This window comes from Staurois parvus, unplaced genomic scaffold (genome assembly GCF_062004578.1).
Source record: "Staurois parvus isolate SC_StPar_1 unplaced genomic scaffold, SC_StPar_1.0 ptg000019l, whole genome shotgun sequence".
Lineage (NCBI taxonomy): Eukaryota > Metazoa > Chordata > Amphibia > Anura > Ranidae > Staurois > Staurois parvus.
In genome coordinates, this window is record NW_028317815.1 from 16135698 (window position 1) to 16279876 (window position 144179).

General features: G+C 40.6%; 2 protein-coding genes across 2 annotated transcripts in view; both read left to right on the forward strand.

The window, feature by feature from the left end:
- The first annotated feature begins 11275 nt into the window (after nucleotides 1–11275).
- LOC149472907 (chloride anion exchanger-like) lies at nucleotides 11276–75627 on the forward strand. The gene is made up of 21 exons (XM_089686828.1): nucleotides 11276–11311; nucleotides 12447–12683; nucleotides 21222–21361; nucleotides 25774–25884; nucleotides 31219–31391; nucleotides 31483–31647; nucleotides 45094–45246; nucleotides 48027–48109; nucleotides 48694–48841; nucleotides 48980–49093; nucleotides 50841–50918; nucleotides 54826–54921; nucleotides 57228–57334; nucleotides 57916–57985; nucleotides 58083–58175; nucleotides 58250–58345; nucleotides 61644–61874; nucleotides 68142–68196; nucleotides 71418–71563; nucleotides 73826–73891; nucleotides 75484–75627. The coding sequence occupies exons 2-21, from the start codon at nucleotides 12457–12459 to the stop codon at nucleotides 75505–75507; spliced, it is 2376 nt and encodes a 791-aa protein (XP_089542954.1). The 5' UTR covers nucleotides 11276–11311; nucleotides 12447–12456; the 3' UTR covers nucleotides 75508–75627.
- Nucleotides 75628–99678: 24051 nt separating this feature from the next.
- LOC149472908 (chloride anion exchanger-like) overlaps nucleotides 99679–144179 on the forward strand; it is a 65605-nt gene continuing 21104 nt past the window's right edge. The window contains exons 1-11 of the mRNA XM_089685142.1: nucleotides 99679–99830; nucleotides 103708–103847; nucleotides 106805–106915; nucleotides 109389–109525; nucleotides 109608–109772; nucleotides 112873–113025; nucleotides 113966–114048; nucleotides 117253–117400; nucleotides 125405–125518; nucleotides 140566–140643; nucleotides 141962–142057. Coding sequence (XP_089541268.1) covers nucleotides 99700–99830; nucleotides 103708–103847; nucleotides 106805–106915; nucleotides 109389–109525; nucleotides 109608–109772; nucleotides 112873–113025; nucleotides 113966–114048; nucleotides 117253–117400; nucleotides 125405–125518; nucleotides 140566–140643; nucleotides 141962–142057 — 1356 coding nt within the window. The 5' untranslated portion in view covers nucleotides 99679–99699. The remainder of the gene's footprint in view (nucleotides 99831–103707; nucleotides 103848–106804; nucleotides 106916–109388; nucleotides 109526–109607; nucleotides 109773–112872; nucleotides 113026–113965; nucleotides 114049–117252; nucleotides 117401–125404; nucleotides 125519–140565; nucleotides 140644–141961; nucleotides 142058–144179) is intronic.

The window sequence follows — 144179 nt, forward strand, 5'->3', positions numbered from 1 at the left end:
AAATAAAATACTGCTGTGTGCATATTAACCACACATGTATTTAAGCCCATTGTACTAGATTCCCATTCTGTAAAAAGAAAACATTTGTGTCCAAGTCACATTTTCACCATGTGTTCTGAAAATAAACCATTTGAAAAATAATTTGTATCGTATAACTATTATATCTTTTTCATATATTGGCATGGTGCAGTAACAATTTAGTGATGCAATAATAATATTTTTGGCCTCATTAACGATACCATTGTCATATGAAAATGTAACATACTTATTGGTAAACACTAGAGATGAGCGAAGAAATGAAAAATTCGATTCGGCTGATTCGGCGAATTCCAGTGTGAAATTCGATTCGATGCGAATTTCTCCGCTACGAAGATGACTTATTTAAAGGGTTTCTAGGCTTCAGAGAGCCTTTAAATTAGTGCAGAACACTGTACCTTTAATTTAAATGCCCTTGGAGATGAGGAAGGAGAAGGAGAAGGAGAAGGATGAGAAGAAGGAGAAGGAGAAGGATGAGAAGAAGGAGAAGGATGAGAAGAAGGAGAAGGATGAGAAGAAGGAGAAGGAGAAGGATGAGAAGAAGGAGAAGGAGAAGGATGAGAAGAAGGAGAAGGAGAAGGATGAGAAGAAGGAGAAGGATGAGAAGAAGGAGAAGGATGAGAAGGAGAAGGATGAGAAGGAGAAGGATGAGAAGAAGAAGGATGAGAATAAGGAGAAGGATGAGAAGAAGGAGAAGGAGAAGGATGAGAAGAAGGAGAAGGATGAGAAGAAGGAGAAGGAGAAGGATGAGAAGAAAGAGAAGGATGAGAAGGAGAAGGATGAGAAGAAGAAGGATGAGAAGAAGAAGGATGAGAAGAAGGAAAAGGATGAGAAGAAGAAGGATGAGAAGAAGGAGAAGGATGAGAAGAAGGAGAATGATGAGAAGAAGGAGAAGGATGATAAGAAGGAGAAGGAAGAGAAGAAGGAGAAGGAGAAGGATGAGAAGAAGGAGAAGGATGAGAAGAAGGAGAAGGATGAGAAGAAGGAGAAGGATGAGAAGAAGGAGAAGGATGAGAAGAAGGAGAAGGATGAGAAGAAGGAGAAGGAGAAGGATAAGAAGAAGGAGAAGGATGAGAAGAAGAAGGATGAGAAGAAGGATGAGAAGAAGGAGGAGAAGGATGAGAAGAAGAAGGATGAGAAGAAGGAGAAGGATGAGAAGAAGGAGAAGGAAGAGAAGAAGGAGAAGGAGAAGGATGAGAAGGAGAAGGATGAGAAGAAGGAGAAGGATGAGAAGAAGAAGGATGAGAAGAAGGAGAAGGAGAAGGATGAGAAGAAGGAGAAGGATGAGAAGAAGAAGGATGAGAAGAAGGATGAGAAGGATGAGAAGAAGGAGAAGGATGAGAAGAAGGAGAATGATGAGAAGAAGGAGAAGAAGGAGAAGGATGAGAAGAAGGAGAAGGATGAGAAGAAGGAGAAGGATGAGAAGAAGGAGAAGGATGAGAAGAAGGAGAAGGAGAAGGATGAGAAGAAAAAGGATGAGGAGAAGGAGAAGGATGAGAAGAAGGAGAAGGATGAGAAGGAGAAGGAGAAGGATGAGAAGAAGGAGAAGGAGAAGGATGAGAAGAAGGAGAAGGATGAGAAGAAGGAGAAGGATGAGAAGGAGAAGGAGAAGGATGAGAAGGAGAAGGATGAGAAGAAGGAGAAGGAGAAGGATGAGAAGAAGGAGAAGGAGAAGGATGAGAAGAAGGAGAAGGATGAGAAGAAGGATGAGCAGAAGGAGAAGGATGAGAAGAAGGAGAAGGATGAGAAGAAGGAGAAGGATGAGAAGAAGGATGAGAAGAAGGATGAGAAGAAGGAGAAGGATGAGAAGAAGGACAGTTCTGTGACAGTTTCTGTCTATTTCTGACAGTTCTGGGACATTCACTCCATACAGCGGTTTCAACCGCTGTATGGAGGGAATGTCATAGAACTGTCAGAAATAGACTATTAATGACAGTTCTGGGACTGTCCTTCCATGCAGCGGTTGAAACATTGTATGTATTTGTTTCCATAAATGGATCCATTTATGGAAACAAATACATACAATGTTTCAACCGCTGCATGGAAGGACAGTCCCAGAACTGTCATTAATAGTCTATTTCTGACAGTTCCATGACATTCCCTCCATACAGCGGTTAAAACAGCTGTATGCAGTGAATGTCCCAGAACTGTCATAAATAGTCTATTTCTGATAGATCTGGGACATTCACTCCATACAGCTGTTTTAACCGCTGTATGGAGGGAATGTCATGGAACTGTCAGAAATAGACTATTAATGACAGTTCTGGGACTGTCCTTCCATGCAGCGGTTGAAACATTGTATGTATTTGTTTCCATAAATGGATCCATTTATGGAAACAAATACATACAATGTTTCAACCGCTGCATTGAAGGACAGTCCCAGAACTGTCATTAATAGTCTATTTCTGACAGTTCCATGACATTCCCTCCATACAGCGGTTAAAACAGCTGTATGCAGTGAATGTCCCAGAACTGTCATAAATAGTCTATTTCTGATAGATCTGGGACATTCACTCCATACAGCTGTTTTAACCGCTGTATGGAGGGAATGTCATGGAACTGTCAGAAATAGACTATTAATGACAGTTGTGGGACTGTCCTTCCATACAGCGGTTGAAACATTGTATGTATTTGTTTCCATAAATGGATCCATTTATGGAAACAAATACATACAATGTTTCAACCGCTGCATGGAAGGACAGTCCCAGAACTGTCATTAATAGTCTATTTCTGACAGTTCCATGACATTCCCTCCATACAGCGGTTAAAACAGCTGTATGCAGTGAATGTCCCAGAACTGTCATAAATAGTCTATTTCTGATAGATCTGGGACATTCACTCCATACAGCTGTTTTAACCGCTGTATGGAGGGAATGTCATGGAACTGTCAGAAATAGACTATTAATGACAGTTCTGGGACTGTCCTTCCATGCAGCGGTTGAAACATTGTATGTATTTGTTTCCATAAATGGATCCATTTATGGAAACAAATACATACAATGTTTCAACCGCTGCATTGAAGGACAGTCCCACAACTGTCATTAATAGTCTATTTCTGACAGTTCCATGACATTCCCTCCATACAGCGGTTAAAACAGCTGTATGCAGTGAATGTCCCAGAACTGTCATAAATAGTCTATTTCTGATAGATCTGGGACATTCACTCCATACAGCTGTTTTAACCGCTGTATGGAGGGAATGTCATGGAACTGTCAGAAATAGACTATTAATGACAGTTGTGGGACTGTCCTTCCATACAGCGGTTGAAACATTGTATGTATTTGTTTCCATAAATGGATCCATTTATGGAAACAAATACATACAATGTTTCAACCGCTGCATTGAAGGACAGTCCCACAACTGTCATTAATAGTCTATTTCTGACAGTTCCATGACATTCCCTCCATACAGCGGTTAAAACAGCTGTATGCAGTGAATGTCCCAGAACTGTCATAAATAGTCTATTTCTGACAGTTCTGGGACATTCACTCCATACAGCGGTTTCCGGCAAAAAGTGTATGTGCAGAGTTCCTCTATTCTGCAGATACACTTAGAGGAGCTCTGCAGATACACTTAGAGGAGCTCTGCACATACACTTTTTTCCGGTTTGGAATTATTCTTATTTTCATCCTACTTCTTCTTCTTCTTCATCCTCATCCTCATCCTCTTCTTCTTCTGAGGATGAGGATGAAGAAGAAGAAGAAGAAGAAGTAGGATGAAAATAAGATTAATTCCAAGCCGGCAAAAAGTGTATGTGCAGAGCTCCTCTAAGTGTATCTGCAGAGCTCCTCTAAGTGTATCTGCAGAATAGAGGAACTCTGCACATACACTTTTTGCCGGCTTGGAATTATTCTTCTTTTCATCCTACTTCTTCTTCTTCTTCTTCTTCATCCTCATCCTCAGAAGAAGAGGATGAGGATGAGGATGAGGATGAGGAAGAAGAAGAAGAATGAAAAGAAGAATAATTCCAAGCCGGCAAAAAGTGTATGTGCAGAGTTCCTCTATTTCTGACAGTTCTCTCACAGCTTCTTCACATGTACAGCGGTTGAAATATCTGTATCCTAAATGGAAACTAATAGATACAAATTGTATCTATTAGTTTCCATTTAGGATACAGATGTTTCAACCGCTGTACATGTGAAGAAGCTGTGAGAGAACTGTCAGAAATAGAGGAACTCTGCACATACACTTTTTGCCGGCTTGGAATTATTCTTCTTTTCATCCTACTTCTTCTTCTTCTTCTTCTTCTTCTTCTTCATCCTCATCCTCATCCTCTTCTTCTGAGGATGAAGAAGAAGAAGAAGTAGGATGAAAAGAAGAATAATTCCAAGCCGGCAAAAAGTGTATGTGCAGAGTTCCTCTATTTCTGACAGTTCTCTCACAACTTCTTCACATGTACAGTGGTTGAAACATCTGTATCCTAAATGTAAACTAATAGATACAATGTTTCAACCGCTAAACATGTGTTCCTTCTGTCAGAGAACTGTCAGAAATAGCGGAGCTCACTGCAGGGACACTTTTGCCGGCTGATCGGGAAATGTTCGATTCGCGCACCCGAAGTAGGCAAAATTTCGGTTTCGACACGAATCGAATATTTCCTGAAATTCGACTCGAATTCCGGTTCGCCTAGTTCGATTCGCTCATCTCTAGTAAACACATTTCACTATAGCCAGTACCATTTAAATTTATGTAAATGATAGTTGCATTTATGGAGGGTAATATTGAAGTGTATCTCTTGCCAAAATCTCTTTATTCAGTTTTGAATAAAGTAGAGAAGGGTAAACCCAATGTTGCTTTTTTTTTCTTTTGTTTGTATCCCTAATAGCAAACTTTCCTAGGATAAAGACACTAGGGTCATATATAGCAAACAAAAAAACTGACAAGGGTTCTGTCCCTTCCATACTATATCCAAAACTAAAGAAAAACTTTTGGCTTGAGATACATTCTAACACTAACATGGTAATAAATCCAAAAACAAAAATGAATGTATCATATTGCTGTTTTCCAATTCTTAGATGTGGCAGCTGCATTTGTTTTTAAAGTTTTTTTTTTCTTTACTTTTTATCTGTTGATAATTGCTTTGAAAAATGTTGGCTGGAGTTCATCTTTAATTTGGTCATCACATCTATCTAAAGCAGCTAGTTTATCTAACACTGCCCTCCCAACAGGCTGACAATGCTGCTGTTCAAAGGTGTCCCCGATGTGATGCCCTAAGACAGATCCTAGTGTGTTACTGGCTGGATCACTGGGTGAAATTAAAAGAAAAATGCCTAAAAAAGAAAACCAATGCAGCCACCACATTTTCAGGATTGATCTTTTTGATTTTGTGTTTAATACCATCTTTAAGTAAACCTATAATTCAATGCTGACAAATTATTAAATATTGTAGAGTAAATTTACTGACCAATTGGGCATATACTGTATTTCAAGCAACAATGTGCTGCTCCAACAATTATTCCATGGTCAAAATCTTCCCTAATAGTTAACCAATAAATAAACCACTTGACTATGTCTGCCATAAACTTAAACAAACATCACATCACCCAGCAGGTATATTTAATATAGGAATCACTGGATTATACTAATTTATTTATTTTTTACAGCTACTTGTATAGTGCCATCAATTTATGCAGCTTTTTATATTGTACATTCACATCAGTTCCTAACCCTCAAGGAACATACAATCTAAGGTCCTTAACTCACAGTCATACATACACATACTAGGGCCAAATTAGCAGGAACCAATTAACCTACCAGCATGTCTTTGGAGTGTGGGACTAAATCGATGTACCCAGAGGAAACCACACAGCACAGGGAGAACATGCAAATTCCAGGCAGGTGATGCCATGGCTGGGAATTAAACCAATGACCCTAGTGCTGCCAGGCAGAAGTACAAATCATTTAGCCACTGTGCTGCCTACTATAAACATATCTAAAAATGTTAATTTTTGTGTAATTACTACTGATCATATAGTTGCAATGACATTATCATTAGATTTTAACACACCTTTCACATTTTATTTTAAAGATCCTGAAACAGAGGTATGCAAAAATCAAGGGTATAGATTACCCATGGAAGGAAGTTTCAAAAGGGATCATGCAGCTTAATACGAAACGGCTTTATTGAAAAATGATATACAAAGATGAGCTAAAACTGCTTCCACTGTAACGTACCCTCCAGATGTGGATCACTTGTATAAGGATGATGCGAGCCACATTATAGTTCTACTAGGTTCTAATTCTCCTTCCGGAGTAATCTATTACCCTTGATTTTTGTAGGATTTATTGATGAGTTTTGGTGACCACACCAACTTACTTTAATCAGCAGCAAGTTGGTGTTTGATATGATTGCAGTTATACATGCATCTATCAATTTTTTATACTGGCTATAGAGGCCCCTGGCGCATTCTTTTATAAATTCTTTCTTTGACTCAAGTTTAAACAGAGGTATGTCTGATTTTGTAAACTAAAAAGGGCATGGGCTGGGGGACTCCATTGTAGAGCATAAAGCCAAGCAAGCTATATAATACAGCTATGTGTATGAGAGGTGACATAGAGAAGGAGACATCTTTATTCCAAGATCCCAAAAAACTGTGAAACTCCAGGGGTTGACTAAATATAGGGGTGTTTGTACAAACAAGCTTTCTATGCCAATTGTTTGAAACAGAGAAATTTTGTTAGTTTGCATGACTAAGTCAACTAGTATGAGACAACTCTTCATTACATTTCACATAAGTATAAAGGTACAAGGAGATTTGGGATCCATTCAGTATTGCTGGTACTGGGGGAGATTTCCCAAAACTGAAGAGTGCAAAATCTGGTGCAGCTGTTCTGTGTATAGAAACTAATCAGTTTCTAGGTTTTATTGTCAAAACGTAATTGAACAAGCTGAAGTTAGAAGCTGATTGGCTACCATGCACAACTGCACCAGATTCTGAGTGCTCCAGTTTTAGTAAATCTCCCCCACTGCGTAATTATCGTACTATATATCACACACTAAACATAGGGTTGAGGATCTAATTGCAGGTATCAGCAAAACAGCACTATGCAGTGGCTTGACAGGAAAAGAAGAAAAACTGTATTGGTGTCTGAAGTACTTATCCAGTAGCTGTTTGTCTTTCCAATACAGTAAGTTTATAGCACCGTTCAATATCAACCAGCAATAATTACATTTTCTGTTCAGCTACCTAGTTTATTTCAAGTATTAACATATTCTTTCATCTCTATCTAATATAGTATTAGAGGTCATGTAGAATATAAAATGACACTATAATTCAGCTCTATATAAACCTTGTCTTATATTTTATTATTTATAACAGTTTCTCTAAAGAATAGGTGAAACCTGTTTTAGGCACCTTTACTGACAGTATTATATAAAGAAAACAGACTTTTAGTTCTTTCAGAGTCTTAATAAGTCCTGCACTGGGTCCTGGGACTCAGAGGCTTTGTAGCTCTTTGGGTGGTATAAAGCCTCCACTGCTAGGACCATTTCCCACCTGGTACCTAGACCTTGTTATTAGTCTTTGCTATGCACAGGCCTTTATATTACTGTATGATGGTCCAAATACTCCCTTGTTCGGTTCGTGGTCAAACATTTGAACCTACCAAAAGTTCGACCATGAGCTTCGAACAAGGAAAATTCACTAAGCGGTATCTTACCGCATCTGAGTATGTGGTAAGATACCGCACAGCTACTAAATTACTGCATTATATTGTTAAGTCATGCGGTATAGCAGTAGTTAAAAAATATTTAAAGCTGTATTGTTGGCATTTCCTGGCAAGTAAATGTTTTTTTAAAAAAAAGCGTTGGGTCCCCACCATCCATACCAATCCCTTCGGGTCTGGTATGGATTTTGAGGAGAACCCCCACGCCAAAATTTTTTTAAAGATGGTGTGGGGGTCTCCCTCAAAATCCATACCAGACCCTTATTCAAGCATGCAGCCTGGCAAAGAAAGGGGGGAACGAGCGAGCGCTCCCCCTCCTGAACCATACAAGGTCACATGCCCTCAACATGGGGGAGTGCTTTGAGGCAGAGGGGCTCTGCATCCCTAAGCACCTTGTACCCATGTTGCTGGGGATAAGGGCCTCTTCCCCACAACTGTGGACAGTGGTTGTGGGGGTCTGCAGGTGAGGAGCTTATCGGAATCTGGAAGCCCCCTTTAACAAAGGGGCCCCCAGATCCCACCCCCCCATGTGAATGAGTATGGGGTATATGGTATCGATACATATTTACAAAAAAAGTGTAGTGGAAAAATGACAGGAGACTTTGACAAGTCCTTTATTAAAAATAAAAAAATTCCCTTGAGGTAGATCCAATGTCAACCACAGTATCCTCCTCCACTGCCGACTCGATGGCTCCCACCATCTGACACCTGTGCTGGGATGACAGTTCTTAAATACTGTGATGACGTCACAAGGGGGCGGGATCACACCTGGCCCTTGTGATGTCATCATGTGCTGTGATTGGCCAAAGCATTGCACCTGACCTACGGTCAGGTGCATTGCTTTGGCCAATCACAATTCACTGTCAGGGCGCAGTGCATTGTGGGGCCCGGAGGGCGGACAGCCTGCCGAACGCTCTTACCGTTCGCGTGTTGGCCGAATACACGAATGGCTGATGTTCGAGTCGAACTAATGTTCAACTCACATATCTAGCCCACATGTACTATATATATGTGAGCTGACTTACACTCAGGGATTACTCTGTATCAATGTTTTTGCTTTGGGAGCTTGCTGCTGTGTGGGATGGCTGACTCCTGACAGAATACTAAAAGGTACAAGGGATGTTTGGTTTGGTGAACCCATCAGGGGGCCCCGTTTGTCAGGAACTCTCCTGAGTGTAGTTAGTGGCTCAGACAAGCAGATGTTTTGTTTTATGCTATGCTATGGACCTGTACAAAACCCTTGGGCATTGGAGCTATGTTTGTTTACAGCCTTGCTGAATTAAAGTTCAGAACACACCTGCTTGGACCATACCTAGCTGTCCTTGACTTGTGCCTGATTTACTTCAGGCAGTCCCTCTTACAGTATACTGTACAGTATATATTAATGAAAATGAAACCATTAATTAAATACATTTGTTTTGCACTTTGTATGGCAGCATTATCTTCTTGGAAAGAGTAACCGGACCTGATATTATTTGGTCATTTTATGTCCAGGGGAATCTGCTTAACTAGTGAATTCTATATATTTTAGATCTCCATCACTTTTAACAGTTGGCAATAGACACAGTATGCTGAAGGCAGTCTTTCCCTAAACCTAAGCAAAAGATGACTGTTTGGAATAAATGTTATTTTTTTACAGTGCTAAAAAAGTTGTAGCATTTAGCACAATCTTCTCAACTGTTAAGTTTGTCAGTTATTGTTTTTGAGTGTGCCCTCTGATTATATTAGACCATTAATTGATGTGTCTGATTTCTGGCAAAGAGCATCTCAAAAGGTAAGCTGCAATTATTAAATTAAATATTTGTTTTGGTGAAAATATTACTAACTGGCAACCAATATGATATGACTCACCTTTGCAGCATGTAAAATTAATAAATCATGTCCTTCTATACTGTGTACATGCCTCTCTCCAAAGCACTGAGCATGATTTTCTCTGTTGTCTCCTTCCCTTTCTATCTGCATAAGTCACTGCTGACTGGTTTTACTGACACCAAGAGATAGAGGGAGATAGAGGAGGGAGCTCCAGCACAAAGCCTGTGATTGACAGTTTCAGCTGTGAATGTTTCCTATGTGATGGGTAGAGGGGGCGTGTCCCTTCCTTCCAATCCGGGGTCATATTTAACTAAACTCTGTGCTCTAGCTGTCCAGTGTGTGTGACATCAGATCCCTGATTCCTGCTTTTTGCTGCTGAGAATAAAAAACCTTTGACCTGTGTGTTTTACAAGACTGTAAAAGACAGAGGGCTGCAGATAACAGGCACAACTTATGTAGGAGGATTTGTTTCATCTTTGTGTATTACCTAAGGGTAGTCACTTCACTGCATATATGTAAGAGTTTGAACCACTTTAAACTACATTTTCATGCTGAGTTTCATTTGTCCATGCTATGTGTCGATGTCCAAATTATTCTTGGATATATAGCCTGATGGGGACAATACCTTAAACCAGCAGGAGAGAAGTTCAAAACTAATCTTTAAAAGTAATATTTTGCTGAAAGAGTAGTTGATGCTGAAATAGACTTCCAGCAGAGATAGTCAGTCAGTCAACAGTAAGTTAATTCAGACATGTTTGGGACGAACATAAATCTATAGTCAGACAACAAAGTAAAAAAAAAAAAGCAAAAAAAAAATCATTTAAATTAAAAAAAAAACTTCATAGACCACTTGGTCTTTCTTCTGCCATCACTCTTGTATGTATCTATCATGGTAACACAAAGATAAATGTATCTATAAACAATAGTCATAGATGGAACTTAAGGAACAGTACAATGTATGCTACTACCAAAGAAATGTGTTAATGTACATTAAAGGAGAAGTCCAGACAAAAATTTTTTGGCTGTGCTTCTCCTGTGGATCACAGGAGTGCAGGTTGTTCTGCACTCCTGTGACCCATTTTCAGCTGACAGCAGACTGAAATCCACTGACGGCTGATGTCACTCAGCCGCACTAGGCTGGGAAAGATCCCGACTTCAAAGTTGGGATCCACTCCAGAGTCTGGAGCAGCATCTGGCTTAGCCTCTCAGTGAAGTGCCAAGAGCCTGAGCCAGCCGTTCCCTCCCCATTCATCTCTTTGCTCCAGTGAATGTTGGAGGGCTGAGCAGACAGCAGTGACTGACAGTCCCATTCTCTGCTCAGAGTGGAGAGGAGAACTAAGCAATCAGCAGTTGTGATCGCTGAGTTCTCATCCTTAGAGCCAGGGGACAGATGTAGCATCAGACCAATGCTGTCCACCTAGGTAAGTATAAATGGGGAAGAAAAAGCCCTACTTCTCTTTTCAAATCCAGGTATATATCCTGAAACTTTATTAAAAAAAATGCCTATAGTGGAGGCTTAACAGGCTTGTTTAAATTTAAATGCCCAGAAATACAAAGTATTATGGAAGCTGAAAAACATGAAATAATTTTCTAATTAATCCTTTTCTGATTACAACTTTGTGAATTCAAAGTTCAACAGTATCCAGGCTGTTTGCATTTTAAAAAGATAAAGTTGATCATTAACTTTAAGAAAATATAGCAACACCTCCAACATTATATGAATATACTCTTTGATTTAAACCATCCACTTCCTGGGGTACCTGTTACAGAGACTATTCTTGGTGGAATACCAAGAAAGGTAAGCAAATTTAAATTGTCTTTTAAAAGGTGTATTTAAATAGAATAAATAGCACTGTAATAAACAATGTTTTATTTTATAATGCTTTATACACTTTGTGCTACTATATTTTATTTCACATTAATTTATGGTTAATAACACAGCATAGCATTACTAAACTATATGTTTGTTACATAGTTAGAGCACATAGAATATATTAACGCAAAGAATCATAAAGATAAATAAAGTTATCTTTATTTAATAAAACACATTTCCAATAATTTAACGGAAAATATAAGCAAAATTCTGTATATTTCTATCTATTTCCAGTACAAGATTTGAGATTGATAATATTGTAGTTTTTCTTCACCATCCTCGGTAACTTCTCATTGTTTTTAATACTATTATTGTTTATTTAAATAACATCTTTAATGTAGATCATACTATAACGTATTGCTTTACATTAGGGTGATTTGCAAACATTAATAATCATATAGTGCTATGAATACCAGAAGTATGAGGGTCCTTCTTGTTAGAGCTTATAATTCATTAGAGAACTGTAAATGATACATAAGAAATATAAAGTTCTATATGCAAACATTTCACACATGTGATGCAAGATCATGGTGTCCTAAAGCAGGCTACACAAGACTCTAGTCTCTTAGCAATTGTAGCTAACATGTCTACATCCATATAACCTCTATGTATTGTCCTATCCCCCTTTTCCCCTTGTCTGGTAGTTTTCTTTTTATATTGTACTTCGAAGTTTAACAGATCCATTTCAATAGTCTTTCTATCTTATTTATCATAATTTTGCTGTATTATATCTTCACCCTGCGACTTGTTTTACTCCAGATGTCACATCATTTACAGTATAATAACAGCTAGTGTAGTATTGGGTATTTATATTCTGAGCTCTTAAAGAATAAGTGGAGACATATTTCCAAGTCAATCTGTTATTTTCCTGTTTAAAAGGGGAATCCTGCGGTTACCTAATAAAATACAGAGCCTGGCCATGTGCCAAGCTTAATAAATATGTAAAAACATACTTATCTTGATGATAACGATATAAGCACAATTTTCTTGTTTTATTTTGTACATTGTAAATACTCCTAATTAAGTATATAATCATGTACCTTTTCTTTTTCTATCATAGAGTTTAAAAAATGAACAAAACCAAGTGCTGGTTTGATAGGATCAATCCACTGAATCGATTCAAAAAAGGAAACACCAACCCTACAGAAGAACCCCCAGCTGAAAAAGTGAAGATACCATTGGAGAATAAATACTTGGTGGCCAGACCCATATATTCAGACGATGCTTTCCATGAACAAAACGAAATAGTAAACAGACATCACACCACAGTATTAGACCATTTAAAGAGGACATGTGGGCAAGTAACACTTGATTATACTGTGAATAAAAAGTCTTTATCTACTTGAAGCTAACATATGTAGATTCAAGCAACGTGTTTTTTGTATTCTGAGATTTTCGCTCTGGATTTTCTTCTTATAGTTCATTGTGAAAAACATTAGTTTCAGTATTTTCTAAACTAAACCCTATCTGCTGCACTAATATTACTCATGATATGCAAACTCTTTCCTCAAAGTGCCCCATGCACAGTATATTTAACTTTGATGTTTGTAAAAAATAATACAAATAATTACACTTTCTATCAGCATAATTTCTATAAACCAAACCAATAACTAAAAAAACAGTGTTGAAACAATATTTATGAGAACAAGAGAAACAGTTTAAAACACATTTTAATCATTATTCATGTCATCACTCCTGCTGCTCTGTGTTGCAGTGTGAATTTGCCCTTATTGTTCAAGATAATATGCGTCCAGGTCCCCTGTACAATTTACTCAGTGTATCAGACACAGTCCTCATATAAACCAAACACACTCAGTGCTACAATCCACTAAAACTTGATCAGTAAGGCTGCTTTCACACTTTTTTTGCGTTAAAAAAACGCCTGAAAAGCTCAAGAAGACTGCTACCATGTGTATGTGATTGTATATCTATGTTGCGCTTGCGTTGCGGTGTGGTATAAAAATTCCTGCTTGCAGCATCTTTGAGGAATGTTTGGGGGGTTAAAAAAAGCCTCAAAAATGCTTCTTCCCTTTAAAATGCATGCTAACCGCCTCAAAAACGTTCCGAAAACGCTTAACCAGTTCCCTACCTGCTATAGCCATACGACAGCTACAATGCAGTTATCTAGTTCTGGGAGGATGTCCATGGACGTCATTCCAGAACACGCCCCTTGCATGCCCCCAGCAGTGCACACCCCATGCTGCCGGTGATCGCTGTGTCCTACAGGATACGGTAAACGACCAATCACGGCGGCCTTTTACCACGTGATCAGCTGTGTCCAATTACACAGTAGATCATCTGGTAAATACAGTTGCTGGTTATTGGCTTCACTTTCTAATGTACTACCAATAACCAGCAATTGTGATTGGTACTGATCATCAGGATGATCAGTGCACAGCAGTGCTGCCCACCTGTGCCACCCACCTGTGCCCATTAGTGCCGCCCACCTGTGCCCATTAGTGCCGCCCACCTGTACTCATCAGTGCATTCCACCTGTGCCCATCAGTGCCACCCACCTGTGCCCATCAATGCCACCCATCTGTGCCCTGCAGTGCTGCCCAGCAGTGCCACCCACCTGTGCCTAGCAGTGCCACCCACCTGTGCCCATCAGTGCCACCCACCTGTGCCTAGCAGTGCCACCCACCTGTGCCCATCAGGTCCACCCACCTGTGCCCATCAATGCCACCCATCTGTGCCTAGCAGTGCCACCCACCTGTGCCCATCAGTGCCACCCACCTGTGCCTAGCAGTGCCACCCACCTGTGCCCATCAGGTCCACCCACCTGTGCCCTGCAGTGCCACCCACCTGGGCCCATTAGTGCCACCCATCAGTGCTGCCCAGCAGTGCTGTCCATCAGTGCCGCCTATCAGTGCAGCATCATCAATACCAGCTCATCAGTGCCGTCTATCAGTGCCTCCTATCAGTACCCATCAGTGCTGCCTATCTGTGCCACCTCATCAGTGCCCATCAGTGCAGCCTCATCACTGCACATCAGTGAAGGAGAAAAATGACCTGGTGCCAAATTTTATAATACAAAGAAAAACTTTATTTTTTTAAATTTTTTGCTATTTTTTTGTATATATTGCAAAAAATAAAACACCCAGTGGCAAATAAATACCACCAAAAGAAAGCTCTATTTGTGTGAAAAAAAATCTAAAAATGTCTTATGGATACAATGTTGCATGACCGCACAATTGGCATTCAAAGTGCAAAAGCGCTGAAAGCTGAAAATTGGCCTGGGCAGGAAGGGGGTATAAGTGCCCGATCGGCAAGTGGTTAAAACTGCTCCAAAAACAACACATGTGGGAAGGTCTGGCTTTTTCAGCTGTCAGCGGGGTTCCCCACTTACAGCTGAATGTAAAAAAAAGAATTGCCAGCAATTAAAAAATGGTGTAGTGTCCCCCCTCAATCCATGCCAAGCCCTTCGGATCTGGTATGGTTTTTGAGGGGAACCCCCACGCCAAAAAAAAATGGCATGGGATCCCCCCAAAATCCATACCAGACCCTTATCCGAGCATGCAGCCTGGCAAGTCAGGAAAGGGGGGCACGAGTGAGCGCCCCCCCTCCTAAACCATACCAGGCCACATGCCCTCAACATGGGGGGGTGCTTCAAGGCAGGGGCAAGGGTGCCCCAAGATCCCACCCCCCGCTATGTGAATGAGTATGGGGTACATGGTGCCACTACCCATTCACAAAAAAAACCTGTTGTGTGAAAAAAGACAGGAAGGAAAATAAAAGAATGTCCCCCCGCAGTAGATCCAATGTCAATCATAATGCCCGCCGCCGCCACCGACTGGAAAAAATAATAAAAAAAAGAAGGCTTTACTCCCAATGTTGGCTCCCGCTATCTGACTGCTCCACTGGCTTGACAGTTCTAAAATATGTAAGGGGCGGGTCCACCCAGCAGTGACATCACCTGCGTGACCCCACCCCCATCTGTCATTATCATCGGGGCATGCTGGGTCAATGATGTCACATGAGGGTGGGGTGACATACGTGATGGCCCCACCCTTTACATATTTAAGAACTGTCAAGCCAGTGCAGCAGTCAGACAGCCAGGAGCCAGCATCGAGAGCGGAGCCTTCTTTCTTTTTTCTTTTTTCCTGTTGGCGGCGGGCATCGTGATTGATGTTGGATCTACTTCAAGAGACATTCTTTTATTTCCCTTTTTTTAATAAAGGACTTGTCAAAGACTGTCTCTTGTCTTTTTTACACTACAGTTTTTCTTTGAGAATGGGTAGTGGTACCGTGTACCCCATACTCATTCACATGGGGGGGTGGGATCTGGGGGCCCCCTTACTAAAGGGGGGTTTCCAGATTCCGATAAGCCCCCTGCACGCAGACCCCCACAACCACAGCCCAGGGTTGTGGGGAAGAGGACCTTGTCCCCATCAACATGGAGACAAGGTGCTTTGGGGGGAGCCCCCTGTAGCAATCATGCACACAGAGATGGATGCGAACCTCCATTTTGGCAAAGGATCATCCATCTTGTATAATTATCTCTCTCTCCCTCTTTCCTCATCCCCCTCCCTCTCTTTTGAGTGACATTTGGTTGGTGTGTTTGCAGAGATCACAGGCAACAAACTCAGTGGGAGGGCGTCCTGGCTATAAAACCTCACTAGCTAGGTGCCCCTCTGTCTAAGAAACTCTTGCTTGGAAAGGGATCATAAAAGCGTAAACCGAGTCCTTCACTGAGTTCAAAGACATTCCAGATAAGTCATAAACTAGACACCACATTCAACATCCATTTTCCCCTATGATTACATATCTTGGATTATGGAAGACTTACATAAACATGGAGCCCAGAGTCGAATGGCTTACGTCAAGACCAGTTTCCTGATATATTACACCCCTTATCTGACACATACCGGAGAGCAGAAAATTATATCTCCTGAACCATTTGCGCAAATATTTCATATTTCATATCTAACCATTCTGCAGATGCGTCTGCATATTAATCTACTAGTGGCACGGCTGCTAAATACCCTGAGAATAAGTTATGAATCATAATAGAAGCTATGAGAGTTTTTTGGTCATAACTTAAATCTCCACCTACACCTCCCTCCCCAAATGAAGCGATTGGTTTACTGCTCCAGGGAGACACCCTGTGGAGTTACTAGAAAAGCTAAGCTAGGCTGAGTTGAGCCATGTGTGAGAGTTGAAGAATCTCCCTGCTTTAACATCGAAACTAACAGTGGGAGATCAAAGCATCCTTTTGGCTCTGCAACTTGGAAGCTACTGAGACCAAGGCTGAATAGCAAGTACTTTTTCTAATTCCTTTCTGTTATCTCTTTGCTGTGCTATTGTTCTCTATATATTTATATATATATACTGGCTACATCTTTTTCTGTAAATATTTTTATTGCACCCTTTTGACCTTTTAGTAATAAATCTTACTTTCTGAAAGTGTTGAACTTTTTATAAAGCTCTTTAATGCAAATTACGAATTCCTGCCACTGAAGAGCACTACTGTCAGGGCTCCGGGTATGACCAGAGGTGTGTGGACTGACACAGGGAAACACAGGCTTCAGATATAGTATAAACAATATAATTTATTTAAGATTAAACAATACATAAATGCAGTGCAAGACTAAACATAAACACAGTGCAAACAAACCAAACCAAAACCCCCAACAGATAACAAAAGAACAATACTAAGCATAGTCGGGCAGGTCGGGTCAGTAGCAAACGGGCAGGCAAGGTACAAAGGAGCAGGCAGAGCATAGTCAGACGGGCCGGGTCAGGAACAATCAGGCAGACAAGGTACAAAGGAGCAGACTGGAGAGTGGTCAGGAATAGCAGAGATCAGGACAGGCAGAGTTCAATCAGAGTCAGGGATCAAGCAGGATCAGACAGGAAGCAGACAGGATGCAGGTACAGGGGCTCTTGGGAAACATACACCAAGGCCCAGATCACAGGCCTGGTCATTCCTTATATGCACCTCCTGCAATCAGCCTCAGGTGTTTTGGCTGACTGCAGGAGTGAGCCTCTGGTTGCTGAGAGCACCCGCTGGCCAGTCCTGGTACTGCAACCCACAAGGCAGGTGAGTCCCACCACTATTGGTGAGTCCATTCCTGACAGTACCCCCCCTCAAGGAGCGGCCTCAGGATGCTCCAAACCGTCCTAAATGGGCAAAATGTTCCACCGCCCGGATCCAGTGATTGGCAGGATATCAAGGACTGGTACATCAGGCTGGGCACCGGACGGAGGCACATCAGGCTGGGCACCGGACAGAGGCACATCAGGCTGGGCACCGGACAGAGGCACATCAGGCTGGGCACCGGACAGAGGCACATCAGGCTGGGCACCGGACAGAGGCACATCAGGCTGGACACCGGACAGAGGCACATCAGGCTGGACACCGGACAGAGGCACATCAGGCTGGTTCAATGACCATTCATCAGGCTGGTTCAATGACCGTTTGATTACTGTGCTTGATTGGCCAGCAAACTCGCCTGAGCTGAACCCCATAGAGAATCTATGGGGCATTGCCAAGAGAAAGATGAGAGACATGAGACCGATCAATGCAGAAGAGCTGAAGGCCGCTATTGAAGCATCCTGGTTTTCCATAACACCTCAGCAGTGCTACAGGCTGATAGCTTCCATGCCACGCCGCATTGAGGCAGTAATTGCTGCAAAAGGGGCCCAAACCAAGTACTGAGTACATATGCATGCTTATACTTTTCAGAGGTCCGATATTGTTCTATGTACAATCCTTGTTTTATTGATTGCATGTAATATTCAAATTTTCTGAGATTGTGGATTTGGGGTTTTCATGAGCTGTAAGCCATAATCATCACAATTATGACAAATCACGGCTTGAACTATCTTGCTTTGCATGTAATGAGTCTATCTCATATATTAGTTTCACCTTTCAAGTTGCATTACTGAAATAAATGAACTTTTGCACGATATTCTAATTTTTCGAGTTTCACCTGTAATATTATCCTTATTGCCTCGTTTAATTATACTATAATGAAATTTAAAACTATGTTTACTCAGTTCACATTTCACTCCACGAATTCAAAGGTCCATGTATAAAAGAAGGATAGGGAAGATCTCATAGGGTAAAAAACAGTCAAACTATTAATAAAAACAATGCATAAAAACTTGCATTTGATGAATTTTACTGTATCTGGATTCATATTATCCTGAACACTGAAAGAAAACACAGATGATGTTTATAATGTCTTTTCAGACTAGGTTCACACTATTGAGAGTCCTGCATGCAGTGTTTGTGCTGGCCCAGTAGCCCATTCTTTTGGAATGGGCTGCTGTATCTGTGGGAAACGCAGTGAAAAGATCCTCCAAAATGTCCCCGCATGGCTGCGGCACCATGTGGTTTTGTGTACCCAAAAACTTGCTACGTATTCAGATACATGTGGTTGCCATTGAGCATGTTTTTACTTCTGATGCCTCTGGGTGCGGGAATGCATGTAATTTACACATGCTCCCGCACCTGCAATACTATGAGCTACTACTACAACAGAGTTTTTTTGTTCTTTGTTTGGTTTATGCAAAAAAGGAAAAAATTGAGTTTGCAATAATCTTTACATGTTTGTGCATTTTGTTTACTATATATTATTATATAAGTAAAAAGCTTAACAGAATAAAGGTGAAATCTGGGGAAATTAAGAAACTATCTTTGCAGTGGAGATCCCCCCCCCCCCCTGTACTTCAGAGGTTAAATGCTCGTTTTTCCTTATAATTGATTTTACTTGCCTCATCCCTCACTGTCACAAATTTTCTCTTCTCTATGCAACCTGTATCTCAAGCCACTGCTCTTTACTACTCCATCTGCACCATGATGTCATAACATACAATGCAGGACCAGTAGTCCTGCATTGTAAGTGAAGGCATTGAAAGCCTACCAGCAAAACAGAGTATTAGGGGAAAACAGAGAGTCCTGGCTGCCAGAAAAAGGAATAAGGTAAGTGACAGTGAAAATGCTTTTAAAGGGAAAAATGACCATTTAACTATTGCAGTGCCAGGTAGTCCCACTGCAAGGGTGTTTTTTTTTATTTCTTTGGAGTTCCTTTAAGAAACATGTGTAATGTAGAAATTATGATAACTCCTCCCGCCACCACCAGCACCCCCACTCCAACAAAAAACATTAAGTAAAACTGTGGAAAAAGAAGGACTTATTGCCTTAGCCATATTCATATACTTTATGCCGGGGCCTCCCTCAGTCATAGTTAGAAAAATGATTACAGCTAAGCAGTGGCTACATGTAACAGCCAGGTCCACTCTGCTATAAGCTTCATTCACATGGCTTTATCACTAGCAAAGAAGCATTATTTTAGCCTCGTGAGTGTTATTTTGAAATTACAAAGATAAAAATGACTGTCACTTTTTTTAAAGGCAAATTTGTCTTTATTATTTTGCATAAATTTAACAGACATAGCATGAGAAGTATAAAGAACATGTACAAGTATATAAACAACAAAAAAAACATGGCAGATGAGGTTATGATCCATATGGATGCAAGAAAATGCTGCAGTAAAACTGCCAAAGGAAAGGATCAATAACTTATATTACAGAGGTATAACATAATAAAGTATCAGGGGGGTATCCCCGACTGTCACTTTTTTACAAAATAAATATCCTTATCCTGGTGTGTTTTGTGAACTAAATTCACAACACATTTCACAAGGATAAGTATCTTTATTTTCATTCATATTGAAATGAGAGGATAAATATGTTAATTTTTAGCCACGTGAGTGTCATTTTTAAATCCCATTAGGTTTGACTGAAAATAACTGTCACTTTTTAAAAAAAGTGTCTTTTTCCTAGTGTTTTAACTCTGTAAATTAAGTTTTACTTACCTTAATAAATCAGTTCCTATCTCATAAATTTAGTTCAGACATATAAGCATAGAAAACATCATGTCACTATTCTTCTCTCTTCTCTTCTCTTCATCTCTCTCTCTCTCTTTCCTCTTCCCCTCTCTCTCTAACTCTTCTCCTTTCTCTCCTCTTCCCCCCCTCGCTCTCTCTTCTTCCCCCCCTCGCTCTCTCCTCTTCCCCCCTCGCTCTCTTTCTCTTCTCTTCCTCTCTCTCTCTCTTCTCTTCCTTTCAGTGTCTTCTCTTCCTCTCTCTCTTCTCTGCTCTTCCTCTCTCCCCCCTTCCTCTCTCTCCCTCTCTCTCTTCTCGCCCTCTCTCTCTCCCTCCCCCCCTCTCTCTCTCCCCTCTATCCCTCTCTCTTCTCTTCATCTCTCTCTCTCTTCTTTCTCTCTCTCTTAGCAAAGGAGCACATAAAACTGAAATGTTAGATCAGCAGTGCAATTTCATTCATAGGCAGCATATATCAGACAAAGACCCCTGGAGAAGCACCCTATAATTAAATTATATATATATATATATATATATATATATATATATATATATATATAAACATTGTTATGGCTATCATGGCTACAACAAAGACATTTTGGAATTTTTGTGGCAGCTACACAAAATCATAGCAAATACAGTCTGAACTGTAATTTTAGTGCAATTAAATTTAAAAAAGAATTGTATAACAGTTCTATCACTTTTTTTTGTAAAAATTGAGTTTTATCTTTCAAATAGAAAATTGCATGTTTTGGAGATATGTGTTGGCCTTTCTCTTTGTTTTCCATGTATATAAATGTGCCCCATATTTAATTGAAAAAAACACTAGTATGTTCTGCAGTATACAAGCAAAAATTATTTTTTTTACATACTGGTTTCCTTTAAGCCTAATAAATTAGTACTCTATGATCTGTAGGATTCATAAATATTTATGTTCTCAAATAGTTCAAAGCACACCAAAAAACACATTTATTAATTTTACTTTTATTTCCTCTTATACACAGGTGCTCTGCTCAGAAAGCAAAGAGAATTGCATTTACTTTCTTTCCAATTATATCCTGGCTTCCACAATATACGTTCAAGGAATGGATCCTCAGTGATATAATGTCTGGGGTGACAACAGGACTTGTTGCTGTTTTGCAAGGTTTGTTATTTTCATGCTTTTTATCCAAAGTACTCAGTAATATATAAAATGGCTATGGCTATAAGAAAATATGTCTTCTCTCAACAGCACTAACTCTGTTATACTGTTCCGTTGGTCCCTAGTGGATGGTGACTACTACAAATAAAGCCCTGAACTATATCACTGCCAATGGTAGAGAGGCTAGTGACCCCCTTTTCCACACCATTTGTCTTTAGCATGCAGTTAAAGCAAAATGAAACCCGTTGATTTAAGTGGTTTCCAAAACAATTACATTGAAAGTGGGCTTCTGTTGATAACCATTACAGTTTGCACTATGCCTGTATCAGCACTCAGCAGAACTGTCAAGCCCTCAATTGACTGGAGTCATAGCTGGTCAAGGGCAGAAGACCAAGTCAACTGCAGATCGAATCACAGGCTAAGATTGTGTAAAGGATAGGAAAGTTTAGTTCTGCTTTAAATATCTCAGCTGATAAAGTTGCTGGTGTGGATGTAGCCCAAATAATGGGATTAGACAATATTTCAATTTAGTGCAACTTGAACCTTGAAACCATGGAGCATACAGGACAATCTGAAGTACCATGGCTCTGAATACCATGCTATTCTGACCAAACATAGAATGCAGCCTGCATATATAATAAGCAGATTTGAGTTCCTAATGAGCACAATTGTCAATATTTGTAAAACAATAGGAACGAGAGAATGTTAATTAGTGTTTCAATAGTGCTCAAGGTGCACTGAATGTCACATATAATTTATGACAATTTGATCTGATGGGCTTGTGTATGTTGTTTTTATGATCAATATGTAAGCATTACAGTTGTAATTTCATATATGTCTGTTTAATGTACTATAATGCAATTTGTAGTGTTTATTTATATTATTGATGTAAAATTAATGATATCAGTAGTCAAGGTAAAATGCAAAGGTGTTCATGGGTCCTAAAATATTTCAGATAGAGTGGGCCACTTCTTAACTGCTACAGTATATGGCAAACCAAGAGCAACTTGTGGCAGAAGATTACACTGTAATAGTGTTGAAAGTCTTACAAGAAACATTGCAATTGGTTATTTTATATTAATGTAGCATGGTATGAGAAATGTACAGTATGTACAAACAGAGGATTGAAACTTCAGTGCCTGCCATGGGTCCTGCTCTTCACCTTGAACATCCCATACTGTCCTCCGTACATCTTTCTTGCTGGTGAGTGGGGCCAATGTCTGGCTCCCAATGCAGCCAGTTAGAGCTCTCTTCTCCCTGTTTAGTGGCAGAGAGACCCAGAAGACTGTCCAGGCAGTATGATCCCAGCACCTTAAAGCAGCCACCATATCACTCCCACCGGCTGTAAAACTATAAGTCAGGAAGCCCATAAAACTTTTACATATTATTGTATACTTCCCCAGTACAGTTAAGGATGCTGAAACTATTGACGAAAGACCAATAGACCTCTTAAACAAAACGTTACATAATGTTAAAGCTAATATACAATAGTATTAACATCTTTGCATATAAAAGTACCCTTATCTGTTGATAATTTAGGATATATTTAGTAAGGTTGAAAAAAAACACCAGTACATCTAGTTCTACCTGAGTGTGTGTGTGTTGGTCCACTACCAATTTTCATGTCCCTTGACATTGTGTTTGCTAAGAAACACATCTAAATGTTTTTCTACACTCTCCGCTGACACCCCCAACTGTGGAAGAGATAATCAAGCCACTCCACGCACTACAAGTTCCAGCCTTCAGCAATATCTATCAGGAATATCAATAAAGTTCAAGATCAGTGAGGATCAGCAGTCATGCAACATGGGATCCTGCAGCTATCTGTACAGATCTGGGGAGACCAGGAAAGCTCAAAGATAAAAACACAGCACAGGATCTCCATTAGAATAGTAATTTTGAATTATTATAAGAAAACATAGCACACTTACATCAAAACCTCTTGTCATCATCACTGGGATTACATAGAGAAGTGGGGGGTGAAAGGGGTGATAAAGCATTTCAAAGCTACAATCCTCCTTTGTCATAACCTGAAAGTGGGTTTAAATAATGATCAATGCAACTGGCAATGTTAATTGGCGCTGTGGGTGGCCGGTGCCTGTCACTGACAGCATAGCTACCGGATGTTTACAAATACAATGGTGGAAAAATAGAAATATTTAGTATTATACATGTAAGCTAAAAAGTAACTAATATATATATATATATATATATATATATACAGGGGCGAACTGACCATTGGGAAACTCGGGCACTGCCCGAGGGCCCGAGGTCAGTAGGGGGCCCCATGAGATGCCCCTGGTACCTTTTTCATAGGCTTTTTTGAGTTTGGACAAGGACACAGGGGCCCCATGATCCCCTATTGCCTAGGGGACCCATGAGTTGTCAGTCTGCCCCTGTATATATATATATACATATATATATATATATATATATATATATATATATATATATATATATATATATACAGTGGGGATCGAAAGTTTGGGCACCCCAGCTAAAAATTTGTATTAATGTGCATAAAGAAGCCAAGGAAAGATGGAAAATCTCCAAAATGCATCAAATTACAGATTCGACATTCTTATAATATGTCAACAAAAGTTAGATTTTATTTCCATCATTTACACTTTCAAAATAACAGGAAACAAAAAAATGGCGTCTGCAAAAGTTTGGGCAGAGTTAATATCTTGTATTGCCCCCTTTGGCAAGTATCACAGCTTGTAAATGCTTTTTGTAGCCAGCCAAGAATCTTTCAATTCTTGTTTGAGGTATCTTTGCCCATTCTTCCTTACAAAAGTCTTCCAGTTCTTTGAGATTTCTGGGCTGTCTGTCAAGCACTGCTCTTTTAAGGTCTATCAATAGTTTTTCAATTATGTTGAGGTCAGGAGATTGTGAAGGCCATGGCAAAACCTTCAGTTTACGCCTCTTGATGTAATCCCCCGTGGATTTCGAGGTGTGTTTAGGATCATTATCCATTTGCAGAAGCCATCCTCTCTTTAACTTCAGCTTTTTCACAGATGGCATCAAGTTACCATCCAAAATTTGCTGAAATTTTATTGAATCCATTTTTCCTTCTACTCGTGAGATGTTCCCTGTGCCACTGGCTGCAACACAACCCCAAAGCATGATTGATCCAACCCCATGCTTAACAGTTGGAAAGAGGTTCTTTTCATTAAATTCTGTGCCCCTTCTTCTCCAAATGTACCTTTGCTCATTCCGGCCAAAAAGTTCAATTTTAACCTCATCGGTCCACAGAACTTGTTTCCAAAATGCCTCAGGCTTGTCTATATGTTCATTTGCAAAGTTCAAACGATGATTTTTGTGGTGAGGACGTAGAAGAGGTTTTCTTCTGATGACTCTTCCATGAAGACCATATTTGTACAAGTATCTCTTTATAGTGGAATAGTGTACCACAACTCCAGTGTCTGCCAGATCTTTCTGGAGGGATCGTGCAGTCAAACGTGGGTTTTGAATTGTTTTTCTCACAATCCTGCGAGCTGTTCTGTCTGATATTTTTCTTGGGCTTCCAGATCTTGCTTTAACTTCCACTGTTCCTGATGACTGCCATTTCTTAATTGCATTCCGAACAGAGGATATTGACATCTGAAAACGCTTTGCTATCTTCTTATAGCCTTCTCCAGCTTTTTGAGCGTCAACTATTTTCAGTTTCAGTTTTCTAGACAACTGCTTAGAAGAACCCATGGTGCTGATTGTTGGGGCAAGGTCAGATGAGTCTGGGCATTTAAAACCTTTGAGAATGACATCACCTGGTCTTCCCAGACGATGATTGAGAACAATCCATGACACTGGCAGGTCTCAGCTTTGCAAAGGGGGCAGTGCATGCTATAAATTCTGCAGGGTGCCCAAACTTTTGCAGACGCCATTTTTTTGTTTTCTGTTATTTTGAAAGTGTAAATGATGGAAATAAAATCTAACTTTTGTTGACATATTATAAGAATGTCTAATCTGTAATTTGATGCATTTTGGAGATTTTTCCATCTTTCCTTGGCTTCTCTATGCACATTAATACAAATTTTTAGCTGGGGTGCCCAAACTTTCGATCCCCACTGTATATATATATATATATATATATATTAGTTACTATTTAGGAGCCAATGGCTCCTGCTGCTATAAATTTTCCCAGTGAGGAAGGAAACAGAGCCGCTGCTCTCATGCACATTACTGGATTGGATTGGGCTCAGGTAAGAATAAGAGGGGGGACTGCATATAGACTCCATTAAGGTGAAAACCTTAAGGCTTTAGAACAAATTAACACTAAAACAGTTCATTAAATCCACCATTAAAAAATGTCCAAATGCACACTAAATTAACATCTGTGATAGCTTGCCTAAAGCACCATTGGTTTTTACTTTATGGTCAGTATTGCATATAATATAACTGTCTGGTTTATTCAGGTTTGGCATTTGCTTTGCTAACAAATGTACCACCGGGCTATGGATTGTATGCAGCATTTTTTCCAGTTGTGGTTTATTTCTTCTTTGGAACATCTAGACATATTTCTGCTGGTGAGTATTTTTTTCTTACATTTTCCTGTTTAGCTATCAGAATAATACATTTTTTACATTAAATATAATATGCTGGATACAAACCGTGCTTCTATCTAAGGGGAAAACTGCATGGCCAACTTTTAGCTATGTAATTGCACTTCTAAAATCACCCTCTGTTTTGGAAAACACTACTTTCAATGGATCTGGCTACTTGAGAACTTGTGTAATGTAATACTAGGCATATTTGCAGGATTATAACAAGCAATTCACTAGAACAGATGGGTGTAAATGGATCCTATATCATTTACTCAAAGCCTGATGAATGTGGAGGTTTATTTGCAAAGACTTCCAGAAAACACTGCCAGAGTATTTTATGCTTCCTTTAGCTTTCTGAGTGTATGGAAAGCCTAAACTTTTTTTTTAGATTTGAGCGGTGAGAGTTTAAAACCCCTGTCAGTTATTTACTGCTGTCTGTGTCCACATTGGGGAAATTTACCCTCTCAATCTGTCACCAGGACTAAATGAAAGGGAACATTCAGAATTTGGAGTTGCCACTGGAAAAGGAATGGAGGAGAAATCTCCCAAATAGGCCATAACAATACACTAGTAGAGTTTTGTTTGAAATGTTTCATTTTAAGTACTTTCATTCAATTTTCTAATCATTAGTAGGGTCAAATTGCTGATTGTTTTTGACCACAGTGATGAGAAAATTCAAAGTAGCAAGATGAAACATTTTTCAGTGTATGCATTTTTCATTCAGTAAAGTCCACGCCTTCTGAAATCCAATGTTCAGAGCTAAAGAAATGTTAAAGTACTTTCAAACAAAATTGATCAAGCGTTCAAAAGTACTGAGAAATTTTGTATGAATTTTTGCATTCATGTTTGGGAGACTATTTTCTCATAAAACTACAGCCGTGGCCAAACGTTTTGAGAATAACACAAATATTAATGTTCACAAAGTTTGCTGCTTCAGTGTTTTTAGATCTTTTTGTCAGATGTTACTATGGTATACTGAAGTATAATTACAAGCATTTCATAAATGTCAATGGCTTTTATTGACAATTACATTAAATTTATGGAAAGAGACATATTTTGCAGTTTTGACCCTTCTTTTTCAAGACCTCTGCAATTCACCCTGGCATGTTGTCAATCAACTTCTGGGCCACATCCTGACTGATGGCAGAATATTCTTGCATAACCAATGCTTGGAGCTTGTCAGAATTTGTAGAGTTTTCTTTGTTCACCAACCTCTTGAGGACTGACCACAAATTCTCTATGGGATTAGGTCTGAGGGTTTACTGGCCATGGACCCAATTTTGATGTTTTGTTCCCCAAGCCACTTATCACTTTTGCCTTTATTGCAAGGTGATCCATCATTCTGGAAAAGGCATTGTTCATCACCAAACTGCTTTTGGATGGTTGGGAGAAGTTTCTCTCATATGATGTTTTTGTACCAACCTTTATTCATGGCTGTGTTCTTAGGCAAAACTGTGAGTGAGCCACTCCCTTGGCTGAGAAGCAACAACACACATTAATGGTCTCAGGATGCTTTACTGTTGTCATGACACAGGACTAATGGTAGTGCTCACCTTTTCTTCTCTGGTCAAGGTTTATTTTGGATGCTGCAAACAACCAGAAAGGGGATTCATCAGAGAAATGACTTTACCGCAGTCCTCAGCAGTCCAATCCCTGTACCTTTGCAGAATATCAGTCTGTCCCTGATGTTTTTCATGGAAAGAAGTGGTTTCTTTGCTGCCCTTCTTGACACCAAGCCATGTTTCAAAGATTTTCACCTCACTTTGCATGCAGATGCACTCACACCTGCCTGCTGCCATTCCTGAGCAAGCTCTGCACTGGTGGTGTCCTGATCCTGCAAGTGAATCAACTTTAGGAGATGGTCCTGGTGCTTGCTGGACTTTCTTGGGCACCCTGAAGCCTTTTTCACAACAACTGAACTTCTCTCCTTGAAGTTCTTGATGATCTAATAAATGGTTCATTAAGGTCCAATCTTAGTAGCAGCAATATCCTTGCCTGTGAATCCCTTTTTGTGCAAAGTAAGGATGACTGCACATGTCTCCTTGCAGGTAAGCATGGTTTACAGAGGAAGAACAATGATTTCAAGCACCACCTTGCTATGAGGAAAGTACCGTATTTTCCGGCGTATAAGACGACTTTTTGACCCTTGAAAATCTTCTCAAAAGTCGGGGGTCGTCTTATACGCCAGTACACGTCAGGGGGCACTTTTTAGGGGGGCGACGCGGTGCTGCCGCCGTCCCCCCTTCCGACAGAAGGGACACCAAGTACAGGGGTGGGCAGAGGGCTGCAGTCTCTTACCTGGCTCCCACGACGATCCATCCAGGAAGCGCTGCTCCTTCAGTCACTCCGGCCACTCCCTCACTCCTGCCGCTCGGCTCCGCTTCCTCACCGGTGATTGGCCGCCAGAACTGTAGCTCAGGAAAGGCACACAGGCGGCCAATCACGGGCGAGGAGGCGGAGCCGAGCGGACCCGCAAAAATCGAGTGAGGGTAAGTGTGCAGTGCAGAGGTGCTGCTGCAATCACATATGCAGTACCATACTAGAACAGGAGTCAGCAAGTGTCATTGGTGTCAGTGGGAGGAATAGTGCCCCATCATTGGTGTCACTGATACTAATGATGGGGCATTATTCCTCCCACTGACACCAATGATGGGGCACTATTCCTCCCACTGACACCAACGATGGGGCACTATTCCTCCCACTAACACCAACGATGGGGCACTATTCCTCTCCTCACTGACACCAACGATGGGGCACTATTCCTCCCCCCACTGACACCAATGATAGGGCACTATTACTCCCACTGACACCAATGATGGGGCACTATTCCTCCCACTGACACCAATGTTGGGACACTATTCCTCCCACTGACACCAATGATGGGGCACTATTACTCCCACTGACACCAATGATGGGGCGCTATTCCTCCCACTGACACCAATTATGGGGCGCTATTCCTCCCACTGACACCAATGATGGGGTGCTATTCCTCCCACTGATACCAATGATGGGGCGCTATTCCTCCCACTGACACCAATGATGTGGCGCTATTCCTCCCACTGACACCAATGATGGGGCACGATTCTTCCCACTAATACCAATGATGGGGTGCTATTCCTCCCACTGACACCAATGATGGGGCACGATTCGTTGCTCTGACACCAATGATGGGGCACGATTCCTCCCACTGACACCAATGATGGGGCGCTATTCCTCCCACGGACACCAATGATGGGGTGCTATTCCTGCCACTGACACCAATGATGGGGCACGATTCGTTGCTCTGACACAAATGATGGGGCACTATTCCTCCCACTGACACCAATGATGGGGCACTATCCCTCCCACGGACACCAATGATGGGGCACTATTCCTCCCACTTACACTAATGATGGGACACTATTCCTCACACACTGACACTAATGATGGGGCACCATCATTGGTGTCAATGGGAGGAATAGTGCCCCATCATTGGTGTCAGTGGGGGGGAGGAATAGTGCCCCATCATTGGTGTCAGTGGGAGGAATAGTGCCCCATCATTGGTGTCAGAGTGAGGAAGCGTGCCCCATCATTGGAATACCATACCATATTGAAATCAAATCTGATGTTTTTTAATTTTTGGTGTGCGTTGGAAGACGGGTAGTCTTATACGGCGAGTATAGCTCAAACCCTATATTTTAACAGGAAAAGTAGGGGGTCGGATTATACGCCCAGTCGTCTTATACGCCGGCAAATACGGTATATAAATAGTGCAGCACGTGAAAACAGCTATAAAGTAAATAATGAGACAAATCAATGACAAAAAAACAAAATTAATATAAATAAATATCAGTATAACCAACAGAATAGTAAACAATAAAGTTATTCCAATATAAATCTGTATGTCTGTGGTATGTTGATAATAATCACGGCAGATAGTGTTCAGTCCCACACAATGCTCTAAATCCAGTGTGCGATTCACCACCACTATGCACTCACCAGAGAGCTACTTGTTCAGTAGCATGTATGTCATGGGGTCTACACCATCCACTCTCCAGTGGCTTTACCAGCCCGGTTAGGTCCTAAAGAGAGATGCTCACCACACGGAGCCCGGGGATAGGGTGAAGCCTACATGCTGATGTCATGCTGTATTCTGGAGCTGCGGCCATCTTGGTATGTGATATATTTACTTCTCCACGTGGAATGTTTTAATGGAATATTTTTAAATAAATACTACACTATATGTCAATCCCCGGGCTCCGTGTGGTGAGCATCTCTCTTTAGGACCTAAACGGACTGGTAAAGCCACTGGAGAATGAATGGTATAGACCCCATGACATACATGCTACTGAACAAGTAGCTCTCTGGTGAGAGCATAGTGGTGGTGGATCGCACACTGGATTTAGAGCATTGTGTGGAACTGAACACTATCTGCCGTGATTGTTATCAACACACTACAGACACAGATTTATATAAGAAGGACTTTATTGTTTACTATTCTGTTGGTTATACTGAGATTTATATTCATTTTGTTTTCTGTCACTGATTTCTCTCATTATTCACTATATAGTTGTTTTCACATGCTACACTTTTTATATATTTTATTCATTGAGATTTTGACACTATCTCTTGTGCCAGCTGCTCCCGTATCTATCTCGCCATTTGCTTCTGAAATATGCTGAGGAAGGCTGCAGGAAGATGGCAACCAATAAAGAATATAATAAGGAATATACTGGGTGGCGGGCTTTCTTTCGACTTGGATATACCATGTATGGGCAGGCTAAATGTACCAAAGGTGATTGATTTGATCAGCTTGGGTACAACCAGCCTACAGGATTTTACATACGATTGTTGTTAGCAACTATTATGGCCGCTAGCAGCAATCACAGTTCTACCGGCCGGGACTGCAACCCATGGTTGCAGGAAAGAAAATAGCTCCATCTATAGCTATCTTGTGAAATCTCATTGTGATTGTCCTAAGATAAGATCCAATTAAATAAAATCAGATAAAGATATTTGGAACGTAGCTGGTCAATGTTTAATTTTTTTTGTGTTATAAATGCACAATTCTACATAGAGCTTTCTCTGCCAATTATTTAGATTGTACAATCAAATGTGCAGAAAATCTTACAATCCTTCCACAGAGTGGTTGTCAAATACAGTTGGTTTTTTCATGCTGTGTGTGGTGATTTTGCATACAATTATTTTTAAGTTCTTTGAAGAGTAGTAGATTTGTTGTTGCTGAGTTAAGCTGCACTTTGCACTTTGTTATTAAAAACAGCACATTTGACTTTAAAAACTCGAAACTACCTAAATCATCAATATTTTTCTTTCTAGGTCCCTTTCCTGTCACATGCCTAATGGTTGGCTCAGTGGTGACAAATCTTGTAGGTGGCGCATCCACGGGCGCCGACAATTCTACTGGCGGCAATAGCACAGATGAAAATTATATAAATGAACAAAAAGTTATAGTGGCAGCATCGTTAACCTTTCTTGTTGGAATAGTGCAGGTCAGTTTTGTTCATTATTAAGAAAGGTAAACATTTAGCAAAAATATTTCCAAACTAACTTTTCTGACAACTTTTTTTTTCTTTGATACAGTTGGTTTTGGGATTTCTGCAGTTTGGTTTTATTGTTATATATTTGTCAGAGCCATTAATTAATGGATTTACAACTGCCGCAGCCATTGAAGTTGTGATATCTCAACTACAATATGTTTTTGGACTAAAAATTCCTGCATTTAATGGACCACTTGCCAATTTTAGGGTAAGTATTAAGAGTGTTCCCTAATTCATGAAACAACATATACAATATACATACATACATACAAGATGTACATACATTGCAGCTTTTATAACACACATAAAAATACATACCCCCACTAAGGTTTTTGCAAAATTTAAATTTTTCCAAAGCTTAAAAAAAATGGGATTTTAGTGACATTTCACTATTTTGGCAAAATGCATTGGAGTCAGCAAGGAAAGTAAAATAAAGGTTTCTGGTTATTAGTAAGTGCAATTTGCTTTAAATGGCTTTTGGTGGTAATAGATGCTCCTTTCAATTATCCTGTACAAATTCCTGTGCCAAAACTGGCCATTCATTAGCCTCATTAAAAGTTTTAACTGACAGTATACTGTATATTATAAAACAATATGCAGTGCTAATTCACCCAATATAAAATATATCATACATATGTAAAAGATAGAATCAACTAATCAGTACAGTCCTCAAAATAAATCTGTGATATGCAGCTGGAGATCATACACTATACTACCAAAAGTATTGGAATGTCTGACTTTACACGCACATGAACTTTAATGGTATCCCAGTCTTAGTCCGGAGGGTTCAATACTGCGTTTGCCCACCCTTTGCAGCTATAACAGCTTCAACTCTTCTGGGAAGGCTGTCCACAAGGTTTAGGAGTGTGTCCATGGGAATGTTTGACCATTCTTCCAGAAGTGCATTTGTGAGGTCAGGCCCTGATGTTGGACTAGAAGGCCTGGCTCTCAGTCTAACCTCTAATTCATCCCAAAGTTGCTTTATCGGGTTGTGGTCAGGACTCTGTGCAGGCCAAGTTCCTCCACCCTAAACTCGCTCATCCATGTCTTTATGAACCTTGCTTTGTGCACTGGAGCGCATTCATGTTGGAACAGGAAGGGGCCATCTCCAAACTGTTCCCAGAAAGTGGGGAGCATGAATGTGTCCAAAATGTCTTGGTATGCTGATGACTTAAGAGTTCTCTTCACTGGAACTAAGAAGCAAATTCCAAAACCAATCCTTGAAAAACAGCCCCAAACCATAATCCCTCCTCCACCAATTTTACATTTGGCACAATGCAATCAGGCATGTACCATTCTCTTGGCAACCGCCAAACCCAGACACATCCATCGGATTGCCAGATAGAGAAGATTGGTCACTCCAAAGAACACATCTCGACTGCTCTAGAATCCAGTGGTGGCATGCTTTTCACCACTGCATCCTACGCTTTGCATTGCACTTGGTGATATAAGGCTTGGATGCAGCTGCTCAGCCATGGAAACCCATTCCATGAAGCTCTCTAAACACTGTTGTTGTGCTAATCTGAAACTGTGCACTTCAGCATGTGCTGACCCCATTTTATTTGGCCTACCACTTCGTGGCTGAGTTGCTGTTATTCCCAGTTGCTTCCACTTTGTTATAATACCACTAACAGTAGTAGCAAGGAAATTTCACAGATGGACTAATTGCACAGGTGGCAACCTATCACGCTACCATGCTTAAATTCACTGAGCTCCTGAGAGCGACCCATTCTTTCACAAATGTTTGTAGAAGCAGTCTGCATGCCTAGATGCTTGATTTTATTCACCTGTGGTCATAGAGGTGATTGGAACTCCTGAATCCAATTATTTGGAGGGGTGTCCCAAAACTTTTGGCAATATAGTGTATGAAGCCCATATCCATAAAAACAACAGTGCTACAAAAGAAAAAGAGATCCTCCACCATCAACACACACAGCCTCTTACCAGAAAGCAGTGACATCAAATCAAATGGTCAAAACGGCATATAGAAAGTGTATTGATGGCAAAGGGTCCCGACAGATCTTCTTCACTGGAGCTTTTCCACTGCAGCTCACTCCATGATATAAATGCAATGTCAAACCAAGAGGATGGTCAAAAGTCTCCAATTGCATACATATAAAAAGAACAGAACTTATTCATTGTATAGTATATATTAAAATTGGGGGTTTAATAAAAGTATCTCACTTACAAATTTCAAATGAAATTCAGCATATAAGGTCCAGAGATGTTTCCAACCAACACGATGGCTGTGATGCGTGGCGTGATGACATCGCAAGCTGTAGCTCTACCCTACGTGTTTTGTCATATAAAGACGTTGTCAGGGGCATGGCCAACAACATCCATCACACTTTATACACATGCCAAGCGGAAGAGCAACCGCACATCAGTCATCTGCGCTCCAATGATCGGAAATCAGACACTCAGTGCTACACCAGATGCCATAACAGCACCACAGAGCGGAGCGGGACCCAGAAGCAATATATTGGAGAAACAACTGGGGAAAAAAGTTAATATATAAACTGGCATCGCCCATCAGAAGGAAATAAAATAAAATAAAAAAAGGTTTGAAAAACATCTATAGAATATAAATAATATTCATGTTCTAGATTGCAAGCTCCAAGGAGCAGGGCCCTCGAACCCCTCGTGTATCGCATTGTATTGTTATTGTACTGTCTCATGTATTGTCTCCTATTGTAATGTACAGCGCTGAGCGAACTGTTGGCGCTTTATAAATACTGTATAATAATAATAAAGTTAAAAAGCAATAACCTAGTTAAGCGCTATCTTGTGGTTAGAAAACATATGACATCTAAGCCAAATATTCCGAAAGCACATCATAGCAATTAATATACACAGTATACAACTCGGATGTATTATCCCTTCTAATAACAACATAATTCAGTGTCTTTTGTTCTAAATAATGAAGACAACACTGAAAGACCAAAGTAATACAATAAGTTCAACTATTGTTGGTAAAAGCATTTACATCCCATTCAATATTTAAACCAAAAGGGGCATACTTTTGTAAAATATAAATCCGCCGGGTCTCTAATTTAGCAATCTCCCTTCTGGTATGACTACCATGCCAGTTAGGAGTAAAACTATCTATAGCCATAATAAGCATGCCATTAGGATTTTTCCCATGGCACAAAGCATAGTGTTTGGACACACTGTGATTTGGAAAGCCTTTCCGCATATTGGCAATGTGTCCTTTAATCCTAGTTTGCACTGTCAACATATTATAGGCTGCATTTGCACTGAATTAAATAAACTACATTCTTAGAGGTACAGGAGACAAAAGAATTAATATCATATGTAATGGAATTGTGATTGGAAGTAAAAGAGACTGCCTTTCTCCCCCTCAAACTATTAATCCTACAGACAGCATACCTCCTACATGGGTAATAACCCTTTATTTGGCAAAAAAAAAATTAATAGGGGGTTCAATGACATTAGGGGCAATCTGTAGCCTTAAGAGGTGTCCCCCATTTAGGCTACAGATTGCCCCTAATGTCATCGAACTCCTATTAAAATGGGTTTTTTTTGCCAAATAAAGGGTTATTACTAGAGATGAGCGAATTATTCAAAAATTCGATTCGGCTGATTCGGCGAATTCGCGGAATAAATTCGATTCGAGTCGAATATATTCGCTGCGAATTTAACATATAAAAAGGGTGTTTCTAGGCTTCAGAGAGCCTTTATATTAGTGCAGAACACTGTACCTTTAATTTAAATGCCCTTGGAGTCTGCTGGGGAAGAGAAATAATACTGTCAGTCAGTATGACATGCAGATGAGTGCCGTCGATCTTAGAATCACCGCACACTTCACTCATTTGGGCAGTCACGGGGCCAAAACCAGAGTGTGGAGCCACAGTGTGGCGGTGGAGGCAGCAGCAATGGGAGGCCATACAGCACCCTATGAAAAAATGGAACCCACCAGCAGTGTGAGGAGACCTAAAAGTGGCACATGGCAGAGTGTGGCGATGGAGACAGCAGCAATGGGAGGCCGTACAGGGACCCATGACACACTCTGGACCTGGCAGCAGCATGAGGAGGCGGTACAGGGGCCCATGACAGATTACGGGCCTGGCAGCAGCATGAGGAGTCGGTACGGGGGCCCATGGCAGATTACGGGCCTGGCAGCAGCAATGGGAGGCCATACAGCACCCTATGACAAAATGGAACCCACCAGCAGTGTGAGGAGTCCTGAAAGTGGAACATGGCAGAGTGTGGCGATGGAGACAGCAGCAATGGGAGGCCGTACAGGGACCCATGACACACTCTGGACCTGGCAGCAGCATGAGGAGGCGGTACAGGGGCCCATGACAGATTACGGGCCTGGCAGCAGCATGAGGAGTCGGTACGGGGGCCCATGGCAGATTACGGGCCTGGCAGCAGCAATGGGAGGCCCGTAATCTGCCAGCACCCTATGACAAAATGGAACCCACCAGCAGTGTGAGGAGACCTGAAAGTGGCACATGGCAGAGTGTGGCGATGGAGACAGCAGCAATGGGAGGCCGTACAGGGACCCATGACACACTCTGGACCTGGCAGCAGCATGAGGAGGCGGTACAGGGGCCCATGACAGATTACGGGCCTGGCAGCAGCATGAGGAGTCGGTACGGGGGCCCATGGCAGATTACGGGCCTGGCAGCAGCAATGGGAGGCCATACAGCACCCTATGACAAAATGGAACCCACCAGCAGTGTGAGGAGACCTGAAAGTGGAACATGGCAGAGTGTGGCGATGGAGACAGCAGCAATGGGAGGCCGTACAGGGACCCATGACACACTCTGGACCTGGCAGCAGCATGAGGAGGCGGTACAGGGGCCCATGACAGATTACGGGCCTGGCAGCAGCATGAGGAGTCGGTACGGGGGCCCATGGCAGATTACGGGCCTGGCAGCAGCAATGGGAGGCCCATAATCTGCCAGCACCCTATGACAAAATGGAACCCACCAGCAGTGTGAGGAGATCTGAAAGTGGCACATGGCAGAGTGTGGCGATGGAGACAGCAGCAATGGGAGGCCGTACAGGGACCCATGACACACTCTGGACCTGGCAGCAGCATGAGGAGGCGGTACAGGGGCCCATGACAGATTACGGGCCTGGCAGCAGCATGAGGAGTCGGTACGGGGGCCCATGGCAGATTACGGGCCTGGCAGCAGCAATGGGAGGCCCGTAATCTGCCAGCACCCTATGACAAAATGGAACCCACCAGCAGTGTGAGGAGACCTGAAAGTGGCACATGGCAGAGTGTGGCGATGGAGACAGCAGCAATGGGAGGCCGTACAGGGACCCGTGACACACTCTGGACCTGGCAGCAGCATGAGGAGGCGGTACAGGGTCCCATGACAGATTACGGGCCTGGCAGCAGCATGAGAAGTCGGTACGGGGGCCCATGGCAGATTACGGGCCTGGCAGCAGCAATGGGAGGCCGTACAGGGACCCATGACACACTCTGGACCTGGCAGCAGCATGAGGAGGCGGTACAGGGGCCCATGACAGATTACGGGCCTGGCAGCAGCATGAGGAGTCGGTACGGGGGCCCATGGCAGATTACGGGCCTGGCAGCAGCAATGGGAGGCCCGTAATCTGCCAGCACCCTATGACAAAATGGAACCCACCAGCAGTGTGAGGAGACCTGAAAGTGGAACATGGCAGAGTGTGGCGATGGAGACAGCAGCAATGGGAGGCCATACAGGGACCCATGACACACTCTGGACCTGGCAGCAGCATGAGGAGGCGGTACAGGGGCCCATGACAGATTACGGGCCTGGCAGCAGCATGAGGAGTCGGTACGGGGGCCCATGGCAGATTACGGGCCTGGCAGCAGCAATGGGAGGCCCGTAATCTGCCAGCACCCTATGACAAAATGGAACCCACCAGCAGTGTGAGGAGACCTGAAAGTGGCACATGGCAGAGTGTGGCGATGGAGACAGCAGCAATGGGAGGCCGTACAGAGACCCATGACACACTCTGGACCTGGCAGCAGCATGAGGAGGCGGTACAGGGGCCCATGACAGATTACGGGCCTGGCAGCAGCATGAGGAGTCGGTACGGGGGCCCATGGCAGATTACAGGCCTGGCAGCAGCAATGGGAGGCCGTACAGGGACCCATGACACACTCTGGACCTGGCAGCAGCATGAGGAGGCGGTACAGGGGCCCATGACAGATTACGGGCCTGGCAGCAGCATGAGGAGTCGGTACGGGGGCCCATGGCAGATTACGGGCCTGGCAGCAGCAATGGGAGGCCCGTAATCTGTCAGCACCCTATGACAAAATGGAACCCACCAGCAGTGTGAGGAGACCTGAAAGTGGCACATGGCAGAGTGTGGCGATGGAGACAGCAGCAATGGGAGGCCGTACAGGGACCCATGACACACTCTGGACCTGGCAGCAGCATGAGGAGGCGGTACAGGGGCCCATGACAGATTACGGGCCTGGCAGCAGCATGAGGAGTCGGTACGGGGGCCCATGGCAGATTACGGGCCTGGCAGCAGCAATGGGAGGCCGTACAGGGACCCATGACACACTCTGGACCTGGCAGCAGCATGAGGAGGCGGTACAGGGGCCCATGACAGATTACGGGCCTGGCAGCAGCATGAGGAGTCGGTACGGGGGCCCATGGCAGATTACGGGCCTGGCAGCAGCAATGGGAGGCCCGTAATCTGCCAGCACCCTATGACAAAATGGAACCCACCAGCAGTGTGAGGAGACCTGAAAGTGGCACATGGCAGAGTGTGGCGATGGAGACAGCAGCAATGGGAGGCCGTACAGGGACCCATGACACACTCTGGACCTGGCAGCAGCATGAGGAGGCGGTACAGGGTCCCATGACAGATTACGGGCCTGGCAGCAGCATGAGGAGTCGGTACGGGGGCCCATGGCAGATTACGGGCCTGGCAGCAGCAATGGGAGGCCCGTAATCTGCCAGCACCCTATGACAAAATGGAACCCACCAGCAGTGTGAGGAGACCTGAAAGTGGCACATGGCAGAGTGTGGCGATGGAGACAGCAGCAATGGGAGGCCGTACAGGGACCCATGACACACTCTGGACCTGGCAGCAGCATGAGGAGGCGGTACAGGGGCCCATGACAGATTACGGGCCTGGCAGCAGCATGAGGAGTCGGTACGGGGGCCCATGGCAGATTACGCGCCTGGCAGCAGCAATGGGAGGCCATACAGCACCCTATGACAAAATGGAACCCACCAGCAGTGTGAGGAGACCTGAAAGTGGAACATGGCAGAGTGTGGCGATGGAGACAGCAGCAATGGGAGGCCGTACAGGGACCCATGACACACTCTGGACCTGGCAGCAGCATGAGGAGGCGGTACAGGGGCCCCTGACAGATTACGGGCCTGGCAGCAGCATGAGGAGTCGGTACGGGGGCCCATGGCAGATTACGGGCCTGGCAGCAGCAATGGGAGGCCCATAATCTGCCAGCACCCTATGACAAAATGGAACCCACCAGCAGTGTGAGGAGATCTGAAAGTGGCACATGGCAGAGTGTGGCGATGGAGACAGCAGCAATGGGAGGCCGTACAGGGACCCATGACACACTCTGGACCTGGCAGCAGCATGAGGAGGCGGTACAGGGGCCCATGACAGATTACGGGCCTGGCAGCAGCATGAGGAGTCGGTACGGGGGCCCATGGCAGATTACGGGCCTGGCAGCAGCAATGGGAGGCCCGTAATCTGCCAGCACCCTATGACAAAATGGAACCCACCAGCAGTGTGAGGAGACCTGAAAGTGGCACATGGCAGAGTGTGGCGATGGAGACAGCAGCAATGGGAGGCCGTACAGGGACCCGTGACACACTCTGGACCTGGCAGCAGCATGAGGAGGCGGTACAGGGTCCCATGACAGATTACGGGCCTGGCAGCAGCATGAGAAGTCGGTACGGGGGCCCATGGCAGATTACGGGCCTGGCAGCAGCAATGGGAGGCCGTACAGGGACCCATGACACACTCTGGACCTGGCAGCAGCATGAGGAGGCGGTACAGGGGCCCATGACAGATTACGGGCCTGGCAGCAGCATGAGGAGTCGGTACGGGGGCCCATGGCAGATTACGGGCCTGGCAGCAGCAATGGGAGGCCCGTAATCTGCCAGCACCCTATGACAAAATGGAACCCACCAGCAGTGTGAGGAGACCTGAAAGTGGAACATGGCAGAGTGTGGCGATGGAGACAGCAGCAATGGGAGGCCATACAGGGACCCATGACACACTCTGGACCTGGCAGCAGCATGAGGAGGCGGTACAGGGGCCCATGACAGATTACGGGCCTGGCAGCAGCATGAGGAGTCGGTACGGGGGCCCATGGCAGATTACGGGCCTGGCAGCAGCAATGGGAGGCCCGTAATCTGCCAGCACCCTATGACAAAATGGAACCCACCAGCAGTGTGAGGAGACCTGAAAGTGGCACATGGCAGAGTGTGGCGATGGAGACAGCAGCAATGGGAGGCCGTACAGAGACCCATGACACACTCTGGACCTGGCAGCAGCATGAGGAGGCGGTACAGGGGCCCATGACAGATTACGGGCCTGGCAGCAGCATGAGGAGTCGGTACGGGGGCCCATGGCAGATTACAGGCCTGGCAGCAGCAATGGGAGGCCGTACAGGGACCCATGACACACTCTGGACCTGGCAGCAGCATGAGGAGGCGGTACAGGGGCCCATGACAGATTACGGGCCTGGCAGCAGCATGAGGAGTCGGTACGGGGGCCCATGGCAGATTACGGGCCTGGCAGCAGCAATGGGAGGCCCGTAATCTGTCAGCACCCTATGACAAAATGGAACCCACCAGCAGTGTGAGGAGACCTGAAAGTGGCACATGGCAGAGTGTGGCGATGGAGACAGCAGCAATGGGAGGCCGTACAGGGACCCATGACACACTCTGGACCTGGCAGCAGCATGAGGAGGCGGTACAGGGGCCCATGACAGATTACGGGCCTGGCAGCAGCATGAGGAGTCGGTACGGGGGCCCATGGCAGATTACGGGCCTGGCAGCAGCAATGGGAGGCCGTACAGGGACCCATGACACACTCTGGACCTGGCAGCAGCATGAGGAGGCGGTACAGGGGCCCATGACAGATTACGGGCCTGGCAGCAGCATGAGGAGTCGGTACGGGGGCCCATGGCAGATTACGGGCCTGGCAGCAGCAATGGGAGGCCCGTAATCTGCCAGCACCCTATGACAAAATGGAACCCACCAGCAGTGTGAGGAGACCTGAAAGTGGCACATGGCAGAGTGTGGCGATGGAGACAGCAGCAATGGGAGGCCGTACAGGGACCCATGACACACTCTGGACCTGGCAGCAGCATGAGGAGGCGGTACAGGGTCCCATGACAGATTACGGGCCTGGCAGCAGCATGAGGAGTCGGTACGGGGGCCCATGGCAGATTACGGGCCTGGCAGCAGCAATGGGAGGCCCGTAATCTGCCAGCACCCTATGACAAAATGGAACCCACCAGCAGTGTGAGGAGACCTGAAAGTGGCACATGGCAGAGTGTGGCGATGGAGACAGCAGCAATGGGAGGCCGTACAGGGACCCATGACACACTCTGGACCTGGCAGCAGCATGAGGAGGCGGTACAGGGGCCCATGACAGATTACGGGCCTGGCAGCAGCATGAGGAGTCGGTACGGGGGCCCATGGCAGATTACGGGCCTGGCAGCAGCAATGGGAGGCCCGTAATCTGCCAGCACCCTATGACAAAATGGAACCCACCAGCAGTGTGAGGAGACCTGAAAGTGGCACATGGCAGAGTGTGGCGATGGAGACAGCAGCAATGGGAGGCCGTACAGGGACCCATGACACACTCTGGACCTGGCAGCAGCATGAGGAGGCGGTACAGGGGCCCATGACAGATTACGGGCCTGGCAGCAGCATGAGGAGTCGGTACAGGGGCCCATGGCAGATTACGGGCCTGGCAGATGACGACGAGGCTGCCAAGTGCGATCAGCCTCATCATCATCAATTAGGGTCTCCGCCTCACTACTAGCCCCCTCGGCTGCGTGTGGGTCAGGAGACAGACCTGTCTCTAGACCAGCTACCGAGCCACTCTCCTCGCCAGTACTTCTTCGCCTGGCTGCTGAAGAGGCGGATGTCTCCCCCCGTTCCTGACCGCCCTCTGTTAGCTCTTCCTCACTGTACAGTGGGGCTGAGCCCACAGCATGCGATACTTCGCTTGGTGAGGGAACACCAAAGGACAGGGGCAGGTAGAGGACACGTGATTTCAGTGGGCTTGCTCCCGGGCCATGCCAACTAACGGTTGTGTCTGACGTACCCACCGACCGTTGGCTGTAGGTGTCAGAGGTGACCTGGGAAGAGGAAGACGACCGAGCCAACCAATCGATGACGGCAGGGTTGTCGGTGGAGACACGACCGCTGGATGACACCGGGAGCACTGGCCTCTGGCTGCGAATAGTGCTGCCTCGACCCCTTCCTCTGCTGCCACGTCTGCTCGCTCCTGAAACATTGCCTCCTCTGCCACTCCTCTGCGTGTTGTCTGACATACTCTTTAATTCAACGATTCTGTGTCCCTGAGTAACGATTCTGTGTCCCTGAGTAACAATTCTGTGTCCCTGAGTAACAATTCTGTGTCCCTCAGTAACGATTCTGTGTCCCTCAGTAACAATTCTGTGTCCCTGAGTAACAATTCTGTGTCCCTGTGTCCCTGAGTAACAATTCTGTGTCCCTGAGTAACAATTCTGTGTCCCTGAGTAACGATTCTGTGTCCCTGAGTAACGATTCTGTGTCCCTCAGTAACGATTCTGTGTCCCTCAATAACGATTCTGTGTCCCTGAGTAACGATTCTGTGTCCCTGAGTAACGATTCTGTGTACCTCAGTAACGATTCTGTGTCCCTGAGTAACAATTCTGTGTCCCTGAGTAACAATTCTGTGTCCCTCAGTAACGATTCTGTGTCCCTCAGTAACGATTCTGTGTCCCTCAGTAACGATTCTGTGTCCCTGAGTAACAATTCTGTGTCCCTGAGTAACGATTCTGTGTCCCTCAGTAACAATTCTGTGTCCCTGAGTAACAATTCTGTGTCCCTGAGTAACAATTCTGTGTCTGTCCCTGAGTAACAATTCTGTGTCCCTGAGTAACAATTCTGTGTCCCTCAGTAACGATTCTGTGTCCCTGAGTAACAATTCTGTGTCCCTGAGTAACGATTCTGTGTCCCTGAGTAACGATTCTGTGTCCCTGAGTAACGATTCTGTGTCCCTCAGTAACGATTCTGTGTCCCTCAGTAACGATTCTGTGTCCCTGAGTAACGATTCTGTGTCCCTAAGTAACAATTCTGTGTCCCTGAGTAACAATTCTGTGTCCCTCAGTAACGATTCTGTGTCCCTCAGTAACGATTCTGTGTTCCTGAGTAACAATTCTGTGTCCCTGAGTAACGATTCTGTGTCCCTGAGTAACGATTCTGTGTCCCTGAGTAACGATTCTGTGTCCCTCAGTAACGATTCTGTGTCCCTGAGTAACAATTCTGTGTCCCTGAGTAACGATTCTGTGTCCCTCAGTAACAATTCTGTGTCCCTGAGTAACAATTCTGTGTCCCTGAGTAACGATTCTATGTCCCTCAGTAACGATTCTGTGTCCCTGAGTAACGATTCTGTGTCCCTGAGTAACGATTCTGTGTCCCTCAGTAACGATTCTGTGTCCCTGAGTAACAATTCTGTGTCCCTGAGTAACGATTCTGTGTCCCTGAGTAACGATTCTGTGTCCCTGAGTAACGATTCTATGTCCCTCAGTAACAATTCTGTGTCCCTGAGTAACGATTCTGTGTCCCTGAGTAACGATTCTGTGTCCCTCAGTAACGATTCTGTGTCCCTGAGTAACAATTCTGTGTCCCTGAGTAACGATTCTGTGTCCCTCAGTAACGATTCTGTGTCCCTGAGTAACAATTCTGTGTCCCCGAGTAACGATTCTGTGTCCCTCAGTAACAATTCTGTGTCCCTGAGTAACAATTCTGTGTCCCTGAGTAACAATTCTGTGTCCCTGAGTAACAATTCTGTGTCCCTGAGTAACGATTCTATGTCCCTCAGTAACAATTCTGTGTCCCTGAGTAACGATTCTGTGTCCCTGAGTAACAATTCTGTGTCTGTCCCTGAGTAACAATTCTGTGTCCCTGAGTAACAATTCTGTGTCCCTGAGTAACAATTCTGTGTCCCTCAGTAACGATTCTGTGTCCCTCAGTAACAATTCTGTGTCCCTGAGTAACAATTCTGTGTCCCTGAGTAACAATTCTGTGTCTGTCCCTGAGTAACAATTCTGTGTCCCTGAGTAACAATTCTGTGTCCTTGAGTAACAATTCTGTGTCCCTGAGTAACAATTCTGTGTCCCTGAGTAACAATTCTGTGTCCCTCAGTAACGATTCTGTGTCCCTCAGTAACAATTCTGTGTCCCTGAGTAACAATTCTGTGTCCCTGAGTAACAATTCTGTGTCCCTAAGTAACGATTCTGTGTCCCTCAGTAACAATTCTGTGTCCCTGAGTAACAATTCTGTGTCCCTGAGTAACAATTCTGTGTCTGTCCCTGAGTAACAATTCTGTGTCCCTGAGTAACAATTCTGTGTCCCTGAGTAACAATTCTGTGTCCCTGAGTAACGATTCTGTGTCCCTGAGTAACAATTCTGTGTCCCTGAGTAACGATTCTGTGTCCCTCAGTAACAATTCTGTGTCCCTGAGTAACAATTCTGTGTCTGTCCCTGAGTAACGATTGTGTCCCTGAGTAACAATTCTGTGTCCCTGAGTAACAATTCTGTGTCCCTGAGTAACGATTCTGTGTCCCTAAGTAACGATTCTGTGTCCCTAAGTAACGATTCTGTGGCCCTAAAGTCTCTCTGGCCCTAACTCTGTCCCTAATACACAGAGGTCTGTCTCTCTTGAATGACCGGAGGCTAATGGAGAATTCTAAGATGGCCGCAATTTATAGCTCCACCATTACACAGTGCTGGCTGGCTGGCTGCTGATTGGCTAATGCGATCACATGTCATGAATGAATGCATTATGGGTCAGCGCGCCTTGTTTGCGCGCCTTCCCAGAGATCCCCGCTCCGTCGCCACACATGTCGCCGCCATTTTTGGGAAAATTTGATTCGTGCATCCGAAGTTTGCTAATTTTCGGATTCGGCGCGAATCGAATTTTTCCTAATCTTCGAAACGAATTCCACTTCGCCAAGTTCGATTCGCTCATCTCTAGTTATTACCCATGTAAGAGGTGTGCTGTCTGTAGGATTAATAGTGTAAGGGGAAGAAAGGCAGTTAAAATTTCACAAACAGAATAATGAGTCATTTTGCAGTACAGTCACTCAGCTTATCCCTAACGTCTGCAATCAAATTAATATATAATGCAATATACAGTAACTAGAGCATTTGATGGTCAATCTAAAACTCACATCAGTCTTTGTTACAATGTTAGGAGTAATGTAATACAATGTAGGTATAAATACTACAGAGAATAATGAAGTATGTAATTTATTGGTATAATATATTCACTGCCTCTGATGTATTTGCTAATATTTGGTCATTGTTCTTAAACAGATTTTGTTAATAGGTACAATTTTATTTTCATTTATTTTCAGTTAAAACTTGTATTTCTCACATTTGCTTAGTTTATTGCTACTTTGTATTTGTTTTAGGTGCTTCAAGCAATTTTTTATAATTTACGAATTACAAATATTGCATCTCTAATTATTTCCATTGTTGTAATGGTTGTCGTGTACATTGTGAAAGAAATCAACGATTATTTTAAAGCAAAAATGCCTGTTCCTATTCCAATTGAAATCATACTGGTGAGTATCAGATGTTCCTACTGCACCTTATCAGCATAAACATGTGTCTCATACAGGTGAAACTCGAAAAATTAGAATATCGTGCAAAAGTTCATTTATTTCAGTAATGCCACTTAAAAGATGAAACTAATATATGAGATAGACTCATTACATGCAAAGCAAGATAGTTCAAGCTGTGATTTGTCATAATTGTGATGATTATGGCTTACAGCTCATGAAAACCCCAAATCCACAATCTCAGAAAATTAGAATATTGTGAAAAGGTGCAATATTCTAGGCTCAAAGTGTCCCACTATAATCAGCTAATTAAGCCATAACACCTGCAAAGGGTTCCTAAGCCTTTAAATGGTCTCTCAGTCTGGTTCAGTAGGAATCACAATCATGGGAAGAACTGCTGACCTGACAGTTGTACAGAAAACCATCATTGACACTCTCCATAAGGAGGGAAAGCCTCAAAAGGTAATTGCAAAAGAAGTTGGATGTTCCCAAAGTGCTGTATCAAAGCACATTAATAGAAAGTTATGTGGAAGGGAAAAGTGTGGAAGAAAAAGGGAGAATGTAATGAAGGAGTCGGAGAACAGGAAGTCTTAGGAGTAAAGATGATGGTTTTGGTGATATTTTAAGACAAGGTTGGTGATATAGCTTATAGGAGAGTTGTGGATGGCTTTGCATGCTATTGTTGGGAATGTAAATTTTTATCTGTTGCCCAAATGGAATCCTGAAAGGGATGGTGGACATTGCATGGTTGGGAAAGTGGATGAGTCTGGCACCAGCATGATAGACTGAAAAAGGATGGCCTGTCTAGAGGTAGGCTAACTAGAAGGGCCTGAAAATAGTCAAGATAGGAAAAAAAAAGGGAGTGAAAAAGTAGTTTGGCAATGTCATTGGTTAAAGGGAGCAATATGAAGATATTACAGCTGTAAATAAGACAAGTTTTGGACAGTGATTGGATGCTGGGCTGAAAAGAGGAGCCAGAGTCCAATATTACAGCTAGCAGCATGACATGAGGGGAAGGACACATCATTTTGTTATTGACCTCAATGGTAAGGGGGGGTAAGTGAAGATGATATACTACAGTTTGTATATACTATATACGTTGAGGGATGAAGGAAAGAGACATGAAGGAGAGATGACACTACTATGATAAGAAAAAGAGAGTATATTACAGGATGGAGAGAGTAGGAATTAGAGAAAGAGCTGGGTGGGTAGATAAAGGCTCAGTTGCACTTTGTCTTGTTTCTGCCTTAGTTGAACTACCACTTTAAACTGCCATGACAATTAAGTAGAAATTGACAGAAATTTAGAAATTATTATAACAAAAGTGCCTGAGCCATCTGGCAGAGTACCTTCTCAAAAGGTTGGTCTTAATTTTTAGGTCTGTTGGATGGGAGAGAGGTTGTCAATGATTCAACTGATTTAAGGACTGATTAAAGATTCAAGGATGAAAGAGGGAACTTTTACATTAGAGCTGGCCATACATGTTTCAGTTTTTTTACTTCAGCAGCGGGCTTAACGAACGAAACCAAACCAATTCCCCCATTCACACATTTGAGGTGGATGGGGGAATCCTCACGGTTGGGCTGATGGTGGGGAGACTCCTCCACTGTCAGCATACACAGATAAACTGTCTTTTATCCAACAGGGTGGTTGAACTGAAGTTGATTGATAGATCAACGTCTATTCAATTGCAGTGGCCACAAAAGGATTGAAATTTGGACGGTCCTTGCTGAAATGGCCTTTTTTTGATCCTACAATGGCCGCCTTTTGGCCGGCCCCTAAGACAAGCCAAAGCCATAAAGGTAATATCAGTTCTCTGATCAAACAAGACAACAGGAAGGTAATCTATCCCAAAACAGTGGTGGATTAAATCAATGTAACATGGTACAGAGGTCTGCAGAATGAGTTTCACACAGAGAGCTAGTAAAGCAGAGGTTAAAGGATAAGTTCACCTTTGGGAACATGTTACATGTTACACCTGTTTTTAGGGTGGAGCATGTAACATGTGCCCTAGCGACAACTAGCACGAGATCTTCTCCCCCTGCTAGCTGTCGCTATTTTTAAAAACATATTTTTCGTGTCTCCAGTTGACACAGTGGTCATGGAAGCAGAGCACTGCATGCTCCAAGCTGAATGATGTAAATATGCATGATCCAGCCTGCCAATGCCGCCCAGCCACAGTAAATGTACTGTGAGCGGGTGACAACTGGTTTTCCTTTCATATAAAAAAATCAGGAGATATCTATTACTATTTACCACCGAATGAAAACCAAGTTTGTCATGAAAAAATATAATGTACCTGGATACACAAAGTAGTTTCAATGATATGTACAGTTTTATTAACTTATGTCCAAGTTGCTCAGGCATTCAGATTAGTTTTACCCTGAACCTTAACAACCTGCAAAATGTGTCAAAAATGAACGTGCATGCATTTTTGGTGTGTTTCCATTGAAGACTATGGAGTCAAAATTATGCTGCAATCACACCAAAGTAGCACCGGACCCTATTCCAAAAACTTGCTGTGCTGCATTGAAGCATGCAAACCATTAAGAATAATGTGATTTCCATTGCCGTGTGATTCTGTGAGACTTAAGTCGCATCTAAAATTGCACTAGTGTGAACCAAGCCTAAATGAGAGCACATGCTTTCATTGGTAGAAGCAGACATTCACAGCCATCAAATACTGTACATGTTCAGAACTATTTTGTTTTCTGGTAGACTTTAGCTGCATACTTTGGTTTGTCACCATACAAATTATTTCATAGAGACATTTTATTTTTCAGACAATAATTGGTACTGGAGTGTCTTATGCATTTGATTTCCAACACAGATTTGGTGTAGAAATTGTGGGAACAATTCAGAGAGGGTAAGGATTTCATTTCATGTATTGCTGTTTGACTAGTGACAAAGTATGTTGATACTACATGCAATTACCATCATAATCTACATCAAGAGAAAGGAAACAGTAAGGTAATGTACAGTATATACAGTATGTCCTTGCTTGACATAGATCTGTGCCTCTACAGCCTATGAAAAAAAAATGCCAATATGATCAGTTAGCTTTACTAAAGATAAATCCTGTTTCCAGCAGCATAGACAGGCCTGTGTTTTCATCCAGCTTTGCCAAAAACATGCTGCTCCTGGTTCCTGTTAAAGGATGCTGTTAGGAGACAAGTGGCCTGCTTTGCACTGAGCTAAATGGTAAACCTGCTTCCCAAGAACTGTTTGATTTTTTTCAGAGAACATCAGGATGTACTCAATGCCAGGAGGCTGCAAATAGTAGTCAAACTGACAATTTCAGACACTGCTGGGACAAAAACAAATGTAAAATATTTAGGGAAAGTGCAATTATGCCTTAATTTCCATAGTATCCATTTTGTTACAGCCTATTCAGTAGAATGAATTATGTCCTTGTTGTTTTTTCATTGTGCGTAATGTTATTTTCAACAGATTCGTACCTCCTGTTTCCCCAAGTACTGCTGTTTTCCAAGCAAGCATAGCCAATTCCATCTCTACTGGTATTGTTGGTTTTGCTGTGGCTTTTTCTGTGGCTCAGGTGTATGCAGTGAAGCACAATTATACCATTGATGGTAACCAAGTAAGACTCTTCAAATCAAGTAATAAATAAATTAATAAGTAATTACCTAATTAATTATATATATTTCAAATAAATTCCCTTTATAGTGTTTATCTACAACCAGAAAACAAAAATGCATGTTCTGTATGTTTTTTGCAGGAATTAATAGCATTCGGACTGTGTAACATAGTATGTGGTGCATTCAAAGGCTTTGTAGCAAGCACCTCATTAGCCAGGTCATCAGTACAAGAGAGCTCAGGAGGCAAAACCCAGGTATGAATCTCTTTATCAAACTTATACTGTAACTGCACATATCAAATACCAGACTAGTAAAGCACAGAATGCCCATTTTAGTTTATGTATGACTATTTTTGCAAATTTTTTGTGCTATACTTGCAGTTGTACCCTTCGTTACCATAATTCATGAGCCATTGTAGGTTCAGGTTCCTGCATTGTGTGTCTCGTGATATTGTTTCCTGAGTGTGCGTCTTCACTTTTTCACAGCACGTTTTCAAATTGCGGCGATTCTTCCCACGATTTAAAACGCCCTACTGAGAATGGACCCTTAAACATTGATCTTTTGTTGATCTTTTGAATAGCCTCTAGTGTCCATGTATAGAGCAGGACAGGGCAGCTTGGCCCTGCCCCTGCTCCCTTGTTACAGGATTTGATTGGCAGCAGCGGGAGAAAATGGTTCCTGTTGCTATCAATCTGCCCAATAAGAAGGGGGAGAGCAGAGAGAGCCACTACTGTCATCTGCTGCGTGATATTGGGCCCAGGTAGGTATGGGGGGGGGGATCCTCTGACACAGAAAGTTTTTTACTTTAATGCATAGAATGCATTAAGATTAAGAAAATCCTTCAGCCTTTACAACCACTTTAACCTTCCTAGCGGTAATCCCAAGTGTGACTCGAGCTTAATTTTAAGTACCAAGAGCGGTAACCCTGAGCCACACTCGGGATTACACTATAGTGCTCCTCCTGCGGTCCCTCGATCCTTACCTTGTCCTGCGATCCCGCTGTGTCCTCTAACCATGTCCTCTGGCCGATGCTGGCATCCATCTTCCGGGTTCCGTTCCCTGTGAGTGTCAGCACGCAGGGGGCAGAAACGGCGGAAGACTAAAAAAAGTAGAAATATGTCATACACACAATATATTGTAATCTGTTAGGATTACATTACTGTATCAAACCATTTCACCTAAATATTGTCCCTAGTGCTTTGTGCAGTGCCCTGCCTGCACTTTTATCGTTCTTTCTGCCTGGAAACTTGAGAACGTCCATGGTATCCAAAAAGCGTCCATTTAGGTCAAAAATGGTTTTAGTCCAGCTAGAAAACAACGATAGTGAATTAGAATCACTTGCAGAATTGAGCGATGGTGATTCGTGAGGAAATTTGTCATCAGACACTGAAAACGATTCTGAGACTGAGCTCAGTGATGTGCGAACTTGGTGCTCTATTTCAAATTTCAGTGTTTTTGGTTTGATTACATTATTGAATTAAATTTATTATTATTATATTATTATTTTTTATAATTATTTATTATATTATAATTTATGATTTCGTGTTTCAAACTTTATCATACCCGGGATATTTACTAGACTCGTGTTTGGACAGATTTAAGTGAGTTATTCCTAAGAATTACAGGCCTACAATATAAAACAACAAATTTCCATGCAAAACAATGTATCGCTTTGACATTCAAAAATATTGACATAATCAAACCGCCAAAGAGGTTAAGAATCCTTGTGTCGTACAGCTTGCTGATAAATTGCCAAGATAATCTGCCATGATAAATTGCTCTGATAAACAGCACTAAAACTGCTGGATTTTCAACCACTGATTATTAGGCATCAGCAGTATAGATAAAAAATGCAAAAGAGAACTCTATATTGTTTTAAATTGTTTACAGACCTGGCTTTGTATGTAAAAGGATCTCTTTTAATCTCCTAATCTGTAAAATTTGTGCACAGGCATACATTTTTAAATGTGGTCATTTGAAATTACATTCATATTTTTACAGATTGCTGGGATACTATCAGGCGTAATAGTTTTGATAGTAACACTCGCTCTCGGATATCTTTTGGAAACTCTTCCAAAGGTAATGTACAAGTTTTTCTTATTGTAAACTAGTAAAAGTACCTCAAATATTCTATATATCCTTTCGAATATTCTTTTCAAAAGTGTGCAGGGAAATTTTGGATGATCGTTTATAAATCACCTTCTCTCTAACCATTTTGCAGCAGTGTGAGCCATCTTAGAGTTGTCTTTATTATAAACTTAATAGAGGTATATGAAATTGGTAAACATGTTTTTGATCGGAAATATTGCTGTCATCACAGTCTTATGACTGGAGGGTATGTTTATACGAGATAAGGGAAATTTTCCAGAGATATTAAGAATATGGGAATACTACAAAATCATACTGCCAAGGACATCATCCAGTGGAACAGCAGAGACTTGAGTGCCTCACTGTTAGATTGGAATATATATGGACTTATGATGGTTGGACAGGAATTAAGTCATTAGTTACTATTAACGATGATTGAATGACTATATTGTATAACTAATTGTAGGAAACCAATAATTTTATACTTTCTTATTATCTTGATAACAGAGTACATAAAAAACATATGGTCTTGGATGTAGTCCGTCAATTTTACTGACTCCGCACATGTGTACAGCATGTGTCAAATAAATCTTTATCTGATTTGGATCACACATAAACTGTTGCTGTTTGCTTTAAAAAGAATTCCTATTCAAAAGGCACTCATAGACATAAAATGACTTAATCTCTAAAGAGTTCATTTCTGTAGGAGATCTTCAGCCTTGCCCAATAGCCAAAGTCTGAGGGAACAGCTGTATGCTCCCTCTAAAGAGCCATTACTGCTTACATCCATCTTGTCCCCTTTGATACTAGTACTTTGGAAATGAAAACTATATAATTAAAAAAATAACAACACAGAAAATATCCTTTTATAGCTTTAGGCAAATAATTTTTTTCACTGCTATTTGTTTGCCACCCCAATGCAAGAGTCTGTCCTGGGTTAGCTCCTGTGTTGGATGGTGTCAGAATCTTACCCAGGTGAATGATGGCGATTGACAACTCAGGCCTGAACATTGTCATATTGGGAGGGTCACATGTTCTCCCATGCTTGGCATCCCTGCTTGGTTGGAACAATTCAGAGAGGGCAGCACATAGATGGAGTGTCGGTACCATGTGACAGAGTTGGCATATTTGTTTTAAACATTTATTCTAAATCATAGTTAAACTGAAGCTCAACTGTATCTGATCACCACAAAATGAAAATGCAATTAGTTCATTTTTAATATTCAAAGCAAACTCACATATCAATCCATAGCTCCATGCTTTATTTTGTTCAGAAATCACTTTGAAAAATACCGCCTTAGCCTTTCTAGCTGTGGCCATCTTGAGTAAGGGCACATGATTCATGTAACATTTAGTTCCTTTAATTCATCTGCCCTTAGCTCAGGCATGCTGGTGTGCTTAGCTGAGAAAGCCCCTCCTCATTTCCTCTTGAAAGAAAAAGATGCCATGAATACTCCTGGGATGTATGACAAAATGTTCACCTAGGTCAGAAACCAGGAAGCAACTGAAGAAATGTAATATGGCACCCTCTAATGCACTGCTAGAATAGTGTAGTGTATCATAGATAAAATCATTGTGTATGATTCATGGTAGTTGTTTGAGTCTGTGATTGAGGTCAGGTTATTGCAGGTCAGCTGGATGCTTTAACAGAATGTGGCACTATCTTCTCCTCCTGACTCTGGAGGACCATAGAAACTTCCAGAAACCGGTAAGCATGAAAGGGTGGAGACCTGATCTGCATATTTATGGGGTCCGGCTAATCCCAGGTTTGGATGCCCTGGTAGAGTGGCGGACTGGCCTATAAATATGGGAGAGTCAGGCAGACGAGAGAGTCGGGTGGAACATGGAGTGCTGAGGAGCCTGTCTGTGCCTGTGAGGGGTCCCCTAGGTCTGGGGCTGCCGTCTCCAGGCCGGGTTCGAACTGGCGCAGGAGGATACATTCAACAGTAAGGAGTGAATGAGATCAAGACCTGGAGTAGCAGGGAACAAAGAGGACAGCATGAGTACAACAGCATTCTGTGGGATCTACAAGGGGAAAGACTGCCATACCTAGCAAGCTTTCTAAAGACAGTGCTGGGCTCAATCCTTTATCCTTGTCTCAGGAGATCTTCCAAGAAGCCAGGAGGTCTGGTAGTGCTTGCAGAGTGTGGAGCTGGGAGCAGTTCTAGAAGGGGAGAGAGAAGAAGTCTCTGCATGTAGTGAAGTTGATTTTTGAGGAGCTGCTAGTTCCTCGCCGATAAAGGACAGCTGCTACTGATTCACTACTGACAGCTTTCAGGAAAAGAACAGTCCAGAATCTGCCTTTGTACATAGGAAGAAAGTGACCCCCTTTCATTGATTCAAGATAAACTGGGTATCCCATAATCCCTGTTTCCCTATCCAAGTTGAATTCCCGTAATAAAAAACAAAACTAAGCCCTTGGACTGCTCACTGTCTTTAGATGCAATTCTGTGTGAAAATATCTCTTGCCTGACTGTGCAGGGAGAGACTTACGACACAGCAGCCCTCACGAGGGCAGGGCTACAGTAAATAAAAAAGCTTAAAATAAGTAAATAAAATATACCTTCCTATCTATTTACTATTGCTAGCAGCATAAGGATTAAAATAGGTAAAGTGGAATTCAAGTTAAAAAAAACATTCTGCCTTTGCTTAGTATTTTTAAAAAGGAATACTTTTGCATTATTTTAATTGCTAATTGGCTAGATTATAAACAACAGTGTAACCTAGACAATCAGCAATCTCATTATGTTTGCCAACAATGGTGTGCCTGTGCAGGTGAATGTGGCTGCTCACAAGGCACTTCCTTAAACCGTTGTCAGCTTCTGTGCACACATCGGAGCATAGCTCAATCTGCTTTAACAAATTATGGGTCCAATCTGGTTTAACAAATAATGGGGCCAAAGCAGTCCAAAAGGAGCCCTTACCTAAGTAACAAATGGTTGTTTCTAGAGGCCACTGAATGCATTCCCTGTACCTTCACATCTGTCTTGGGACAGATTAGAGCTGATGGGGTACTAACATTGTTGGGCCCTACCTTGCCGTACTGTAAACCTCCTTGCTATCTCTGGCTCTCTTTCCTGCAACACCGTCCCCCCCATTCCTATTCCCTATTTAAAATACCCCCTAACTTTACCCTTACTCGTGTCCCCCCCTTTTTGTTTTTTTTTTTCCTTTTTTCCTTCTCCTCTCCCCTCCCCCCTTACCCCTCCTTCCTTCCTTGGCCCTCTATCTACTTTCTCTTGTCTTCCTCTACTTTTTCAGCACCATCCCACTGTTTACTACTTACCTCCCACTTCTAGGTAACTGACTTCTTTCCTTTGAATGAAAACTCACCTACGTTACATTTACTTCACGGAATTGATGTGCATCAATTTATCATAAGGGTTTTGATAGCTTGCTACACGTGCTGTAGTACACAGTTCCCCCTGCAACATCAGCACATTGCCATACAAGACAGATATTTCCTTTGGGATTCATGGTATGCGCATGTTATCCTGTATAACATACTGAATCTGTGTATTGATGCTGGATCTTTGATCATATGTCGCTTCATACTTACTTTGCAATGTATTATGAGAAATGTACACTGCTCCTTATTGTTGTTACGACTTTTTTCAATAAAATACTATTGGAACAAAAAAACAAATGGTTATTAGTAGCAACTTACCTAGTAAAAACAAAAGATGGCAATATTATTTATTGGAAGAATAATGGATGATTGTAGGAACAAAGTTGGGGTATTGCTGGTAAAATGGATTTTTATGAATTTGCTCAGTAATATCAATTTAGTGCTACAAAAATAGTTTATTGATAAAATACTGGCTAACCCTAATAAAGATGGTTTCATGATTTATTTGTAAATAATGTATACTGTTTTTAATATTTCCTTTTATTTCAGGCTGTTCTTGCAGCTATTATTATCATAAACCTGAAAGGAATGCTGATGAAATTCAGTGAAATCCCTATATTGTTCAGGAGGGATAAGTATGATTTAGTAAGTAAATGCTATGTAGTAAAATCTGTGTGACTCATTGTGAACCATTTTCTGAACTGTGTAGACCCTGAAAAGGGAACCTAAGAGGTTCTAAAATCTTGCATCTTTAACCTCTTGCCAACTATGTAACGCAGATGTGTGGTAACAAAGAGGGAGTGTTTTGAAGCCCACACACCACACATATGCATCCATAGTTAGCAATGCACTATTGTGATATGGTGCATCAAGCTAATGTATGATACTTATCAATGTCTTTGCTCAAGTGCCTAACATATTTAAGATGATGTATATGCACATCTGATGGAAAAACATTCTCTGGGAGTCTAATCGTTACATGTAAAGAAGGAAGGGCTGGGAGTGTATCTTTACACATGCTGTTCTTTTTAACCTGTTTCCTCTATATGTACCTTGTCTCCTGTCTGCTTGAAGTTGCCCCCATCTATGTCAATATAAATATTCATGATCATAGGTTGGATAAATACATACATTTTAGACATGTGTCTCTTTCTACAATCACACTGTTTAATAATTTTAAGATTTTCTTTTATAACAGTAAATGTCCAAAGAACTTTACTTACAAATTCTGCTCCCTCCTCTCTTCTTCCTTTCTTTGTCGGGGTTCCCCAAGGTTCTGTTCGTAGACCTCTACTATTCTCAATCTACTGACTCCTCCCTGTGTAAGCTGATAGCCACTCATGGCTTCCAATAACCTTTCTACACTGACGACACCCAATTTTATCTCTCTACCCCTCAGCTCACTCCCTCAGGCTCCTCATGCATCACTAATTTACTAACAGATATATCAGCCTGGATGTCACACCAGTTCCTCAAACTTAATCTATCCAAAACCGAGCTCACAATATTCCCTCCCTCACATGCCCATTCCCCTAATTTTCCTGTCAGGATCGCTGGCACAACTCTCAGCCCCCGCATAGCAAGGTTCTAGGTGTAATCTTAGACTCTGAACTACCCTTTTCACCCCACATCCAATTCCTGCCCAAAGCTTGCATCCTCAACCTATGCAACATCTCCAAAATACTTCCCTTCCTAACCAATCACACCACAAAGCTTCTAATTTACTCCCTGGTCATCTCTTGCCTCAACTACTGCAATTCCCTCCTTACTGGCTTACCTTTACATAGGCTATCCCCCCTTCAGTCCATCATGAGCGCTGCTGCCAGACTCATCCAGCATACCAACCATTCAGTGTCTGCTACTCCTCTGTCAATCCCACCAACGACCTCCACTCACCCAACAAATTCAATTCCCAAATACTAACAACAATTTTCAAAGCCTTCCACAATTCTGCCCCCCAGCTACATCACTAGCCTAATCTCAAAATACCAACCTTTCGTTTCTCCCAAGACCTTCTGCTCTCTAGTTCCCTTATGACCTCCTTCCATGCTAGCCTCCAGGACTATTCCAGAGCTTCTCCCATCCTATGAAACTCCCTTCCTCAATGTGTTCAGCTATATCTGTTTGCTTTTAGATAATCCAGAGAAGCCTATTCTGCCCCCACCTAACAACTGTACCTTTATTTTCTCCATCACCTCATCACCTATTACCTTTTGTACCACTTGACCCTCCCTCTTGGATTGTAAGCTCTAACAAGCAGGGCCCTCTGATTCCTCCTGTAGTGAATTGTATTGTAACTTTACTGTCTGCCCTTATGTTGTAAAGCGCTGCACAAACTGTTGGTGTTATATAAATCCTGTATTATAATAATAATAAAAGACCTGGGAATAGATAACCTGCTATTATTTATGTACAGCTTTAGTCTAAAAATGTATAAAACTTTAAAATAAGATGGAAAGTCCCTTTACCCCTGTCTCCATGGTTTTGCTTAGTAGATATAACATAAAATCTGGTAAAGGTGCAGCCATGTAGGTATATTGATACATGATGAGTACTGTTATATACAGATGGTCCAAATGCAATTCAGAAAACAAATCAAGGCGATCAGATAGGTTTACATGACTTTCTGCAATGTTAGTGCATAAGGAGAGTTACAAAAAGTTACAAAAAGGTCACAAAAAGCTTAGAATTTTGAATTTGTGCTGGAAAAATTAATTTATTGCCACAATTTTGAATAATGTGACCAAAAAATCTCCTTCAGTTGGTCATGGATCCCATTAACAATGACACTAATCTATTTTCATTTGTTAGAATTGTGAACACTTGAAGTGCTGCTATGATTATCCAAGATTGGCCTACAATGTTTTAACTGTGCAAGATCAACAGTGGTTAATCATAGGAAGCCTGCACATTGACACCTTCTTTCCATGAACTATAGTATTTTTTTACAGGTTGTGTGGGTGGTAACATTTTTGGCTTCAGTCATTCTTGGCCTGGATCTTGGGCTTGCAGTGGGTGTTGGAATTGAGCTGCTGACAGTGGTTTTCCGTGTGCAGTTGTAAGTACTTGGCTGGATCATGTGGGAGTAAAAGCACAAAAAATTGCATTTCAGTACCTGTTTCTTAGCTGTGCCTAATTTTAAAGTGTATGTTACCCAAACATTTCATATTCCTGATATATGTAAGTTGTACCCTGTACTTGTATTAAAACATATCCTGTTCTCTTTGTATTTTTCCATTTTTGTGAAATGCCTGGTGATCTTATTGCAAACTGACCGTGCTAGGCCTAGAAGCACATCCATCCTAGCATGGTCAGTTGTACGACTGTGCTGGGAGCAAAGCCTGCCTGTCCTCCAATGGTCAGACTTGTGTTGACATGTCCCTCTGCTCAGCTAATCACTGAGAGGATCAGAGAATTGCCCTCCCTCTGGCACCTGCTGACATGCCCCCTTGCACTCTTCACCTGCACCTTTCTAAGCCTTTTATGCAGCTGAGAACAGAGGTGATCACGTATAACAAAACAAGTAAAAAAGAATGTTTTTTTTTGTTGATTAGATCCTACTATTTGCTATTTTTCTCAATGTCTTATTTTAACTTATATTTATACTATATTTAATGTAACATCTTTTTTACTGTACAGCCCGAAATATGCATTATTGGCTAGCGTTGGAAGAACAGATATCTATAAAGACAGAAAGGATTACAGTGATGTAAGTAGGTCAATCTCAATCAAAAATGAGCATTGAAGTAATTTCATCACTTAAGACCATGCATATACAGTATAATATATGTTAACACTGTTCACAGATCTATGAGTTAGAAGGAGTGAAAATATTCAGATGCCCATCTCCTGTCTTTTTTGCTAACATTGATGCCTTTAAAGAGAAACTTATTACCTGTGTAAGTTTATGTTTATTCCCTTTTCTTATAAATAAATCTTAACTACTGCCTACTAATACAGTGACATCTTGTAGGTTGGATTTAATCCACTGTGGCTCCTTCGTAAACGCAATAAGGCTCTCAGGAAAATTACAAAATTAGTCAAAAAAGGAGAATTACGTATGATACCAGTAAGTCTAAAAATAATATAAATGTACCACTACCCCATTAGGTGTCGCTGAGTAATTTTCAGGCTCCCTGTCATTTATGACTCCACTCCAGAAGCCCAACCCTTGCTGCCATCATCATAAGCTTCTGGCCAGAGAAACCCTCTGGTTGTTACCAGAAAAGTGATGCACACACAATTTAGAGTGAACTGATATTTTGCTTATATTGAGATCAAATGAAAGCACAGTAGAGCAACATAAAGAAACAGGTGTGCAAGTAATAACAGCTATCTCTTTTAGCAACTTTAGGCAAAGGTCAACAAACACACAGCAAAATCTCAATTAGTTCTAAATGTCCTGCAATTCAAAATTCAACCAATAGCCTCAGTCCTGAGACGTTTCTTTCCCCAGTTAGAAGAGGAACTACCAAACAGTAAGGCTAGCTCACTTTGGGCTCTCAGAGGCTGGTGACAAGGTTCAATTCTGAGGCAAAGAAAGAGCTCTTAAGTTGGAGAGGTTAGTGTACCTTTAAGCTGCAGTGAAAGATCTGTGCGCTCGATGGGGCCCACATTGGTGCATTTTAGGAATTCAAATCTCTTTGAACGCAAAGGTGGAAGTTCCTTAAAGGATTAATGTAAAGAAAAGGCACTGCCCCTTTAAGTGATATTCGGCTTGGGCAGTACCCCTTTAACACATAAGATGAGATAGATTTTAAGCAGGAGGTTTAAGGTGGGAGCAGACACGCCTTGCTGTGGGGATTAATTCCTCTTTAGGCCAGAGTAGCCAATGGCAACAATGAGGGGGCTCCTTGATGAATGTGGGCCAACTGCAAGGGAAGCAATGATGTGGTTTTGCCTGCAGAGGGCAGACACTGAAGTAGACTCTTGTGATTGGATTATGCTGAAGGTGTATTTTCTAATAGGTCAGGTGAACTAGGCCTCAACATGTGTAACTCGTGAACAATGTCAGTAAACTAGGTAGAGAATGGCCAACTTGACTAATGTCAGTGACGATTTAAATGGCGTGAGAATGGGACTCTCTCACCCAATCTATGGCATCACTCAGGTAACTGGCAGTCTCTGTAGAAGGGAGCCCCCAGCAGTTTTGAAGTTCCTCCTTCAGAGATCACTCCTGACAGCAGCAATCTGGACTTCCGGCCAACAGGATAATTCTTCAGACTCATCGAAGATGCCAGCAGTCAGCAGTGCCTCCCTTTTTCTCACTCCGTGGCCTGGCCCAGTCCCACACAGCCTTCTCCTCACACCTGCCTTTCAGCTCTCCCAGCTCCCTTCCTGTCCCTGGGTTCCTGGGCTTCTGTATTTATCTGCCTCTGCACACATTCCAGCTCCTCTGGGAAATTTAGTGTTTTAGCTCACTGTCCCACAGCAAAATTCTGCAGCCAGCCTACGAATCCCATAAAGTTTTTCATCAGAGTCTGTGCCGCTAAGTTGCAGGACACTGCCACTTTGTGTCTTTTTTATATCCTGCAGCCTGAGTTATAGCAGGCTGTTACACAAATAAATAAATAACCTGTTGTATAAAGCTTTTTTTTAACTATACAGTATATACTGAAAATAATGTTTGTTAGATACAGTTAAAGGTTGTTATGAATAAAACACAAAATTCAGAATGAATATTGTAATGCAAATAATACACTGCTCAAAAAAAAATTAAATAAACACTTTTTAATCAGAGTATAGCATCAAGTCAATTAAACTCCTGGGATATTGATGTGGTCAGTTAAGTAGCAGAGGAATTGTTATCAGTTTCAGCTGCTTTGGTGTTAATGAAATTACCAACAGCTGCACTAGATGTGCAACAATGAGACAACCCCCAAAACAGGAATGGTTTTACAGGTGGAGGCCACTGACATTTTTTTCTCTACTAACTGTTTTTCACTAGTTGTGCATTTGCTAGGGTCAGTGTCACTACTGGTAGTATGAGGCGATACTTGAACTCTACAGAGGTTGGACAGGCAGTCCAATTCCTCCCGGATAGCACATCAATACGTGCCTTTGCCAGAAGGTTTGCTGTGTCTTCCAGCACAGTCCCTAGAGCATGAAGGAGATTCCAGGAGACAGGCAGTTACTCTAGGAGAGCTAGACAGGGCCATAAAAGGGCAATAACCCATCAGCAGGTCTGGTATCTGCTCCCTTGTGCAAGGAGGAACAGGATGAGCACTGCCAGAGCCCTACAAAATGACCTCCAGCAGGCAAATGGAGTGAATGTCTCTGACCGAAAAATCAGAAACAGACTTCATGAGGGCCCGACGTTCTCTAGTGAACCCTGTGCTCACTGCCGGGCAACATAGAGCTCGATTGGCATTTGCCATTGAACACTAGAATTGGCAGGTCCACCATTGGCACCCTGTGCTTTTCACAGATGAGAGCAGGTTTACCCTGAATACATGTGACACGTGAAAGGGTCTGGAGAAGCCGTGGAGAATGTTATGCTGCCTGTGACATTGTTCAGCATGACCGTTTTGTTGGTGGGTCAGTGATGGTCTGGGGAGGCATATCCATGGAGGGACTCACAGACCTCTACAGGCTAGACAATGGCATCCTGACTGACATTAGGTATCAGGATGAAATCCTTGGACCCATTGTCAGACCCTACTCTGGTGCAGTGGGTCCTGGGTTCCTCCTGGTGCAAGACAATGCCTCATGTGGAGAGAGTATGCAGCCAGTTCTTGGAGGATGAAGGAATTGATACCATTCAATAGCCCCCACACTGGCCTGACATAAATCCAATAGAATATCTCTGGTATATCATGTTTCGGTCCATCTGACGCCAACAGGTTGCACCTCAGATGCCCTGGTCCAGATCTGGGAGGAAATACCCCAGGCCACCATCTGTCATCTCGCTAGGAGAATGCCCCAACATTGTCATGCATGCATACTAGCACGTTGGGGCCTTACAAACTACTGAATACAATTTTGAGTTGCTACAATAAAATTTCTGCTAAATGGACTAGCCTACTGTATCATTTTTTCACTTTGATTTTTGGGGCGTCTTTGAATTCAGTCCTCTGTAGGTTGATAATTTTCATTCCCATCAATTTATGGGGCATCCTTATGTTCCTAACACATTACCCAGTCCATATCAGTATAGATATCCAGCACGATATTTTTCCCCATTGAGATCTGATGTGTTTTCAAAGTGTTCCTTTAATTTTTTTGAGCATTGTATAATACAAGAATAACATAAAATATTTTTGGATTGTTTTTGATGTTATCTATTACTTGTAAAAAAATAATGATCTATTAATACAAATTAAAACATTAATACAGATTTTACATTCTTTTCAAAATTCACTTTAAAGAAAGGTTTGGTACTAACAACAAATGACATTGATTTGTCTGACGATGAAGAACTACACAATAACAGAATAGAAGAGTTGGATGAACCTCCTGAGGATTTGCCCATTGTAATAAACTGGAGTGAAGATCTTCCAAATAACATTCAAGTTCCTAAAATTGATCTCCACACATTAATTTTGGATTTTACAACAGTGCCATTTATTGATATGTCTGGAATGAAGGTTCTTAAAGCGGTAAGTACATTTATATGTAAGCAAAAAAGAATTTTGTGCTTCTGTGCTAACTCATTTTATCCTCCTTCCATCAAATGTCATTTTTAATAGAACTCAGACACAATGAAAAAAATAATTTAATAGTGTTGATCAAATTGACTCTCATAAACTCATATTTGCTGCAATCTGGAACATTATGAAATTACTGGATTTTCTCTATGGATCACCGAATTACTGAACCAGGTGATCCAATAAGTGCACTGGTAAATGGATCTTGTGGACCTCTCAACAGTCCACTTTTAATTAGAGAATGTGCAGCCTGTCCCCTATATATAAAGCCTATATTTCAATGGATCATGGACTGTCTACCCCTTACTGACCTCCAGTAAGCAGCGCATACAGGAACCAGGGGGAATCCCATCTTTTTGTTATGGCCATGCCCTAATAGGGAAGATCAGTATTTTGCCAATCAGATAGCACCAGAAAATCCTATTCCATAATTCCTCACACTCTCTGCTTAGAGATAAAATAGGATCTATTATACCATTCCACCTAAATTTTTAATTGGAGGTCAAGGATGATGAGGTAGGAGGCCTATGCCCTAGACTGGAGTGTGGAACCCTAATTGAACTAGAAAGGGGCCCAACAGGCCCCTTTTACTAGTTCACTGTGTACCAGGCAGATTAGCAATATTAGCCAGCAGAAGCAAATGTTGATGTCTTTTACACCAAATCATTGGCAAAGTTAATTTGCTGAGATTCAATCATCTCCAAACTGTAAATGCATAAACGTATAAATGAAAAGGTAGAATTTAGAAGGCACAGAAGAGACAGAAGCTGTACCATAGACACAACCAAGTGATTCCAGAGGAAGTGAATGGCTTTTGCTGCTGCCTCCATGTCCTGTGAGGAGAGAGAGAGCAGGGCTGCTGCTCTCAGGCACAGTTCTAGATTAAGATCAGGTTCAGGTGAGTATTTAGGGGGGGAGCGCTTATCACAGAAGGTTTTTTTACCTTAATGCAGAGAATGCAATAAACAACCTTCCGCCTTACAACCACTTTAAATTTCAGATTAGCATTTGGTTTGGCTTTCCTCTTATAGTGCTTCCATTTAGAAAAAAAAGAAAAAACCTGCAAGACAATGGCATAGTTTGCTGGTATGCATGGTATACTGAAATGCTTACCTTAAAACGAAGCCCTCCAGTGGTGCACTGTTACAGCTGACAGGGCTTCCATCTTCACCCGGTCTTCCTTCCGGGTTCGCATGTTCCAGCCATCTGACTGGCCGAGCCGTGATAACGTCACACATGAGCAGGAGCTTTGGTTGCCCCACAGAGTTCTGAAGGGGCAGCACAGGTATGCTGTCCCTTCAGTTCACATGAGCCAATGACGTCACTGGCTACATGCAGTGTGAATATCTCATAAGCAGTGCACATTTAGGAGATATTTATTGTACCTATAGGTCTTATTATAGGCTTACCTGTAGGTACACACTAAAAAAAGACCTTACTTCCACTTGAAACAATATTATGAGGGGTTAGGGTTCCCTTTTTAGTCAGTATTTGATGTGTGTCTGGTGTACAGTATTCAACTGATATTTCATAGAGCATTTCCCCAGACCACACCGGCCTAACTGGCATAAAAAAAGGGTGTTCTATACAGGTTATATACAGTAAATAGAATCTATAGCAGCAGTTTGTCCTAATGCTTCAGATACTAGGTAAATACAACTCCATTTATTTGGTAACATTGATAAGGTATCAGTTGGATGTAGGTGTGTTTCGTGCAAGTTCAGCAATACACCCTACACTTTGCTAAATTTGTTGAAACATTTCCTAGATTCACAAGGCTTTGAAAAGCAGAAGTTAGCATTAAGCAAGGTTTTTGAGAAGCTTTGAAGGTTCACATTTTTCAATTGAATAGATTACTTTTTTTTTTTTAATTAAAGTATGGCACCTGAAAGAAAAACTCTCTCCTATTTAAAGAAAGATATACATTCACTTTATTAGGTACACCTGTTCAATTGCTTAGTAACACAAACTGCTAATCAGCCAATCACATGGCACCAACTTACTGCATTAAGGCCTCTCTCACATGGGCTTTACGTATGCCCATTTTTCATCTGTCAATTTATGGATGAAAAACGGACCCCCCCCCATGTATTTCTATGGACTTGCGGATGAAAACGGATGAACATCTTTTTACATCCATTAATGTCCGCATCTGTTAACATCTGTTTTTTTTTATCGGAAGAAAATCCTATTTTTCTTTCGCAAAAATAACAAGAAAGGACAAAAAACAGGATGAAAAAATGGATGTAAACTAATGAAAAACGGATGAAAAAAATAATGAAAATGGATGAAAAAAACGAATGTAAATGGATGAAAAAAACAATGTAAATGGATGAAAAAATGAATGTAAACTCATCCATTTTTTCTTTGAAAGAACGTGACTGAACTGAAGAAAAAAAATGGAACGCCCTTGTGAAAGGACCCTTAGGCATCTAGACGTGATGAAGACAACTTGCTGAAGTTCAAACTAAGCATCAGAATAGAGATGTAAGGGGATTTAAGTGACTATGAACATGGCATGGTTGTTGGTGCCAGACAGGCTGGTCTGGGTATTTCGAAAACTGATCTACTAGGATATTCATGCACTCATTCTGATGCTCAGTTTTAACTTCAACAAGTTGTCTTCACCACGCCTAGATGCCTGAATGTGTTGCTGCCATGTGGTTGGCTGACCAGTAACTTGTGTTACCAAGCAATTGAACAAGTGTACCTAATAAAGTGCCCTGTGAGTGTATATCCAGAGTATTCCCATTTCTAGAGTCACTAAAACACTGCAGGGGAAAATCAGAATGTGGAAGAGTCTCCTCTGTAATATGTGGAAGAGTCTCCTCTGTAATATGAGCTCAGAGGTGCTCAGCTCCTATTACTGCTGAGTTCATAGGATTAGTATCACAGCAGCAGTCTGGGCTGGGGAAGGGTGGGGCTTAGAGATTACTTACCACTGTAAGTGTACTAGGTACATAGTAATAGGTGTATACATGCATATATTTAAATGCCGTTTTTAGAGCATTGAAATTTCCAGTTTTGGGTATTGTGTTATTTTGAGGTTTCACAAGTTCATTTTATCTTGACAGTAGATATATTTCATATTTATTACCTTAACAAGTCTCATGTTTGATAGTTATGAGAAACATTGGAAAATATAATGTGCTTGTGTGAACTACAAATTATTGTATTTTGTCTAAAAAATATGGATATGAAATATTTGTGCAAATATTTCATACTATAAAATTGTATCCTACCATCTCTATATTCTATAGCTTGTTTCTTCACAAAAATACATAGTTTTCATTAGTACATTTTTAAATCAATAATGTGAATCACAGCATATGAGAAAAAGGAAAATTTGACCAGCAGTGATAGAGATAAGTAGTTGGATCATGTTCACAAATTAACACAAAATATAATGGAAAGCAGGAGCCTGGGGATGAAGCTCAAATTAAAGACATTTCAGCATCCTACAATGTAAAATTTGCCAGGTTTTTTTTGCTGTATATTTACAAACTATTTCTAACCTTTTTCACTATTTTTTAAAATATATATTTTTAAATATATTCTTCAGATTTTTTTTAACATATAAAAAAGTAATTTTAACATATATTTTTACATATGCATCCCAAAAATGTAGATTTGTATTTCTAAAGACAGGTACACGGGTGGTTTGCATGCACTATAGTGTTGCAACCAAAATGTTTAGACAGAAATCAATCTTTCTCAAGAATGGCTGTACAAGCAAGTGGTCATCCTTTGTATCTATCTAACAGATTTTCCACCAAGTAATTTTTCCCTTTATTGGTCAAAGCCATATAAAAACAGTATTCATTAAAGTGTTACTAAACACACGCTCTTTAATTTACATTATCTCTTCTTTTTTTGTATGTGGATGATGGCACTTTGAATATTTTAATAAAAAATAACATCTCGGTACCTTTTTTCTAATCAATAAACAGCTTTCACATGACCCAACTCTTTTCCAACATGTTTGCAGGGAAACAATGGCAGGAGGATCTTCTAGTCCTCTGCTGCTGGTCACACGTTCAAAATTTTAAAAAAATAGCCGTGGTATAACAAGTAAAAAGAAATAATTATTATCAATAAACTGTTTAAAATTTATTGTCATATAAATATATATATGAAATCAAATCTTTATTATTTTTTTACAATAACATGGTGTGGGCAGGTTTCTGCCAGTCACAGGCTATGCCACGCCACTTCAGCCTGTGTCTTAAAATAACAGGATGGTGAAGCCTTCATCAATCAAGATCTAATATCCCACCCCCATTTTGTTTAGATGGTTAGTGGGCATGAAGGAGGAGGGAGGGAGTAGGCTGTCATTTACCACTGTATATACACCCGCATGTGTTACTCTATAGTCACATGGGATGCTCAGATATATTAGAAAGGAAATGCTCAGGGTAGAAATACACTGAAAACGAGCACGTGCACTAGCTACCAACACTGACAACTGCAATGGGGACTTGGACAGGAGGGGTAGACAGAGAACAGCAGTTTTTTTTTGCAGATTACAGGAAAAAAATCCCATAGTGACTGAGTAAAAACAGCATGTAATACAGCATGTAGTAATAGTTTTTAATGCTGTGGGTTTATTGACACTTTAAAAATAAAGATAATCTTTATTACAAGAATATGTAAGAAGAATATGTAAGTTGTGAAAAAGCTAAAAATATTGAAACATATATTAAAACCAAAAATTTAATCAAATGCAAATAATATTATATTAATGTTTAATCCTTTACAGGCAGTAGTGTCCATTTCATAAATCCATTTGAAATCTTCTCTTAAGATCTTATCCATATAATTGCCTCCTTGTCAATCTGGTTTCACTACCTCTATTGCCCAGAATAAGGTCTTTTAAGACTACCTTTATTCATTGTTTAAAATGATTAAAGAGTGGGTATTTAACATTTCCAGATAGGGTGTTACAGAAATGTTCCTTAATTTTTTTAATTTTTATTTTCAACTCCCTTTTCTGGCATCCTTGCACAGACACTGTATACCATAGATAGATTTGGTATTACATTTTAAATGACCTTTAATATGATATTTTTTATTACCTGGATACGTTGCAAAGCCCTTCATTTACCAGTTCTTGTAGCTTGATTGCATGGCATGCATTGCTTGTAAATCCTGTTATCTTATCTCTTTGCGCATGGGTGCTCAACCTGTGGCCCTCCTGCTGTTGAGGAATTACAATTCTCATCATGCCTCTGCCTTTGGGAGTCATGCTTGTAAATGTCAGCCTTGCTTCATGAGATTTGTAGTTCCGCAACACCTGGAGGGCCACAAGTTGAGCACCCATGTCTTACAGTATGGGATTCCTTAAGCTGGTCATAGATGGATTGAAATTCAGCTGGTTCAGCAGGGACCAGACGAATTTCAATCCATCTAGGGACAGGCTAGTTGTACAGAAATCTATTTTTCTATCGACTTCTGTACAACCAACCTGTTGAAAAATGTTTTTCTCTGTCAGTGCTGAACAGTGTATTCTGACAGCAGGGAGGCCTCCCCATTGACTCCTCCACCTCGCATGTGTGGATGGGGGAATCAATTCATTGTATTTTGTTCAACTCACTGGTTGAACAAAAGAAAATAAATCATATATGGCCTGCCTCAGTTTCTGTTCATGTTGGTGTAATATTAAGACTCAGGTTACTGTCCTTTTTAAAAATAAACATCAGCCTTTCTGATAATAGTTCCAACAAACTATGGTTGTGTTAGGATTGGCCAGTTAAGTTCTCCTATAGTGAATCCCTTCTCAGTGGATTGCAAAGTCAGCTCTTCTGCTTCCACTACTTAATATGTCACTTTACTGCATCTACACCTTTGATGCATAAATTGGCCTCTTAGAATGTTCATTAGCCATTTAAAAGGTGACAGCTAGAATTCTGAAAGTAACCCTTACAGTCTGCTTCATTTTTGTAGGAATTAACATCAGGATCGACCAAGGAATTAACATCAGGATCCACTAAGTATAAGAACAGAAATTATTTCTTTAACGTTTGTTCCACTATGACCACAACTAAATGCAATTCAGACAACTAGACAACTAGAAATAAGTAACACTTGTCTACAAATGTACAGTATATTCATAGAAAAATTGTACTTAATACTCTATTTCGAAATTAGATGCAGGATAGGAAATGCTCCATCTCTGGCACTGACTTTTAATAGCAATTTCCATTTTATTATTTTTAATAGATATTAAAGGAATTCAATAAAGTTGAAGTGGATACATACATAGCAGGTGCTGATTGTAAGTATCATTTTGTAAATTAAATTTGTTATTTCGTAAAACCAATTTGATTTTTGAAATGCAGATACGCAATCTAACAGAATGCTTTTGGCCCCTTTCACACATGCGGACCATTGGTTTCATCAGTTCAGTTTTTTCAAAGAAAAAACTAATTAAGTTTACATCAGTTTTTCATCAGTTTACTGTACATCAGCTTTTATTCGTCAGTTGTTCATTAGTTTTTCACTAGTTTTTCATCAGTTTTTTACATGGATTACCAATGTAAAAAGGAATGCAAACATGAACTGTTTACATCTGATTTTCATCCATTCCATTTTTTAATGGAACAAAAATAGGGCTCTGATTCTATTTAAAAAAACAATGGAGATGTAAACAAATTTAAATGGATGCCTTGTTGTCCGTTTTTCATCCATCAACAAATGGATGAAAAACAGAGAAATGGAACACACTTGTGAAAGGGGCCTTTGTGTTTCACTTTATCCTATTCATAAACACGTAGTTCAGTTTTCAATACTCTGATCTTCTTTTCCAATTTTTCATTGTATCGGACTCTCATTGTATCACCTTGCAAAGGTCCCCTACTCTCCAACACATCAGCACAGGTTTACCAACTTTAATTTAAAATGTAATTATAGAGCACAATTTATACGGACAACCTAAAATATGACAAATTCTTGATACAAACAAAAACAATCTTGCTTTAAAGCAAGTCAAAAAGTCAAACCGTGAGTGTGACAAAAATTTAACATGTTTTTTTCTTGGATAATTGGATGCTTTGAACTCATTACTAACAACTGATGTCTAGTCTGCTATATCTACTCTTTGTTGCGCAGAATATTCTTAATGCTGTTTATCATACATTATGATTTACAGAGATGTGCTTTTGTCAGTGCAATATTTTAACCTCCCTAGCGGTCTGATTATGTCCATATTTCTGTGCTCACAGGGGTACATTTTTTTGCATGGAAATATGTATTTTTTTATTGTAGGCCTGTCATTTTTAGGAATAACTCATTAAAATCTGTCTGAACAAGAGTCTAGTAAACATCCCGGGTAGGGTAAAACTTGAAACACGAAAGAATAAATTATAATTTAATAAATAATCATAAAAAATAATAATATAATAATAATAATAATAAATTTAGTTCAATAATATAATCAAACCAAAAACACTGAAATTTGAAATATAGCGCCAAGTTCGTAAATCACTGAGCAAAGTCGCAGAATTGTTTTCAGTGTCTGATGATGAATTTCCCTCACGAATCATTATCACTCAATTCTGTAAGTGGTTCTAATTTACTATTGCTGTTCTCTAGCTGGTCTAAAACCGAGTTTGACTTCAAGGGATGCTTTTTGGACGCCATGGACATTTCTCAGTTTCCAGGCAATAAGAATAGTAAAAATGCAGGCAGGGCACAGGACAAAGCACTAGGGGCAAAATGTATGTGAAATGGTTTGATACAGTAATGTTTTACTATGTGATTTTAGTGATTTTAGTGAATGTCACTTTTTGTCATTTTCAAATTTTCCGCCGGTTCGGTCCCCGTATGTCCTGACGTCGCAGGGGACGAAACCCAGAAGACAGAGGCCGGCATCCGCTGGAATACATTGCAGGGGACACTGCAGGAGGGACATCGCGGGAGCGCAGGTCAAGGTAAGTGGTCGAGGGATGGTACGCATGGTACGCCCGAGTGTAGCTCGGGGTTACCGCTTGTGGTACTGAAACTTTACCCCGAGCTACACTCGGGAATACCACCAGGGAGGCTACGAAATCTGATGCTGCACCTTGGAACTATTGATGAATTTGGTCAAGGAAAAAATGGAATGTACACTGTACAATGAGTTTGGGTTAATCACACATCATTATTAACAGGAAATATGGTAATGCAATCTGATCCTAAAATTAGCATGGGAAACAAATATTATATACTATGGCCTCATCCAGCTGTATTAATGTATGGCAAAGATGTCCAGTTACTGATAATGTGTTGCTTACCTCCACAATCCAGATTCAATTACAACCAATAGGTGATATTAAATACTGTAAATATATGGAGAGATAATAAGGTTGATTAACTAAATGAGTTGGTAATCTTAAAGTGTTATTAAACAAAGGACGCTGCATTCACTCTGGTCTCCCACAGTACACAGAAAATGGAAATGCAATTATTTTAGTAAATATAAACTACTAAATACATTTTCTCATCAGCAGTATATGGCAGTCTTGTAAATTCTTTCTCAGTCCAACGGAGCACTGGTTAAAGCTTGTAAGAGGAGTTTCCATTCCGCTCTGACTGTCCTATGAGGCTGCATAATTCCTGTCCCTCTGTCTGGACAGTGCTGATTGGCCCTGTGCTGATCACATGCACCATTCCAAAGAAAAAAAAATTCTCTAGCTATAGCTATACACACTGAACTGAGCATGTGCAGAGTGACTCCTAGAGCTCTGTACAATCAGCAGATGGATTGGGGACTGTGGAAGAAGGGGAGGATCAGAGAAGACAGAAACAAACAGCCTTTTTTACACAATGTGGAGGATTACCCCTTAGATTCCACAGTGAGTATTCAAGCATGCTTTACTGCATATACACAAACAGCGAAGCAGACAGGCTTTTTATTGCAGAAGAGACATGCAGGCATAACAATAAAACTAAAAAAACTATTCTTTAAAAAAATGCTGTATCCTGCCATACAGGGGAGGACAGGGATACTTTGGCTTGAGGCAAATACAAAAATGTAGATCTTTCATAGTTGGAACAGATTTCTGAGGGCTAGAAAAGCATACAATTCAAAGTTTGCAGTTAATGGTAGGCATAGTGACAGATGGGTGTTCCTAAAGGACAGGGTTTATTATGACACTTTTTTTATTTATCAATCTGTGGCTCTTGGAATTTCATGATTTTCATCTCAGAGCTATCAAGCAGTATGGGTACATGTAATCAGGGTTATGTGTTTTAAACTCTTGAAATTACTGAAAATATACTGCAATTTTTTTATGATTTGTGACTGAAAAAGAAGCAATACCAGATTTCTCCAGCAATGATCCTATAGGTGAAATCTGGAATCATAAAGATACGTGGAGAAATTGGGACTGTGCAAGAACTAGAATTGTCCAAAAATAGTATAAACATTTTACACAAAATTTAAAATAAATTGAAACATTGAAAATGTTGTCTTAGTCAACCTTTATCTTAAATATTTGTTTTACTTTGTTTCCCCAGGTTCCGTTCTGGACAAATTAAAGAGAAGTGAATTTTTCGATAAAGACATCAAAACATCTATATTTTTTGTCACTGTCCATGATGCAGTTTTACATGTACTTGAAAAGAAAGGCATTGAGGATGCATTCAAGTGTGACCCAGAAAAGGTAGCAATCATAGTATGTCTAAGAATAAATCATAAAGTACTTGTCACTTGGTCCGGTCTATCGCATTGTCCTGGGAAAACACTTTCCATGGGTTTGATCCCACCTCCAGCAAAGCTCTGGAAGTTCTCCCTAAAGAGTGTATTCCACTTGTTAAGGCTCAGGATGATCACAAAATCCATATAGAAGGCAGGACTCCAACCTTAGAATAAGAGTCCCAATCATTGTTCCTTTTATCCTGCCTATATTACTAGGCAACAGATCATGCCTTTAAAAGTAGAACTAAATGCATTTTTTTAAAATGTTTGCTATAATTAAGAAGGGTTGTATCCCCTGTCACGTTTTTGCCACATGTGTCCCATTGGAGAGATTTCCCTTCACTTCCTGTTCCATAGACAAAACAGGAATTCAGAAGAAATCCCTTCAAATTGACCAAGGACATCAGAATTAGCATCGCCATCAGAAGATTCTCCTCTATAACTGTTGTAAGGACAACCTAAAATTTAGGATTTATTTCGCTTTTGAGGATAAGTGTAATTGTCACAAATAGGGTGAATCTCCCTAACAAGGACACAGCCAGCAATAGTAATCTGAAAGGTATTATAATCCATCTCCTCTCTGTCCAAAAATAAAATAGTTGTGTCATTAGTTATACTTTAACTGCACATTAGTCTAAAAATAAAAAGTATTAACCGTAGGAAGACCATGGATATATACATTTTTTTAAAATTTTCATGTCCTCAATCCACTAGTCCACTATTTAATTTACAGGAGTTTGCTAATATATTTAGAGTATCCTGCCTCAAAAATTTTCCAAATCGCAAAGGCTGAAGTATAAATAGTGTGTTATAGGTAAGTCCTGTGTTGGGCAAAGCAAACAATTAACTCTAGCTGGCATTCCAGCAATCCATGTTTGAAAATTAAAGTGTTTCTAAACCAACAAGCATAAAATCAGTCTGTATATGCAGTAAAGCTTGTTATACTCACTGTGGAATCTAAGGAGTTAATCCTCTGCATTGTGTAAAAAGGATATTTGATCCTGATTTATCTGATCCTCCCCTTCTTCCAGTGTCCCCCTCTTATCTCCTGATAAGACATATTGTGTGGAGTCACTCTGCACATGCTCAGTTTGGTGTGAATGGCTAGAGAGATGTTTTTCTTTTCCCTTGGGAGAGTGCATGTGATCAGCACAGGGTCAATCAGCACTGTTCAGACAGAAGTCAAGGGGTTCTGCATCCTCCTAGAGCAAAACAAACACTCCTCCTACAAGCTTTAACATGTGCTCTGCTGGACACTGATAGAAGTCACAAGACTGATCTAACTGCTGATGAGAAATGGTATTTAGCAGTTATTTACTAAAATAATTGCATTTCCATGTTCTGTGTACTGTGGGAGACCAGATAAAGTGAATGCAGGGTCCAGGGTTTAGTATCACTTTAAGTGTTCTGACTGGTTGCCATTGAAAACAACCAGTCCTATTTACTATTTACCTTGTGATCAGCTGTGATTGGACACAGCTGGTCACATGGTAAAAACGGCTGCGATTGGCCCATTCGTTAGTCATGTGATCAGCTGTGTCCAAAGGACACAGCGATCACAGATTGCATGCATTGAACACCCCAGGGGGCACGTGAAAGGTGTGGTTCTGGAAGGACATTCAAAATGCCCTCTAAGAACTAGCTGACCACGCTGTAGCCGTCTTTTGGCTATAGTGTGGTCGGGAACTGGTTACAGTGGAGTTTTAGTCAAAAATGTAAGTCTTGAAAGATCACTTCAGGGTGGCCCCTTTTGCATGTATAGCTTTGTAAAACATTTAAAAAAGTGCCTATGCTGTTTAAAATCCAGTATCGCACCGTCTCACCCTGCTCTGCACATGCTCAGTTGCTCTCTATTTTTTGGCACTGTGCCAAAATCTGAGCCACTAGAGACCAATCTGCTGACAGCCTAAACATTTAATTGCTGCTCAGGGGCTCTGGGCTTTAGCAAAATGGCAGCCTCCAGCAAGAAGAAACAGGAAAAATCGTGGAGGCAATTTACAGTACAAACTGATTTTGGCAGCATAATTATGAATGAGGAATATATGTTACTTGCTAAAGAACATTATTTTTTATCAGGTTGTTATGGGTAAAGTACATAAGTAAACTATGCTAAAAAAATTCCTCCTATTGTATGTCCCGCTAAGTGCATCTATTGCCTGCTTCATATGAATGTACTGAATGTGAGTGGACATTGCTTGGCATTTTAAACTTTTTTGATTTTCCCAAGGATCCTGGAACAATTTTATCTTTATATGGTGTTACAAATGGAACTAACTACATGAAAGATCACGTTGTAAGTAAAATAAATATGTCAGACTTCATATTTGGTACCCTTCATTTTTGCTTTTTTTTTAATAGTGTACCTATTGGACTGCAACAAGATATCTTTAGAATCCCACTGTGCCTCCACACAACAGATTTCTGTGCAAGGGACAAATTCATGTACCTTTTATAAACAGGTACATGAATCTGAGGCATGCGCCACATACAGAGTATCCATGCAGACATTCTGCTCTTAGTGGAGCTGAGCTTCCTACCCAACACTCAACACCCAAGACAATGCAGCATATGAGGCAGGGGTGTATTTATCGCAAGGCAAACAAGGCATTTGCCTAGGGCAGCATTTCTCATGGGGGGCAGCACTGCCCCTCGGAGGAAGGGATGAAAGAAGGGACACACGTGGCATGGGGACCTGGTGGGTTCCGAGAGAGGCTGCTGGTTTCATGACGGCCCAACTCTCGTTCATGGGGATGTCCGGAGCTGTTAAGGTGAGTGTCTCTCTCTCGCCATGGGGGTTGGTGGCTGGTGTATGGGGGGTAGTGGTAGTGGAAGACTCTCTCAAGTGGGAGGCAGGGGTGTTTTTGGTCAGTTGGCTCTGAGGAAGAGGTTGTGGCCTTGAAACACGTTAGCCAGTTGGTCATCCAGGGTTCCATCGTATGGGCTGCTTGGATCTATTATCTTGTTCGGTGTGATATGCCTGTGTTTTTATGTTCATTGTGAGTATAATACTTACCTTGTTCTTTCAATAAATATTTTAAATGATAATGCACTAGGTCGGTGTGCCCCTTTTTGTTTTTCTATTTGCATTCAGTGAAGTTGGACCACCCTGGTCTGTTGAGGGCAGCAAGCAGTGCATGTTTCAGAACATCCTTACTGGTTCCACCGAGTCCATTCCCAGTGCAGGAGAAAAGTTTTGCTGTGTGTTTTTGGTCAATGTCGGGCTCTCTTTGCAGGGGGCGCCAATTTTTTTGTTGCCTAGGGCAGCACAAAACCTAAATACACCACTGAGCTGACGATTTTAAAGTTGTGTGGGTGGAGCCTGATGGAGAATCACAGACACTAGTTCCCTATTAGGTCCACTCCCCTTGTGACTGAGCAGGCAGTGGACAGATCCATAGCCAATAGCCAGCCTGTTATTGGCTAAAGAATCCACCCACTGCCTGCTGTCAGTCACAAGGAGAAAGTGAACCTGATGGGGAAATAATGTCTCAGCTTCCCTATCAGGTTCTGCCTATTGTCAGCATTACTAGTTGCTAGGAGGCTGTTGGCTGTAAATCCAACAGTGTCCTTAACAGCCAGTGACAGGTAGGAAAGAGTTACACAATATACAGAGACATGTACTCTGTATGCCAAACTATTATTTATGTATTTGGCGCAGTAAATATGCCACTTTGTGAATCTGCTGCACATGCATGTAAAGTTCCAAAATGGGCAATTGGAATTTTTTTTAATCTGGAGCAGGCCATATTGCCAGTTAAGGGTTGATAGGACTTTACTAAATTTCCCCAGTTATCTTTTGGTTATATTTTTATTGTGTATATATATATATATATATACTGTATATGTACAGTACTTGTACACTGACATTGTGTTTCTCTCTTACAGGTCTCCTCTGAAACTAAATTCTAATCTATTGACTGTATTATAGAGATACCAATGAAACAGTTTCTGCTGAAATCACAAATCTTTCTGTCCTTTATGTTGTAAATGATGAATAAAAATGGATCCTGAATGATCCTGAAAACTGTCTATGTTACGCTATTATTGTTACTAGGAATAATTTTGTACATTATTTACTTTTACCAACATATGCAATAAAATGGAGACTTGGCATTTGCACTCTTCTTAAGGATCAATTTCCTAGAGTTTCTAAAGGAAAGCAAACTTTAACGAGATTTTATCAAGAATGTTTGCATGGGTTCAACACTTGTTCACCACTTCTTGTAAACAACCAGTAATCAAGGGATAGAAGTTCTTGGGCAACACTGAATATCAGTCTAGACTAGGCACGTCCAACTGGTGTTTCTTTGGGCTACATGCGGCCCTCGCCTTTCTTTTCTGTGGCCTTTAGTGGATTAATGAGAAAAATATTAAATGTACCCCAACTGTTCATCAGCTGTTCTGATAAAGTATATAACCTTACATAATTTTGCAGCTTCATACTTCAGGAAATATTTCCTGACACCTTTCTCTGGAAATTGATTACTGAAAGTTGAAATTGTAACTATAATATTAAATTACAAATTGCCATAATATTTTTTGTGAAATTAATTTGGAAGTGCCACCAGTACGCATAATGCAGCTTTCTTGAAGATTTCAGTCCCCCTAATTTAGCCCAGGCATCTGAATTTGACATGCCCATCTAGAGACTGGAAAGCATGGGAAAAAACGGAAAAATTAAAAAAAGGAGTGTAGAATATGTTCTTTTACAATGATTAATATATATATATATATATATATATATATATATATATACTACATGGTATTCAAACTAATGGAACATTTGAGATTTATGTAGTAAGTCTTAAAATATTGCAAGTTCTCTCGGCTGAAGACAAGCAAATACACTGTAGTTCTCAAACAAGAGAAGTATGCATTTCTGCCACTAGGGGCACTGCAGGGGAAATACTGCAGTTAGCTTGCTTGTGGGCCCCATCTTGTAATTCCTACAGTTGTGTGATTGTTGGGATACAGTGGATGATAGTTTCTGTCCTCTCAGGACCTAAATGACAAGTTAGAGGGTCAATTTGACAAATTAGTTTATCTTTATAACATTTAAATGATTCATATTAATGTTCTCCATCATCACAGCATGTTTACCTATAGTCTGGTCAGTGAACAGGTTTCTTTCTTTTCCTCCTATCAGTAAAATGGTGAGACCAACATCTAGAGATTGGAAACACTTCCAAAGCGAAATTTCTGCTGAGAGCAAATCTGCAATTTGCACATTTTGTGAGAAATACTATTTTCCAAATGCTACAAGGATTAAAAACACATTCTTTCCCACCAAAGATGTTCTAAAAACATTAAAATATACTTTATGGAATTAAATAATGAGGGCCAGGATGAAAGTGCGATTAGCTTTTCCCTCCAGAGTTCTCATTCCAGAACTGCTTCCTTTTCTCAATTTACTTCTGTTAAAGCACCTCTCAAAAGGTAAAGCTTGCTATGGAGTTTAAATATCGAGGTGGACTTTACATCCCCTAATGTCCATATCCAACTGGCACAAATAATGCCAGTTACTTACCTTTTTATTTACTATTGGTGCTAAGGGGCAGTTCTGATTATTATTCTTTGTTGATGATTTCTTGCTTTTTTGTTGCTTTTGAAGGAAAAGGGAGTGGTTATCTGTTGTCATGTATAGTTAAAATGTTCTTAGTATATACAGTCCTTGTTATTTAATTTGTTTTCAGTGCCCGTCAGTGCCACATCAATGCCATATATCAGTGCATACCAGTGCACATCAATGCCACATATCAGTGCCCATCTGAGCTGCCTTTCAATGTCACCCATCAGTGCCAGTCAGTGCCACCTATCAATGCAAATCAGTGCCACCTATCAGTGCTGCCAATCAGTGCCACCTATCAGTGCCAGTCAGTGTCGCCTATCAGTGCACATCAGTGCCGCCTATCAGTGCCAGTCAGTGCCGCCTAACAGTGCCAGCCAGTGCTGCCTAACAGTGCCAGTCAATGCTGCCTATCAGTGCCAGTCAGTGCTGCCTATCAGTGCCATGTATCAGTGCTGCCTATCAGTGCCCATCAGTGATGCCTGTCAATGCTCATCAGTGCAACCTACCAGTGCCTCCTCATCAGTGCCACCTATCAGTGTCCATCAGTGCAGCCTATCAGTGCCCATCACTACAGCCTCATTAGCGCACATCAGTGAAGGAGAAAAATCACTTATTTACAAAATTGTATAACAAAAACTAAGAAAAAACTTTTTTTTTCAAAATTGTTTTGTGGTTTTTGGTTTGTTTAAGAAAAAATAAAAATCCCAGAGGTGATTAAATACCACCAAAAGAAAGCTCTATCTGTCTCATTGTCATTCAAAATGTGACAGCGCTGAAAGCTGGAAATTGGCCTGGGCAGGAAGGGGGTATAAGTGCCCTGTAGGCTAGTGGTTAATATTCTTTTATTTGGTATTTAGCTTATGTAAATACTATGCATAGCTAATAAAATGTTATTTACATGAATGTAATTTTAACTATTTGGTAATTTTCTAGTGTGATTTTAATATCGCAGATATATAACAGCAGATCGCAGCTGTTTGAGAAATGTTTGCTCTTGCTCCTTGGATTATTGCACAACAGTATGATCAGTGGCATGGAAACATATGGGAATAAAAATATTGCTTAGTTAATGTACAAGAATGAGTATGAACAGTAATGGCTAGGTAAACAACATGACTAAGTTGTAAAAAAAAATAAAAGAAACATAAAAAAGTGACAGCACAAAAAGGACCAAGTGGTACATTGAATCTGCCTTTTTTAAAATTATGCATGTTTTTTTTTTTAACTTTAGTATAGCTCTGTGTTTGTTTTTGAAGCCACTTACTGTTGACTGACTCACTGCCTCTGCTGGAAGTTTATGCCAAGCATCAACTATCCTTTCAGCAAAATAATACTTTCTAATATTAGTTTTGAACTTTCCTCCTGTTAGTTTCAGGTCAGGATTTCATATTGAAAATCCTGTCCTCTTGATCCCTATTCACCCCCTTGATGTGTTTAAAGGTTTTATTCATATCTCCCCTTGCCATTCTTTCCTCCAGACTGTACATATTAGGTTCCTTGTTATGTTTTATCCCTCATACCTTTCACAGATTTTTTTTACTCATCTCTGGACTCATGCTATCTTATTTTATATTTTTTTGTACATGAGGTGTCTGAAAGTGGATACTGTATTCTAGATGAGGTCTCACTAAAGATCTATATAGGGGAATCAGGATCTCCTTCCTCCTGCCGATGACCCTCTAATGATACATCCAGGGGCGTATTTACCACAAGGCAAACAAGGCATTTGCCTAGGGTGGCATCTTTCAGGGGGGCAGCAGCATTTTTCAGGGGGGCAGCGCCACCCTCCTAAAGAAGGGATGGAAGAACAGACACACACTCACCCATACACACACACACAGCATGGGGACCAGGTGGGACCTGAGAGAGGCTGTGGGCTGCTTTATGGTGTATGCAGAGCCTGACTCTTGTTCCTGGGGATGTCCGGAGCTGTGAAGGTGAATGTCTTCTGTCTCGCCGGGGTGGGAGGGGGTCACCTATGTATGGGGGCGGTGGTAGTGGACGGGTCTCTTCACAGGTGGGGGGGGGGCTGGGGTGTTGTTGGTCAATGTCAGTGTCAGGCACTCTTTGTGTTGGTCAATGTCAGGGTCTCTCTCCGTGGGGGGGGGGAGCCGGTCGTTGTCAGGGTCTCTCCCCGTGGGGGGGGGGGGGGGGGCAGGGGGAGACGATTTTTGTGTTGCCTAGGGCAGCACAAAACCTAAATACACCACTGGATACATCCTAAAATTCTTTTCACTTTCCCCACTGCCTGGTCACACTATTTGATCATTTTGCAATCACCTGAGTAAGTACTTCCAAATCCTTTCCACTATAGTGCTGGCCAGCACTGTACCCCCAATGTTGTACTCTGTCAAGGGATTCTTTTTCCCTAGGTACATTATTTTACATTTAGAAACATTGAACTGCAGTTTCCACTGTTTTCACCTCTCTTCCAGCAATACTAAATCATGTTTCATGTTACAGACACCTCAAGAGATATCAATCCTATTGCAAACCTTTTGTGTCATCAGCAAAAAGACATACTTTAACCTTATCCTTAAGATTAGTTAAGAAATCATAAGTGGAAGTCATATGTGCTCAGAGGTCACATGATTGGGAGCTCACAATCAGAAGCCTTTACCAAGAGCTATTGGTGACAGCTCAGTCAATGTGCTGGAAATACGCAGAGGGCATGCTCTTGGCACATGACCTTGGACTACAGTAGTCACATATGTACAGTGGCTGGGAGCTAAAGCTCACCTTTTTTGCCACTACATATATGTATATGTTACGCAGTTGTCAAGAGGTTAAAGTTTATCTAAAGAAAATAAAATGTAATATACTGTATTGTAAGCTTACCATTTGTTAGATGTGGGTTCTGCATTAATGTTCTTTTTTTCTTTCATTTTACCTGGTGATCCTGCCAGTACACATCCTGTCCTAGAGTGACAATGCTCAATCACTGTACTGTATCTATAGAGGAGCAATGTTGTCACCCTAGCCTAAAGTCTTAGAAAAACAGAAAACCCTTGTGAAAGAAAGTATGACATTTCTAATAAATAAAACATACTTGTATATATACATAATATTACACTTGTATAAATACATGCACAAAACTGTATGTATTCAAATAGTATACACACTTAACACATAGCATTAATATTGCCTGAATACTAAAGTCAAGGTGTGAAAGATCTGAATTTCGAAGATATTTGCCTTGTTATGACACAAAACAGAACACCCTCAAGGCACACATAGGGTCAAACACTCACTATTCAAAAAAAAAATAAAATTGATCATCCTCACTTAAATGCTACAGTTGTGACCAAAATTATTCAACCCCCACTGAAATTGAGTGTTTTGGCCAGTTTGACATTGCTTTTGATCATTCAGTCATCTTGCTTACATTTACATTAAAGAGGCACTTGTAGGTCAGACAAATATAACATAACAGTTATAATGAAATAACCACAAATGTCTTTTCTGTGCTCACAGCATTATCAGTTTTATTCAACCCCCAAGTGACATTCAATCTTAGTACTTAGTACAGCATCCTTTTACAGTTATAACAGCTTTTAAACGTGAAGCATAGCTTGACACAAGTGTCTTGCAGCGATCTACGGGTATCTTCGCCCATTCTTCATGGGCAAAGGCCTCCAGTTCAGTCACATTCTTAGGCTTGCGCACTGCAACTGCTTTCTTTAAGTCCCACCAGAGGTTCTCAATCGGATTTAAGTCTGGTGACTGCGATGGCCACTCCAAAATGTTCCAGCCTTTCCTCTGCAACCATGCTCTAGTGGACTTGGAGGTATGCTTGGGATCATTGTCCTGTTGAAAGGTCCAACGTCTCCCAAGCCTCAGGTGTGTGACGGACTGCATCACGTTTCCATCCAATATCTCCTGGTACTGAAGAGAATTCATGGTACCTTGCACACGCTGAAGCTTCCCTGTACCTGCAGAAGCAAAACAGCCCCAAAGCATGATTGACCCTCCACCATGCTTCACAGTAGGCAAGGTGTTCTTTTCATCAAAGGCCTTGTTCTTCCTCCTCCAAACATAGCGTTGATCCATGGGCCCAAACAGTTCTAATTTTGTTTCATCAGTCCACAGAACACTATCCCACAACTTTTGTGGTTTGTCCACATGGCTTTTGGCATACTCTTCTTATTCTTTGGAGACAGCAAGGGGGTACGCCTGGGAGTTCTGGCACGGAGGCCTTCATTACGCAGTGTGCGTCTTATTGTCTGGGCTGAAACTTCTGTACCCACATCTGACAAATCTTTTCTCAGTTCCTCAGCAGTCACACGGGGACTTCTCTCCACTCTACGCTTCAGGTAGCGCACAGCAGTCGAAGTCAGCATCTTCTTTCTGCCACGACCAGGTAGCGTTTCAACAGTGCCCTTTGCCTTGAATTTGCGAATGATGCTTCCTAAGGTGTCTCTTGGTATGTTTAACATCTTTGCAATCTTCTTATAGCCATTGCCCTTCCTGTGAAGAGAAATCACCTCTTCTCTTGTCTTCCTGGACCATTCTCTTGCCTTCACCATGTTTGTAACCACACCAGTAAATGTCTAGAAGGAGCTGAGTATCACAGTCATTTTAAAGCTGCCTAATTGGTGCTTATTATGCTTGATTGCTGCTCGGTGACATCCACAGGTGTTTTCAATACCTGATGGAAAGCACCTGTATGAACCTCTGTTCTTCAGAGTGGTAGTCTTTAAGGGGTTGAATAATTGTGGCAATGAAGAAACCACATAAGAACCATTTACTACTGTATTACATAAACAATTGATGTCATTTTAGTTGCATTTGGGTAGTTACAACGTCCTTGTAGGATTTGATTCTGAATACAATTCCAAATGTACACTATAGTCCCTAAACCCCTTTACAGCATTGGGGGTTGAATAATTTTGGTCACAACTGTATATATATATTTTTCTCTTCTTGAATAGTTTACAAAAGCAATATACGTTGTATTATCCATCACCTATAAGCATCTAAAAATCAATTGTGACCTTTGATAAGAACGGGACATCAGAATTTGCATTGATTGGAACACTTTTACTCACATATACCTGGAATGTTTATTATGCCAAACTAATCTCTCTGTATCATGGATAAAGGAATTGTGAGTTCACTGCTGCTCAACAGGTCATTAACTTTTGCAAATGGTTATGATCTGGCTGGCCTTATGGAAAGTTTTATATAGTTAATAACAGGAGGTGGAAGTGTTACTAGCTCAGCAAATGAATGGTAAGTCTGGGTCCCTTGCCAAATTTAAATAGCCAGCCTATCAGATTATTGTACCAATCAAGCATATCAGTTTGGGAGGCCAGATCTTTTCAAAATAACATGCCATGCATATGCTGAGCTATGATGTTACTGGATCTTGGTACAATTTAAATACATTTTAATAAGACATACACATAGCTAAAATGTTTTGCTTGTGCTTCTAGTAACTTAGACTTTCACTATTGATATTTAGATTATCTAGTTTACTAAACATTTCCTATGTCCCTTCTCTTAAAACTTGCCCATACCACAGATCTACCACCACCGAAGGTGTCAGACACTTCCAGGTGTGTAGACTGCCAGCTTCCCCACCACACCCTGTTTTTCTCTCAGTGCCCCCTATATCCTTGAATTAAACAGTTTTAAGGGTAGCCATGGCACTCTATGTTTGAATAAATTGCCCAGGTGCTCACCCACAAAGAAATCAATATCAATCCAAAACTGATGTAGAGGCACTCATGGGTTTTGCACAGGAGGTAGATCAAAAACAGCAGTGTGTTCATTGTCAATGTTTTGGTGAAGCTAATCTTGAGAAAGATGGACTAAGCCTCATCAAAACGTTGGCAATAAAAACACTTCTGTTTTTGATCTACCTTCTCTGCAAGACCCGTGAGTGCCTCTACACCAGTTTTAGATTTATATCCTTTAATGACATAGGAGCAAGTGGGAAGAAACACAGCAGACCAGGGATCTGACACTCAGAATATCTAAAGTGACCAGAGATCATCTATATAGCAATTTTAGGTCTCATGACATTGAAAAGTTAAGCGTTGATCTTCCTTTACAGGCTGCTTTTGGTTTACATTGTATTTCTACATATTGGAACTGCTTTATACTTTTTATTGCTGTTTTCTTTACTTTCTCTCTATTGAAAGAAAATTTTCCTTTTTCCTGGCTATTTGATATTTGCCATATAGAACAAGAAGTGAGGGTAGATTTACCAGTGTTGACACAGGTAGCAACACCAGTATTTTTTAGTAGAGTAGGAAGGTTTAGAACATGTCAGAATTTTATGACAGAGATTTAGCCTCACTTTCTGTCCAGGTGACAAGTATCACAACCAAAAGGCAAAGATGTAAAAATCATCTAATTGGGAGTTCAAATAGCTTTACAATTTACAGAAGAGTCATCTCACTGGAGAGAGAGCATCTAAATCCTGACAGAAGCTGTAACACTCCCCCTCTCTTCTCACTCTTTTTTAAAATAGTTTTCCTTATTTATTATATTCAGAATTTATTCTTCATTTATGTATGTATTTACTTCCAATCTGGAAAATATGGCATAAGAAATATCATAATTCTGCTCTCTGCTAGGAAAAAAATAACAATAACGAGCAGATACTCCACACACGTCTAGTAGAGACAGCAATGTCTTCAATAAAACCTGTCATGAGGGAAACAAGGAAGATGCCACTGATGACCTCTATTTGTGAAAATGGTAGTTGTGTGGCCATCATGCTGACCCTCAGGTATTAATATATGAATTGCTGTCCCAAAAAAGTACTTAAGGATTTATGACTTTTCCTTGAAATTAGTAAATAGCATATTTATTCCAGGTCAGTAAGTATTGAAACCAGTAGGCAAGTAACAACCAGGTACCTAGCTTTTTCAGAAGGATGTCAGCTGTGGATGCCCCAATATTTCTTTCATGAAAGGTATCCTTTTTATTCGTGTATAGAGGCTACAAAAAGCCTGCAGGACTTCCTGTAAGAAAGACCAGGAGTTTTTCACTTGCCAGAGAAATCCTAGCAAATTGTATATGTTGGTCATCTGTAGAGGAAAACATTTCTTTGTATGCCAATAACCCTTTTATCTATTTAGATAACTGCAAACTTGTTACTAGAAGTAGATAGGGTTGGCAGAATATCAGGTCTCAAGGTGAGATGGGAGAAGTCAGGAGCTTTCCTTTTTGTTCCACTCTGCTTTCTGCCATACCTAACCAACTTCTCTTTTCTAATTGTTGTGTTTGTCAAGTACTTGAGGGTACAAATCCATAACTGCCTTACCAAATTTATCCCACTCAATATAGATCCCATTCTATCTCAGTTACAGATTTCCTGCCCACTCCCTTTAAAATTGATAAACAGGATCTCTTAAAAACAATATAGCTTCCAAATCTCTTATAATCACTAAAGGCATTGCCAATCTGCTTACCTTGCCTCTATGGCCTCTTCCTTTATTTGGAAAAAAATTCAACTCTGTATATTAAAACAGACCTTACTGGCCTTGGTATGTGATGAAGGCCTAGCTCAACCAAACTTCTTTAATCATTTAATCATTTCTTTTCATCTCAGTTGTCCATTGTATATGAATAGATACACCAGGGGAACATCTCTGACCAGATTCACTGATACACTGTAGAGTGTAAATATCAGAAATTGTAAAAGTTTCTCACTCATTGATGTCCCAATGAAAGCTTGGTTCACGGAAAACAAACAGTATGCATAAGGCACTAATTTTTTCCTCTAGAACCCTGTTGTGGAATAACACTGAACTACAAGAGCTACCAGTACATGGTTAACCGGTCTCAAAGTGGTGATCAAGCCAAGATATTACTTTTCTTACTTATATATTTTTGAAAAAAAGTTTCTATCTTTTAAATATCCTAAATCTTTTGATACTGTTGCAAACAAGCAATTATACAACTACCTTACTATATGACATGCAGTGTTCTCTCAGTTTGACACCTACAACATTAAACTTTCCAAGTCAAGGTTGGAAACTTTTATGAATAATGATTCTCTAGATAAACCTACTTCAGACATATGTAGCACTACCCCCTTAGGGATTTCTAATGAGTTTGGGTCCCCCTATAGTCCTACACAGCCAATGATTCAGCATTGTCCACACAAACTTGCAATCAGAGACAGAAACCGATCCTTGAGTTTTGGTTTTGCTATTTAATGAGGGGATTAGAACTTAGATAGGGTAAGGGGGGGGGGGGTATAGTATACCCAAAGGTACCAAGCTTCTCCTCTCTGATGCAGTCTCTAGCTCCCCCCTAAACTATGAGGGTGCTACACATATATTACTAGCAGACTGGAGGCTTTCACACATTTCAGGCAACCCAGCAAAAATCTATACAACTTATGACCACTGAGATGATCCTGAACTAGTTTGGTTCAAAAACACAGCTGGTATGGCTTGTTGATGCTTTTTTTCTCAATTTTCATTTCAATGGTGTTTATTTATATTATCTTAGAAAAGAAGGGGTTACAAGCCAGTCCAGAAAATTATACATTCATTTCTCTACAAACTGCAACCCGGGCTGGGCTGGTACAAACAATGCACAATATGCAATATTCCAGGACAATTGTCAGTCATTGATAACCAAAAGGGTCCTATTGGGACTTATGAATGTAAGGCCAATAACAATAAAGGAAGAGAGAAAACGAAAACTAAAGTAAAACTTTTTGTGAGGCCTGGCGTCAGAGACTACCACAACCTTTGTGGAGGGTCGGCCTCCCTTCAATGTTCAGCAGTCAATAAGGGGGTACACCTCCCATGGCCTTTAGCTAACTATACCCGATACCGAGGAAAGAAATATAAAGGGAAAGGAATGAACAAGAGATGGAAGAAGGGAAGAGTGAAAAGAGAGATAGAAGAAGAATAGAGAGGGAGAAAGAAAGGATGCAGGGAGGAGGAACCGGCGGGCAGCCAGGCATGGGGTATAAGACGTGTACTGTCCACATATTGTCCACCATCCAGTCTAGGACGGTGCTGAGAGATATTTCATCCAAGGATCCCATGTTTTTTCAAAGTAGGCCATCCTATCATGAAGAATAGTAGTCAGACATTCATTGACCATTATCCAGGTCAGCCTGGCCTTCAGGAGGTCAAGGGAGACCATGGGGGACCTCCAGGAGCGTGCAATGCATTTTCTGGCTGCAGTAAATATAAATGCATTCAGGTTTCCCACATATCCGGGTATGCCTTCCACCTGCTTCCCCAGGAGAGCCTGAAGTGGAGATTTGATAAGATTAACCTGGGTAAGTGAATATATAAAGTTATATGTGTGAATCCAGAATCGCTTTACTTTGCTACAGGTCTACCACGAATGGAGAACCGTTCCCTCCTGTCCGCAGCTACGGAAACAACTGGAGGAGGCCCCCTGAACAAAAGACACCAAGCAGGAGAGTACGACATACCACCGCAAGAAAACCTTATAATTAGCTTTGATCAATGAAGTATTGATATCATTTTTGGAAGTGAGCTGTGCCAGTTTATTCCACTCCGCCACCTCTAATACTTCCCCCAGGTCTTGTTCCCAGCATTCCATGTAGAGTAATTTGGTGGGATACTTTAGTAAAGTAGTGTATATCATGGATACATGACCAGTATGCTTGTCCAGGGTTCTACAGAAATGTTCCATTAGAGTCAATAAGGACAAGTCACTGGTGCACCTAAGGGTATGGAGAAAACGGGTTATTTGTGAGAGGCGATATAGTTCCTTAGTGGGGAGGTGATGTTGCTCCTAAAATACTATCCTAGGTATGGGGCCTCTATGGTCGCAAAAATCTGCCAACTGAAGAAAACCTTTATTTGTCCACCATTCAAAAGTGGAGCGGCTGAGTCCCGGGGGAAATGCCGGATTGCCCAATAAAGGGGCTAGGGGAGTGTGGGGGGATTTAAACTCATGCTTATTCACCAATCTATCCCATAAGGAAAGGGAAAAAGATAATGTGGGAAACAAAATTGTGGGTCTGACCCTGGCTTTCAGCCACATCATATGGCTGATTGGGATATAAGGGACATGGAACGATTCCAAATGCATCCACAGGGGGTGGACATGTTTAGAATGATAGTGTATCAATGGGACCAATTGGGCGGCATAAAAATATTTAGATAGGTCAGGGGCCCCCAGACCTCCCGTTAATCTCGACGCAAAATGCGTACGTCTATTCACCCTGGGTCTCTTATTTCTCCATATGAATTTTAATATCTTCTGTTTGAAATGACGTAAGTCAGACATGTTTATCATTATTATTATTATTATTATTATTATTATACAGTATTTATAAAGCGCCAATAGTTCGCTCAGCGCTGTACATTACAAAGGGAGACAGAACATGTGACAGAACAATACCAATACAATGCAAAACATGAAGGGATCAAGGGCCCTGCTCTTTCGAGCTTACAATCTAGGAGGGAGGGGGTGGTGGCACAGGAGGAGATAGCTGTGGGGGATGGAGTGGTAGGAAGAGTGGAGGAGGGAGGCAAGTTAGCAGGGGGTGGGGTAGGCTTCCCTGAAGAGATGGGTTTTCAGGGTGCGCCTAAAGGAGAGGAGAGTAGGTGATAATCTGATGGGTTGGGGCAGGGAGTTCCAGAGGATGGGTGACACCCTGGAGAAGTCCTGGAGGCGGGCATGGGAGGAGGAGACCAGGGAACTAGAGAGAAGGAGGTCTTGTGAGGAGCGGAGTGTGCGTGCTGGGCGGTACTTGGATATTAGGTCAGTGATGTAGTTCGGGGCAGTATAGTGGACAGCTTTGTACGTCAGCGTTAGGATTTTGAATTTGATCCGTTGCGCAATCGGAAGCCAGTGGAGGGATTGGCAGAGGGGGGTGGCGGAGACAGAGCGGTTGGAAAGGTGAATGAGTCTGGCAGCCGTGTTCAGGATGGACTGAAGAGGGGATAGCCAGCGGCGAGGCAGGCCAGTGAGGAGGGAGTTGCAGTAGTCGAGTCGTGATATGATGAGGGAGTGGATGAGCTGTTTAGTGGTTTCTGGGGTTAGGAACGTGCGGATTTTGGCGATGTTGCGGAGGGGGAGTCTGCACGAGTTTGTTAAAGATTGGACTTGGGGCTGGAAGGATAGGTTGGAGTCCAGAATGACACCCAGTACTCTGGCCTGCAGGGCGGGTTTGATGGTAGCGTTGTTGGATGTGACGGAGAAATCAATGGGGGGTGGTGTCCGGGCTGGGGGGAAGACCCCCATACTCATTATCAGCAAGCTACGAAACACGTACAGAATTTTAGACAAAGTGTTCATTTTTACTGAGTACAACCTACCAAACCATGAGGAGGGATAGATGGCCCATTTGGAAAGATTGTCCTGCAGTTTTTTATATAGGGGAGGATAATTTTGTGGATACAGGGTATCCACAGAAGAAGTAAAATTAATTCCTAAATAAGGAAGCTTCTCCACTTGCCATTTAAAAGAGAAGCTTTGTTGTAAGGAATGTACTGTAGAGTCATCCAGAGTTAAGTTGAGGGCAAGGGATTTATTATGGTTGACCCTAAGACCAGAGAAATCTGAAAAATATGATAGGTCACTGTAGAGGTTAGGTATAGAAGTGGCTGGGGATGTGAGAGCATTAAAAGATCACCCGCAAATAGAGTGCACTTATGTTCCCTATCACCGCACGGATACCCAAAACATCCGGGTTATTCCTAATTTTAATGGCCAGAGGCTCCAAAGCCAGGACAAATAAAATAGGGGATAGTGGGCAGCCCTGTCGAGTGCCTCTGTGAATGGAGAGGTAATCCAAACCATATCCCTTGACTGACAATCTGGCTATTGGTCCGCTATATAATGTACGGAGTATTGTGAGAAAATTCTTGCTGAACCCATACCGATCCAAAGCGTAGAATAGATATTCCCAGGACAGGGAATCAAATGCCTTATCAAGGTCGAGGGATAAGAGCATAGCTTTCTGTGTCCCTCTGAGTGAGGAAATAATATCTATCAGTCGCCTTGTTTGATCAGGTGCTTGTCTATTGGGAACAAATCCCACTTGGTGAGGATGGATATAACCTGCCAGAAAGGAATTCAATCTGCTTGCCAATATCTTAGTCATAATCTTAAGGTCTACATTAATAAGGGAGATTGGGCGGTAATTCACACAGTCACCATGGTCCTTGCCCGGTTTAGGTATAACATGTATGAATGCATTGTTTTCAAATCATGGAAGCGGGTACCCCAATGAATGTCACTGAAGAACAAAAATGGGTATTTCTTGTAATAATGGCCAGAAAAAACGTCCCAGCGCCTTGGAGGAATTCAGGCTTTCTATAGCCTCAGCAACTTCTGCAGCTAGAAATTCCCATTCCATGAGCTCCATATGAGCTGGAATAATACGCGGTAAGGGGAGATTTTGGAAAAAAGTATCAATCCTGGATGTCTGAATTGGTTCCGGTTGAGAATAAGTTTAGAATAGAAATTAAAAAATTCACGCACCACCAACTGAGAATTATGAGATCTATATCCTCGGTTCAGATGACAATAGCGGATCTCTGGACGAAGGCTTGTCCAATAGCATGGCGACTCAACGCCTCTTTACTCTTGTACTCTGAACACAGAGGTGTAAAATACCATACGTCAGTATTTTGCCGAGAATACACCAGAGGACACATCCCTTACCATTACATGGGCGGAACATAAGATGATGATTCGAGGTAAACTTATTCAAATAGCATCTAGGGCTAAACGGGACCGGGAATGGCTTATGCACCAACAGGAAAAGGAGCTCAAGGAGCTACTCAGAAAACAAAAACAAAAACAAAACCCTCAAGCAGACATTAGACATATAATAGACATGGTGAGAACATCCCTTAATCTTAGCTTAACCACGAAAGCGGAAAAATATATCCGCTGGTCAAAACATTGCTTTTATACATTTGGAGATAAGCCCCATACTCTACGTGGAAGCTTACGCCACAGGTTTACTCCCTGCCTTTACCGAAACTGCGCCATTTCCATTTAAGGTAAAAAAAATATATTTTTTTAGCAGGTGCTTGCCTACTTCTTTGTACAGAGCAAATACATTATGTAAATTGTTTTATTCTACTTAAGAAATATTGATTATACAATGGCATTGACATAATATCATAATGTTGCTTGAATCCTTGAGCATTTAGGTATTATCCATTGTCAGTACCATGTTCATTTTGGCTATATCCAAACTGAGTGTTATTTGGGACTTCTCAAATGAACCTGCATTTTCAGGAATATTTCTTGTCATTTTAATACTATACCCACTTGCCCTCCGGAGGATATACCTCCCTTCCGGACCAGGCAATTCTTTGCATTATGGCCCTGTGTTAATTTAAGTGACAAATGCATGGAATTACAACGCTGCACCAAAGTTAAATTTACATCCTGTTTTCCCTCAAATAGAGCTTTCTTTTGGTGGTATTTAATCACCTGTGTATTTTTAATTTTTTACACTATAAAAAAGAAAAGGTTGACAATTTTGCGAAAAAAAACAATATTTTTGACTATTTACTATTAAACATGTCCAGTAAAAAAATTTTAAAAATCAAATTTCGTCATAAATGTACACTAAAATGTATTCTGCTACATGTCTTTGCTAAAAAAAATCCAATATTTGTAAATTATTTGGTTTACGTGAAAGTTATAGCATTTCCAAATGGCAGTATATATACTGGGATTTGTTTTTATTTTTTTACTATTAATGGTGGTGATCAGCCACTTATGAACTGCGGTGGACATTCTGACACTGGAGGGAACTGACTTCGTGTCACTGACATCCCCAGAGACACCAATACAGTTATCAGTGCTAATAATAAGTACTGACACTCTACTATTGACACTGGGCAGGAAGGGGTTAACATCAGGGGCAATCAAAGGGTTAACTGTGTGCAGGGAGTGTTTTACTAGGGGGCGGTGTCTGTGTGCTTCACTGTAACTGTATGCTGTGCACAGCCATCCAAAGCAGTGTGATCAAGCTGACAGGGAGGAGAACTGTTAGTTAAAAAAACAGTTTTCCCTGTCGGAGATCCTCGTAAATCACTGGGTGCCAGCGAGTAATCACCAGCCGGGACCTGGTGATTGACAGCCACAGCTGAGAATGGTGGCGCGGGTGGGGTGAGCACGCCCCCTACCCGGAAATACAAAATCACATATATATGTGTGATTTTGCGCACCTGTGCCACCCTGTAGCAGTATTTCTGCAATAGGGCAGATGGGAAGTGGATATCCATTCATTTAAAAAAACAGCACAATCATAGCAAACCCAGCACATGTGTTTCTTAATTGTACCTGTTATTTGTATAAATCATTTCCATGTCACTAGACACACACTCGTTTATGACTTAATTGATAATCTAATACGTAATTAAGATAAAATACTGAGACTCAGTGCTATTTGCAATACTTTCATCACTTACGTACATACTGAAGGGCAGGTGGAAAAAATTAGGTAATCCCTTTGTATTAGCAAACTCAATATATTTCAGACAGAGCTTCTAATAGTATTTATTCCTCCTTGCCAGACATGGTGAATTTTATTATTATACAATTTATACTTAGATTATATATATATATATATATATATATATATATATATATATACATATGTGTACAGTGGACATCAAAGGAGCAAACATTTAGTCAACATGCAAGAAGAAATGGATTAGAATAGGTATATAGCGGTGGGAAAATTAAAATATTTACAAATGAGTGGCTCTAAAGGTCAAACATTTTTTACCTTAATGTATTCTCCGCATTAAGGTAAAAAATGTCCTAATAATTGTTTTTCCCTTTCACCTACCTAAATACTTACCTCAGTCCTATCTTAAGTGTTGTGCCCATCTGCAGTGGTGCTTGTTTGTGTTCCTCTCCTCACAGGCTGCAGTGATAGCAGCGGGAGCCAATAGCTCCTGCTGTTGTCAATCAAATATTGTGATGGGATGCGGTGGAGCAGGGCTGTCAGGGATCGCCGCGGCGCATAGGTCTGCACATGCGCAGATTGGCAAAACGCACTAACACAGGTCCTAGCACCCACGCCGGCAGTTGCGGCCGCACATGCGCACTCGCGCACACAGGCGCGCACTTGTCACCAATGACAGTGCAGGGAGCTCTATTTAAAGCCGGCTCTTGCAATGCTCAAGTGTTGTATGGTCTTATTCCTGTGTTCCTGTTCCTAGTTCTGAGATTGCCTTGTTGCCGAACCTGCCTGACCCGGATTATCGTGACCCTCTCCTGCCCTGATCCCTGGCTTGTCTGACCATTCTTCTGCCTTCTCCTGTTTATCTGACCTCCTGTTGCTAAACCTGGCCTGCGACTCGTTTATCCTTTTGCCTGCCGATCTGTACCGTCTGCCTCTGCTGTTACCGACCTGGCCTGTCTGACTACGCTACATACTATCTCTTCACATCTGGCTCTCACATGCTACCTACCACTGGCAAAACCACCTCTACCACAGCTGGTTGTACTCGGGAGTCGCGACCTGGTCTTAGGCTGCTTCAAGTCCATCCCCACCATCAGGGGCCCTGGAGAAACAGCAGACTGAGGCTTAGACTCCGCGACCTGAGGAATTCTGGCCTGTGGGTCACTAGAGGCTACTGCCAGTCGGTCCGTGACAAGGGCTCTGTGCGTCTATTGACACACAGAGCCCTGCTTGGGATCAAAATTGAAGGTGTGACCACATAGCTAGCAGTTTTCTATGGGGCACACAAAGAAGAGGAGCCTGAAGCACTGGCTGGGGATCCCAGAAGAGAAGGTGTAGGGCTGCTCTGTACAATACCATTGCACAGAGCATTTATGTATAACGTTTGTTATTTAATTTTAAAAAATACTTTATAATCTATTAAAAAAAAAAAGGAATGATGTGAACGCAGTCTTGTATCAGCAGTTTATCACTATATCTATTTTGATAAACCATACTTATGTCTCAGCTTTACCAAACAAATGCAGATATAACTTATATCCTAAGATACCCAGAAATGTTAGATGACAAGCTTCTGATCTGTCCATTTTCTTCCAACCTAAGAGACAATATAGCCTCAAGTCAAAAAGCTGTATGACCAAGGTAACTAGAAAAAAAAGATCAAGAGGAATGAAGGCATTTTTCGCACACCCAATGGAAAGTTAAAACACCTGAATGTTTTTAATATCAAAGGTTTTTATTGGTGAGATCTCAGTGTTTGCATTTCTGAGTCTACGCAGCAACCCTGGTCAATATGGGGGTATTCATTTCTTTTTGTTGAGAATACAGCAGGAGTACCTGAGAGTAAATTCCAGAACAGAACTGAGGGATCTCACTGTTACAGTGTCCAAGACATATAGAAATCCAGGGGCTGACTCAGCACACCACATTCCACCCATAGAATTTGGATACATTTTGGCTAAAATTAACTATATACAAACCATTAGCAGCACAAATATAACCAAAATATTTAAATACTGTGATATACACGTAATTACATAAATAAATACATAAAGTTCATTTCATGAAAGTAAGGAAACAATGTGCTCCAAAATCAATATACAAGTCCACCAATAATTGTGTTAAAAGTTCATCTTCCCAATCACAACACCATGTTGTTAAATGAATCTTTCATGCATGTCAATAGTAAACCAGTTCTGCTCCTAAAACACCTCGTATGTCAAACAGACCTCCCCCAATCTGCTAACACTCACCAGATATTATGGCTTATCTCAATGATGATAAGCAAACTTACTTATAGTAAATATCTCTCTTATTGAGGCTCTTCCACCATGTCAGCCGTACAAGCCAGCACACATCAGCTTATATAATGGTTTCCACTCAGTGATAGCAAACAGCTCTTGTAAAGCGATACGGTGGCTGAAGCAGCGGGGCACGGAATCAGTAAGGAGGAGTTATTAATATTTCTACACCTAAAAGTCTGTCCAAAGCTGAAGATTTTTCATCCACTGTAGCTTTTATTAATTTTGGAGCACATTTTTTCCTTACGTTCATGAAATTAAAATTTTTATTTATTTATTCATGTGTATTATTAATATTATTATTATACAGGATTTATATAGTGCCAACAATTTACTCAGCACCAGGGGTGGACTGACAACTCATGGGGCCCCCGGGCAATAGGGGATCATGGGGCCCCTGTGTCCTTGCCCAAACTCAAAAAAGCCTATGAAAAAGGTACCAGGGGCATCTCATGGGGCCCCCTACTGACCCAGGGCCCTCGGGCAGTGCCCGAGTTTCCAAATGGTCAGTCCGCCCCTGCTCAGCACTTTACAACATAAGGGCAGACAGTACAATTACAAAACAATTTAATACAGGAGGAATCAGAGGGCCCTGCTCGTTAGAGCTTACAATCTAAGAGGAAGGTACAAGAGATACAAGAGCTAATAACTGTGGGGGATAGGCTGATGAAGAAGATGCATGTACAGTTATTATGTGGGGTCAGAATAGGCCTTTCTGAGAGATTGTCTAAAAGTGGACAGAGTGTATATCGCAGTATTTAAATATCTTGGTTATATTTGCGTTGCTAATGGTTTGTATATTGTTGATTATGGTGATGTGAAATAATAATTCTTTTAAAGCAGCAGTGCTTGTTTTAAGTTTAATATTTATCACAATATTCTTTATTTATACAGTATGTAGCATGTATTATATTGGGGTATTTTTGCGTTATTGATTTTGGGTACACTGGACATTTAAACATTTTGGAGCTTTTTTATCACATTTATATTAGTTGTGCAGTGGTTTAGAACTATAGTATGCAGAGAAAAGACAACAATGCAAGTCACAAAATATGGGAAGTTCATCCAGTGTGCATCAAACAGTAAATGGTATTGTTAGCTCCTCTAGATCATTTAGAAAGAGTCAATGGAGTAACTATAGTCTTGGTAGCCCATGTGGTTGCTATGGGGCCCAGGGATGGAAGGGGCCTCACTAGGTTGTTGAGGTAACAACACACAGAAAATCAGTGTACATGTACAGATATCACAAATCCAATAATTTATCAATAACCCAAATCCTAGGAAGTCTTCATTCTAGAATAGCCAATGGTCAGAAGCAATTAATAATCTTTGGAATATTGCTGTTGCTAGTCACAATTCTCCCTTGGAGGAAAACTCCAAACATGCTAAAAAGCTCCGCCAAGGAGGCTCCCACACAGCAGCTTCCTTCGATGGGCACCCAACAGTACCTCAAACCATAAAAATACATAAAGGAGTGCCAGACCAAATTCAGATAAAACGTTCAAGATACCAATGCATTTTGGGGGCAACACCCACTTCCCCTTCATCAGGACTCAACACAGGCTAAAGCATGGATGGAGGGCACACCAACCTAGTGCATTATCTTTATATAGCCCTCTGATGAAGAGGGGATTCCCCTGCATCAGCCATAACAGTCCTGAGTGGCTTCTTCCCATGGCAAAAAGTATGTGCAGAGCAGATGATGTCTTTGGTTTTAAAATACACTTTTGAGCTTGTATATACGTGTGTTTGTGAGCATACTATTTGTTTTTATTATATTATTAAATAGTAAATAAAGATAATTCCCTAGGATGGTGTGCCCTCTCTTTGTTTTTATGGTGCCATGCGTATTGGGTCTCCTTCTAGTCCTAGGAGGGCAGCAAAGGTGTACTTACATATCTCTAAAGTGCAACAGCAAGCGTCTATTGGTTTCTGAACACCACACTTGAGTGCAAGAGGTTGTTCTTGATCATCTTGAAAATTGATAGGATTCAGAGAAACCAATGACTTCACAGATCAATATTGGAACCAGCACTGAACTGTTGGTGGAATAACCTGACAGCAGTTGCTGTGCAGCAATGGAATGGAAATTACTGAAGTTGCCAGCAGAACTATATGAAACAATAAATTGGGTTGATTTACTAAGGGTTTAGCAATGGTTCACTTAGCAAAGTGCATATTCACTTTGAAAAGTAAATGTACTATTTTAGGTGCTGTTGTGTTCACTTCAATCATCCAATCATGTTCAAGAAAAATCTTGTTTCTTTTCTTTGGCACATGATTGTATTTTCAAAGTGAACATAACCTCCCGTTATTTAATAACCTCAGTAAACATTCAGTTTTCAAAATAAATAATTACATTATTAAGTGAACATTGACTACATCTATGTCAACCCCAATAATCTTGTGCTGTTTTAGGAGTAAAAAAATACCATTATCTTCAGGGTTGAAAGGGTTAGCAGTTTAGCCAGTGCGATCTTTTGTGCCCGGATGGTGTAGTAAGTAAAACTGTAATAAAAAAATAAAATTTCACACTTTTTATTTCCTGTACTATAAATTTGAAACTATTGCAAAACGAGCAGTAATCACAAGGTAATTTAAAACAATAATTAAACCATTTATTTACAAAAAGTTGCTGGAAATAAAGGGTTGCAAAATAATCCGATTGCCTAGATCTATGAGCACCATATTATATTGGAAACAATGAAAGTCCAGGGGGTAGAAAGACATATTGGAATTTCCTTACTAAAGGCAAATAGGCTGTCTAGTTTGCAAGGGATTTTTTTTACTTTGCTAGTGAATTTATTCTTGGCTTGGTAAATGTGGTGAAAATTCACTTTGCAAAGAATACCCAATCACTTGCAAAGAAAATAAAACAAACAATACTTTTGCTTGTATGTGACTGGATAATGGAAGTCAGCAGAGCTTCACCTCAAAGTAAAAATTTTCTTGAAAAGTAAATGGCCTCTTTGCCTTTTATAATCAACTCCATAGGCTAAATTCACAAAGCTTTCCACAACTACACTGATCTTCAGCCATGTGGCTATAATTTTAAAATCTCATTGGATTCAGATAAAAATAGCTGTCACTATTTGAAAGTAAAGATCAAAAACGATTGTTTATACACGTCAGCCCTTGCCACCCTTCTGAAAAGTGATCCGTAGTGGAATGCTTTTCAGACACTTGGTGGATGAGGCAATATGTTGCATCCTCACCACCTGTTTTAAGCCTGAATAGGCCAACCTATCATTCCACAACCACATGCACTGCTTTCTGTTGTAGGGCAGTTGAATCATAGACCATTTACTTGCAACTTGTTTAATTGTTGCAGTGGCCAGGGTATGTGTACAACCTAGCAGCAGGTCTTTTAGCGATCCTGACTTTGATATGACCCTTGGCCAGCTCTTCCTAAGTATTCAGCATTTGAAAGTCGTTCTCACCTGTACAAATACACACACACAGGTCTGGAAGTTTGGAAAACATTACTTGATAGTGATCTTTGAGGTCTTAAGCTAGGAATCGCTGATCCACAGAACATGGACTAAAATCAGTAGGAACCTTTAAATTACAAATTGTTCTTATAATGTATTCTATTACTCATTATCCTTAATTAAACAGAATTTGGGTGTTTATTTATTTATATACTGTATGTGTGTAGAGCAGTGTTTCTCAACCTTTTTTCAGTCAAGGCACCCTTTAAAATTATGGATAGTCCCGTGTCACCCTTTAAAATTATGGACAGTCTTAAGGCACCCCATTCCACAATAGGTTGCCTCTATACTGTCCATAATTTTAAAAGGGCACCCCATTCTAAAATGTGGAAAACTATTCTGACAGCAACATCCTCACATGTAGGACACCCAACATTAGACGTGAATTCTTCCAAAGCAAATACACTTTTGCAAACTGGAACTGAGTAGTATTCCAGTATTTCTCTTCTCCGTCAGTTTTTCTCCATCACAGAGCTAATGTGACCCCAGCACTGATGGAGAGGGGCAGGGGAGGGTCAAACTAGGATGCTGTGCAGGCAGCTGACATCCTCCTATATCAGCTGATGATGCCTTGGTTGTCAGGACACCGGCAGCTAGAAGGTCCTTATGGTGCACAATGAAAACCTGTGGCTTTGTGTAAGTAAAGGTCAGGCTTGTTCCACCTGATGGCTTGTATACAAGTTTTGGCCAATTTTTAGACATTTTGCCAAATGTCTAAAAGAAACCTCAAGGCACCCCAGGGTGCCTGGGCACCCTGGTTGAGAAAGGATGGTGTAGAATATGAAAGTACATACAGAAATACAGCCATGCTAAAACAAATAAATAAATAAAAATCAAAGAAAGTTTCAATGTATCCACTGAACTAATTTTGTTACAGTCATATGGTAGCATCTCCACTCCTTCTATTGATTCCACTTGCAATGTTCAAGGCCATGTAAGATCCGCAGGATCTTGTAAAAGTTAATCTATGTTAATTATTACATAGGTAATGATAAGCCTTCAAACAGGTGCATCATCAGTGAATAAATGTGAAAGATTTCTTTTCACAGTGCTCACTTAAAGGATTTAAGACACCACATGTGCTTGGTGACCACACTCCAGCCGAACCAGATCATCCAATACATGGGTAAGGGTCTAAAAGCAAATAGGATGCACCTATATTTACAAGACAGTAATCTAGCAGTAAGTTCAAAGTTACTTATTATGTAGAGTGTTTATGGTGTTTATGCATTGCAGACATATTTATTCTGAAGTTCTAAATGGCTATGCTACCTTTAAAATAATATTCTTCAAAGCTATGATCACTAACCAACTTCACAATCAGGCTCTATCAAAAGTTATATTTGAGTTTGTTATTTATTCCTACTTGCCATAAAATATTGAAACATAAAGCTTATTAGAGAGTATTTTATTTCAAAACATTCTATAAAATACATTATTACAACACCAAGGTCATCATTTGCTTATAGGGATAAAATTATTTTAATATATTTTTATTAGTGATGGTTACATGCTGTCAATGTAGCATAGATGGATATGTTTGTAAGCAGAATACTTACCATTTAAAGACAGATAAATAGTTAGTTTGAGTTGTGGTTAGGTATGTGTATGGGGGTTCATGTTAGTGTCTATGGTGTATGTTCTTGTTTTATGTTCTTTTTAGTTCAGATTTAAAAAAAAAAAAACGAATGTTCATAACCAGCATTTCTTGTGAATGTACACTACAAGACACAATATACAAAAAACATGTTTTCTATCATGGCCACAGCGTTTATTCCTTTAAAACCTTTAAACATGAAAGTTTAAGAATAAGGCATTTCATTTACCAAATAGTTAAAAATAGTCAAAAACTCCTTTTGCTGTTTAATAAATGTATGTGTTATACAGAGCAGATTGTGTTTATTTCATATTGCTCATATAGTAATGTTTTATAGTTGCAGTGAAGCACTTACGTTTTTGTTAAATATTACGCTTTGTTGGGTTTTGACGTTTCTAGAGCAGAAACCAAGTTTTATCTATACCCCACATAGTGGAACAAAATATTTAAATAGATGAATAATCATTCTAATAACAGTTAAGTATACTGTTTCATCTAATTAGACATAATTCTGGTCACCTTTATACCATTGCTTGTTTTGTCCCTTTTCATAATCCATAATACTGTACTTAGCACTGCATTTTCCTCTTCATTATGAATCTTGCTTAAGAATTTTGTCATGGGCAACCATCAAACATGGCCATTGTTATAAAAAATTACTAGAAAATCATTCTTTGACTAAAATATTGTCTTGGTGGACTTATTTTGTAGGGTACTGAAGATTACAAGACCACCCGTTAGCAAAAATGATAGAGCCTGTAGGTGACCAGTATGTGGTGTCCAGACCTGTATATTCAGAGAACAGTTTCCACACTGAAAATGAAAAAATTCACAGATATCACAAAACATTCCTGGACCATCTGCGTCTATATTTCAGGTACGTTATATGTCTTTACTATAAGCTGTGATGGGATGTTCAGAAATACATTTAGGCATTAAGCATGTATGAAGTCACAAGAAATCTATTTTATCTTAATTGCTGTTGCACTTGTAAAACTTTGTCAAAGGACCCTTTGCACATATGTTTACTGCAAAGGGGTTGAGGAACTGATATGGATAATGTATGAGGACCAGAGTAGAAACATAGAAAAAAAACGGCAGAAAAAGGACCGGGTACTCCATTGAGTCTGCCCGTTTTTTGTTGTTGATTTTCTTTTACTTTTTTTGTAATTTTTTTAGTTTTGCGGGGGGGGGGATTACATTTTTGTTTAAGTATAGATCTATGTTTGTCCCAAGCATGCTTGACGCCATTTACTGTTGACTGGCTCACTACCTCTGCTGGAAGTGTACTCCAAGCATCAACTGCCCTTTCAGTAAAATAATACTTTCTAAGATTAGTTTTGAACTTTCCTCCAGTTAGTTTGAGGGCATGTCCCCGTGTTCTTGATTTTGGTTTCATATTGAAAATACTGCCCTCCGGAACCTTATTCACTCCCTTGATGTGTTTAAAGGTTTCAATCATGTCTCCCCTTTCCATTCTTTCCTCCAGACTGTACATATTAAGTTCCTGAAGTCTCTCCTGATATGTTTTATCGCCCAGACTTTTCACCATTTTTGTTACCCATCTCTGGTCTCAGTCTGTCTTATGAATATGTTTATTCAAGTGAGTTCTCCAGAACTGGACATAGTATTCTAAATGAGGTCTAACTATAGATCTGTATAGAGGAACCAGGATCTCCTTCCTCCTGCTAGTGATCCCTCTAGGGATGCATCTTAGAATTCTATTCGGTTTTCCCACTGTCTGGTCACACTGTTTGCTCATTTTGCAATCATCTGAAATAAGTACCCCCAAGTCATTTTCCTCTGTAGTGCTAACTACCACTGTATCCCAATGTTGTACTCTCTCAACTAATTCTTTTTCCCTAGGTGCATTATTTTACATTTAGAAACATTGAACTGCAATTTCCACTTTGACTAATCTTTGCCAAATCATGTTCCATATTATAGACACCTCCAGCAATATTATCCCTATTACACACCTTAGTATCATCAGTAATAGACATCCCTTGCCCAAAAACCCTTTGTTATATCACTTACAGATAGATTAATTAGAACAGGACCTAGTACAGAGCCTTGTGGTACACTACTAGTGACTGGTCTCTGTACCGAGTGAACCACCACAACCACACTTTAGTATCTATCCTTTAGTCAACTGCATATCCCCTGAACCACCCAAGGGCAGGGGCGGACTGACCATTTGGAAACTCGGCCACTGCCCAAGGGCCCGGGGTCAGTAGGGGGCCCCATAAGATGCCCCTGGTACCTTTTTCATAGGCTTCTTTTCAGGAGTGATTCTACTGATTTGACTCCAACCAATGTCAAACTCACTGGCCTGTAATTGCGAGCTTATACCTTGCTGCCCTTCTTGTGGAAAGGTACAATATTACCTGTCCACCAGTCGTGGGGAACTTATCCTGTTAGAAGAGATTGATTAAAATGATCTATTAATAGTCCAACAACTATACCTCAAAGTTAAAACTCTGTGATGAATGCCATCAGGACTCATTGCTGTATTAAGCTTTAATAGAACTAGTTCCTCTGCTACCTTTGTCTTCAGGAATCCTAAAAATGAACTGTCATTACTAGAACCAATATAATTCCCCATCTTGTTATTGCTAGTACAATTTATTTCTGAGAAGACTGAATAGAAGTAATTGTTTAAATGGTTTGCTACATCCAGGTCTCCCTCAACAAAAGTGTTGTGCCCAGTTTTCAGTTTAGTGATCCCATTGTATTTTTTCTTTTTATCACTAATGTACCTAAAAAAAGGTTATACAGCATCTCATTTCTTAATAGATTTAGCAATTTCCTCCTATTTCTGTGCTTTGGCAGCACTGATAATGTGTTTGCCCTACTTTTGTCTATCTTTTATACTCTTCTCTGTCAGCTACACCTCCTGTTTACAGTAAATATATTTTGAGAGTAATGTAAAGAACCAAGTCTTGTTTTCTACAAAAACATTAAGGAGGTTGATATAGGAAAAGAGTTCCAATTTTACTTATGTTTTCAGTAATCAGCCCTTCTTTGTATGAAGTGCTTTCCTGTGCTTTTGCTATAAGGGTTACCTTCCTGACATCAGACTAAATAAAAAAAATCCAGCATGAGTAATTGTTTACTCTGTGATGTGTCATGTTAACATTGTATTTTCTTAATTGTTATTAGTCTAATAATTTAATATTTCCAATTAAAATATATTTATTAACCCTTTTATGACCAGTGGTCACCATGACCTAGACCAAGTTTAATAATGTTAAAATGCGTCTGTTAACCTGAAACAACTTTATGACTAATTCAGATACCTAAATTATTTTTACATATACTGTATTTTTTAAAGACATATGATGATTTAAAGAAAAAGTTCACCTTTTAGAACATGTTGCATGCTACACCCTTATTTACGGTGTACCATGTTGTTCTGCCGTTCTCCCCCTCACTGCCCCTCCCCACCAGTGTGACAGTGAGAGGGGGTTCATCTTCCCATACTCGTGTTCAGATTTTGAAAACAGCATCATACCAAAGTAATCTGTGAAAGAAAAACTATAAGTCCTGTCCACTGCATGAAATGGATTAATAAACTGAATGATCTGTTGGCATGCTGATCAGCATGCTCATAGTTCGTCCACACTGCCTACAGCTCTGAAAATCATAGCCCATACAGTGGGCTGTCGACAGTATGTGTGGGACCCTAACACTGCACCCGCAATCTGTTGATCTCAGGTGCAATATCTTGCAGGCTCCGGGTTTAACAAACAATAAATGCATTCTTTTACCTGCAAAAAATGTGCATTTATAATTCTTTATGAAAGGTGAACTTTAATTTACTATACTGTTTTATTAAAAGCAATTAGAACACTTTTAAAATTTTTTGTAATTCTGCAATTGTATCTGACATTTGTAAGTATTAAACCTATTTTGCTGCACATTCTACTACAGCCTAAAGGTGACAGTGTTCATCTGTAGGCTGAACTGCAAACTACTTTTATTGGTTCTCGATTATCAGAGGGCAACCGATTTATCTGTCAAAACTAGGACTGAAAGCCAGCAGATGCAAGGGGGAGTATTTATAAACGTTTCCTAGCATAGGCAGGATTTATGTGTAGATTGCACATGAAATAGGGTTAAATTATTTTAAATAAAAAAATTAAAAATTATATTTTGCATTAGACATATGCAACAAGGCAAAGAACACTGTACAAAGTATACCCATAGCAACCAATGCAATTCTTGTAAATTAACTTCTGATAATGAATCAAAATTATATTATTAGAAAATCTTGCTTGTTTAGTGTAGTATAACTGCAACCATTCAGAATTTCTCTTCCATGGAGTCAACCACAGTAATCTAAAATCTGATGGGTTGCTAATAGTTAGTAGTGACTTTAGGAAAGCCCATTGTTTTTGCACTGATGAATGTTCTCAGCACTCATATAAAAATACATATGTGTCATAGAACACCAAACAACATACACTTTCCCGAACCTTACAGATTGCAGTCAGAATTACACATATGTGTTTAACAGTCACTGATAATGACTGGCACATCTTATACCCTGAATCATTCCTACCAGTGTGCAGATGCAAACAGAAAAGATCATAATTGACTGTAAACTATGAAAAAGAAAATCTGACCGATTTATCTAATAGGCAAAATGTTTCATATTTTGAGGTTTAAGAGATCTATATGCTCAGGTATATCTGCTCGTTAAGAGTTATAAGTTGTATTTCTATATATTATGTTACAACCTTCTGTTCTAGTTGTTCTTCGGAGAAGGCTAAAAAAATAGCTTACACATTTTTTCCCATCGCCTCTTGGCTTCCTATGTACCGAATAAAGGAATGGATCTTCAGCGATATCGTTTCTGGAGTCAGCACTGGCCTGGTGGCTGTCTTGCAAGGTAAGCCATTTGCTTTCATTATTTAAAGGTTAAGTTTCCACTAAAAATCTCTGATACAGGCAAGCAGTTATTGAAGTACAGAAAAACCAATGAACTACGAGAGCGCTCACCAGTGCCAGTGTAGTTCAAGGGCACTGGTGAGCACTACAAGCTGTCTGCCACAGTGGCTGACGATAGTTGTAGTTCATTCATTCACAGAACTCTGTGAACTAATGATGCAGCCATGTGGGAGGAGCCCCATACAGCTGTGCTGGTTTTGAATTGGGACAGCGAATGCGGGGAGAAGATCCCCCACCTGCTGTCACAATGTGGGATCAGGTCGGGGTAGCGGAAGGTGATGTAGTGACATGTTACACCCTAAATATGGGTGTAACATGTAAGATGTTACTAAAGGTGAACTCATCCTTTATATCAAAGCTTTATTTTTAATGAGCTTGTTGAATCAAAATCTTAATATTAAGTATAAGAGAGTTATGGATAATATCCAAAATGCCCTTTTAAGGAAGGTCCCGTGCATTCCAGTATGAGACCAATGCAGACGCATGCATGTGTTTCTGTGCATAAGGTCACTTTTCATTGTGAATTAGCATGGGCATGGGTGCACATGCATTCTCAGCACTGGTATTGGTGACAAATGGCTGTTAAAACCTGGAATGTGACATGGACAGTTTGTGACCTGACCTGCTACTTCAACCTTTCTTTGTACCACCCTGCATGTCTCTGACCTGTATCTAGAGTCTTGCCTGCCCGTTGTGACCTCGGCCTGTGTTTTAGACTCCTGCCTTCTGATTTGGTACCCTGGTACCTGTTTATTAAATGATGTTGGCCTGTATCTTAACTAAATCTCTGCTTTATGTCCAGTGCATTGCTGTACAGCTGTTGCTGTTGCTGGCCTTGGCCTGTATGCTGACGCTGTCCCTGCTTTCTGATTTGGTACCTTGTTGGCCACCTATTGACGACCTTTAACTTGTGCCCTGGCTAAGTTCTATTTTTATAAATAGGGGCCAGTATTGTGATATAAAGAGAGTTTTCAATGGTGAAGATACTTAGGCAATACAGTCATAATGATCTTTCTAAGTAACGCCTACAGAGTTGTTTAACTGATGTCCCAGGCACATATAAACAATCATTTCACAGATTCAGTTTAAGTTTTTTTTCTGTAGTGGAGTTTGTTACAGCCTTAAGTACAAGAAGATTACTCTCCACCATGGCCTCTACTATCTACTATATAAACAGAGTAGGTTATCAGCTAGTAATGGTTACTCAACGCTGATTGCCCCCCAGGTCTAATGAAGCTGGTCCATTACAAGTCTATATAAATGAAATTGCTTGTTATCAACAAAACCCAGGACAACTGGGTTGTTTCTAGTCAAACACAATATATGTAAAATGTATTGTGCATTAAATAGTGAAGCGCTCCCAAATTATCTAAAAAAAATTAATATACCCTCTGTGCATACCATAAATACCCACTGAACTTAAAAATAATTGATATTATAGGTGATAAAAAACATTATAAACTAAATCAATTAGTGGCAAAAATTCATAAACACCTCTCATATGTACCAATATATTATTACCTCTTAATAGATCTGTGATAAAAAATAGCAAATATAAAATCCATGATAAATACTCAAATAACAGTGATGGAAACGATTATCATAATAATACTAATTCATGAAAAATGTGACAAATCGTGATACTTGTGACAAACCTAAAAAATCAAAAAAAATATAGTGATTCTGCAATAAATTATATAATACATATGGCTTGTGATAAACCCTATAACAAAATAAAAATAGAATAAAATAAATCGCTTCTTAAATCAGTGAAAAAAATCTATAAATAGACCCTGATGAAGTCACGACGCACGTGACGCAACGCGTCGGAACGCCATTCCCAGTACGAGATTACGTCACTTCCGGTCACGTGGGGACGTTTTGTCCGGACGTAGCGGCCATATTGGTTTCCCTCCCTGTATGAGAATACACCCATGATGTGAGGTGGAAAAGCGTTGTATTCAAAGATTACATGTGAGTGGGAAAGTTTGTTATGCCATATTACTTCTAATAAACGGTGTTACACTATGGGAAGCTTTTGTTTGTGTCCTATATGACGTGGTGAGAGGAGGTGGAGTGGAAGTCCTGAGGTTCCTGGCTGAGTTGTCTGGAGGAAAGGATTGCCTTTAAGGAGAGTCTTTTGCCTTTTGGCCCTGTGGGGGTCGAGGAGGGGAGGTGAGCAGGCATTGCTGCCGTTGGACGATTCCTTTCTTGAGCACTAGAAGTGAAGATCACAGAGTGTTTCACATTTTTGCATGGACTATTTGAGTTTATTTTGAAACACTGAGTCTATTTATATATTTTTTTTCACTGATTTAAGAAGCGATTTATTTTATTCTATTTTTATTTTGTTATAGGGTTTATCACAAGCCATATGTATTATATAATTTATTGCAGAATCACTATTTTTTTTTGATTTTTTAGGTTTGTCACAAGTATCACGATTTGTCACATTTTTCATGAATTAGTATTATTATGATAATCGTTTCCATCACTGTTATTTGAGTATTTATCATGGATTTTATATTTGTTATTTTTTATCACAGATCTATTAAGAGGTAATAATATATTGGTACATATGAGAGGTGTTTATGAATTTTTGCCACTAATTGATTTAGTTTATAATGTTTTTTATCACCTATAATATCAATTATTTTTAAGTTCAGTGGGTATTTATGGTATGCACAGAGGGTATATTAATTTTTTTTAGATAATTTGGGAGCGCTTCACTATTTAATGCACGGTATTTATTACTTATTGGTTGAGGTTGAGTGATTGCAGCTAGTAGATAGGGACTTACCCATACTAAGCGCAGGAGGATATCCCCCCTTATATGTAAAATGTATATTGTTATGGAAAAGAAGAATTGATTTTACTGAATGTTCTCTCATTTTGCAGGTCTGGCCTTTGCCCTTTTAGTGAATGTTCCTCCTGGATATGGACTTTATGCAGCATTTTTCCCTGTCATTATTTATTTCTTCCTTGGTACATCAAAGCATATATCAGTTGGTGAGTAGTTTCCTTTCTGTGAAAATTAGACAAACAGCTATAGAGATGATTTTCGGGGAGATTTACTAAAACCGGTGCACTCAGAATCTGGTGCAGTTGTGCATGGTAGCGAATCAGCTTCTAAGTTCAGCTTGTTCAAAAAAGCTTTGGCAACAAAACCTGGTTTCTGTGCAAAGCTGCACCAGATGTTGCATGCTCCAGTTTTAGAAGATAACATCTTTTGAGAGCAACATTTCATTACAATGTGTTGCGTTATTACAATGCAGTTTCCAACAGCTTTAAAAGTGAAGCCTCTCTCTGTATGTCCATAAAGTTGTATTTACACATGTGCGGTGTGGTTTTGAAGGTCCATTTTCACAGTGAAATACAAAGCAGTTGTTCAGCAGTACAGGGCTGGTTCAGATGTGGTTCAGGACAGAATTTGAAGACAGAACACATCAAGTTCAAAAACTGATGACATGTGCGATTCAGCAGCAGTTCCCATATAAGTCAATGAGCCTGAATTTGCACCTGAGCTGGACCACACTGCTCAGAAAACTGACAAGACTTTTTTTTTAATTTGAATGGAATCTACAGCTGCATCGGACATATGTGTACAGGCACCATAGAAAGCAATGTTATTTCACATGTCATGCAAATTGTATGTGGTTCAAAACGCATCCAATTTGCATATATTTGAACTGGCTCTAACACCCAGCATTGGTGACTATTGGCCTGTATTATAATTTAATAATAGTCCCATTTAAAAAAATAGATTTACATATATATATATATATATATATATATACAAAACTTATTTTTTATACACATAAGAGTAGGAAATGTTTAAAACCTTTGTTTTCAGTCTCTGTCCCACATTTCTTTGACTTTCTATCTCAAAACAAAACATGAAGTGATGGGATTGAGTGTCTCCATTGGAAAATTTACCCTTTTTTCTGTTCCAGTGACAACTCATAATGTTAGATATTCCTTCCTTTCATTCTTGTTGACATTGGTCACCAGGAAAAAAATAGCAGGGTGATTATTTCCTGCAGGGACACAGTTACCAATAAAAGCATGTAGATCCACCCTGTTGCACTAATCAGTAAACCATATAACCAAATGTGAACAATTCATAACAAAACAGAAATAGTGAAAATAATTACATCCCCAAAATAATAATGATAAAGTCAACACACTGTGTGAGTAAATAGAAATATTCCACAAAAAAATCTTGAAGGGTGCTGCACCAGACCAGGCTTACCAAATACATACGACCCTCTACTACAGAGAAGTCATAAACCGCATATGGTACAGGAATCCACATCAAAACCTGCCCCACTGATCTTACTCATAGTCCTCTACTGGTCCAATTGCTTCCACCAATTTCCCCTTCCAGCCACCAACTACACATGCTCAGTAGGAAATACAAAAGCAGATGCTCAACATTCACAGTGTAAAATTATATAAATATTGCATTTGCAGGCTTCAACAGATAATTGCACATTTAAAAAAGCAATTCCAGCCAGCACATAAATCAGATTTTGGGTTACTTGTGGTTATGGAATGACGTCAGTATGCGGTTCGTCCCTATGCGTTTCATCACATGTGACATCTTACAGGGCATTACATGGATATTTTTTAGAAACCATAGTCAATACCAAAGCCAATCTTGTACAAAAAAAGAACATTACAACAAAAATCTATATGTAAATCAAACAACATTTATGGAGTCTGTCATGCTAAGAGATAATATTCACAGAGAATCCATATATAGAAGCCATCTCATATTTAGTTCTCACCAAAATATAAAAATTGAGCTAAAAGAAACAAAGTATTTTAGATACTAGTATACTGACTACATACAGCAATCATTGGAAAACTTTTAATTATATACCCAGCATATGACTTATTACCCATACATTTGTAGAGTCTTTAGGTATTACACTTTAGGTTGGATCTGTAGAATTTAGGGAAATTGGCCATGTTTGACAGATACAATGGTATTAAGATATACAGTACATTGCCTAAGGTTAAATGAAAGTTAATTGGTTTCAATATTTTTTACTGGAAATAAATTTGAACAATAAATAATTGGATATAAAAGAAATGCAGTTGGGTACTTTTGTGAAGTAGTGGTTCACTCAAAGTTAAACTTGAATACATCCCACCACACTTGTGTGCAGTATTGCTTACTATTATTGGATGAGCATAGCCGTGCAAGAGTTAGCAGGAAGAACTGCAATAAAGGCAGGAGATAGGTATAAGAACATAGGGAAAAGGAAGTTTTTGAAAGAAAAAAAAATGTAGAAGCTGGGCTATTCTGTTCTGGGCAATGAGACAGAATAAAATTAGTATAAGAGAGTGATAACTAAAGCTGGTATTTGAAGGTAAGAGAGCAGTAAAGCGCCCTTTTCCATTTCCCATTTGCATTTGTTGTTACTACTGACATGGATCATAGAGTCCTCACCGACAAAAAAACATGTTCTTTTAGGTCCCTTTCCTGTCTTGAGTTTGATGGTTGGAACAGCTGTACTCCGTTTAGTCCCTGATAATCCTGATGATCCAGACCTTAATGAAAAAAGAGTAGTTGTGGCAGCTTCTGTGACAGTGCTTGCAGGAATCTTCCAGGTTAGTCTTAAAGCATGCCTTGTTGGAATAGTAGTTATTTCTGCAGCATGACTAAAATTAATGATCAATTTCTCTCTCTTAGCTGGCGTTAGGACTACTGCAAGTTGGATTTATTGTCATCTATTTGTCTGATTCCCTGATAAGTGGCTTTACAACAGCTGCCGCCATTCACGTTTTGATATCACAGTTAAAGTTTATATTGGGTTTAAAAGTTGACCCATTCAGTGGACCTATAGCATTATTTTATGTAAGTCTGTTTATTAATTTTAATACTTTGCTACCTGCTAAATGTGTTTTAATGTCTACAGCTTTAAATAAATACACCAATACAAAAAAATACTGAGAAACACTTTAACTTGTCGTAAAGCATCTGGGTAAGCGACTATATTTCTAACTGTGGTGTAATTTTGTAAAGCCAGCATAGTGCTTACTTTCATTTACATGATCTAATCATTCACACTTGTGCATGTGTGTTGCAGCGTGTGTTTGCATACATATTCTTGCACATTAGCTTACAGCATCATATTGTGTGTGGGATCGCAAGCATTGCCATATATTATTAATGTCCCCCCAACATGCATACATGTACAAAACAAATGCACTTTGGCCATCAGGTTATAAAAAAAGTGTTTCTTCTAGGTACACTAGCCATAAAAATGTTTGATGGGTTTTTGGTTCATAAACATGCATTAAAACCCATTGAAATTGAATGAGCATACTCAATGTAACACCAAAAAGTGCGCATTCATGTAATTGGGCTTAAAGACTAATTCCATCTTTATGAGCATGTTTCATGTTACAACCATATAAGATATAACATGCAACATGGTCAAATTCTGAAGTGATCCTAGTGAGTTTTCCATAAAGACTTCTTCAAATTGGAAGAAATAATACATCAGACACAGTTATAATATGATATGTGTAGAAAATATATAAATAAATAAATAAATAACATTTACCGCTATGAAACAACAGATCCCACCTAGTAATGAAATATCAGTTTTGTGTGGACATAGGCAGCTGAATAGGTTACATGTTACACTGTAAATATGGATGTAACATGTAACGTGTTCAAAAGAATAAACTTATTCCTTAAAGGATAAGCACACCTTTGGGAACATGTTACATGTTCCACCTGTTTTTAGGGTGGAACATGGAACATGTTGCCCTCTGACAGATAGTACGGGGAAAAGTTTCCCCGTACTATCTGTCAGATTTGAAAACAGTGCGGCCGTGCGGGGCTCCACCCACATGGCCACGTCACTCAGAGTTCTGTGAATGAGTGCCTACAAGTCCTTAGTGGCTGTGGGCTTGTAGTTTTCAATGAACTACCATGGCGCTGCTGAGCGCCGTGGTAGTTCATTGAAACTTCCTGTCAGAATATCTGCTTGATCGCACATCCCGTATGGCAAGCAGATATTCTGACAGGTCTACAGGAGACCTGCATGGCATTAGTGATCTACTGAACAAAAATAATAAATGCACATTTTTTTTACCTGCAAAAAAATATGCATTTATTATTTTTGTCCAAAAGGTGAACTTATCCTTTAAGGCTAAGTTGATGACCAAGAGCTGCCTGTACATGTCTACGGTAAATTTCATAATTGGCTCTGGAGCTCCTAAACCTTAAATGCTTAAATTACAAATCTTGATTGTAAACCTTAGAGATGAAATCAAAAAGACAGGACAAACAAATGTTATAAAGGTCAGGGTAGTTAAACGTGTATTAAAAGTCAAGTTAAAGGCTTGCCATAAACGACACAAATTTTGACAGATTCCAGCTCAATTGGACCAAATTTGAGCCTGGTAGGTCTCGTGAACACCACCTGGCTTGACAAAAGTTGATTTAAAAAACAAATGAGACTAATAAAAAATATTTGGCTGAACAGTGGATGCATTCTATCATATGCCATCACTATTCACCAACATGACTGAATTCAAGCAGTTCTGCAGCTGCTGAATACAATAGCTGTGTATGGCCAAGACACCACAGAGATAAAATATTGCATCACAGAAGGTAGTCTCATATGTCAAGATAAAGGAGATATGTTACATGGGAGCTGGTGAGGGAACAATGGACTGGCTGTACAGAAAATGTAAGTTTCACTGGTGGAGAGAGATCATATGAGTGGTATAAAATCCCAAACTCAAAATTCTTAGATGTGGTGACTCAGTTGGTTTTCATTTTTTAGGATTTCCTGCCTGTATTTTTGCTTGGTGATCCAGCCAGTAAGTCCGCAATTTTTCAAGCTCCTTTAACAGACTAAGCTGTCCACCAAAAGCGGCAATTAGCGGATTGAAGGCAAACAATTTACTGCTGAGAAGGTTGCTTACAATGATCAGCATTTGATCATTTATGTAAAAACTTTATCTCAAAAGATAAAATAACTGTTGCTGTAACTACTTGTTAGTAAAGCCCATCTAAATTCTCAAATGTTTCTCCATTGCTCCTTCAGTGGAATGGAGACACCCTAAGACAGGAAGTATATTACTGGCTGGATCATCAAGTGAAAATAAAAGAGAACAAATTTAAAAGTTGAAAACTAATGAAGCCACCACATTTAAAGTAGAATTCCAGGGGCAACCTAACTAGTCTTAAAAATGCTCCCTTCCCCCTCCTAACATCTACTGTATATTGACTGACCTCTGTTAAAAAATTATGTGTATACTTACCTATTTTCAGCCTCCTCTGCTCCAGGTTTTAAGAGGTAGGAGGGGACATTTTTAAGACTAGATAGGTTGAGGCTGGAATTCTACTTTAAAGAATGGTAAACTGCATATTCTACATTTTTGTATTGGATTTAGTACTAGGTTCGCTGGTTCGAATCCCAACCACGGCACCACCTGCCTGGAGTTTGCATGTTCTCCCTGTGCCTGCGTGGGTTTCCTCCCACACTCCAAAGACATGCTGGTAGGTTAATTGGATCCTGTCTAAATTGCCCCAGTATGTGTATGCATGAATGGGAGTTAGGGACCTTAGATTGTACGTCCCTTGAGGGTAAGGGACTGATGCGAATGTACAATATATATGTAAAGCGCTGCGTAAATTGACAACGCTATACAAGTACCTGAAATAAATAAATAAATAATACCACTTTAATGATTAATTTTCAACAGTTTACTAAACGAGAATCCAGATTTATATTAAATATTTTTTTTCTGGACCGTCAGTACATATTAACCTCTCATGTTTTGTGATTTTATTGGGAAAAGAAAACAGAAAATGTTTGTGTTTTTAAGTTTTTTGCTTCTTTAACCATGAAACTTGAACAAATTTGAACATACAGATATTTGCTATAATCTACTCTTTGGAATGCAGATTTATGACTGCTGATTTTGTTTTACAGACTTTGGAAGGTATCTTTACACAGATTACAAAAACAAACATTGCAGATCTTGTTACATCTATAATCATCATGGTTGTAGTTTTTGCAGTAAAAGAAATCAATGATCGTTTTAAAGCAAAGATTCCTGTTCCAATCCCAATTGAGGTTATAATGGTAAGTAGCAAAGCTACATGGGTTACCTTTAAATATAAAGATGTCTCAAAGTGGGTGACAGATAGTGAAACGGAGCTACCACATTTTTTTTAACTTGGTTATGTACTCTACATTATAGCACATAATTTATACTCTTGTTCTTTTTTATTGGACATCCTAAGATGGAGGACATGAGATAATAACATAGATTTGCTTGTCTGTGAGGACAAGTCTGTATATTAGTGTATTATACTATATTATATATAAGATGGATGCTAGGGGCTTACAGCCCCTAAACTCTATTTCTAACTAAAATATCACTTTTCTGTGCACTGGCCATTAACACTTTGGATTCCCTGTAATATATCTTGTTTTTTTTTTTAATTTGTTGGACTGATGAAAGAATCACCATGATAGGGTTGATTTACTAAAACTGGATATTACAAAATGCAGTGCAGCTGTGCATGGTAGCCAAACAGCTTCTAACTGCAGCTTGTTCAATTAATCTTTGACAATAGAAGCTAATTGGTTTCTCCGCAGAGCTACACCAGATTTTTCACTCTCCAGTTTAAGTAAATCAACGCTGATGTATTAAACATAACCGCTTCCACACTGCCCTATAGCAGAAATACTGCTACAGGGCGGCACGGGTGCGCAAAATCACGTATATGTACGTGATTTTGCAGAGCCGGATAGGGGGTCCTAGCCATGCCGCCATTCGCAGCTCGGCTGTCAATCACCATGTCCCGGCTGGTGATTTCTCACCGCCACTCTGCGTTCGCCAAGTATCTCCGACGGTGGGAGAGATCTATGTATAAACAACACAGATCTCTCCCCTGTCAGCTCCTGCACACTGCTTTCTGGCTCAGAAAAGAGGACACTTAAAAATATCACAAGATGATGTTAACACCAGCAAAATCTTGTAAATTGTTTTCTTTTACCTTTCTTTTCTACTTTGCAGACAGTTATTGCAACTGGAGTTTCATATGCATTTAATTTTCAACAAAAATATACTGTGGACATTGTTGGGAAATTAGAAAAAGGGTAAGCTAAACTTTATTTGTATTAGTTTAAACAACTGTAATATTATTATTATTATTATTATTAATAATATTAATAGGGCCAATACTATTCTATCTTTGTGTATTCTTATCTCTTTTTTGTTTTTATAAAGGACATCTATAAATACGTTCATTTTTTAGCATTAGCATTGTAATAGCAATAAAAACAATAGTTATTTTTGACAATCCAATATGTGCTTATTTGAAGAATCCCCTGTTGTTGAGTGTTGCCCATCTGCTGGCCATCTTTTTCCACAACTCACTGGATTCCCTGTATACTTTAAGGCTTTTCCTCTGCTCATTCCTTGGGTTAACTTGCTTTTTAATGATCACATATCCCATGGTACCTTGCTGCCCTTAAGCAGTGATTCCTGTGCTGTGTCTCCCTCCTGAAACTCATCCTATGTAGTTCAGAAGGCAGGATCTGTGAAATGTGTGACACAGCAATGTGTATTCACAGGACTTAGGGCCAGTTCACACTACATGCATTTCAGTTGCTTTTTTTATGTATCCAAAACGCACAGAAAGTAGGTTTTACAGTTGTCAAAAAAAAAGTAGAACAGGCTGCATTTTTTCTGCACAGAACTGTACTGGAACGAGGTAAAATACATCAAAAAAGCATCAGAAGGCACCAAAACGCACAACAAATGCACTGGAATGCACATGTTCCTATTTAAATTGAAGAAAAAGAGAGGGGGAAAAACTGAACTGGAATACATAACAAATGCAATGGATCGCAGCAAAAACGCACCAGAGCACGTCAAAAACATGCATACGGAAATGCATCTGGACTGCGTTTCTATAGTGTGAACCAGCCCTTAGTGGATATTTGTCACAGAATTCAAAAAAGTAAATGTGTGGGATACTTCAAAAAGTACATTTTCAAACTTCAAGATTATTTAGACTAATAGGAGTAGGCTATAAAATAAATGAAATACAATGTAGAAATGAATATATTGATTAGTGCTACTGGGCTTACTGTTACCCACTTGAGAACCAGCTTGTTACACTCACTTCCTATCCAGGCCATTTTTTTTAGTTTTCAGTGCTGGATATTTTGACTGCCAATTACTCTGTCATGAAACATTGTTCTCAAATCAATTTTATATATTTTTTAGACAGATAGAGCTTTCTTTTGGTGGATTTTAAAAATGACTGGGATTATTTTATTATTTTTTACTATATAAAGGAAAAAGGATCAACACATTTTTGAATAAAACTTACTTTCTGATATGTAACATAGTTTAAAAAAAAACAGTATGAAAACCCCTCAAATGACCCTTTTATGGAAAGTAGTCACACAAGGGAAATCTAATTTTTTTGGATACGTAGAAACATGCCGATATTTAGGGAGTTAAAACATAGAGCTTGGTAATGGTGCACTAGATACATGATACTGTATGTACAGGTCAAACACAGTAAGGATGGAAATTAATGAGGTTAATGTGCAAAATATGGTAGGTGAGGGGTTACTATACAGGTCAGAGACAGGATGGAGCTGACATATACTGTAGAGGGGTGGATGGCAGTCATCCTGGCTTCAGGATTGTGCCATCCAATACTAAAATAAAGTTTTTAGTGGTTGTAAAGGGTCAATGTCTTTTACCTTCATGTATTCTATGCATGAAGGTAAATAACCTTCTGTGCGCAGCAGTGCCTCCAGCCCCCTCAATATTTACCTGAGCCTCATCACGATCCAGCGATATGCACTACAGCCTTGGCTGTTCCGGGTCTCTGCCTACTCATTGGCTGAGACAACAAGCGGCAGCCATTGGCCCCCACTGCTGTCAATCACAGCCAATCAACTAATGAGGAGAGGGGGGGAAGCCATGGTTCCATGTGTGAGTGGACACACAGAGCAGCAGGTGCCCCCATAGCAAGCTGCTTGCTGTGGGGGAACCCGAGAGGAAGCATGGGCCAGGAGAGCCTGCGGGGGACCCGAGAAGAGGAGGATCCATGCTGCTCTGTGCAAAATTACTGCACACAGTAGTAAATGTAACATGTTTGTTATTTTCCACAAAAAAAAAAAATTACCTTTAGAATCACTTTAAATTAAGTACATTTCAAACCTCGCATTTGGAGATTCAAATGCTTTCCTTTTATGCTTTACCCTCTTGAAAACATCTTTATGATACCATAGCAGATTTCATTTTTTCCTAGAAATGTTTTCATAGGTAAGAATTTACATGGTCAATGAACTGGTTATAAACAGAAGATAAAGAGTAGTTGTAAACACAAGATAATCAAAATAACCTATGACTAAAGCAGCCTTTTTTTTTTTTTACTCAATTTCCCCATCCACACATTTGATGTGGATGCGGGAATCCTCCTGCTGTGCCTTTGTACTCTGCCAATGAGAAGACTTCCCTGCCATCAGAATACATTGATCTGTAGGTGCAAAAAATCCCACAGGCTACCCATACAGGGATACAATTCAGCTGGTCCCTGCTGAACCGGTCAAATTCCGATTCATGTATGGCCAGCCTAATGAAATGTATTCTATACAGTGCAGTAGAATAAGTGTTTTTTAAACCTTATTTACTTTTGGTGTCTGTAAACACTTTCATTCAATGGATTTTTTTAACACTTTTTGCATCCGTAGTTTTGCAGCACCATTTTATTGGGAAAGTTGTTATTTAAATGTTTCAATATCACCACATTTGATATGATATCTGATTTATTAGAAATAGTGAAATCTAGCAAAGCTTCCATTTTTGGCTAAGCTACCATTTGTGTTAGATAACTGTCTCACAGTAAAGATAAAAGTCTGCATTGCTTATGAGAACTTTAAGCTGTCTGTTTTGTCTGATGTCTGAATAGTTGCATCCACCACAAGAAGACCATTCCTATTTCATATCTATGTGATAGCATTTTAGTTTTCCCAGTAATGATTATGTGTGGTGGCTTACAACCAGGGGCAGACTGACAACTCATGGGGCCCCCAGGCAATAGGGGATCATGGGGCCCTTGTGTCCTTGCCCACACTAAAAAAAGCCTAGAAAAAAGGTATCAAGGGCATTTCATGAGGCCATCGTACTGACCCCGGGCCCTCGGGCAGTGCCCGAGTGCTTGGATGGTCAGTCTGCCCCTGCTTACGACATACCTAGCATTTGTGTATTTTACTGCATTTGCTGCATTTATACTTCATAGGAAAACAATATTTACTATTCATGATTTCTCTGTATAGATTTCAGCCCCCGATGGCTCCAAGCATTCCAGTTTTTAAGGACTGTGTAGCGGATGGATTTTCAATTGGCATTGTTGGCTTTGCTGTAGCCTTTTCTGTGGCCAAAGTCTATTCAATCAAACATGACTATGTTATCAATGGTAATCAGGTATGTTTATTTAAAGCTACATTAACGTTTTTCTAGCTTATTTTGGTCTAAATGTTCAGTTTTTAGTTATTTAGGTACCTGGCCACATCACAGTTCATTTTATGTATGCTAAAAAGTCTTGTTGCAATTATAAATTTCTGTTTAAAAATCCAACAGCACAGAAAAAGCTGAACTAACTTTAATTGTTAACCGCTTTCCCATTGCCCTATAGCAGATATACTCCTACAGGGTGGCAGGGGTGTGCAAAATCATATATATATATATATATATATATATATATATATATATATATATATATATATGTGTGTGTGTGATTTTGTATTTTTGGGTAGGGGGTGTGCGCGAGCCGCGTGCAACCTACCCACGCTGATATTCGTGACCTCAGATTTCAATCACCTGGTCCCGACCGGTGATTACTTGGTGATTGCAGAGCATTATCGACGGAGGCAGAGAACTGTATGTAAACAATACAGATCTCTCCCCTGTCAGCTCCTGCACACTGCTTTGTATGGCTCTGCATAACAGAGCCATGCAAAGCAGTGTGCTTACAGTTGAAAGCAGTAACGCAGCCCACAGTAAAACAGCACACAGCACACTGTTAACTCTTTGAGCACCCCTCATGTTAACCCCTTCCTGCCCAGTGCCATTAGTACAGGTGTCACTGGGGATGTCAGTGACACCAAGTCAGTTTCTCCCCAGTGTCAGAATGCCCGCAATCCCGTTATAAGTCACTGATTGCTGCCAATTACTAGTAAAAATTTACAAAACAAAATCCCATTATATATACCGCCATTTGTAAACACTATAACTTTCACATAAACCATTTTTTTTTTAATTTAAATATTTATTAATTTTTCATATTATTACAAAATTGCATAAGAAGAGACACAATACATATAAATAATCGTTACATTTCTACTTTGCCCCTTCTAATTACCTCTTTTCTTTCACTCCCCTCCCAACCCATTCCTACCCCCCTTCCCCCACCCTCCCCTTTGCAAGTTCTCCAATCTCTCGAGGTCCAATAACTAGAATTTTCTATATTTCTCTTTCAATCCTGATTTTTCCCATTTTTCCCATCGCGAATAGTATATTCCCAACCTGTCTTCCTGCATATAGTAAGATTTTTCCATTCTACTAATCTGATTTACTCTATTGATCCAGTCTTCCTCCTTCGGCACCTCTGTTTTCTGCCAGAACTTGGGTATCAACCCTTTTGCAGCATTTAAATAGTACCATACGCCTGATTCTTTATATTTGTTTACTGTTGTCTCAACATTATGTAGGAGGCACATCGTTGGGTCTAACCCTATGTCATTTCCAGTTATTATTTCTATTAATTTAACTATTGTCTTCTAGAAAACCTGAATTTTCGGACATTGCCACCATATGTGAAACACCGTGCCCATCTCCCCACATCCTCTCCAACACATTTTTGAATTCTCGCCACTCATCTTGTGCTCAATGCTCGGTGTAATATGCCATCGTGTCAAACACTTATAGTTAATCTCAACGTCTCTCATACTAACATTCTCGTGAATCAGTCTAAATATCTTATTTTGTTGCTCCTCATCTAACACCACCTCCATATCTCTTTCCCATTTTGTTATAAAAATTAACTTTGTGTCTGTGTCTAATTCTGTGAGTATTCTATAAATTTTAGCAATGCCATGTTTCCCATCTCTACGTGTTTCTAACAACCTTTCAAACATATTCCACTCCTTTTTTAATCTCAGGGGTTTTGGTAGCTTTCCAATAAAACATTTTAACTGGTGATATTTCCACTCATCTATTCCAATAAAAATGTCTCCCTTCTTCTCTTTTAATTCTTTAAATGGTCTCAATTCCCCCTCTACCAGTACATCTCTCAGTTGAATATCTTCCCTTTTAAACCATCTCCCTGATATCTCATCCTTTCCTGGGGGGAAATACTCAGTATTTGCAAGAGGCATTAATATGGAGTTGAATTCCCATTTCATATTTTTGTGTAAATTATCCCATACCCTTAAGACATTTAAAGTGTAAATACTTGTGCTTTCTTTAATTCTTCTAAAATGTGCTGGGACCCATATCATCTTACTCATACTAATTCCACTCAGTTCATTTTCAATTTTTACCCAACTCTTCCCCTTATGGTTAAATGTCCAATCATAGATTCTTGCTAAAATTACTGCTTTATAGTATCTCTTGACATCAAGTAGTCCCATTCCCCCTTTCTCTTTAGTCCTACTTAGTGTTTCGTATGATATTCTTGGTTTTTTATTCCTCCAGATATATCTTGTTAACATTTTTTTATTATCTTAAAAAAAGCCTCTGGGAGTTTGATTGGAACCATTTGGAACCTATACAGTATTTTAGGTATAATTACCATTTTAACTAGGTTTATACGTCCTATCCAAGATGGGTTTCCTCCTTCTAATATTTTTAAATCTTCGTTTATCTCATTTATCAAAGAAATATAGTTTAATCTATACAGTTGTTTATATGAGATAGCAAGTTTTATTCCTGGGTATTTTAAATCTTTTTCTCTCCATATAAAGGGGAACTCTTTTTGTAGCTTTTCCTTTTCACTCTTTGATATGTTGATGTTCAAGATCTCTGTTTTTGTTGGATTAATTTTTAAATTTGATAGATCACCATATTCTTTCAAGATCATCATTATGTTTGGTAGAGTTATTCGGGGGTTGCCTACATAAAACAATAGGTCATCCGCAAAGGCCGCTACTTTGTGTTCTATATTTTCTGTCTGGATTCCTTTTACCGCTCCGCTATTCCTTATCATTGACAACAGAGGTTCCAATGACAAAACATACAACAGGGGGGACAGTGGGCAGCCCTGTCTTGTTCCATTGGACATCCCAATGGATTCCGACCTCTCCCCATTTACCGTAATAATTGCAGTGGGCTCCCTATATAATTTACCTATCCACTCACGCATTTTCTCTCCAATCCCCAACACTTCTAAGTTGTCCATCATAAAGCCCCAATCCACTCTATCGAACGCCTTTTCGGCATCGATCGACAAGAGTACCACCGGGGCTTTCCCTTTTCTACTTTTCTGGATAAGCATCAGAGTTCTCAACCCGTTATCTCTACCCTCTCTTCCTGGGACAAAACCCACCTGATCTCCATGTATCCATTCAGGCATTAGATCTTTCAGCCTATTTGCTAGAACCTTTGCGTACAACTTGGTATCGGTGTTCAATAATGAAATTGGTCTATAGCTGGAACATTGAGAAGGATCTTTTCCCTCCTTGTGAATGAGTACAACATGGGCCTGAAGAGATTCTCTTCTCCCCTCCATCCCTCCTCCCAGATCATTCATGTACTTCTTCAGCTTAGGTAACAATATTTCACTATATTTTTTATAGTACTTTACTGTATACCCATCCGGTCCTGGAATTTTTCTACCCCCTGTACTTCTTAATGCTGCTTTTATTTCATCCTGGGAAATTTCCGCATCCAAGGAGTTCAATTGTACTTCACTTAACTTTGGTAATCCTGCGTTTTTTAAATATATCATCCTTTTTTTGTTGATATCCTCTCCATTTTCTTTTGGAGAGCCTTGGGGACTAATATTATACAACTTTCTATAGTACTCCGTGAACACTTTAATTATCTCTTTAGTTGAGTGAACCAACTCCCCCTTAGGATTTTTTATCTTTTCTATATAGTTTCTATTTTTCATTTATTCAGAGCTCTCATTAAGTATTTTCCTGGTCTGTCTCCCCATCTATATCTCTCACCTAATACTTTATTATATACTCTTCTCCTCTCCTCATCCATCAATCTCTCTAACTCATCTTTGTTATCCATTAACTTTTGTCTTGTTTCTCTTATTATTTTCTTCTTTTGTATCTGTTCCAAATCCAGGATTTATTTAAGAGCCCACTAACCCTCTCTCTTCTTTCTCTTTTCTTCTTTGCTCCCATCGCAATCAGGATTCCTCTTATATATACCTTGTGGCTTTCCCATACTGTGGCTGTCGATACCTCCTCTGTCTCATTCTCCTTAAAATATACCTTGATCTCTTCCCCGATCTTCTGAGCTATATCCTCATCCAAGAGAAGGTCCTCATTTAACCTCCATCCTAGGCCTCCCGTCCACCGTCTTCCCCATCCCATTTTCATTATAACAGGGGCATGATCCGAGAATGTACTCATCTCTATTTCTATTTTAACCAATTGTTCTATAAGTTGATGATCTATTAAAATATAATCCAGTCTCGAGTATATCTCATGTGCATTAGAGAAGAAGGTGTAGTCTCTGTCCTTCATATGCATTATTCTCCAAGTGTCCACCAGTTGGTACTCGTGGATCGCTTTTTTCAAAGCTCTCAGAGACCTACCACCTTCTCTCTGCACAGGGGATGATGTATCCTTTTGTGGGTCCATACAGAGATTTAAATCTCCTGCTACTATCAAACGCCCTTTTTTGAAGTCTATCAATTTTTTCAACAGACCCTTCAAATAGATCTCCGGCTTTTTGGTAGGACAATATATATTGGCTAACGTACACTCGATTCCCTGTAATTTACCTTTCAAGAACAGGAATCTCCCCTCCGGATCGGTCCTTCTATCCTCCAGCTCAAATCTCATATTCTTTGCCAACCCTATTGCCACCCCTTTTGCTCTTTTAATTGGAGAGTCAGCGTAATACCATGTTGGATAATATTTGGATTTTAATTTCACGTTTGATTCTATCTCAAAATGTGTTTCCTGTAAAAATACCACTGACGTTGCCCTATGATGTAACTCTTTAAACAACTTAAATCTTTTCCCAGGACAGTTCAACCCATTCACATTATATGTTGTAAACTGTATTTCTTCCATCCTTCTTAATTCTGTCTATCTTTCCTCTAATACACCTCCTCTTATTAGACCCTAGTATCTAGCAGCTTATTAACCCAACCTCCCCTCCCCACACTCCCTCCCACCGAACCCCCATCTCCCACCCCCACCCCCCACCCCTCTCACCCTCTCTTTTTTTTTCCCTACCCATTTTTAGGCATATAAACTGCCTACAAATCATTTGTGGATCTATTTCCACCATTGATTTAAAACTTAGGGCGTAAGCTCCATCCATGTACAGCTCACCTCTCCTCTGACCCCCCCAGATCCCCTCTCTCTATCATCTAGACTCAGCAAGAATCTTTACTTCCCTCCCTTAACCGAAGCCTCCAGGAGGACCTCAACATCCGGAGGGGAAAGACCAGGGGCGAGAGAGAGAGAGAAAAAAAACCAAAACATTTTCTACTTAATTCTCCCTCCTTTCCCTCCCCAGCCCCGAGGCCTCCCTCCCCCTCCCCCCGACATGCTGCCAGTCCTCTTTTCTTGTATCGTCTGTATTTCCTTTATCTTCTTTTTCTTCTTCCCACCCAGCTATCTCCATTCTTTGCAAGTCCAGTCTATCACAAAAATCCCCTAGTTCCTCCGGAAATCTCAAATAAGCTGTGACCCCGTTTTTCCAACCAATTAAAGATGCTGAGGTACCCCATCTATACTGCACATTCTGTTTTCTCATTTGCTCCAATAGGGGTCTCAAGGATCTCCTTCTCCATAGGGTCTCTGCTGTTAAGTCCGCATAAATTTGGATAGTCAGATCTCCATACTTAATTAATGATCTTCCCTTGGTCTTCTTCCAAATCTCATCTTTAACCCCAAATTTTTGGAACTGGACAATTATGTCTCTCGGTCTTTCCTTCTCAGTAGCCTGTTTGAGCTTTCCTATTCTGAACATTCCGTCTAACTTGATCCCGTCTGTTTCAGGTCTGTCTCTTATGGAATTTAGAATTTTTTTAACTAGTTCATATAGTGTTTCCCCTTTTGCAGTCTCTGGGATTCCTCGTACTCTAAGGTTACACCTTCTTTCTTTATTTTCTTGAACTTCCATCTTATAGATCAATTTTTTCTGGGTATTTTCCAATTGACTTATTTTTTCCTTAGATTATCTATATTTTGGGCCTGGGTTTTAACTTTCACCTCTGTTTCTTCCACTCTTGATAGCAGATGCCCTAAATCATTTTGAATAGCTGTCATTTCATGTTTTATCGTTTTTTCCAAATTTTGAAACATTTCTATCATCTCCTTCTTATTTGGTACTTGTAGTTCACCATCAGATTCTTTTTTTCCCAAGCCATCCACTATTTGTTGACTATAGCTGCTATTCATGCCCAGTGATAATCTAGGACTATTTCATGAAATAGTGTCCATTTCCCCTTTTGCGCTTGCTCCTTGGGCCTTTTCTGGCGTAGTATTTCCATATGATGTAAATTTCTTTATTGTTCCTGTTTGAGACCCTTTGAGCCCTGCTCCCTTGGGACCTTTATTCTTCATATCTTCTGTAAATCTTGATAGGCTTGCTATTATTCCTATATATTTTACTCTCCTAGGACACCTCCCCTCCCCTCCTTCACCCCTTGTTCTCCTATGTTACTCAGGGGTCCACAACACAGTAAGCCCCCAGCAGCTCTCACTCACCCTTCCCTTCTCAGGACAGTGGCTCCAGGCTTGTGTGGAGAGCCTTCGCTGCTGCTCAGTCCTGGGGGGGGATTCCTCTGGGTTTCCGATGTTGTATTTGTTTCTTTCTCCTTAGGGTTCATCACGGGTAAGCAGGGTGGGTTTGCTGGTGTTCATGGGTCTCCCTGACCCAGGATCGGACAGCCCGCCAGGGGGGTACAGGCAGCTGTGAGCTGGCGGCTCCCTCTCTTATCAGGAAGCCGGCCGGCTTCCTCTTTCCCCCAGAGATCCTCCGCGGCTGGCCACGTGCTCCCACAGCTTCACCTCTCCTCTCAGCCGCACGGATCTCCCACTCATATAGCGCCAGGAAAAACCGGCGTGTCACTGCAGCCTCAGACCAGCTCTTATCTCGGGCTCTCTGGGTTAAAGTCCCCAGCCCTCCAGCCTCCAGTGGGTCAGCTCCTAGTGAGGGTCACTGGGTGGATCGGGAAGCGGGACCCAGCAAGGAGCTAGTGCCACTCGCTCCCCACAACCGCCATATTCAGGGTCCTCCCCTTTCCTTCAAGCAGGTTTAGGGATTGGTCCGGCGTCTCCCCTCTCCTGTCAGGTAACCGGCCGGCGTCTCTGCTTCCCAGTGATCCTTTGCAGCCACCAGCGTGCTCACGCCGCACTGCTCCGTTTCCCCGGCAACCCGACAGCTGCACTCGGATCCCCGCCGCTTGTTCACCTCCCGGAGCTCCGTGCCCGCTCTCCTCTCCCTTCACTGCGCTGGCTTCTCCCCCTTTGGAGACCTCCTCGATCAGGTAGGGCTCCGCACTTCACACCATGGGGGATCTCGGGATGGTCAGCTTGGAGGTTATCGGAGAGCACTCACATCGTGCTCTCCGTTGCCGCCATGTTTAAGCTCTGCCCTCGCTTGACATCACTGCCCATAAACCAATTAATTTACACGTAGTAGGATTTTTTTTAGCAAAAGACGTGTACATTTTGGCCAAAAATGTATGATGAATTTTGATTTTTTACATTTTTTTACTGGACAAGTTCAATAGCAAAAAGTCAAGAATAATGTTTTTTTCTCAAAATTGTCAGGCTTTTTTTTTCATGGAGCAAAAAAAGAAAAAACACACAGGCAATCAAATACCACTGAAATAAAGCTCTATTCGTGGAAAAAAATGACGTAAATTTAATTTGGGTGCAGTGTTGCATGACCGCACAATTGTCAGTTAAAGTAACACAGCGCCTTACCGCAAAAAATGGCCTGGTCAGGGAGGGGGGTAAATCCTCAGGAGGACAAGTGGTTAAACATGTTCCTTAAATGCTACTTATTAATTGCTGAAATGTAAATTTTTTCATTAACATTAGTTTTAAGTTAAGAATAAAAAACCAAATTCATCTTTTCTAACTAATGGCTTCATTTGAAACTGCATAGCCAGAAGAAGTCAGTCTCTATATTATTTATAATCAAGTTAAGATGATGAGTTTAGGATAATACAACTTTTTTTAATTTCTATTCACAAGAGTTAAAATCTATTTTATAAACTTGCAGGAACTGGTGGCCTTTGGATTAAGCAATATATTTTGTGGCTGTTTCAAAGGATTTGCTGCAAGTACCTCACTATCACGATCTGCTGTCCAGGAAAGCACAGGGGGTAAAACACAGGTTTGTGCATTCTCATTGATAATCCCACTATAGTAATTGTTTTTTTAAGGACAACTGTAATGCATGCAAATACAATCTGTGCTTTTCCCTCTATTGACTTATCTAAAGTGCTTGATTATACATGTGTGAAGGGCTAGGTAGAAATATACAAATAATATTGTAAAAGTATTTGTGACACAAGCTATTACAGTCAGAAAGGTTTCTTCTTCCCAAATCAGTAATCTAAACAAAGTAATTGGGAACAGAGGAACTATTGCAATCAGCATATAACATTATCCATAAGTACATAGGTGCACAACAGTATGGAAATAAAACAAACTTTATATAAGAAAATATTAAAGTGGTACTAAACCCAAGACCCTGCATTCACTCTATCTGGTCTCCTACAGTACACAAAACATAGAAGTTCAATTATTTTAGTAAATATAAACTGCTAAATACCTTTTCTCATCAGCAGTTAGAGCAGTTTTGTGACTTCTATCAATGTTCAGCAGAGCACTGGCTAAAGCTTGTAGGAGGAGTTTTCTTTTTGTTCTAGGAGGATGCAGAACCCCTGACCTCTGTCTGGACAGTGCTGGTTGGCCCTGTGCTGATTACATTTATTTATTTATTTATTTATCGAGTTTATATAGCGCCAAAGGGTTTGCTCAGCGCTGTACAATAGAGGGGGGACAATACATGAAACAGAACAGTAACATCAAACAGTACACAAGCGGTAAGAGGGCAATACTCTTTCGAGCTTACAATCTAGGAGGGAGGGGGTAGAGGCACAGGAGGAAACGGCTGTGGGGGATGGAGTGGTAGGAGGAGGGAAGGGCAGCGGCTGTTAGGTGAGGGTGGGGTAGGCTTCCCTGAAGAGGTGGGTTTTCAGGGAGTGCCTGAAGGTGAGGAGGGAAGGTGACAGTCTGATGGATTGGGGTAGTGAGTTCCAGAGGATGGGGGAGGACCTGGAGAAGTCTTGCAGTCGTGCGTGGGAGGAGGAGACCAGGGAGCAAGATAGAAGGAGGTCCTGTGAAGAGCGAAGGGTACGGGTAGGGTGGTACCTGGGAATCAGGTCGGTGAGGTAGTTAGGGGCAGTGTTGTGAATGGCCTTATAGGTCAGGGTGAGCAATTTGAATTTAATGCGTTGGGCAATGGGGAGCCAGTGGAGGGAGAGGCAGAGGGGGGTGGCAGAGGTGGAGCGGCTGGTGAGGTGGATGAGTCTGGCCGCTGAGTTCAGGATGGTCTGAAGCGGGGAGAGCCTGCACTGGGGTAGGCCGGTGAGGAGGGAGTTGCAGTAGTCCAGGCGTGAGATAATCAGGGAGTGTACTAGTAGTTTAGTGGTGTCTGGGGTAAGGAAGGAGCGTATCTTGGAGATGTTCCGGAGGTGGAGCCTGCATGTGTTTGTGAGAGATTTGATATGAGGTTGAAAGGAAAGGTTTGAGTCCAGAATGACGCCAAGGACCTTGGCTTGCTGGGCGGGATTGATGGTGGTGTTGTTGGTAGTGATGGAAAGGATGGGGGGGGGGGGCGCGGGCTGGGGGGAAGATGAGAAGCTCGGTTTTGGAGAGGTTGAGTTTGAGGAAATGGAGCAACATCCAGTCAGAGATGTCGTTTAGGAGGTGAGTGATGCGGGCGGAGAATGTGGGGGTGAGGTGAGGGGTGGATAGGTAGATTTGAGTATCATCAGCATAGAGGTGGTAATTGAAGCCGTGGGAGTGTATGAGTTTGCCAAGGGAGGAGGTGTAGATGGAGAAGAGAAGGGGTCCAAGGACAGAGCCCTGGGGGACCCCAACAGAGAGGGGGAGTGAGGAGGAGGTGGCACCGTTGTAGGAAACGCTGAAGGAGCGTTGGGATAGATAGGACGAGAACCAGGAGAGAGCGGTGTCTCTGATGCCAAGGGAGAGTAGTTTATTAAGGAGGAGGGGGAGGTCGACTGTGTCAAAGGCCGCGGAGAGGTCTAGGAGGAGGAGGACAGAGTAGTCGCCTTTGGCTTTGGCGGTTAGTAGATCGTTGGTGATTTTGAGGAGGGCAGTTTCGGTGGAGTGAAGGGGACGGAAGCCGGACTGTAGTGGGTCAAGGAGGTTGCTGTCAGTCAGGTGGGCGCTTAGGCGATCGAAGAGCAAGCGCTCAAGGAGCTTGGAAGTGAGTTGCAGCAGGGAAATTGGTCTGAGGTTGTTGAGGTCAGTGGGGTCCAGGGAGGGCTTTTTGAGTATGGGGGTGATGTGCGCATGTTTTAGGGGGGAGGGGAAGATGCCAGTAGAGAGGGAGAGATTAAAGATGTGGGTAAGGGAGTGGATGAGGGAAGAGGGGGGTGACCGGAGGAGTTGAGAGGGGATAGGGTCCAGGGGGCAGGTAGTGAGGTGGGCTTCTGAGAAGACTCTGCTGACTTCCGAGAAAAACTGCACTCTCCCAAGAAAAAACAAACCTCTCTAGCAATACACACCAAACTGAGCATGTGCAGAGCATCTCCACACGATATGTCTTATCAGGGGGACACTGAAAGAAGGCGAGGATCAGAGAAGTCAGGATCAAACAGCCTTTTTACACAATACAGAGGATTAACCCCTTAGGTTCCACAGTGAGTATATCAAGCTTTACTGCATATACAGACTGATTTTACTGTTGTGGGTTTAGTAACACTTTAAACACAGTACATACATCCAACGTACAACATGCAGTAACATCAAAGGGCCCAAGAGTCCTGGTGGAATTGTGCACATATATATATATATATATATATATATTAATGCTAACCATACACTAGCAAAAAAAATTTTAACTTGTTTTTGAATAGCAAACACTCGGTTGTGAGAGCAAATATGATAGTGACATCATGTAATGACCGAATTTCAAATAATACCTCATTCAATGGATAAAAGTTAATCTATTTTTCATCCGTTTTGTCACATATGTGCAGTACAAAAAGTTTGATTTTTAACAGGAAAGAAACACATTAGCCTTTCAATTTATCGTATGTTTGGTAGAAGTTTTCCAACCTGTTCCTTTTTGGCTCTGAAAAGTCAAAAATAGTTTTCTATTTGTGCCCATTAGCTGGACAAAAAATGAACGAATACTCAAAATTACAAATTTTCAAACAATTTCTCATCTAGTGTATTGGGGACCATTTTTAATAGAGATACAACTAGATGAATGTTGCAGCAAAGTCCAGTTGCAGGGACCCCTGAGGACATTCAAGTGGCATTAATTTTGGTGTTGGAGACCTGCTGTCAAGATCTACAATGATGAGGAGATCTTCCAGCTGTTGTCCAAAAGGCCTGGAATGCAGATTTTCACCAACAGAAACTGTGGTGTGTCACTGGAACTCAGATTCACTCAATGTTGTACTCTGTGCTTAGTCCCTAGTAGTGTCTAATTTGTCATGCAACCAGACCTCAACTACCAGAAGGATGTCTAACCCAGCTCTAGCATATGAAGGTTATTGAGCAATGAGCTAAAACTAGCTATCCCAGACAGGAGGTGACAGGGTTAATTAAAATACCAGGAGCTGCATATAAACTCTAGTGCAGTAACCATGTTAAATTACTAACATACTAGAAGGTGACCACTACACACATACAGTAGCATAGACTTAGCATTCTGATACGTGCATGTGAGATAATAACAGTAGTGGATAATGTAGATACACACTCAATAGATTGTTAGCTCCAAGGAGCAGGGCCCTCGAACCCCTCGTGTATCGCACTGTATTGTTATTAAACTGTCTCATGTATTGTCTCCCATTGTAATGTACAGCGCTGAGCGAACTATTGGCACTTTATAAATACTGTATAATAATAATAATAAGCTACGAGCATCTTCATTTAAACTATTAGAACATAGGAGTACTTGCATAATAGCCTCTGCTTCTGGTCTGGGTGAAATCCAAAAACAATACCAACTCCTCTGTGTTTAAGGTCATGCGGCTCAGCTCCTCTCTCTCTCTCTTCTCTTCCTTCTTTTTGGGTTTTAACCCAGCCCCACAGAGACAGGAAGTGATGTACATAAATAATTCACAGTGCAGCCACAAATACAGATAGTAGGGTTCAGAAGATCGCTGCATATATTACAGAAAAATATTGAAAAGGTAAACAAGAAATGTATTGTGTATGTAAGCCAAAACTCTATTAAATTCTCAGTAGAAAAGGGTCAGATAACCCATCCACCCAGTGTACTTAATTAGAATAATGACAATGTTGTCAAAAACCCAGAGAAGCTAAAAGCTTGTCTATAGCTTCACACCTGTCTATAACTTTGGCACAGTACTGTGCAGGGTATTTATATATATATATATATATATATATATATATATATATACCCTGCACAGTACTGTGTATATATATATATGTGTATATATATATATATATATATATATATATATATAAACAGAAAATTGTTATCAATACATACCGTAATTTTCCTTTCTTGGCTTGTCCTCACATCAGCACATTCTGGATTAACTCCTCCTGTTGACCCCCCAGGACCACCTTCTTCTAGCCTAATAAAAAGGAGGTCCTCCCTTCCTTTCACTTTCTATAATATAGTGACAACAGGCCACTTAGGGAGGGAGAAGATTGTGCTGGCATGAGGACAACCCAGGAGAGGAAAATTACGGTAAGTATTGATAACAATTTTCCGTTTTCCTGGCTGTCCTCCCATCAGCACACTCTGGGTTATACCAAAGCCAATATAGGGCGGTAAAGTAAGAAAATAATAGTAAAAAAATGGGATGCAAAATGACTTGAATTGCTAATTCATGAAACTTTTAATTGGTTTGAAAAGGTGCCAATAACACCGCACCTCCAAATTCTGAAGTATGTCGCATTAGTTGTTGTTCTCCTTGCTTTTAGTAGTGTAGTGATTACTTCACTTGAGATGACCTGTGATTTCAATCTGGCTGACTCAGGAGCCAAGCCATTAGTTGTAATCTCTGAAGATTGGGATGGGCACACCGCCTTTGCTGCAATAAATCCCTTCTGCGAGGCAGGGGTATTGGCACGGCTGATGCCATCTGCGTTAGCAGGGGAAAACATGGCCTCTAGGGCCAAAAGGGTACTATTAAAATGGCATGGGCTTCTTCCTTCACAATTTTCAGTAAAACTTTCATGAAAAGAGGGATAGAAGGAAACAGATACAATACGGGAATGTGCCATGGGATCTAGAAGGCGTCTTGTGCTGTTGCTTTGTTGTATTTGTGTCCTGCCATGATCCTTGGCACCTGTGCATTTTCTGGGGTTGCCATCAGGTCTATGGAGGGTACCCTCATTGGACGAAGATTGGCTTAAGATAGAGTCTGTTAAGTACACATTCCCAGCTGCTGGGAAACTCCCGACTCAGTTGATCTGCTATTCGGTTCTGTTTGCCCGAAATGTATTGTTCTGCATAGTTTGTATTTTATTGTCTAACATGTCCCTGTGGGTTATTCTGCATTGGTAGAACCACATGGAGATTGAGGAATTGATTTGTTGAACATCAACGATTTGTAGAGGAGGGAGTTGAGAGACATAGAGGCACTTCAAAGAGCAAAATGTAAAAAGTACTGAAGACCAAAGGGTATGGGTCATTGAGGGAATCTCAAAATCTTATCCCCCCGCTGCACGGTTCAAAACATTATGTGAACAAGAGACTTACTGGATTTACATATTAGATACGTTGGTCCCCAGGGGTCTTAATAAGAAAATTGAAATCTGTACCATCTTATAAATAATAATTTTTCCTAGTAGAGAAACTGTTCACAATTCATTCAGTAATATGATTTGATTTCATTACATCTGCTAATAAATATTATCCTTTATTCATGAGGAAATTAAAATCAGTACCATTTCACAAGCCTTTCCTAGCAGTGAAACCACTAACAATTATATTCAAGTAACATGATCTAATTAATATTATCAATTTTAATATATTCGTTATTAAATAGCATTTCTTATTCACATTATGTCACAGCTACTTCTGTTGTGCTGTTCTATATAACAGCATAATTTTATATTTCTTACTCCCTTGAAGCATGCTTCCAATTCGGCTCTTTTGCAGTGAGACAGGAACATTTTCCCCTCCTGTGTGTTGAATATTAGACCTAGGTATTCCATCTCTTGAGTTGTGATAAGCTGACATTGTGGTTATCAGCCAACCAACCTTGATCAGGATTTTCATCACATTGCCATGCTGTCATGCTGTCAAGCTAATTCCTCACTTGAACAAGCCACAATTATAATATTGTCCAGGTAATGGAAGATTTTTATTTTCTGCATGCAGATATACGAGATAGTGGCAAGTAGAATTTTGGAGAAAACTCGAGGTGTCATGCTGATTCTGAAAGGCAAGCAAATGAATTGATAATGGCACTCCCCTACAGCGAACATGAGATATTTATGTTGAAGTTTGTTGATCTGTACATGTATATATGCATCTGCCAGATCGATTGATATCAGCCAATCTCCTGGCTGCAAAACAGATATAATTGTATACACTTACTCCATCTTAAAGCTTCTGGGCTCTATAAATAGGTTCAGAGCTCTTAGGTCCAGAACTGGCTTGGGTAGCCTTGGGTACCAGAAAAATCTGAAAATAGACTCTTTTCTCTTATTGACACTGGGGTATCGGTGAAATTGCTTCCTTCTGATGCAATTCGATGAAATAATCTCACAGGACTTTCCTTTACCTCTAATCTTGTGGCCATTCTGTCTGTGTGAAAATATTTGGTGTTTTTTCTCAAAATCTTATTTTGTACCCTTTCTCACTGTTTCCTGGACCCATCGGTCCATGATCTTCAACGTCCATACCTTACAAAAGGACGCTGTCCATACCAGCTTGGCACCCACCTGATGGGGCCGGAGGGACAAACCAGCAAAAAGATTTGTCAGCCTTCTTTGCCGTTCGCATTGCCCTGGACTTTATGCCTCTTAAGGATGAGCTTTGCGTCCCTCACCATTGCGGTCTCACATATTCTCATCCCAGTCTATATGATCTGGCTTTCTAACCTCTTTTCAGATCGAGCTGACTAAAATTAAAAGGTTGCTGTCGCTTCCTCGCCCTTTGCTGTAGTAGGCCTGATTTCCTGCCAGTGACCTGCTTTATTGCTTCCTCTATGGTTTTCCCAAATAGTATTTTGCCATTATATTAGAGGTTGCATAGCACTTGTTTTGATGCCTCGCTACGTCCCAATGTCTGAGCCAAAGGGCCCTTTTTGCTATTACTAAATACACCATAAGCCTGGCTAGAGGTTTCACCAGGTTTTTGGAGGATTCTGCCATCAAGTTGAGTTCTTCGAGGGCTGCAATGATCTTTGATGTTTCTACTGTAGTTTTTAGTGCTATCTCTGTTTTCTACCCAAACCTTTTGGGCCCTTGAGACCGAGGTTAGGGTTATAGCTGGATGACAGGCTGTACCTGCAAAGGAGTAGAACTTTTTAGGGTCAACGTCCGCTGCCATCCATTGGGTCTTTGAAGGTGGTAGAGCCTTCCAGAGGCAGAGAAAGGTGTCCTGCTAGATGCTGTAGGGTTGCATCTACCCCAGGGGCTGCTTCCCAAATGGCGATGTCTGAGGGTTTGAATGGGACAGATTTGCAAACCGATTTTGGACCTTTGTCTTCCTCTCTGGCTTCTCCCATTCTTCCTCAATTAATTCCATGATTTCTTTTCGGCTTTCCTGTTCTTACTTATGAGAGATATAAACAAGTAAATACTGGTAAATAAATATATACTATATTGCCAAAAGTATTGGGACGCATGCCTTTACACGCACATAAACATTGATGGCATCCCAGTCTTAGTCTGCAGGGTTCAATATTGAGTTGGCCCACCCTTTGCAGATATAACAGCTTCAACTCTTCTGGGAAGGCTGTCCACAAGGTTTAGGAGTGTGTCTATGGGAATGTTTGACCATCCTTCCAGAAGCACATCTGTGAGGTCAGGCACTGATGTCAGACAAGAAGGCCTGGCTCGCAGTCTTCGCTCTAATTCATCCCAAAGGTGTTCTATCGGGTTGAGGTCTAGACTATGTGCAGGCCAGTCAAGTTCCTCCACCCTAAAATTGCTCATCTATGTCTTTATGGACCTTGCTTTGTGCACATGTGCACAGTCATTTTTGGAACAGGAAGGGGCCATCCCCATACTGTTCCCACAAAGCTGGGAGCATGAAATTGTCTAAAATGTCTTATTATGCTGACGCCTTAAGAGTTCCCTTCACTGGAACCCCTGAAAGACCACCAGAATCCCCCCTCCAACAAACCTTGCATTTGGCACAATTCAGTCAGGCAAGTACCGTTCTGCTGGCAACCGACAAACCCATTCTGCTGGCAACTGCCAAACCCAAACACTCCATTGGGTTGCCAGACAGAGAAGCATGATTTGTCACTCCACAGAACAGGTCTCCACTGCTTTAGAGTCCAGTGGTATCATGCTTTACACCACTGCATCCGAAGTTTTGCATTGCACTTGGTGATGTAAGGCTTGGATGCAGCTGCTCAGCCATGGAAACACATTCCATGAAGCTTTCTATGCACTGTTGTGCTAATCTGAAGGCCACACGAAGTTTGGAGGTCTTAACTATTGATTCTGCAGGCAGTTGGCATCTTCTGCACACTGTACACTTCAACATGTGCTGACCCTTCTCTGTCATTTTATGTGGCCTATCACTTTTTGGCTGTTGTTCCCACTTGCTTCCACTTTGTTATAAAACCACTAATAGTTGAGAATATTTAGTAGCAAGGAAATTTCACGGATAGACTTATTGTACAGCTTGCAACCTATCACGGTACCGCACTTGAATTCACTGAGCTCCTGAGAGTGACCCATTTTTTCAACAATGTTTGTAGAAGCAGTCTGCATGCCTACGTGCTTGTTTTTATACACCTGTGGCCATGGAGGTGGTTGCAATACCTGAATCCAATGATTTGGAGGGGTGTCCCAATAGTTTTGGCAATATCGTGTACATACTATGTAAAAGGTTACAGTTGCAAGAAAAAGTATGTGAACCCCTTGGGATTACATGGAGTTTTGCATGAAATGGGCATAAAATGTGCTCTGAACATCATCTAAGTCACAACAATAGCAGAACACAGTCTGCTGAACATAATACTACATAAACATTAGATGTTGCCATGGTTTAATTGCACATAACATGTAAACATTCACAGTGCAGGGAGGAAAAAGTACGGGAGGCCCTAGCTTAATGACTTCTCCCAGAGCTAATTGGAGCCAGGAGTGAGCCAACCTTGACTCCAATCAGTGTGATGATATTGGATGTGTTGCTGACAGCTGTCCTGCCCTTAAAAAACACACACCTGTTTTGAGTTTAATGGTTTCAAGAAGCACTGTCTGATGTGAACCATGCCTCGCAGAAAAGAGCTCTCAGAAGACCTACGATCAAGAATTGTTGACTTGCATGAAGCTGGAAGGGGTTACAAAAGTATCTCCAAAAGCCTTGATGTTCATGTATCCATGGTAAGACAGACTGTCTACAAATGTAGGGGTTCACATACTTTTTCTTGCAACTGTAATTGATTTATAGGGTGTCTATTTATATATGCACTAAAGTACCAATAACTGCAGTTACATCAGAGGTTGCTAAGCCCAGGTCACGTCACTTAAATTACCAACATTTATTTACTGCAGAATGCTGTGAATTATATTTGTGTGTATTAGGAAAATGGTATCATACTATATTAGGAGACTGCTAATGGGGTTTTGTCAGTACTGACGTGGGTCCAACTGCAATAGCAAAAGTTCTTTAAAGTTGTTTAAAACAAACCTCCAGGTGAATGTGAATGACTATCATTTCCCAATCTGTGGCCCAAGGGCCACTTGAAGGCTCTGACTTTCTTCTACAGCATGATTTCAATCTTCAACCGCTCGTATAGAACAATCTCTGACCATTTTTTCTAGTAAGTCTTCAGTCTATGACAGTTTAATGTAGCATTATACTGTATATAATAACTAGAAAAGCTACAATTTCTGGGGAAATTGTGTGAAGTGTTCTTGCCTCCACCAGTAGTCTACAACTCACGCTCTAGCTTTTGTCACTCTGCTGCCTGCTCACACACCTGGGTTCCTATGGCAACTCACTCTACAGCAAGGGCAGAGAAGAGCGGTTAAAAACAAACTGCTCCAACTTGCTCACTTCACTGGCGGTTGCCATCTTCAAACGGTTGTAGTTTAAAAATTATAAATCCTACACCGAAGAGCTTTATATTGTAAGAATCACAAGACCCTGACCTACATTTAGATGCATATGCATGTCTCTTAAATATTAAAAATGAAGGCACAGTCGCAGTTTAGAAATTGCCCTTCAAATTTGTGTTGGCTAGAGTGGAGTTTCAATGAATGTCAATGGTCGGCGTGAGTTGCAAACAAATGGTCATATTGTGAAAACTATCAGGACTATGGCTTAGCCGTGGACATTTCTAGTGGCAGTAGGGATAGCTGAATGTTTTGATATAAGATTTGTGTAGGTGGGCTTGAAAATGAGGGAATGATGGCAGTTTAGAAATCATGTCCTGATTTTTCAGCTCACACTCTAGCTTTTGTAAGCTCCCACTCTATTTTTGAACATTCCGCCATTCATTCCTATGGGACGAATTTCACCACAAAAACGCCGATATTTCGTGAAGCATTCGGCGAAACGTTCCACAAAGTAATAGCACACCAATAGGGAACAATTCTCACGTTTCGGTATATTACTGTCTATGTAGTGTAAAAACTGTGGGAGGAGTTAGGGTGGTCAATTTGGCTATAATAATAATAATATATATGTGAGATAACAGTAAGTGGTCTTGCCATGCAAGAACACTTAAATATATGTGGTGCCAGGTCATGACCCCCAGTTCCAACCTGATTATAGTGCAGAGACAAAGTCATGCAAGTGAATATAGAAGCAAAGCAGGAGGTCTGGCTGATCAAAGTGGGAAGAGATGATAAGAATATCCAGAAACTAGGACAAAGGTCAGGTTAGGAAGCAGAAACGAGAATCCAGAAAAAGAGTGCCAAGGTTGAGAAATCAGTCTAGAAACAAATGCATGGGGGTCACAGATGATGTGAAAAACCAGACACACAGGAGTCACAAGGAGTGCAGGAGAGTGAAACATGGGAATTCAGGAACATAGAACACATACTGGATCATGGAACATGAAGTGGAGCTGAGAACACTTGGAATGGGGGTCTAGGGCTAGGTATAACCTTAAGCCATAGGAACTGATCTGAACATGACTTAAAGCGGAGCTCCACCCAAAAGGGGAGAAGGTTCCGCTTTAAGAACTTGCCCCCCACTCCTCATTAAAAATTGGCACCTATTTGGACAGGGGGGGAAGGTACCCGATTGTGACACGTACCCATGCTAATGTCTGCTCCAACCGCCTAGGCGATTAAATTTGGAAGTTCTCCCCCCCCCTGCAGTCTTCTGGACAAGTAACAGGTCACAGAAGATTGCGGGATCATCAACAATATGCAGCGCTGCTGGCACATGCACAGTGGGCACCTGGCTGTGAAGCCGCAAGCTGTCACAGCCAGGTGACCACAGTTAAGATGTTGATGCCAGGGACAGAAGACAGCCGGTGAACCCGGCTACAGTGAGTACACCACACCACTTGGATTAAGGGACAGGTGAGTGGCTATTTTTTTTTAAAGTCAGCAGCTACAATTTTTGTAGCTGCTGACTTGTATTTTTTTCATAGAAGACTGGAGCTCCACTTTAACTAATAAGGACAATTGGGAGACTGAAGAGAAAGTGGCAATGGAGCAAGTGTAGCAGACAATGCTCATAACTACCAGCACTGTGCTGCAGGGAAGCATAAACAGAGCACATTTCTGCATTTATAAATTTTGCCTTATAATAACTTTAAAAGTCTGCAGGTATAAATACCTTGCACGTCACAATATGCAACAATATCAGTTCTGAAAAAAAATAGAATGCAGTTTGGGCTCCAGTTTGAAGCCCAAGGCTGCATCATCTAAGAGTCATTGATTTACCCAACAAGCTGAGAATCTTCGCACTCTAAATTGTTTGAGTATTCACTTCAGTCAGAAGTAAACAGGATTTGGATAAACTGAGTCTCCTAATTTATTGCGTAAAGATCCTCAACTCATTTATTAAAGCGCTAGTAAACGGCAACTTTTTTTTTTCTTTAAACCCTGCAAGACATTCATAATGTGCTAGTATGCATCGCATACTTGGTCCTTCCTGGTTTGCGGGCTCCAACGGCTTGATTGGCAGCGCCATGATGACATCACTCCCACGCAGTGTGATTTTAAACAGGCATGATTGGTGTAACTTATATAGAGCCTGTTACTATAAACTGCTAGAAAAACATTTTTTATTTTTATCTCATGTAACATACTTTGCACACTAGGTTAATCTCTTGAGCTTTCCTATTCTTACTTATAAGGGATGTAAACAAGCAAATATTCTTACATTAATGCACATATTAGGTAAGAGGTTAATTGAATTATAGGGTACCTAGCTATATATGCACTAAAGTAAAAATAACTACAGTTACTTCAGAGGTGGATAAGTTCACAAACAACTTCTCCAGCACTCAAAGGTAAGTCACCAGACTGAAATATATAGTAAAAAATGGTTTTCCTCCAGGATAGTGATTAGGTGGTGCAGCCCTCCTCAGGTCTCATCACTTCTGAGTTCATTAGTCACAGAGAAAATCTTCTGCTCTCACATTTTGGCAGTTTACCACTTCTTGGGCCCCCTGTTAGGATAGGAAAGTCCAGGAACCACTGCAGGCACTGCTGCAGTTGATATCAGCAGCTTCTGAGCCCCTCGAAAGTGATCACATTCAACTAAAACCCAACTATATTTTTTATTCTCTAAAAATCCATACCAAGCTCACAACTGCAGCTTTGAGCTTGCTTTAATCCCTTGAGAACCAGGACCTTTAAAAACATAACCTGATAGACAGGGAGTTAAAGCAATTGTTGGATATATTTGCAAATACATCTAGTATGAGAAAAATTTTTTTATATATATATTAGCTTCTGGAAATGTCCTTGACTGGAGGACTGGCAGAGGGAGCTCCAGCGTGAGAACCCAATACTTTGTAGAGTCAAAAACTCTGCGCTGGCAATTTTAAACCACATTAGTCCCCTCTAATGTGACCCTTGTTTGTATACTCACTTTTTCTACTCTGGTATCCTTTGCACCAGACCTAGCAACAAAATTACTTTTATGATGAGTAAGGACTTATTCAGTCTTATTTACTACTTTAATATTCAGTTAAAAGAATTCATGTTTCTATACTATTTGGTGCAAAGTGACCTTGTATTATAACACTGTGTTTTTATGAGAGATAGACTATCATATGCTTTAAACTATCAATTACATTTATGTTATTTTATTTTGTTTTTAGTTTTTTTTGTGTAAACTCTGTTACTAGCATTACAAACAGTGTTACCATATCTAGTATTATACCATACAATTTCTATTGCATACAGTTTATTAAGAGGAGCTAGCCAACTCTATGGAGCAGATTTATTAAAGAAGTAATTTAGCATGTGTTTAAATGTGTTTAAATACGCAATTCAAAAGAAAAATGTAGTAAATCAGGCTAGGGTGCTTACCTTTGCACCTCTAGGTGATATAGTGAAGACATTATTAGCTCTTCCTTTACACACTGAAAATTGCCTCTCAGGGTTCAGGAAAAGCTCTTCTGTTATGCTGTTGGGAGTAAAGATTTGCTTTAGCAAATCGCCTCCTTATAATTTATTTAACTTTTGGCCATAAAACGTCCTCTTAAAGGGAAAATGTGACCATAAAAACTACATTTGAACATGTAACAAGTAACACTTTTGATGTTTAGATTAATGTTTTAATGCAATTAAAATGTGTGAAGGGACCTCATAGTACAACTATTATGGGGACCCTTGCCTCTTTACTTTGCATATCAAAAGCAATCCATCTTGTGATACATAATTATTTTTCCCATCCTTGCAATGAAATTCCAAGAGGTTCCCAAACATTATGATTTAAGTCCTTTACTTTAAGAATTTGCAAAATGCCTTTCTCACTACATAAATTACTATATAGTGAGGCAGTGCTGGGCCCCAGAGCAGCAGCATGGTTTGCAATGACAATGGTTATCCCCAGGGGCGGACTGACAACTCATGGGGCCCCCAGGCAATAGGGGATTATGGGGCCCCTGTGTCCTCGCCCACACTCAAATCACACCCAAAAAAGCCTATGAGAGGTACCAGGGACATCTCCAGGGGCCCCCTACTGACCCCAGGCCCTCGGGCCCGAGTTCCCCAATGGTCAGTCCACCCCTGGTTATCCCTATGGCAAGAAATGATCAATAAAAAGTGGGGAAGTGGTGTTGAATATAAATTTTACCATTGAAGGGTATCGTCCCTTTTAAAATGCAAAGCAATAGAAAACCATTACTCTGTGAAGCCATTTTCTGGGACCATGTGATAAGCTATGGGTACTTATACTCTTTAATCTCATATGTTGAAAGCTGAGGTGCTTAAACTGTTCATAAAGGATTGCTATTTATATTCACTTTGAGTCAAGTATGTCCCCTTCCAGTGGTCCCCCCACGGACCGGTGGGGCTTAGTTAGTCCCTCTTCTTTGGTTAATGGTCCATATATTATGGTTATACTTCAAGTGATTATATCTAATGTGATTACCCCATTTAAATCTGAGATTTAAGGTCCTGATGAAGCGGGTCTCTCTGTGAAATGCGTCAAATTACACTAGTGATATCTGAGGATTCCTCATCTTAAGTTATTTAGCTATTTAACTATTACAGTAACTGAAAGCACTGATGTCTAATTATGTATATTAACTATTTTTATATTGCTATATTTTTAAATGTAACAATAAAGATGTAAAAACATTTTTAATTATATACTATTGGTGTATATGTAACCTTTGGAAGTACATTCAAAGTCCCATCACTTAGACGTTTTCCTATAACTTGGCAATAAATGATAAGCTCACCCTCAGAAAGTTGAAGAGACCATGTAAGAGGGATTAGAAAAACATTTGCCTTGTTTCTGAAATAAAAATAAAATCTTCTTTTCCCTACAACATGTTGTTCAGTTTATCTACCTATATTCAATTACAGGTGGCAGGACTTCTATCAGCTATAATTGTTATGATTGTCACTTTGGCTATTGGATTCCTTCTGGAACCATTACAAAAGGTAAGATTTAGGTCTCAAGTTTAAAATTGTGTAACAATTACTTTATACAAGTTTTAACACAAATCTTTATTCATTTATTTATTACAGGTGCTTATATAGCACCGTCAATTTACGCAGCGCTTCACATATATATTGTACATTCACATCAGTTCCTAACCCTCAAGGGGCATACAGTCTAAGGTCCCTAACTCACATTCATACATACACATACTAGGGCCAATTTAGACAGGAGCCAATTAACCTACCAGTTTGTCTTTAGAGTGTGGGAGGAAGCTGGAGTACTTGGAGGAAACCCACATAGGCACAGGGAGAACATGCAAACTCCAGGCAGGTGGTGTCGTGGTTGGGATTCGAACCAACGACCCTAGTACTGCCAGTAAATGCTATAATTTTTTTTATTCATTAGGCTGAGTAATATTAAAATTATTATAGCGTCTAAAATGCAGGAACTTATAGCGTCTAAATTGCAGAATATGCAAACTAAGTTATTTACATATTTAAAAAACAGCAGTTAATAACATGCTTCCAGTATGAATGAGGCCTAAGGATAGGCAGAGAAAGACAATGTTGTGTAATTATTTTACATGCATAAACTGTCTTTTCTGTATACAGCTCTTCAGAAATAACTGGATCTAAGTCAATATAAATATTCTTGAACTTTAATAAGAGTGTTTTACATTTAAAACACATGGTCACTCTGCTTTTAAGATACTGATACATACTATCCAATACAGTCTTGTAATTGGCTGTAGATTATCACATGGTGTTTGGTTTTAAAGTTGAGGCCATGACAATAATTTAGTATATTAGCTTTCATTAGGCTGAATTAACAATGTGTGAGGTAACAGGCATTTTACTGCACTGCAAACACTTGTCACCGCAAGAATACACAGAAAACAATTGTTTCCTATGTGTCCCATTCATACTGCAATGCAGCCTGGAGCTGTGCTGCAGTGTGCTGTGAAAAAATGCAGGCATGTTGCGTTTATTGCAGCGCAGAGTGCCGAACCATAGGGCTCCATACAGTACTGCTGTATATTGCCATTAATAAAGTGTATGTTTTGTAAACTTTACAAAAAGTTTGTACACATTTTTAAAAAAGGGAACTATGCATGCCACACTGCCCCCTAACGCAGCCGGGAATGGGGAGCTGCCAGGGAGGTAAAGCACTCTGGCAGCTCTCCTTTCCCATGTAAATTCACCCTACATCATGTCCTTTATGCTGCATCCTCAGATTTAGGCTTTAGCTGAGCTTGGATATATCCATACTTTGAGTGAACAGTTAAATCCAACCTTGATAGGTGCATTTTTTTTACAGTCTGTACTTGCAGCATTGGTCGTGATCAACCTAAAGGGAATGTTGATGCAGTTTAATGAAATCCCCAATTTGTTTCGCAAGGACAAATATGATTGTGTAAGTAGTACTTATTAAGTCTTTGTTCTGACGTATTTATTTTGTTTATTGATGTTCTAAAAAAAAGTTGTGCAATGTCCAAGTACCAGGGCAAATAATTAATGAAAGCATAATTCCATTTTTGCAAGAAATTGTTAAGATAGCTGCCAGAATAGGAAACTGTTTGCTTGCGCTGTATGATCTCCACTATGAGTTCAAAGTCTGGTGTCATAAAAAAGTGGGAGTCAATAGAGATTCCGACTCTATAAATTACCTTCTTGGACTAATTTAGATAGCATATCTTACCCAGTTGAAGCAACAGGAATACATCAAGGACTTTAACAACATAAATAATTATCAAGAAAGCGTTCTCTTGATATGTGATTTTTTTCTTTTTAACCACTGTCTTTAAAGTGGACATTCCCTTGAAAAATGGAAATTCCTTGCTGATTAAGACTCCTCTGTGTAGTGGGGTCCCATCTCTCACAGCACCCCAGTAAGCCAGTAAGCAAACCGGGCTTTAGTCCCTTTTTTACCTACATTGATGGCAGACTGGAGTCTGAAGGGTAAAACACAGTACATTGAGATTATTGTATTAATTCATTGTTTAGCAATACTAGCATAGTGACAAAACAATGAAACATAACTGTAATAGTGTGTACATTATACAAGAGGAGCTGTTGGAGGGGAAATGGCAGCATGGTACTACTTGAGGTCTTATATTTTTGGGGTGTTTAAAGTTTGCCTTACAATCCTCCATAGGGAAAATCAAGTCCACTCTAAAAATGTCCATGCATTTTACATCTTCACAGGTTCACCTGAACAGGAATTAGGCGCTAAAGGCTCTTTTACACATACATTGAATTCTAAATCAGCCTTAAAGCATACAGGCGTACCTCGGTTTATGAATTTATTTCATTCTTTTCATATTGTGAAAAATTTGTAAACCGAAACGCAGTTTCCCATAGGAATGCATTGAATGGCAATTAATCTGTTCCGGAGGTCAGAAAAAAGTTTTAAAAAAGTCTTTTATCTGTTCAAAACTCTTTATAAAATGTACTTTAAAGGCATAAATACTGTACAGGGACTTGATTAAAAATTATTTTGTAAATGCATTGAAAACCAATTAATCCATTCCGGAGGTCAGAAAAAAGAAAAATAAAGTTTTATCTGTTCAAAACTCTTTATAAAGTGCACTTTAAAGGCATAAAGGGACATTATTAAAAAAAAAAATTGTAAATGCATTGAAAACCAATTACAGTAATCCATTTGTATTGCGGAAAAAATTTGTAAACTGACCCATTTTTTTCAATGGATTTTCATTCGTAAACTGAAAATTACATTAACCGAGGCATTTGGAAACCGAGGTACGCCTGTATTACTGTACTTACTGTACCTACTGTATAGCATTAATTAGCATTTTGGATGTATTCTACAGACATTGATGTCTTATAAAACATCACTCCTTCATGCCCTGTGAAAAGTGTTTTTTTTCATTTTTACAAGGCTAAAATGGGAAATGATCACTTTGGACACTGTGCAACCATAGGCGCGTTTACAGTACGTAAATAGTAATTTGGAGTGGCATTGAAAGGCCTAAGGGAAGCGTTACAAATGTGACCCATCCACCTATTTTCAACACATGTGTAAAAGAGACCTAATAGCAAGAGCAATGTTGCATTAAAACCAAGTCATTAAAGTGGTAGTAAAGTCATTTTTTTCACTTGTTCCTACAGGTAAGCCTATAATAAGGCTTATCTGTAGGTACTGTAACTATCTCCTAAATGTGCACTGTTTAGGAGATATTTAGTTGTAAAAGACACCAGCACATGCGCTCTGAAGGAACAGCACGGGTATGTGTGCCATAAAAAGTGATTCACACACATGTGCAGGAGTGACGTCATGGCAGCTTGGTCATTTAAGCTGCCGAACCCGAAAGAAGGACCGGGTAAAAATGGAAGCCCTGTCAGCGGTGACAACGCACGGCTGGAAGACTTCCTTTAAAGGCAAGTTTCACATAATGTGCTAGTATGCAATGTATATTAGCACATTATGCCATTGTCTTACAGGTTTTTTCTTTTGTTTTTTTTTTAAAGGTCACAGTTTACTACTGCTTTAAAGATAAAGTGTTAACATGTATCTG

Excerpts from the sequence above, each read along its gene's own strand:
- LOC149472907 (XM_089686828.1), top strand. The coding sequence starts at position 12,457 with ATGAACAAAACCAAGTGCTGGTTTGATAGGATCAATCCACTGAATCGA. Across the intron at positions 57,986-58,082 it reads ACAGAAAGGATTACAGTGAT|ATCTATGAGTTAGAAGGAGT; the intron begins GTAAGTAGGTCA and ends CACTGTTCACAG. Across the intron at positions 73,892-75,483 it reads ACTACATGAAAGATCACGTT|GTCTCCTCTGAAACTAAATT; the intron begins GTAAGTAAAATA and ends TCTCTCTTACAG.